Source organism: Micropterus salmoides, unplaced genomic scaffold (genome assembly GCF_014851395.1).
Source record: "Micropterus salmoides isolate LMB-PRFRI ecotype aquatic unplaced genomic scaffold, ASM1485139v1 Ms_hic_scaffold_13, whole genome shotgun sequence".
Lineage (NCBI taxonomy): Eukaryota > Metazoa > Chordata > Actinopteri > Centrarchiformes > Centrarchidae > Micropterus > Micropterus salmoides.
The window spans coordinates 19,758,963-19,894,428 of record NW_024040374.1 but is presented as its reverse complement, the minus strand read 5'-3'; the positions used below and the strand labels follow the sequence as shown (position 1 = coordinate 19,894,428).

General features: G+C 40.6%; 9 protein-coding genes across 16 annotated transcripts; 5 read left to right on the top strand and 4 right to left on the bottom strand.

Moving 5' to 3' along the window:
• Nucleotides 1–11,548: 11,548 nt before the first annotated feature.
• LOC119900802 (cell wall protein DAN4-like) lies at nucleotides 11,549–16,939 on the top strand. Of its 2 annotated transcripts, XM_038716056.1 has the most exons (14): nucleotides 11,549–11,708; nucleotides 12,063–12,255; nucleotides 12,390–12,538; nucleotides 12,689–12,780; nucleotides 12,901–12,977; nucleotides 13,206–13,674; nucleotides 13,757–13,810; nucleotides 13,924–13,986; nucleotides 14,237–14,320; nucleotides 14,522–14,612; nucleotides 14,705–14,763; nucleotides 15,233–15,403; nucleotides 15,501–15,544; nucleotides 15,652–16,939. In XM_038716056.1, the coding sequence occupies exons 1-6, from the start codon at nucleotides 11,688–11,690 to the stop codon at nucleotides 13,580–13,582; spliced, it is 909 nt and encodes a 302-aa protein (XP_038571984.1). In that variant the 5' UTR covers nucleotides 11,549–11,687; the 3' UTR covers nucleotides 13,583–13,674; nucleotides 13,757–13,810; nucleotides 13,924–13,986; nucleotides 14,237–14,320; nucleotides 14,522–14,612; nucleotides 14,705–14,763; nucleotides 15,233–15,403; nucleotides 15,501–15,544; nucleotides 15,652–16,939. The 2 variants fall into 2 exon arrangements, with proteins under 2 accessions (XP_038571984.1, XP_038571982.1); XM_038716054.1 differs by having other exon boundaries at nucleotides 12,901–13,674.
• Nucleotides 16,940–18,968: 2,029 nt separating this feature from the next.
• Nucleotides 18,969–23,004, bottom strand: LOC119900798 (torsin-1A-interacting protein 2-like). The gene is made up of 8 exons (XM_038716050.1): nucleotides 22,821–23,004; nucleotides 22,472–22,600; nucleotides 22,200–22,373; nucleotides 21,694–21,798; nucleotides 21,443–21,589; nucleotides 21,196–21,318; nucleotides 21,052–21,105; nucleotides 18,969–20,943 (listed from the first exon to the last, which is right to left on the bottom strand). The coding sequence occupies exons 1-8, from the start codon at nucleotides 22,870–22,872 to the stop codon at nucleotides 20,156–20,158; spliced, it is 1,572 nt and encodes a 523-aa protein (XP_038571978.1). The 5' UTR covers nucleotides 22,873–23,004; the 3' UTR covers nucleotides 18,969–20,155.
• LOC119900800 (torsin-1A-interacting protein 2-like) lies at nucleotides 23,005–31,396 on the top strand. Of its 2 annotated transcripts, none has more exons than XM_038716051.1 (7): nucleotides 23,005–23,132; nucleotides 23,772–23,844; nucleotides 23,959–24,060; nucleotides 26,205–26,357; nucleotides 29,273–29,413; nucleotides 29,617–29,817; nucleotides 30,026–31,396. In XM_038716051.1, exons 2-7 carry the CDS (start codon nucleotides 23,811–23,813, stop codon nucleotides 30,793–30,795), a joined length of 1,401 nt encoding a protein of 466 aa, XP_038571979.1. In that variant the 5' UTR covers nucleotides 23,005–23,132; nucleotides 23,772–23,810; the 3' UTR covers nucleotides 30,796–31,396. The 2 variants fall into 2 exon arrangements, with proteins under 2 accessions (XP_038571979.1, XP_038571980.1); XM_038716052.1 differs by having other exon boundaries at nucleotides 23,006–23,123.
• A 135-nt stretch (nucleotides 31,397–31,531) lies between these two features.
• olfml2ba (olfactomedin-like 2Ba) lies at nucleotides 31,532–39,897 on the top strand. Its single transcript, XM_038716049.1, has 8 exons — nucleotides 31,532–32,130; nucleotides 32,259–32,522; nucleotides 32,813–32,920; nucleotides 34,490–34,651; nucleotides 35,998–36,226; nucleotides 36,580–37,614; nucleotides 38,461–38,637; nucleotides 38,737–39,897. Exons 1-8 carry the CDS (start codon nucleotides 31,963–31,965, stop codon nucleotides 39,348–39,350), a joined length of 2,757 nt encoding a protein of 918 aa, XP_038571977.1. The 5' UTR covers nucleotides 31,532–31,962; the 3' UTR covers nucleotides 39,351–39,897.
• A 297-nt stretch (nucleotides 39,898–40,194) lies between these two features.
• atf6 (activating transcription factor 6) lies at nucleotides 40,195–73,732 on the bottom strand. Its single transcript, XM_038716053.1, has 16 exons — nucleotides 73,505–73,732; nucleotides 72,386–72,462; nucleotides 71,865–71,943; nucleotides 71,222–71,316; nucleotides 69,042–69,200; nucleotides 68,541–68,730; nucleotides 66,674–66,843; nucleotides 59,944–60,129; nucleotides 59,769–59,860; nucleotides 58,084–58,227; nucleotides 56,444–56,539; nucleotides 56,228–56,330; nucleotides 55,402–55,472; nucleotides 53,754–53,865; nucleotides 49,615–49,699; nucleotides 40,195–42,230 (listed from the first exon to the last, which is right to left on the bottom strand). The coding sequence occupies exons 1-16, from the start codon at nucleotides 73,602–73,604 to the stop codon at nucleotides 42,034–42,036; spliced, it is 1,956 nt and encodes a 651-aa protein (XP_038571981.1). The 5' UTR covers nucleotides 73,605–73,732; the 3' UTR covers nucleotides 40,195–42,033.
• Nucleotides 73,733–80,353: 6,621 nt separating this feature from the next.
• On the top strand, nucleotides 80,354–112,115 carry rxrgb (retinoid X receptor, gamma b). Of its 4 annotated transcripts, none has more exons than XM_038716046.1 (10): nucleotides 80,354–80,588; nucleotides 99,191–99,426; nucleotides 104,054–104,198; nucleotides 106,260–106,439; nucleotides 106,709–106,869; nucleotides 107,443–107,572; nucleotides 108,138–108,270; nucleotides 110,207–110,298; nucleotides 110,632–110,737; nucleotides 111,567–112,115. In XM_038716046.1, exons 1-10 carry the CDS (start codon nucleotides 80,369–80,371, stop codon nucleotides 111,712–111,714), a joined length of 1,551 nt encoding a protein of 516 aa, XP_038571974.1. In that variant the 5' UTR covers nucleotides 80,354–80,368; the 3' UTR covers nucleotides 111,715–112,115. The 4 variants fall into 4 exon arrangements, with proteins under 4 accessions (XP_038571974.1, XP_038571973.1, XP_038571975.1 ...); XM_038716045.1 differs by having other exon boundaries at nucleotides 106,697–106,869; XM_038716047.1 differs by lacking the exon at nucleotides 80,354–80,588 and adding an exon at nucleotides 86,662–87,012 and having other exon boundaries at nucleotides 106,697–106,869.
• A 2,001-nt stretch (nucleotides 112,116–114,116) lies between these two features.
• lmx1a (LIM homeobox transcription factor 1, alpha) lies at nucleotides 114,117–124,306 on the top strand. Its single transcript, XM_038717013.1, is given in 8 exon segments — nucleotides 114,117–114,295; nucleotides 120,099–120,319; nucleotides 121,272–121,468; nucleotides 121,855–121,932; nucleotides 122,307–122,400; nucleotides 122,798–122,814; nucleotides 122,816–122,990; nucleotides 123,771–124,306. Coding segments are annotated over 8 exon segments (1,104 nt in total). The 3' UTR covers nucleotides 123,914–124,306.
• Nucleotides 124,307–126,104: 1,798 nt separating this feature from the next.
• Nucleotides 126,105–131,790, bottom strand: LOC119900795 (selectin P). Of its 2 annotated transcripts, XM_038716043.1 has the most exons (16): nucleotides 131,647–131,790; nucleotides 131,454–131,532; nucleotides 130,958–131,344; nucleotides 130,755–130,862; nucleotides 130,479–130,664; nucleotides 130,197–130,388; nucleotides 129,578–129,763; nucleotides 129,303–129,488; nucleotides 128,960–129,145; nucleotides 128,674–128,859; nucleotides 128,366–128,551; nucleotides 128,055–128,240; nucleotides 127,663–127,851; nucleotides 127,372–127,560; nucleotides 126,792–126,914; nucleotides 126,105–126,693 (listed from the first exon to the last, which is right to left on the bottom strand). In XM_038716043.1, exons 1-16 carry the CDS (start codon nucleotides 131,647–131,649, stop codon nucleotides 126,629–126,631), a joined length of 2,637 nt encoding a protein of 878 aa, XP_038571971.1. In that variant the 5' UTR covers nucleotides 131,650–131,790; the 3' UTR covers nucleotides 126,105–126,628. The 2 variants fall into 2 exon arrangements, with proteins under 2 accessions (XP_038571971.1, XP_038571972.1); XM_038716044.1 differs by lacking the exons at nucleotides 128,366–128,551; nucleotides 128,674–128,859.
• Nucleotides 131,791–131,971: 181 nt separating this feature from the next.
• LOC119900794 (L-selectin-like) lies at nucleotides 131,972–135,172 on the bottom strand. Of its 2 annotated transcripts, none has more exons than XM_038716041.1 (9): nucleotides 135,014–135,172; nucleotides 134,886–134,932; nucleotides 134,338–134,733; nucleotides 134,148–134,252; nucleotides 133,736–133,840; nucleotides 132,854–133,033; nucleotides 132,546–132,635; nucleotides 132,425–132,446; nucleotides 131,972–132,221 (listed from the first exon to the last, which is right to left on the bottom strand). In XM_038716041.1, the coding sequence occupies exons 2-9, from the start codon at nucleotides 134,911–134,913 to the stop codon at nucleotides 132,176–132,178; spliced, it is 972 nt and encodes a 323-aa protein (XP_038571969.1). In that variant the 5' UTR covers nucleotides 134,914–134,932; nucleotides 135,014–135,172; the 3' UTR covers nucleotides 131,972–132,175. The 2 variants fall into 2 exon arrangements, with proteins under 2 accessions (XP_038571969.1, XP_038571968.1); XM_038716040.1 differs by having other exon boundaries at nucleotides 134,886–134,928.
• Between the last annotated feature and the right edge of the window lie 294 nt (nucleotides 135,173–135,466).

Below are 135,466 nucleotides of genomic sequence, written 5' to 3'. Positions count from 1 at the left end.
AAGTTTGGGCTTTTTCAGAAGAGGTTTAATTACAGCTACTTTAAAGTACTGTGGTACATAGCCTGTTGATAGAGATAGATTGATCATATCTAGTATAGAAGTGCTGACTAAGGGTAAAACGTCTTTAAGCAACCTAGTCGGGATGGGGTCTAAGAGGCAGGTTGATGGTTTAGATGAAGAAATTATTGAAGTTATTTGGTAAAGATTGAGGGAAGCAAAGCAGTCTAAACATATATCTGGTTCTACAGCTGTTTCTAAGGTTCCTGAGTTTAGAGATAAGTTGGTGCCAGTTGAGGGCAGGTCTTGGTGAATTTTGTTTCTAATAGAGTTTTATCATTAAAGCAGCTCATGAAGTTGTAACTACTGAGCGCTATGGGAATACTTGGCTCAATAGAGCTGTGACTGTCAGCCTGGCTACAGTGCTAAAAAGAAACCTGGGGTTGTTCCTATTTTCCTCTATTAATGACGAGTAGTACGCTGCTCTGGTATTACGGAGGACCTTCCTGTAAGTTTTAAGACTATCTTGCCAAATTAAACGAGAATTTTCCAGTTTGGTGGAACACCAATTCCTCTCAAGTTTCCGCGATATTTGCTTTAATTTGCGAGTTTCAGTATTATACCATGGAGCTAACCGTCTTTGTTTTATTATTTTCTTTTTTAGTGGGGCTACAGAGTCGAGTGTCATTCGCAGTGAGCCTGCAGCACTATCAACAAGATGATCGACTTGGGAGGGACTGAAATTAGCATAGGAGTCCTCCGTTACTTTGTGACTTGATAATGAATATAGAGCTGATGGAATCGCATCCTTAAATTTAGCTACAGCACTATCAGACAGACGTCTTGTATAGAAATTTTTGCCCAATGGCGTGTAGTTCAGCAATACAAACTCAAAAGTTATCAAACAGTGGTCAGATAAAGAGGGATTCTGTGGGAACACTATTAAATGTTCAATTTCAATACCGTATACCAAAACAAGGTCGAGGGTGTGGTTAAAACAGTGAGTCGGTTCATAAACACTGAGAGAAGCCAATTGAATCTAACAGAGTTAAACGCAGTACTGAAGCAGTCATTCTCTACATCCACATGAATATTGATATCCCCTACAATAATAGCTTTGTCCATTTTAAGGACTAAAGTTGACCAAAACTCTGCAAATTCAGATAAGAATTCAGAGTATGGGCCAGGTGCTCGGTACACTATAACAAAAAGAATTGGTTGCAGTGATTTCCAACTTGAGTGCGAAAGACTAAGAACAAGGCTTTCAAATGAGTTATAATTTAGTTTAGGTTTAGAGCTGATTAGTAGGCTAGAGTCGAAGATAGCTGCAACTCCACCTCCTCAGCCTGTGCCCCTCAAGGAATGGGAGTATTAATATGACTGGGAGGGGTGGATTTGTTTAGGCTAACATGTTCTCCATCACCCAGCCAGGTTTCAGTAAGTGATTTTAAATTTTTAATAAATTTATGAGAATTAATACCAGACTATGAATTTTAATATTCATAAAATCAAACATATTCCTCGTTTCAGGGCACCACCGGAGTTGTTATAATCCTAGAGTCTCCGGACCTCTAGGTAGCTTTTAATAATTATACAATTATTACTAGTGATCAGTTAGTTTAATAATCGCTAAATTATCTTAAATCAGTCAGTCTCATATCTAAAGGGTCAATTCTCTTAGCAGGGACATGGAAATAGGCAACACACACAGTTTCCTGATTACAGTGAATTTATTAATAAACTAAAGTTAAAGCGATATAAACGGGTGGTTAAATACAGGGAAAATAAATAATGGGCAATGGAGGTTTGATTGTGGGAAGCATTTGACTCATACGGCATAGGAGAACTAATGAAAGTAAGCTATGAGTTTAGGAGTTAAAAGGAAATATTAACATTACGGTACATCTCTGACCACAGAATGTTTTAGATCTTACGGCTTGTCGAGGGCCTGCTTTGGCCTGTTGCACGGGTCCCATGCTACCTGCCCGATTCTGGCTTTTTGCTAGGGATTCTCCGGGGTTCTCTGTGTCTGACTGAAGAAAACGTTGTCCTCCGTCTGGCAATTCGGCTGTTTTCAGGTTTCCTTTGTTGCAACTGGCGAGACCACATGGCTTGGTCTGACCTCGGTGAAGTTGGCTTGACGAAAAAGCTTAAAATGGAACTTGGTCGTTCCTGAATTAGTCCAGTGTAACTTAACGGACTGATAACTTTAACAAAACGAAAGAAAATAAAACAAACTGAGGGGCAGATCGATGTCGCGGCACTTCGCGTGTGTACCTTCAACCGAACAAAAGCCTGTTGCGCTGGCTGACTCTTAGGCGTTGCCTGGCGAGGCGTCCAGAGAGCAGAGCGGAAGATCAGGGCACGAGGGGAGGAGAAGAGCAGAGAGCGAGAGCGACCTTGCATGTCGCGCTTCTGTTGCCTGGGGCGTGGTTCCCCAGAGGGCGTTTCAGGTTTCCCGAGGGACTGCCTTTCTAAACTTAATGTCTAAAAGAAAAGAAATCTACTTGCGCGTATAATCAAATATTTTCCACAATCAAACCTCCAATGGTCAAACGGTTGTACCGTTCTAAGTTAATCATTTGGTAACAGGAAACAATTGTCACATTATTGGTCAGGATATTTATACATTCACGGCATTTCCAACGATGGTATGTAATACTTATTTCGTCCACTTGGGGGAGCTCAGGTTACATGAGGAAAGCTTAGATTAATCCATTTCTCCTTAGGAACTGGGGAATTTAGTTATTCAGCCTTAAATTCAAGCTGGCGATTAAGAGTATTGTATGACATTTCTTTATCATTTCTAAAGGAATTTTGTGAGAAAGTATTGTGAACAACTATTGGTTACACATTAGATGAAGGAGTGTCCTTAATCTTTCTAAAAATAAAAACACTTCAAAAGTAACTTATTTAGATTCTTTTCAGCACTAATATCAGCAACGGATAGCAACAACATGGTAACATAACTACTCAAATAGAGGCAAATGTAATCAAGTAACTAAAAGATTTAATTAAACTTAATTAAATGCTTTGAGTTTTTGGAGACTGCAGTCTTTGGTTATTTAAAGTTCGGCTTCCTGGGTTATGTCACACTTTGGTGAGACAAGGAGTATCCCTTTGATGGGGTAATGAAACACAGTGTGTGGGGGGGGGGGGCAGTTTTGATAGGCTGTTCAGGGAAATGCTAATCGCTGGTTAGTGTCCCTTTTTGTCAGTTTAACAGTCAGGCACCGCTTTATCAGCTTCGTAGATCAAAAAGGCGCCAGTTTTACGATCAACTGCCCAGGCATAGCAGTTAAAGAAAGCAACTTTCCACCCCCCCTTCCATTGGGGTATCTTCAGCAGTCTGTTGAAAGTTGATCTTTAACCCCCCTGCTCCTCTCTGGGAGAGGAAAAGAGGAATTTGGAGTAGCTCCAAATTTATTCAATATAAAATGCACAAATCCACACCGTTGTCCCACTACATGTGACAGCGAGAACACAAAAATAGGATGTGAACTGTGTTTTATTAACTTATTAAATCAACATTTCCATAACTTATGAACTATAAAAAGGCTAAAACAAATGCTTTGATACGATTCGATAAGAAAGACTTTTGCAACTGATTTTCCATGAACATCATTGGATTAGAAGTATTAGGTCTTGTGTGCATTATCAACACAGTCTCACTCCCTACTCGTCAAATGTCTGACGCATGGTCAAGGCCCTTGTCGTCGCTTTTTAAAGACTTGGGTAGCCCTTTTGCATCAATTATTGACGTTTAGGGATCCACAGTCAAGTTAGCAACGCTTAGCAACAATAAATATGCAATATCCGGTTACACTTTCAAGATAAAACGTAATGTTTCGATACATTGCCATGTTGAAACGCGCATAATTAAAGTCGTGAAACGTTGCAGTTTCGTTAGGTTTAGGCACAGAAAGTACTTGGTTGGGTTTAGGCAAACAAAACTCCTATTTTAAGGTTAGGAAAAGATCATGGTTTGGGTTAAAATAGCTATGTATGTCAATTACGACTTGTGCACCACACAGAACACTGTCTGACAAATTGTGCAGTTTAGCTTGATTCTCATCAAGTGGACTATTTGATCTCTACCACTCTTGTTGTCGTCGGTACTTTTGCATCCGCTTTCGTTTCAGAGGGGATGTGAGGGGTTTCTGGAGCTGCCCCCTCCACTATTTCAACTCGACTCCCGCCCTGAATGTGATGGTATTAATCAAACCAACAAAGCCAGCGAGTATTACCCAATCAGAGGTAGAAAAGGAGAAGTCTTCACAGAGTGGAATGATTTGCATGGGATGCTGCATTAAAGACAACTCAGAAATGTGGGACAAACTGCGTCCCGTATTAATTTAAAACGGTATGCGCTATTTAGTTCTCAAATACAGGACAATTCTGTATTTTATGGGACAGGTGGCAACCCTATAATTGCATTACCACTATATCATTTAATATTTTATGTAATTGTCAGCTAATACTGGTGCTTGTGCTTAGGCATAGGTAGTGAAATTGGGGATTAGTTATTGTAGAGATACATTATAACATCAATATAGTGTTTATTTCATTTAAGTCTTTTGTGAGTCCTTTCACAATAAACATGGCATTTGTTTTAATTTTGGAATTCCCAAAAATTCCCACCTCCCCACAACAGTATATGACAACTGCTTTACTGGATGCAGATTACATTCAAAGTCAACATGAGCAAGAGGAAAGGAGATACATGCTAAAAAAAGAGTAAGTTGAAACTTTAAACTTAAAATGAAAAGATTTAGGAATTAGAGATGATAATGCAACCTGTATTTTAGGATAGTGTCTTTGGTTCTGGTTAAGCGTTGTATGGGTCTGCGTTCGAGCAGAAATGATGGTCTGCTGTGTGTTTGCAGGTCTGACTTTCTGGCAGTTTTGCTCTAGAATACTTGCGACCTCTGACTACAAAAATTGTTGTGTGGTATGGGGCACCCATGAACTGGTGTAATGAATTTGATAATCTACAGACTGCAGACATTAGTTAAATAAGCATTGTAAGATTTTAGTTCACTGAAGCACGCCCATGTGCTGTACTGGTTTTTCTTCCTTAATTTGCACCCTGCCTGTGATGTTTTTGATCGCCTGCCACATATCTTTGGTGTTGAGGTTCTGGTTGGGGAATGGTTTTATTTTCTTAGTGTGACAACCCTGAAACCTGCTTGCTAAAACATTTTACATATGACCAACATACAAAATGTTAAAAAACATGACAAAATAAATATGTAGTGTGGGTTTTGTAGAACTAAGTCAGACCTACTCATCTGTGTGTTGACAGTGCAGTGTTATCCACTGCACCGTCGCCCCAGCTCAGTGCCAATGCTGTCCACCTTAGGTGTGGATGTGAGTGGTTGTTTGTCTGGCCCTGCGATGGACTGGCGACCTGTCAAGGGTGTACCCCGCCTTTCACCTGATGTCAGCCGGGATTGGCTCCAGCCCCCCCCCGACCCTGTACGCTGTTCTCTGTTCATTCCTCTGTATTTATACACAAACAAGAAGGCATGTAAGAGGAAATATAAAAGGTAAATTCTATTGTTGTTGTTTTATTTTCCGTGTTGATTTGCTACTTCTTTTTAACCTCCTTTGACAAAATGCCAACGGTGGCCAATTCTTGCTACTTCCTCTTTCTTCTGTGGTTTCTGGCAATAAAAGAAAGAAAAAAAAATGTTATTGGTTAAGTGCAATAAAGTTAACTTTCAATTGACTCCACTATACCACACATAAAACATGGCTTAAGAAAAATCACATTTAACATAAGCATAAAATGCAAAAATTAGCCTAGGGGCTAGCGGACTTTTCCTCTCCTCATAGCTTAACAATTTACATATATTATTTATACTATGTCTTACTCACCGCTGTTAAAGTCACTGCTTCTCCTGACACAACACTACGGTTGAATTATCATGATAAACGTACGTTTTGTACAGCAGCTGATCGTAATGAGAGCAACAAGCTGGTGGACTTTTGGAGTCATTTTCAGGTTTCAGAAGCGTGACGTAAACTCATAAGTGCAAGCCCTCCCAGAACCTCCCGGAATTGCATTGCAGCGCCCGCAGCTCGGAAAAACTGCCTTTACATGAAAGTCTATGAGGGCAATCTGATTTACAACCAGCCTGGAATCGCCTTAAATGGTCGGGACACCATGGAACATGACTTGACGCTGATTGGACAGCAATATTCAGAGGCAAACTGTCAAACAGTCACAGCTAACTAACAGTGTGGTAGAAAGTGAGAGAAAAATCCTGTCTTTGTTTGGTGGTGCGTCACCCGATCGCCCTAATGAACAAACCGCCCCTGGTATTCAGTAATGCAGTAAGGCAGCCTTATTTGGATTAGTAACTGTAATAATATTACTGTTTTGGAAAAGCAATCCGTTACACTATTAGTTATTGGGAAACGTAGCCTAATAGTATCACAGTACGTTAATGCCCAACACTGATCATAGGGGAACCTCAAACTAAATGATTAGACAGTGATATAGACACACAGTCTTTGTGAGGTTTGCAAGTGCGGCCTCTAGCCTGGTCAAGCTTAGTTCATACTGGCCAACTCGACTGATTTCGTGGAATTGTTTAAACTTGTCTGTCTCCTATTACCCATCTCAAAATTGTCTAATACATTTTCTTGCATGTCCTATTCATTTTATCTAAATAGTTATCTAAATAGACTCAAGTCAAATTGCAGACTCATGCAGTTAGTCAAATAGGTATTTTAACCAAGAGCTCATACATATTTTACATCACTTACCAAGGGAAGACGCAAACAGCACTTCTGTGTCATTACAGATTGATTTTTTTTTATTATTTTTTTTGATATACATAAAGAAACTCTTCTGTGTTTATTGTACTAGACTGGAATAATAAAGCAACCTGCATGCTGTTGGGAAACTGACAAACTATGAGAATATTCTGAGATACAGATTGTCATGGGGCTACCCCATACCAGGGCTACCCCAAAGGACAGAGACAAGAAGACAAGAAAAGGAAGCTGCAAAACAGGAACAGAAATACAGTGTGCTGAATCAAGTCACACAACTTCAGTAGGACCTTGAGGCTGCCAGGGGTGGCCAACAACCAACACAAATAGCTGGGGCACTAAAAGAAGAGCCTAAGCTGCAACAACTTGAAGACTTTGATGACATCGAACATTTCATCACTACTTTTGAGAGGTTGGCTGAGGTCTACAACTGGCCACAGCAAGAGTGGGCCATATGTCTGATCCCACTTTTGACTGGAAAGGCCAGAGGGGCCTTTTGTGGCAATGAATCCAGCAGATACAACGAAATATGGCTTGTTGAAAGCTGCAGTGCTGCAAAAGTATCAAATAAAAGAAACTTACTGTCAATGATTCCGCTCTTATGACACACCGGCTGAGGAGTCCCCCCCAAGAACTGTATACTCGACTGAAAGACTCTTTTTGCAAATGGGTCCAGTACGACACCTGCAGTAAAGAGGAAATGATGAAGATGGTAGACAGGAAATGGTCCTGGAGCAGTATTTGAAGGTGCTTTATCCAGAAGCGAAAGCCTGGGTCAAGGAGCATGATCCGACTACTGCTGCAATGGCTGCTAAACTGGTGGTTGCCTATGTGTCTGCTCACAAGGGACTGGGATCTTACCGCTATGCGGACAATGCAGACTCCAAGGGGGTAAGTCTGAGGGGTTTTTGAAAGGGGGTGGTTCAAGTAGCCATACACAGGGTCAGGCCAGCTGTAGAAAACCTTCACATGTAGATCAGACTAACCAAAGGGTTTGGTCAGGTCGCAAAGCAGAGGTAGTGTGTCACAGCTGTGGTGAGGCAGGCCACACACGCCCCTTTTGTCCAGTTAAAAAGTCCAAAGCTACAAACCTGTGTTATGGTCCAAGGCCTAGGGTTGCACCTTTCCCAGAGTCATCTGATTAGCTAACTTTTACAGTCCTGGTAAATGGTAGACCCCCTAACTGCATTGCTAAACGCAGGTTGTACTCGATCTCTTGTCCAGCCCAAGTTTGTGTGGAAGCCAAGAGCTATGGAATATAGAGGAGACAGAACCAGTTGTTTGTGTTCATTGCCACACTTCTGAGGTGCCCACAGCAGAGGTTTATTTAGAAGTACACAACCAACCTTACCTCATCAAAGTAGGGGTAACTCCAGAGTTGCCATACATATCCTGTGTTATTAGGAACTGCTTGTCCCATTCTTTTGGACTTAATTCAAGAGTGGAGGGGGAAGTTGTGTGGAGTTATCACTAGGTCTAAGGCAAAGGAACACTCACCTTTACCGGTGTTAGTTGATCCAGAGGTTGAATCAGATTCAAGAGTGCTACAGTCTTCCTGAGGTATCGAGGGCTGAGGTGCTCAGGGTAGGTCAATACTGTTCCGTGGGCTGGTCATTTGGGCTTCATGAAGACTTTCATGCGAATAAGTAAGAGCTTTTACTGGCCAGGAATGTATACCCAGGTTCATAACTACTGTAAAATCACATCCATGGCTCGTGACAATCTACTGAAATCCCAGGCTAAACAGAAACAATGGTATGATCGTGAAGCCAGAAAAAGGAGCTTGGCAGTGGGTGAACGGGTATTGTTACTTTTGCCAACATCAGAAAATAAATTACTGGCAAAATGGCAAGGTCCTTGTGAGGTCAAGCAGAAGATGGGTGAGGTGACTTACCAGATTTTCATGCCAGAACGGAAACAACCACTTTTCATATTAATATGCTGAAGAAATGGGTCCCCATGTCAGTTCCAGAGGCATCTGTACCCCATTCTCTCTTTGTTTGAGCTGTGGATGAAGAGGAGGATTTGGTGGAACAATATCTACCTACTGAAGAGGAGAAGCAACTGGATCTCACTCACCTGTCAGATGGGAGGAGAAAGGAGCTGCTTGACATCTTGCCTCTCAACCTTTTTCTACAGACACCTGGAAGAACAGAGGTGGTATTCCACCATATCGCTTCAAAGGACCCAACCCCTCTCCATCAACCAGTGTACAGAGTCCCAGAGTGTCTTTGCCAGTTTTGAAAAAAGAGCTGGACATGATGAGGGAGATAGGAGTGATAGAGCCTTCTGTCAGTGAATGGAGCAGCCCAATAATTCTGGTGCCAAAGAAAGATACAACATTAAGATTCTGTTTGGACGAGTCAATGGTGTAGTAGGTTGGACCTATACCCCATGCCCAGGGTTGATGATCTCATTGAGAGACTAGGCAGTGCCAACTTCATCAGTACACTGGACCTATGTCAGGGATACTGGCAGATCCCACTCACCAAAGAACACAAGGAGGTGACAGCATTCAAAACCCCTTTTGGACACTTCCAGTTCACAGTGCTCCCCTTTGGCCTGCATGGGGCCCCTGCAACATTTCAGAAGATGGACAGGTTGCTGAAGGGCACAGAGGGCTATGCGGTGGTCTACTTAGATGATATGGTGGTCTATAGTTCCAGCTGGGAGGATCACCTGTCTAATCTGAAGGGAGTGATCAGACCTCAAGTTGGCAAGGTAGATGCTATCTTGTCAGCCGAAAGACCTAGAACTAAGTCACAAGTCATGTCAGTTCTGGGCTTGGTGGGTTGGTATAGGCGTTTTGTGGAGAATGCCATTAAGTAGGCGTTGGACTCTCGTCGCTATTACCTACTGGGATGGAAATTCATTCTAGAGACAGACCACCGGGCATGGACATGGCTCCAGAATAAGAGACCAATTCCAGGATAACACGGTTTCTCACCATACAGCCTTTTGACTTTGATGTTCTCTACAGGAAAGGGAGAGAGAACTGCACAGCTGATTACCATTCTAGGACGCCACAGGGGTCGTCTTCAGAGGGAGGAATGTGAAATGTCATGGGGCTACCCCATGCCTTCATTTAAGCCAGCAGTAACATTGGTCTTAGCATGCTAAGCTAACCTTAGCTGAGCATTAGCATAGCATTACCTTAGCATATGGGCTAGCATCAATGGACACATGGCTTGTCATTTCATGTCATTTCAGTTCATTTACGTACTAGTCGAAAGAGTTGAAATCATGATTAGATAAATACAGCACATACACAGTTCATTTCAAGTCATTTATTTTAGCTTATTGGATTTACCCAAGGTCATCCAAATGTTTGTATGTTTCATTCACCTGTTCTCATCCTCAAGCAGGGATCTGGGTCGAAGTGGCAAACAAGAAGTAATGGAGTGTGGAGTAATTTATAAGCGGAAAGACCTGGAATAGTCCAAGTGTGAGCCAGTACAGAGGGGTGTACTGGAGTACCTTAAGTTGCTGTTTTGAGAAGCTTTGTTCAGTATGTAACATTTCATTTCTGGTTTTATAGTTGATATATTGTGTATTGATGTAGCCAGAAATGTTTTGGACTGTTGAGGTAACATAATATTGTTTAATTGATTTTCAATTAACTTTGGTTTGTCTTGTGGGAGGGGCTTCTGGTATAAAGGAAGGAGGCAGAGGCTAGTGATGAGCAAATTAAGCTTTTGTGAAGCACTGAACCACCTGAGCAAATTGTTTAAAAAATGGGTTCATTACTTGAAGCTTCAGTTACAGGGACCTCTCCTGGCCAAGTTCAAGGCTGCAGGCAAATTAGACAGGCTAGCTGGTGGACAGGAGGTTTTTAATTACATACTTGCACGCCCCTCGATGAGCAGTGCTGGAGAAACTACTTTACTTTCGTAGTAAAGACCATTAGTTATAAAGAATCTCTGCTTTAATCACCCTTGGATTTAAAGTATATTTACTTTGAAAATTCTTTGATACACACTAAGACTGAACATTATGTTTGAACAAAGATTGATGAATACATGAATTTGTTATTGAGGAGAGAGTGCTGAGAAATATGGCACAGGTTGGATGCGCTTGTGTAACTATGACAGGGGGTGAATGTGTTTAGATGGGGTGCACAACACTCACTTTCGAGTCGATCGAGGCAGTGCCAGTGAATCACGTGACTAGACCGCGAACCAGTCAGTGATTCATTCAGTAAGTGAAGCAGTTGCTGCTTCGGACGTCACATGTCACGTGATTTATTTTTTTCACACCAAAGCAAGCTTTGAAGCAGTGGTTCAATAGGATTGCAGTCCGGGGGTTTGAAGCGTGTATCGAAGCTTCAGTGTCGCACTGCCATCACTAGCAGAGGCTCTTCTCGGCAGAACAGCTTTGGCCTGGAAGGGCACATGTGCTAGAGCCCAATAGTCAGGGCCTGCTATAGGTTTTTTTTTATTGTGGTTTTTATTATCAGTTTGTAATGATAATTTGAATAGTTTATACTTAGTTTCCTTGTTTTTTTTGTTAATTTTAGATATATTTTTGCAATAATTCACACTTGCACAACTGCACTTTCCATGTATCTGGTGAAGAAATAAATTGAAGCACCAGGTGAAGAACTCCTGAGTCCATGTCTCCTCCTTCCACCATGGGGCTAAACATTACACAGATCTAATCAGAGGTAAAGGGAAACTGTATTTTGTTGATCATTTTAGCTGTGCATATGGGCGGGTTCAGCAGTGAACTTTGATTGCCCTAAAACTTCCTCATTTGTTCTGCTGAGTTGTTGCACTGCTCTCTGACACACTACATGCCTTACTCTCGTGGAAGGAAAATCCCTTCCTGCGAAGACATTCCTAAGGTTTCTTATATTTTTCTTAAAGAGATGCAATTTTTTTAATATCTTTAAATAATCTTATGGTTTCATGGAAATACTTTATTTTAAGGTAAGAGAAAAAGTTACTATCATCAGATATTTAATTATTTTCCACTGAGGGCTTAAAATGCCATAAATCAAATTGAAAGTGTTACAGCTTTAAAGCTTAACTTAATCGCTATGTCATTTAAAGCAGAGGTACTGGTGCAACGAGCTGTAGGGCCAACAATTGAAAAATGTTTCTGAATATTTACAGTATGAAACTAAACTGATACTTATGGTATCAATTTGTCAGCATACTATCAATGTGAAAGTTTTCCAGTCAATCCTCAGCGACTGCATGCTTAGGAAGAAGGCTGAAAAAAAGACGTGTTCATATCGGGTTTATCGCATTTACAGATGGCTTTGCACACTTGTTTTACAGATGTGGCTGTGGACGTTGGTTAGCCTAAGCATCATCACAAAAGTGTGCGGTTATGCAAGTGGTTACTTCCCGAAAGTATGTCATACAATGTCACCTAGGCATAAAAATAGAGGGGAAGTTCTTGCTCCTCAGAACACTCAACCGCCCTTTGAGGTCCATTACGAACATGGTAAAAAGGGAGAACCTATTACAGGTACAGAGACTTTTGGATGAAGGCTTATTTGTCTCTATGAATCTTTGTTGCAGTGGTCATTCACTAAGCGCAAGATTATCACTGTCTCCATTTTCTCCACCTGTGTCCTGATAAATCTCCGAACCATTTTCCAGTTTTTCTCAAGAGCAAGTCATCCACACAGTTCAGGGGATTTATGTTGGAGGCTCGAAACAAAAGCATGGTGGACGATGGCCGGCCTGTTGGAAAATTTATCTTGCTTGACGCTAGAAATTCTCAACTCCTGACGTGTGGTGATATAGTAGTAAGTAACCAACCCATGTTGTCATTATTAGTAAGTAAATGCACTGAAATGTTAAATTGAATATTCATATTTTCCACATCCAATTTAATTAACACATTTAAATGAACTTGAGTGGAAATTCAAGATCAAAGTCTTTATCACTCTCCTCAGGACTCAGCTGTGAGTCAAAAAAACAATCAAAGAAAATCTTTAATTCGAGTTAACTGGACAGCTCCGGCAGAAGAGCTAGACATCACTTTCAGGTATTTGTACACTTTGATGACCTCTAAAAGTCAAGAATAAAACTGAACTTTTACAGTTTTATTTAATATTCCACTGTGGAGCAAACAGATTTACTTTAACATCAGTGTCTGATATTTCAGAGCCACATTTGTTGAGTCTTTTAATATATTCTGGGAACGAGTGGATGTGAATGTCACTTCACCGCCACCACCACAAAGTACTACAAAGCCAAGTACCACAATGAGTACTCAGCCAAGTATTACTACAAGTACTCAGCGAAGTACTCCAGCAAGTACTACAAAGCCAAGTACTACAACGAGTAATCAGCCAAGTACTACAACAAGTACTACAGAGACAAGTACTACAACGAGTAATCAGCCAAGTACTACAACAAGTACTACAGAGACAAGTACTACAACAAGTACTCAGCGAAGTACTCCAGCAAGTACTACAAAGCCAAGTACCACAATGAGTACTCAGCCAAGTATTACTACAAGTACTCAGCGAAGTACTCCAGCAAGTACTACAAAGCCAAGTACTACAACGAGTAATCAGCCAAGTACTACAACAAGTACTACAGAGACAAGTACTACAACGAGTAATCAGCCAAGTACTACAACAAGTACTACAGAGACAAGTACTACAACAAGTAATCAGCCAAGTACTACAACAAGTACTACAGAGACAAGTACTACAACGAGTAATCAGCCAAGTACTACAGAGACAAGTACTACACGAGTAATCAGCCAAGTACTACAGAGACAAGTACTACAACAAGTAATCAGCCAAGTACTACAAGTACTACAGAGACAAGTACTATGAGTAATCAGCCAAGTACTACAGAGGCAAGTACTACAACAAGTAGTACAATCGGTACTACGAAGACACCGAACAACACTGGGAGCAAAAGAAAGGTGGATTTGATCAGAAATCTATCCATGAATATATAAAATTCAACAGTTTCATTTACACAGCTCATCATTGTTTTGTCTTCAGGGAGAAGCCACCAGGCTGATGACCTTTGACGCTTTATTTGAGGGACTGAAACTGGTATGGTATTTATAAACTCATGTCACTGTTACACAGTATTCCTACTAAAGCTGTAACTTGGCTAAACACTAATTATCAAAAATAATTATACAAGAATATGAATGTCTCTTCAGGAACTACCTAACATAATCGCAACCACCCTCACCAGCAGCCCCTTCCTTCATCGTCTAATTAAGGTAACGCATGAGTTGGAGGGCTTGTGCTGTCACAGTAACTGTTTCTAGATCTACTCATCCTGTTTCCCGTGAATTTGAAAAGTAATTTTACAAAAAAGATTTTACACTGCAAATCAGCATAGGCTATAAATGCTAAATGGCATTGCAGGCCCAGTCCAGTGCTTCTGTATCTGTGCCTTGAAAAACAAACACTAAATGAATACTAATTATTCAGCAGCATAATTGAAATTGCATTTTATTTCTTTTGTAGGGGACACAGATATCCTGTTGTTTGCTTTGCACCGCAGTTGAAATATCGGCAGCAATCTTGTATTGTTTGTGTGATTCCTCTGAAGTGAGTAATAATAAGTAGTGACTTCACTTTCACACTTTCAGAGAACACTTCTCTCTATGGATTTCCAAATTTCTGAATTGTTCTAAGGTTATTTTTAATGTTTGTGTATATGTCTGTATGTGTGTCTCCTACTCTGTGTGTGTGTGTGTGTGTGTGTGTGTCTGTGTGTCTGTGTGTCTGTGTGTGTCTGTGTATGTTCAGGTCACTCTCGTTGCTCTGTGTGTGTGATGATATTGATTGATTTGATAGAGCTGGTAATCCTGAGTCTGCCAATTGGACCCAGTCATGAGCTGTAAGTTCAACTCCTCTTCTTCTGCCTGAATTTTTGACTTGACCCTTATGTCAACACTGTGCACAGCGGTTTTCTCTTTTGTTCTATTCAAGAAAGGAGATCTGTGACCTTGCTGTCAAAGTGTGTTCTGTCATCCATATGATTTTTACAAGTAAGTTATACCTGATTTTTACCTGATACTTGTAAACTTTCCGGTATTTATTTTGCTCTGTCTGAAGACTTTTTAAAGCAATTGTTTCAACATTCAAGGAAATACATAGGCCTGAAGAAATACATTTTTTTTTTGAGAGTTAAGGCCATTCATGTTGTCATCTGCTAACGTGTTAAAAGAAACCTCATGGACTTGTACTGTATTCACCATCCTTAGTCCCATTTTATCAATTGGTTACAAACACCATTGTCTATTTTTGTCTTTTACAACAAACTCCTTCTTCTTACTGTCAGGAGGTCGATCGCACATGTGAGGAATGTGTATGCAGACCCCAGATTGTAGGAAAGCATTGTGTCCTTAGATTTCCCAAAATTTTGAACTACTGCTTTAAGACAGAGACAAACTAACCAATGTTGCCATTGCCTGTTTATTGCTCTGGTTTTAATTTCCAAACTTGTTCTACACACAGTTGCTGTGATCTTTACTGGTGTTATCAAGACTGACAGTTGCAGTAAGAACAGGACAGAGTCTTGGCTTCTGAAAGTGATGGTCGCTTACACAGCGTGGATTTTGCTGTTTGTAATTTGGGTTTTCGTATTCACTGCTCACGGAAAAGCAATACTGGGGGGAAGCAAAATAGGTGAATAGCTTGTACTACTGTTACTATGCACAAAATACAGTAGGCTATGGATTCTTATGAAGAACAAAATGATATCAGTCAGTATTTTCTGTTACAGGGAGTTTAAAAACAGGTGAGGGATGGAGGCAACAAAGAAGAAAGGTGAGCCTGTCCACATTGTGACATGTTCTGCTAACATCTTGTTTTGTCATGTGCGACATCACAGTAAAAATGTTTTTCACGTTTTCCGCTGAACCTCTGAATTTCAGAAGACGCTCAGTGCAGCCAATGTGATTGTCACCGCTGTCTCAGTAATCCTCGTCATTGGAAACATGTCCTTCGCTGCAGCTGTCATTGCTGGGATATTTGGGTGTCTGGAAAAATAGGCCTGTTCTGGTACTTTGCTTGCATGTGATTCACAGTTTTGTACATATGATACCAGTACAACCTAACAGTTAGACTAAACAAACTGGATAGTGTTGTTATTAACATATTACATATCATAAAATGGGTTGTTCATTTTCCAAGGAAGTTTAATTGTTAGGTCATATAACATCTTATGAGAGTTAAGCCTGTCAACAAGGTGAAACTGCAAATATTTGCTAAAGATCCACTTGCCTATAATTACTGTATGTATCACCTTGTGCCAGACATACCAGTTGTCATCATCAGTTGGGGAATGTTTTTAATGTTGTGATCATGTCCTCATGAGTAATGTGTGGAATGTGCTTATCTTATGAAAAACAAGCCTTGCTATACTTCATATAGACTAGCTTAAGTATTGAATTCATAAACATAGATGTTATAAAATGTGGAGAACTCACTCATGAAATAAATGTCCCCTTGTGTTTTAGGGCTAAAGGAAGGCCAATGAGATAAAACTTCAGCACATAAATGGGTCATAAAATGTGTCAGTCTGCTGACCTCATGACTCAGCCTGTTATTGCTTATGCCAGGAGTATCTGAGGTCATGGAAATGCTCAGAGTTCAGTGTGTAAGGATGAAAATAATGTGTCATAGTGATTGATATGAATTGAGAGAGATAATTAACTTCATTTTGAAAAGATATCAAGTTTTACCATAAGTTGTCTGAATATAATTATATGTGTCCAGTACTATAAACAGCTTTTTATGTAAGTGCATGATGCCATTCAACTTAATTGAAATTCATTGTCTGTTTTTGCTTTCAACATACAAGGTTTCAATACAAGGACTCACCATATATGACCTCTTGCAATAGCAATACTTGCAAATCTACACAGTAAAACCAATCTGTGTTTTGTGTTACAATGTTTTGAGTACAAAAAGAGAAATTCCCAAGTACAAGTCAAACCCATGTGAATTGTTGAACCTGAATTATTAATGTGTAAATTACAGTTATGTAAACCAGTTTTAATATATTTTACATTCAAACATTTGGACATTTTAAAATCTAGTTATGTTAGTGTCACCAGCAAGTTGTGATTTATACATGATGATTCATTTTATGGTCTTTTTGAAGGAAGCAAACTTCAGCTGTGTCCACGTTCAGTTAATAAACTTTCTACTACTGACTTAGCCTTCTGTAATTTCCTCGTTTCTTATCACAACACTGACAATGTTGCAGTCTCTTACTCATTTCACTTTGATGCTCCAGGAAACATTTTACAGTTAGATTTAGATAATTTATGTAGACAAATATACAGTGTCTGTTAACAAGATCACTCAGTTGAACTCTACGGTTCATACATACCTCTTAACCGCTTAGTATATAATTGAACTCCCCCTGTTGTACAGTTGTAAATTCCTAGTTTCCAAGATCGATACTATACACATAAGATGTTGTGGCACCTTCATTATCACTTTAACAACTTATTAACAAAAAGCAGGTTATATTCTGGGCTATGTTACATGTAGAAAGGTCCAAGAGCCATTATTAAGTCTAATGTCTCTGTGTTAAGTGTCCCTGTAACTAAGCACACAAAAGGGATGCACATCCATGGGTTAGACATTAACTGTAGTTATCAAAATCTTCATTGAAAATGTAGCCCACAGGCAGATATTATTTCAGAATGATGCCAGAACAGGAATGAGCAGTATCACAGAACACTATTTTGAAATTTACATTTGCACAAATTAGTAAAATCTGTTAGAAACCTTGTTTAGTATTGAGAAGATTGAGTGCCGAAACACATGCCAACATGAATGCTGGTAACCCTGGAGTGCAGGCTTGGCTTGCCCTGACTGCAAAGGGCACTCTATAAAATATTAAAATTAAGAAAGTCCTTAATTGTATGTATAGTGGATGATTGTAACACTTTTTAAAGGAGTGTTGCAACCCACCCCACCCCTGTTAGCCATTGTTTAGCTAGCTGTATTAGCATTGTGGTTTTACAAAGGAAAAAATGCATCACATGCTGCCTACGAAACTACATTTCAATCTAATATAATTCAAAAATGTTATCTGCAATAGTACAGATACTAAAAAAAAAATTTACTTTCTGACCTCAAAATCTGTTTTTTCTCTATATATTCTGAATGTAACGGTTTCCAGCCTTGAAAAACAACATGCCGGATCACGGAAGAAGGTAAATACTGAAATGATCACATAACTCCCATCTTATCTCTAATAGGTAGAATTGGTGTTGTTAACCCGATCTCTCCTATAATATAAACAAAGCATCTCTCTTGCAATGATCCTTATGACCCTACATTAGAATAGAATACTTACTTTATGATAACAAATCCAGTCCTTTTTACCAAATGAATTAGGCCTATATGTTGCAGCTCCCCCTTTATTACTGAAAGGTTCTTTATGCCTCAAATGACTTGCTTTAATTAGCATTATAATTGACAGATTATAACCCACCCAGTGTTTTTAACCTTTAGAAATTTAAATTTAAACTTAATAACAAACCTAATAAAGGGCCAATATAACCCATACAATGAAGTTTTGCACTTGACAAAAAGTAATTGCAGCCTCTTTTTGCCTCTGAATGACTTTACTTCATTCTTGAGCATTGTATTTGACAGATTATATCTTCACAGTAATTTGTTGAGGTACCTTTTAAAGGGTCAATACAACCAGTAAGATTGTCAGGTTTGCACTTGACAAAAAGGGATTGCAGCCTGTACTTATTGACTAAAAGGTTCTTTCTGCCTCAGAATGACTTGATTTTATTTATGATGGTATATTTGAGCGATTATTATTGTAGTTTTATTTTCCAAATACATACATAAACATATATATATATATTTCAGTACAATAGTCTTTCATAGACAAACATTGATGGCCCAAGTGATTTTTTGCAACCAGTCATTTATTCCCTTGGTCCCACATAAGAGTGTGTCATTAGTGTATGTTTAATTACTGTGATTATTATCATCTTGCATATATACAGACAGGTGGAAAATTAAATGAAAAACCTAAATAATTGAGAGTAGAAACATAACAAATGCAGATGCTTCCACAAAGGTGAACTGCATGAAGTAATTAACATCCAATGTTAGGTAGGTCCTGTGGTAGGTATAAAAATGCTATAAATATAATCTAATGCCACTGTGTGAAGTGTTCCAGAAACTAAGCACACAGGAGGCGAACCGCTTCCATGGGTTAGACAATTAACTCGTCTAGTTATCAAAATAATCTTTATTGAAAATGTATTCATGTGAGCAAAACAAAATACATTTCAGAATGATGCCAGAAGAGGAATGAGTGTAATCCCAGAACACACAAATCATAAAAATATAGCTATAAGAAACCTTGTTGGGATTCTGATGTTGTCGAGAAACAATATCAAACGATTGATGAGTGTGTTGGTACTTTTCAATTATAGTCTAATATTCTCCATATGAGTTTTTAAGGCACATTTTGTGACTGGCTGGCTAATATTTAGTCATTCTACAAATTCACTTAGTGAGAACCTGTATGTTTCTAAGTTCACAATATTGTAAGTACATTTCAGTGGTTTCTTGACAAACAGGTGCAAAGCACAAACCTTTTTATATCCAATATAATATATACAGCCATAGAAAAAATAGTCCTATTTTGGAAAGAGACAACATTTCACAAATATACACATTCAGAAAAATACAAAGAATATAAAATATTTGTCGTATAAAAGCCAGTACTCTTCGTAAGATGGATAGTCAAAAGCAAAATCAAACACAAAAAACACTTTCAGTGCAAAACAGAACAATTATGTACACAAGCAAGCCATCAGTTGTCTGGGAGATTTAAAACAGAACAAGAGATATTAATTTCCACCTAGAACAAAAATGAAACATTTTCTGTTATTTCCAAAGAAGGAACCATGCTTAACAAACACCAAAAACTCTTCTTAGATGGGAAATGTCTGCTAAAACGCTGTTGAACAAAGCGCTGTTGGTACAGATTTATGAGAAAAGAAATTAAACAATCTATACCTTGTATATTGTACTCTAAATCTGCATGGAAATACGCATTTCATACCCATCTTTGGAATTGGATTGATAATGCAAAACCATGTTACATCCTCATGCAAAGTCTGTACATGTACACATATATGTAAAAACTCAGTGCTGGACATATTGTGAGTAGTAATATTGGACTGCAGCTTGAATACATCATCATCTCTGACACAGAGAGAGAGAGATGAATACAACCCTCAAACACCTGAACTCAAGTCTATATGTGAAGAATAACAGCACACATGTTATATTTACATTACTTCTCTGTTTTGTAGCTCCTGCACAGTGCCAAGAAGATCCAAGCTGGTCCAAAGTGGTAACCAGACTTCCAGTTTGATGCCAGCTTCATCTGCATCCTCTCTGCTCTACTTCTGTCTCAGACACCACAGGCAAGATAAGATGCGAGATGCGGCTCCACAGTCCCCCAAACTTGTCAGTGTCCATCTCATCAAAGGCAGTCTGACTGCTGGAGTCCACCAGCCTTTCCTTGACATAGTCATGCACCACCTCCTCCACGTCCTTCAGACTCTGATCATCCCTGACCTCATCTTGAGGCAGCAGCACAGTAAACAGCAGAAACACCTGCTTGTATGCGGCGTTCTCATGGTCACAGTAGCGATAAAAGATTAGGGTGCAGCCTGGAGGCAGCTCTTCGAAGCGATGAATGACAGCCGCAGGTTTGTCTCCTTCAAAGGCTGCTCGTAACTGATTGTCAATGTCCAGCTTCACCTCATTGCTGTCCTGGCCTGCTTTACTCGTTCCATCAATGTGGAGGACGGAGGCGTTGAGGGCAGATGAGAAGGAGGAGGCGAGCCCCTGAGCCAGGCAGTGCAGTGTCTTCTCAGCCCTGTGGCCAGAAGTAAAGATCAGACTGACTGGCTCTGTGGGCTGGGCTGTTCTGAGGTGCTTCCCCAGGTGGATCTTGCTCCTCTTCCACACCTCAGGCCGCTGCCTGGGGAACTGAGTCTCAAGAAGAGACAAGTGATCTGCAAACTTGTCTGACTTCACAACCCCAGATGGATGCTTTCCATCATCTGCAGGCCTTTGGAGTGTAGGGATGGTCTTGCATGCCAGCAAGACAGCAACGCCGAGCAGCACCAGGAGAACCAAGCTGCAGAAATACCACATGAATCCTGAAAGGACACAAGATGACAGTCAAACGTAGTACAGCAAATTATATACAACAACTGACTTTGGGTGTAATAATGTCAAATAATGTAATTAAAATGACTATAGCTTACCTCTAGAGGAATATCCAGAGCTTCTCTTGATAACAGCAGCTTTATTTATCCCTTCTAAAAGAGATGATCTCATTAAATCAATGTCAAAAATGTCACAGCTGCAGTAGATGTTGCTTCTGTAATATTTAGTTGAAGCTGCAATACCTTTTTTGTGGGGCGTCACAGTTTCTTTGTGTGTCAGAATGTTATTCACACGTTGTCGCGTTGTGTAGGATTTCTCTGAGACTGTATACCCGCTTTGGACATGGTGGTTAACTGTAGGTGTACCTAAAGATGAGGCAGAATTTAATTGTGTAAATATCTGATAGTTTTTAGACATGTAAATCCATTGAACAGGTGCTCAATGCAATCTTTTTGAGTAAAATATGACTAAATAAAACGTCTACCATACCAGAGTTCTTGGCTTTGGCCTCCACTGTCCTCTTGTATTCCGCCATGCTGGTGGTCTTAGAACTCAGCACGTCTTGTCTGTTTGGTTGTGAACTGACATGCATAGTAGACTTGGTGAGGGGTACTGTTGCTTTTGTTGAAGATTTTACTAAAAAAAAAACAACAACAAAATATTAAAAAAAAACAGATTAGGAGACTGTATTATCCTCCCTTGATGTAATCATGCAGAATGAAGCTGTAGCGTCTTCCTACCCGTCTTGGTTTTCATCCGGTCAGCATCTTCATTTACAGCATGAATGGATCGGCAGCGCTCACCAAGCACTACAAAAGGGTCCAAATTCACATCTCCAAGGGCGCCTGATTTATACAGAGGGGCAACTTTAATTTAAATAAAACAGCTAAACTGCTTGTAATTAGATCCAATGGCAAGAAGTCATGAATAAAAGGTTAATGATGTCATGGTAAAACGACCAGAGTACAGCTGCAAATAAGATGCTACGTTTGTCATTGATAGCACCTGCATGCATTAAAACACACGTGCAAATGGTTAATATTATAAATATACAGCTTCTAAAGTGTGAGAATGTGCTGCCTTTTTGTGTTTGTATAATGGCCAGTTATATCAAAGTCACTTCATTTAAATTCTGGACCACTGCATAAAACAGGCAATATGGAGATGTGACTTGGGCTCGGGAAAATAGTGAGAGTTATGGGCTGATTGATTGGTGGTAAAAATGTTCATTAGTTGCAGCCCTAACCTTTGCATATTTTTGGTTGAGGGGTGTCATGAGAGGAATCCTGTCCAGTATCCATTTCCTGGTCTTCATTTTCCTCCAGGACTTCAGCTGATTCCTGGATATCCATCTCATTGTCGTCACCACTGCCTCCCCCTGCTCCTTCAGTCTGCAGCCGGCTCTTCTTGTTAGGGGACACTGTTAAATAGAAAATAAAAGTTTCAATTGTGTTTTTACACCGCCCTGAATTGAACAGACTGTCGCATCGTAAAATACTGTTAACTGGAGCACCCCACCTTCATCATCTGAGGCGTTCTCCACATCTCTGGAGCCATTGACAGCTGCAACAGGAGCTTGGTTTTCTGACGCTTTTCTGGTCCTCTTTAGAGGAGCCCTGGCGGTCGGCTCAATACTCAATAACGTCTCTAAGTAACGAGCAGAAAAAAGTTATTACAGTGAGTCAGTGTTCTCCTCTGTTGACTAAAGGAAATGCCAAATAACTCCCGCATGTTAACGCACAGCTCATTTCCAGTCTGGAAAAGTCCGATAATGTTAACGTTAGTTGAACTTTGAGTGAGCTAAAGTCAGCTAGCGTGCAGGGCTAAGCTAGCAAACGTTAGTTGTCATACTAGTCACTTTGCTCACCTTTAACGTTACCCGATGACTGTCTTGTCGATCGTGTCTGTCGGCGAGACATCTTATTTCCAGATACCCTGGAATCTATCTGGGATTAACCAATGCTACAACTCGAGCGATGCCAGAAACACCAATCAAACAATACTACGAACAGACAAACAACTGACTTCCGTGTAGTTGTGAGAAGTGACAGGAAGCCGTTGAATCCGGTTGAAACGCGAGCGCTGCTGAACGTTCCGTTATTCTGCATATTCGAACAACGTACGGAATAACACGGAAGGAGGGAGCGTTATTTTGGCGATGTGATTGATGGTACGCTTGGTAAGAATTAGTCATGACAAGTAACCAATTAAAAATAGTTTGATTAAGGTACACGAAAGCAATTCTTATAGACTATAGCCATGTTTTACTTGCTAACTGGTGGCTAAAAATAGAATCTCTTAGTCGACTAGCTTAGCTAGCTAACTTGACTGTTTACATCCTAACCTGCTGGCTATTTAGCTAACCAACAATTTACTTACGATGCATTAGCTTCGTTCCCCGTTAGAATGCTACGTTAACTGGCTAGGATAGCTAACGTTAACTAACTGTCACCATCTTGAACCATATTCCGTTGTAAATTAGCTCCTGCGTATTATTTATTTATATATATATATACAATTTAACCATCGGAACAGGTAAGTAAATAACTCTGAGTTTGAAAAGTAACGCTGATTGTTTTATTATGTGCTGCCAGTTCATCTAATCGGAAAACATGCATGTTTTCTGTTTCAAATCATTGGTAAATGAAAACATGGGAGTTTAGTTTTCAGGAGTAACGTTAGTGAAAGACTGCCTTTCAGCCGGTTGACAGGTGTGCTAACCTGTTTTACTTGGGACTTGACGTGTGACGAGAATCTGTCCAAAACTAATAAATGTGCTTTGGCATAACAACAAATGTTATATATTTTTCTTATGCAGCTTTGAACCATCTTGAGTGAAGTGCCCCCATCCAAAGACATGGCAGAGCAAGACGCCCAGCAGCACACAGCAGGTACTGAAACACCAGTGACAAAGGCTAGATATCAGATATATTGGGCTAGTACATTACAAAACATTTACAACAGTGGTTTATATTTATTTGATATGCCATTTACTTTTTTGTCAGATGTAAAGGAAGAAGACACGCAGTCCACACATATGGATTGTGTCTCAGGAAGTTATAAGTACAAACCGGAGGAAACTAATATTACTGAGCACATCTCAAAAGGTAAAATATTCAATCAAGGTCAATAGTTGAATGTATCTTTACCAAATGTGTTGCTGCATCGTCTGTACTAGTGAAATATGGCCTCTGACTCACCTAAAAAGATTCAGCTTCATCATCCTCAAACAGAATGTCTGAAATTAACAATGATGAAGACATGGAGCAGGATGATGCTCAAAGTAAGTAAATAGTATAAGTCAAGAAGTCTTTATAGACAAACATTGATGTCCAAAATGATTTTTTTTCAACCAGTCACTAATTCAACGTGATGGTTGTGTGTACGTTTCCCTTCGTGGTGGTGGCAGACAGAGGGCTGCTAATCTATTTCTATCAGGTTATTTCCTATTTCACTATTTTAATTGTACTTCATTCTGTACCTTACTATTTCAATCTCCCTCCCTCGCTTTTCCCCTTAGTTCTCTTTCCCTACACTCACACACACACGCACACACACATATCTCTCCGTGCCCAGTCTCTGCAGGATGTGCAGAGGCAAAATGTCTCTTCACTTAACCCCAACGTTGTTACATTTTGCAGTCTTGTTATCTACTTTGTGTTACCTACAATTAACCCTCTAAGTGTACTGTAAATCAATAGGAAATAAATAAATAGGAAAAAAGTATGAAAAAACAAACTACTGCACACTGATCTGACTTACTAGTTTATTTGTGAGCAATGCGTTTCGCCCATTGCTTCTTCAGGCTCACACAGTGAAATTACAAAAGTAGGTGTGCTAAGTAGATCCTGTGCAGGTCATGTGACTAGCACAATCCATGCATTACATAACCCCCACAAAAACAGCATCTTATACAAAGTGTCATGACATAAACAGCAAGCTAACTATCCATCTATCTATCTATCTATCTATCCATCCATCCACACACCCTTTTAAAAAATGTAAACATACATAAGTTACAAGAATTACAACATTGCAAGACCTCATAAATATCATAAGGCAAAATAGCCTGACATTCCTACCTTTAGCATATATCCCTCGAAGGGAGGGTAGGGTATTCACTATCTAAACTTTCTCTGGAGGAAAAAACTCACCTCAGCGATAGACATAATAATCAACATTACAAGAATGGGCTCAAATCCAGTGTCTCATTCAGTCCATGAGGTTCAGTTGTGTTCAATTCATGAATCCAAAAAGCTTCCCTTCTCAAAAGTTAGTTGATCATGTTACCCACTCTTGGATTAGGACTCAATCTTTCAATGCCTATAAATTTAAGGGAAGTGGCCGAACCATGGTTTTTCTCTGTATAATGTCTAGCAATGGCATAATCCATGTTCCCATTTCTAATGGCCGCCTTATGCTCTGCCACTCTCACTTTGAGATTCCGTTTAGTTTGGCCCACATACATTAAGCCACATGGACATTTCAAACCATGACAACATGGGTAGACAGACAATTTGTAAATTCTTTTATGTTGTATTTCTTTCCTGAATGTGGATGATTAAATATTTTAGTGTCAAATGTGTTTGAACAATGTGCACATTTGCCACAACTATAGTTCCCATAAAGCTGTAGTGAAAGCCAATTAGTTTGAGTGGGTTCTTTGTACATGGAACTAACAACAAAATCTCTGATTTTCTGCCTCTCCTGAAGCAAAAACGAGGTCTAGACACTGCTAAATGGTTCAAATTTGGGTCACATTCTAGGATACTCCAATGTTTGTTTATGATATGTTTAACTTGTCTAGAAATGGTACAATATTCTGACACAAATGTTGTTCTGTTTCCAACAGGTTTAGGGGAAGGCTTCAATAATTCTTTCCTATCTTTTCTATTGGTTTCTTCCACAGCCTGGTTAATAAGTGCTTGATCATATTCCTGTTCTCTAAATCGTCCAGCCATTTCTTTAGCATTTATATGATAATCCTGTTCTCTACTACATATTCTTCTTAATCTCACAAACTTACCATATGGAATATTATTAATGACATGGCTAGGATGGCAACTAGTAGCGTTTGTTTTGTTTTGTTGCCCACGGTAGGAAAAAAGTATGTTGAAGAAAAAAGCAAACGGTCTGATCAGTTACCGGATCTGGAATCGAAATGAAAATAGGTTATGTAGAATTTGAGAATGAATAGTCGCTCAGTCAGACTATAACTTGGGTGAAAATTGATTTTGGTGTTTTACCACAGAAAGGGATTCTATTGAAGACAAGACAGAAGGGTCTCCTCCAGATGACTACACTGTGCAGAATGTAGAGGGAAACAGCACTCCACCTCAGGCTGATGACGGAAGTCATGGTGACAGCAGAGAAGGACAGAAAAATGAGCAGCCGACCATTACAGGTGAGAAGATTTCAAGTGAGTGCTCTTATCGAAGTGTATCGAACCCTATTGTAATCCTATTCGTTTTTATTATTCTTCTTCTTCTGTACATAAAAGTGATAAAAATTTGCACACTTCAACCTCTAGGGGGCGCTTTAAGCAAGGTCAACGCATTTGGGCTTGGAACTCCCACATACGAAGGAGCATATCAAAAAACTTATATCCACGCGTTCGGGGGGATTGTGCTGAATCTCGTTGTAGAGGCCATGCTCATTTCAGCCTAGACTTAACTTTTTCGCAAAAACCTATTATAATTAACTCCTCCGAAGCCGCTCGTCAGACTTTGCACGGACCATCTCTGGACGAAGCCGATAAGTTAGATTGATACGCAAAAAAATGTTTGAATTATAAGCTAATAAATGTTTACACCAAACGCTAAAACCAGGAAGTGATGTCATATCATAGGTTCGGAAAGGCTGTGTAATGGCAATTATCTATTCATCTTTAGCCACAAGGTGCATTGAAAAGAAACCTGAGCTGAATTGTTCAGGATGGTCTCCTGACTTCAGGGACCCTAATATGCCCATAGGTGGTGCTGTTATTGTACATCAAAGACGTTTTATATCTCCATAAACACAAGTCCGATTGATACCAAATTGGGGCATTTGTTTACGCCAAATGCTAAAAACTCTTATGTTGCATGTGTTCCTGAGGGGCTGTATGAAATTTGGTTTTATTCGGCCAGTAGATGCTGCTGTTGATACATATAAAATTACACTCCCACAGACATGCACTCATTCTATATTTCCATGATCACAAGTCCCTTTAATATGAAACTCCATTTTGGTCATTTATTCACCACGTGCCCCCGACGCCGTGTGCAGCATTTCATGCGATTTGGCCAAAAGGTGGCGCTTTTACTGCAATGTCAACGATGCAAGAAAATGTAATTTCAATGAATAGGATTTTGACATTACATCAGGGAATGTTATTCATCACGGCCTCGGCTGCCTCGTTATGTTCGGGGCACTGGGGTGGGCTCGAGGGTCCTCCGCAGGGCAGGGGTCGCGGCTGGCACAGGGTGGCTTGGACCCCTATCACAACTGCTTGCGGTTGTAGTTATTCATTGTATTCACACACAAGAGCTTGGACAATCAGCTGGCTAAAGACCTATAGCAAGTGTGATTTAAGTAAATAACATCGATGACAATTCTTTCAATGTAGATGTGGGCATGTGAATATTTTAATTAAAAAAAATTGTACCTATCCTTTAAAGGTAAAATGTGTAATTGCTGGCTCCAAACAAGTAGGGGGCAGCATTTCACCTCCTTATCCTCCTCTCCCCTTCCCCCCAAACACAACCCCAGCCCCTGCATGTTTACAGTGAGCCTGCGCTATGCAGTCATCAAGATATTCTACTTCTAGATCCTATCACAGATCCTATTACAGCCAGCCCACATTACTTTTATGATGCAGCAGTGTATTGCTACTTGCTGCTTTGTTACTTACAGTAATGTTTATATGTACGCCCAGTATAGTACATCATCAGTTAGTTAGCAAACTATGTAACTAGAAACAGTTTTCTTTGGTTATTGTTAGACTGACGATGATGAATTCACACCCAGTCTGCCCAGCCAGAGACAAGGAAGTGGCGCCAGGAGACATTGTAGAGGTAGCGGAGGAACGAGAGGTCGAGAAGTTAGGGAGAACAGTTAATGCAGGATCAAGAGCTAACCTTTGTCTTCTCATGACTCCTTATCGCCTCTGAGGTATTACTGTACAACACAGGATGAACTGGGGCCACTTCACATTCTTTTGATAATGTTAGTAGATTTTTTAAAATGTAAAATTCTTACACATTGCACCTTTTTAATACGGTGAGATTGAAAGGGCAACTTTCACTGTACTGGACCTTTTTTTTTATTTATTTTTAATTTCCACCTTAAAATGTAACTGTAGAGACACTGATGCTTGAGCTCTTGTGGTTAATCTGTTCTAATTTTATCAGGAGAGCACCACACGGGGAGAATAAAGCACCTCAAGCAACCATTTTACTGACCCTGGGTGACAGAAATGCGCATTCATATATTTCATCAGCAGATTTTTCTCACTGAGCCGCCGGCTGCTTTCATCAGATGCAGTTGGTGAGATCGGCTGTATGTGCATGCTTTCTTTTCTTTAGTGCAGTTTAGTGACTTGTTAAATCGTTTACTACGTTTTATTGTAGTCTATTTGGACTAAACACTCAGGAATGATCAGCCTCACATGTGACTGAATGAAAATGATAATATATGATGTAAAAAGTGTTTCCTGACACACACTCTGACTCTGACCGACGTTAATTGTCTCCATAATAAAAGTTATAACCGGAAAGTGAAATCTGTTTTAATGAATGAAGAAAGTTGTGTGTGGGGCTTTTGTTGTTCACTCCTACAGTGAACAGATTATAACTTGACAGTAAATCATAAAATCAAATGTAAAACTTGATAGCAGTGATACACGTTTAATCTGTTGTCTGTCTTCACTGGGTATGATACTTCGGTGATGTTGTGATGTAGCAGGTATGTCTGATCAGCTGCAGCATCCAATCAATACAGCTACAATCAAAACAACTACCGAATAAAGGGACGTGTTGATCAGTCAAAGACTTCTGCGAAGGATGCACTTGTGTATCCTCGGTCATGGCTCCTCAGTGATTGGTCCTCGATCCTTGCTCCTCAGAGCACAAATTAGAGCAATCTCTGCAAGATGGTGGAGTGGAACAACTTCCGGTTCGAGTGAGGAGCGAGGAAACGTCAAATAAGGGAATTGAGAAGCACCTATAGTAGATAAGACAACTCTCACTGCACCGGACCTTTTTTATTTCCACCTTAAAGTGTATCTGCAGAGACACTGATGCTTGAGCTGTTGTGGTTAAACTGTTCTAATTTTATCAGGAGAGCACCACACGGGGGAGAATAAAACACCAGAAACAACCACTTCACCGACCCTGGGTGACAGAAAGGATGACCAAGTAGATGGACACATAGCTGGAACTGATGATGAAACACCAGGCACCAACAACATAGTCTCTGAGGGTGAGTCTCACTTTTTTTAAATTTCAGTGATAATTTCTTTTTCCTTTAGCTTTCTGCTGTGGGTTGCCGAGCTTCTGGACGTTTTTAGTTACACAATAGTTACTTCACTGGTAGGAAACCAGTGAGGGAGCATAAACATGTAGAAGCACAAGTGATTTGCCATCGTTTGTGGTAAAGTTTTTTTTTTTTCTCCCATTGGTCAGATGATGAAGGAGTCCTGGTAACTCCCGAGGAAGAAAAGGATGTGCAGGAGGACATAGCCTCCCCACAGACAGCAGTGCTACAGCAAATCTCAGTTACGGAAGAGAGCGACAAACAGACAACTGATGTTGAAAACATTGGCCCAACTACTGAGCAGAACGCTGCTGAACCTATAGTTCCGGCGAATACTGGAATTCTTGGAGGTAATCTTACCTTTGCTTTATGTTTGATCTTCTCTTGTCACAGTGATTTACTAGCCAAGCAAGTGAACGAAGTTGAACTTTAAAATCGAAGGGCAGCCAAGACCTTACCATCTCAAAAAGTCATCTATGTTGTTGCGATACAGTTATAACTAACATGAATTACTTATAAAATACTGGTTGAGATGATGTATGTTCCTTCTCTACACAGGAAATATAACATACCTGGGTATATGTATAGTGTTAGTTCTTGCCATCCTGGTGCAGCATCTTCGCCAACCTGAATCTCCACCTCAGAAAAACGATACGCGGAAAATAGACATCTTCCTCGAGCAGATGGAAAAGGTGAAGGCTCAGTTCCCTAACCAGCGCGCTGAGCTCTGGAATAGGAGCAAGATCCACCTGCTGAAGCATCTCCGGGCAGCGCAGCCCACAGAGCCAGTCAGTCTGATCCTGACTGCGGGCCTCAGAGCCGAGAAGACACTGCAGTGCCTGGCTCAGGGCCTGGCCTCCGCCTTCTCTTCTGCCCTCAGCGCCTCCGTCCTCCAAATCGATGGAGCCAGCAAAGCCCGCCAGGACAGCGACCAGGTCAAACTGGACATCGACAACAACTTGCAGGGAGCTTTCGAAGGAGACAAACCCGTGGCTGTCATTCACCGCTTCGAGGAGCTGCCTCCAGGTTCCACCCTGATTTTTTATCGCTACTGCGACCACGAGAACGCTGCCTACAAGAAGACTTGTCTGATGTTCACAGTACTGCTGGGAGAAGAAGAGGAGATTCCCGCCAACAGTCATTTGAGTATTGTGGAGGAGATGGTGGACGACCATCTTCAGAAGAAGTTCCTCTCTGATGAGCATCCTGTATCTTATGACAGGATGGACCTTGACAAGTATGGTGGACTCTGGAGTCGTATTTCTCACCTCATCCTCCCTGTGGTAGCAGAGGAAAGGATCGAACATGAAGGATGCTCTGAGACATGAACTGTCCCTCTTGCATACTGGGCGACTTTACTGATCATTCTGAGGCTAGTCGCAGTGGTTTTAAAGGTTTCTTACATATACCATGTTCCTACATCTGGCACACAGGTAAAGGTATCAAGTAGAAATAAGACACTTAAAATGATTAAGATTATTATATGGGATATTTGGAGGAATTTCTGTGGACAATCAGGGAAAAAAAATTGACAAAAAGACTGGTACTTTGTTGTTTAAGTACTTTGATCAAATATAATTCTAAGACATATTGCAAAATGAAGAGTGATTCAACTAGGGGCTGGGTCAATTGTGAAATTTTGATGTTGACTGCTGCAATTTTTGTAAATTTTTAAATGTTATTTTATGTAAGACTTGATTGTTCTCCTATGGATAATGGTCACAAAGAGTTACAAGGCGGAACTACTCTTGGTATCACAACATGGGGTTTATTATGTTTATGACAAATGTCTTCTCTGGATTCACACACCTACAGGGCACCACGTGCCCTAATTGGGTTTCCCGTGGTCCGTTTTCTATACAAATGAAATAAATTAATAAGTGCATAAATTAAATGTGCCTTAAAATACGAATAAAAGTGTAAATCCCAGTGTTTTATCTATTGTCTTTGGAGTGAACACTGTTGCCGCTAGAGGGCAGCAAAACCACATCTGAAAGTGGGCGACAGATCCGCATCAATCAGCACCAGGCTGCTACTTTGTATTTGACCTCGAAATATGTTTAAAACCCGCAATTACAAGAATTTAAACGTAAGAGTCGAACTTTAAGCGACTTTTTAAACTCATGATAAGTAATTATAGTCGTGCTGCACATGATGTTTGAGAAGTCCTCTGAAGCAGTCCAACTCCTCCTCGCCTGTTCGGTCAGGTCCGCCTCCTGTCAGCGCTGCTGCAGATGCCGGCTGCTCTCTCAGAGTGCTCGGTTTGTCCTCACTCCATCACACAGTAGCCCGCGTTCGCTGTGACAATGAAAAAGATGACATCGCGCTATAAAGCTTAATCTCGCAGTCTGATGAGGCGTCTGGATGCACTCTTATTTTGGAGGCAGGAACAGGCTATGACATTTTCTTGGCAGCTGAATTAGTTGGTGACAGGCTGTGCCTGCAAACATACTTGCAACATTATTTGTCTTTCGGCGCTCTGTGAGCCTTACGACATGTATAAGTTATGCGCTGTCTTCGTGATGTGGTGTGCGTTATTTCCACGCGTCTCTGCAGCGCCAAAAACCTGGGGTGAAGATCCCAGGTTACAATTTGAGAGCAAGGCAGAGCAAAATGACAAGCTACAGGAGGAGGTGGATGGCCAGGAGAGCATCCTCTCTAAGGTAAGAGGAAATAGGCTATCCCTTTGCTTCACTTCTTTGCCTTACATGTTTTATGGACATCATATCATTTCGTGAGAAAAAAGTTTTTGAGCGTTGTGGAAAATACATCCGTCCTCTTCTCTTTGTAGCTGCTGGGTGATTATGACAAAGTGAAAGCACTCTCGGAAGGCTCTGACTGTCGGTGTAAATGTGTTGTCAGACCCCTGAGCAGGAGCGCCTGCCGGCGGATAGAAGAAGGGAGCGCCGCTGCGCAGGACTTCTACACTGTGGAGACTATCACATCTGGACCGGAGTGCAAGTGCGCCTGCATCGCTCCTCCGTCAGCAGTCAACCCATGCGAGGGAGAGTTCAGGCTGAAAAAACTTAGGGAAGCTGGAAAAGAGAATGTCAAGGTGAAGTGTCATCCTATTCGTTTCCCATGCATACTAGAGCCTCCACTACACGTAAGTCCCATTTGCTCCAGAGCCAAAGGCCTGCTGTCTTGCTCGCCTTTTTATTCCCAGAGAGGCCTGGATCACTTAGGGCATGGATATCACATTTTTATTAAATTCAGGGAAGGATAGCCCCACATTTTATCCCCAAACAGACTCAGAGTTCTGATGGGCTGTGGATAGGCCTATTTTACGCATGGCATGTCATGAATTGGTGAGTCCTTTTGACGGAATCCACTTGATCATTCTAGCTGTCCACCATCCTTGAGCTGCTGGAGGGCTCCTTCTACGGCATGGATTTACTGAAGCTGCACTCCATTACCAGTAAGCTCCTGGATCGCGTGGAACACATTGAAAAGGTACAGGAACAGTGTACCTTATTAATGCAAATATGTTTGTATAACATAAGCCCATACTTGTGATAGCAGGTGATTTTGTATTGGTAGCTTTTGGATTCAGTGGGTTCTGTAAAACACACTCTTTGGGCCGGTTTTCAGATTTATTAGGGCCTGGACCTGGAAGGAGTGCTCAGGCCTTCCAGCACACGTGGAAGCTGATCTGAGTATTGAACCCTGCGTAGCTGACTGACCAGTTATAAGGCCAACAAAGTACCTCTGTGGTCCTTTTTTTCCATTCGTATTAGTAAATGCAAACGTTTAAGGGTGAAAATTTAACCAAATGTTTATTCATTTATGTAGAATGGTATTTTTAGTTAACTAAATGTGTCGGTTCAAATGAAATGGCTTAAAGCTTTACAGTATGAATTCTTTAATGTGAGGATGGGTTCACTCAGGAAATAACAGCAATAAACAGTTTGCCTTTCCACAATTATACTCAACAAACTCCATATATCATGAAGTATCAGAAAGTTGTCCCGCCCAAACAGGTGCACACAGAGACACACAGACAAGAGTCTAATTATCTAAACAATCTGAAAGCTCCTGTCTTTTATATTACATAAATAAATAAAAAATCTAAATAATCTTGACTGGAACAATTTAAAATGACTGGATTTGAGGACTAAAGATTAGAGTTCTTACCTCAGTCAAACTTGGTCCAGTCAAATATGGCATCCAATCATGTCTATAATTGCCCCCAAAATGTTTGTAGGTGTTCCCTATGTATACTGATTGACTGAGTGAATTGGATCACTGATCAAATCTACATTAATTTGATGAGTTACTGTGACCTGCTGGACAGATCTAAAAAGACTTAACAATAGCTTCATGTACAACATACTGTACCTGCCTGATGTTTAGAAAGCTGTGGTGTACAAACTGTCAGGGCAATCTCTGCATTTCTTTCTCATTTTCACAGAGTTGTCTTGGCACGGAAAACACAGCTGCAGTTCATAAAATGAATGTGTAAATCAAGCGTATCCATTATTGATTTTATTAGTTTCAGCTGTGTGCTGGTGTGACACGTGAAAAAAAGGTCAACTGTGGAGGAGTGGAAGGGTAGGGACGTCACTGACAATTAGTGAGCAGAGATGCTGCGTTCTGTGCATTCTGGAAAGTGGAGGGGAGATGAGCGTCTAGTGCACTCATAGCACAGAGGACATGTTGACGTGCCACAATAAGAGAGGCACATGTGAAAATAAAATGAATTATGGCTGAACCCCATTTAGCTGCTTCAGTATCAGGGTCCTGGTATGGTGCATGCTGGCTCACTGTCACACTGTCATGACTTACTGGGACACTTGAATAAAACAGAGCGATTGTTAATGGTATTAGTAACGCCTGTGTTTTTAGTACTATGACAAGTCAAAATGTCTGCTGCGAATTAATAACTCAAGATTGTAGTCTTTAATTTTTCCGTCTGTTACTGATTATGACTGCTGGGGCTTGCAGCCTATTTTCCATTTCAAACATGCACAGCATTTGTTCCCCTTTCTGTTAATGTCTTGATTTGTCCATGACTGCATGAAGGCGGTGTCTCTGAACCACACCACGGGTGAGGTGAAGCCCCAGGAGAGCCCTCCGATCCAGCCACATGTGACTGAAAGCCCCCCCACCGCTCCCTCCCACTGGCATCAGGACAAGAAGAGACTCAGTGAGCTCGGCGGTGCCACAGCATATAAAACCCCAGAGGTAAGTGACTGATATCACAGAGTTAACAGATGAGGTCAGGAACGAAGACGTAAAGAAAGGGGCTAAGCTATGAACACCAGTCTGTGGTATTGGTAGTTTTTTATGTTATTGTTCTATAATAATATAGTAATCACTATTGGTACTAAAGGTAGTGCCACAAACAGTATGTGTAGTTATTACTTTGTATTTACTAGTTAGTTATTGATGCAAAAAAGTGATTACTTTTTTTGTCATTATTTAAGCCTTAAGAGGTAGTTACCTATAAATAAAGCTGTAACAGAAATGTTATAGTGTCACACTAAGCTCATTATTTAGCCAATATCACTAAATAAGGTAACAAGTTATACAGTAATTCCTAGTATTTACCAGATAATTATATAACAATTACTAATACAGCAAATGATATGGAGTTCTAACTGTAAATATTAGGTATACAAATTTGCTGAATGATGATGATACTATGTTTTTTTCCTGGGAACCTTTATGTAGCTTTTTTTTTTACTGCTTATTAACTTGTAAATATTAGATAACCACTGTACCTGTTTCAACCATGTTGATTGGCACTCGTGAGGTAATTAACTCCACCAGAAGTATGCAGTAAATACTGAGTATTTTCTCACACATTAAATTACACCAGTGTGGTATAGTCATATTACTGTGATGTAATACTTATAGCAGCTTAAGAAAGTTGAGAAATGTATTCACAGTAAGACATTTTGATTCTAAAATCAATCGAGATTGTCACAAATCCTGATATGATTGTATATTGAAAGCCATTGTGAAGGCTGAGACTGAATTTAGGAAAGAAAGACCTGTAAGTGATTGGATTCACATGTTGCTGCTCAGACTGATGAAGCATCATGGGAGAGTCTTGAACACATAATTGTTGCTTCAAAACAACAGGAACACTTATGTGTTCTTTCCACAAACTCCTTCATAAAGTCTCCCTGATTAAGGACCAAAAATGTGAAAGAGTTATTGGGGTAATTGGAGGGTTTGGCAGACCCAGTGGACAATAGCAGACCTCAGACCAGTGACTGGAGAGCCTGTCCAACAGTGTTGGGTGGACCTGGGCTTCACATGCAAGTGATTCATCAGGTTAATGTGTTTCACAAGAGCACTTAAAACAAGCATAAAACAAGGTTTTTAATGAAAAATGTTCTTGGTAGGGTGAATGTGCGTAAGAAACAGCATTCACACTCTCATGTGAATGCTTTAGTAAAATCTGTGTCATTGATCAAAAGCTTATATTGTCCCAGCATGTAATCAAACAGATGTTTTGGTCTCATCCTACTGCATGGTTTATGTTTTGTGTACGTTGTGTGTATCCATCTGTCCACTAACAGGAAAAGAATGAGGAGAAGTTTATTGGAGAAAACCTGTCCTACCTACAGACAGATAGTTCTGCTCAGATCCTTGAGATCAAACCTCAGGTGACTCTCAAAAATGTGGCTAACAAGGAGGCTTCTCAGGTGTCAAAGACTGGCTCCAACGGAATGATCATCAGAGGAATTACTTTTTATAAATCGGAGCCAGATCCAATGGTGGCAGATGATGGGGAGCCTGGAGAGAACTGTAAGTGCAAACCCTCAGTCAGCTTTAAGGGCAGCAGTAGAGAAAAAAAATGGCTTGAGAAAAATTTGACATCTGTACATTACATTGGTGCGATAATCAGGTGATCGTCCAGTTCACCCACAATCTCACAGCTGTGCATAAAATGTATAGCTACCATCAACTTTTCCTTATACGCCCACACTGCTAACTCTGCTCTGTCAGTTGCTGTGACCACTGCCAAAATGTACATTTATAGTTGGGTTTCTCCTGTTTATTTGCACTATGCACTATGAGACAACTTACTTTAGAATTTCTGTGGTATCGGATAAAAAAATAAATTACTAGTGTGCCATCTTTTCCTTCCTCTTTTTTAGTTTTTGAGTACCATGGATTCAGTGGTGATGGCCCAATTAACCTCTTGATTGAAGAGAATCTTCTACAACACAAAGCCCCTCGCCCCAGGTCGAGGGAGGGACCTCGATCACTCCGACCAAAGACAACCGGTTCTTTGCATGATTCCAAGAAGACCAGCCAATCGTCAGAACCGAAAGAAACTGAGCCCACCTCAAAAACTCATTACGAATTCATCAGTGCCATTGGAACCACATCAAGGGATGTGTCTGCAGATGTACAGAGTGACACATCTGTCACGTTTGAACCAACCACTACCACAAAAATAACCAGGACCACAGTCACTGAACCCCAGACTACTCAAAGAGTCACTGCCGGAATCACTAGGTTGCCAGTCCCTTTGATGGCTGAACCAGTCGGTACTGCTTTAGGCATCACTGCCAAGGAAACAACCAAAACTACAGTGAACACACCCCAACCCTCTGAAAATACAGCCACAAAGGAAATCCTACTAGCATTCACAACAAGAAACATACCAACCACCATGATGGAAACCTCTTCTCCTTTGTTGAAAGACCAAATGCAAACCATACCTGGCGGTACTGCTGCTCATTCAAGCACACTTGCACCAACTCCAGCCACAGAGGCTTCAACTGCCAGCCCAACTTCCACTGTGACCATCACAGCCCATGCTGCCCCGACCTCAGCACCAGTACACCCCACAACAGCCTCCACAACTGCTGCTGCCACAACACCAAGAGAGGAAAATGAATCGACCTTCTCTTCAGGCTCGACTTTGCCTCCTACCACTCAGACACTGATCAAGTTGTCTCCCCACACTTCTCTACCTTTAACCACACCTGTGACTACCTCTTCTTCAGCCACTGCCACCACTGCCACCACTGCCACCACAACCACCACAACCACCACTACCAGGCAGGCTGCTCAATTCAAAAGGAAATACAAAATCAGCTGGGAAGAGGAAGAGGGGGAGGAGGTACACCCAGAATTAGACGAGCCCATGCAAAGGCAGGAGGAATCAACTTCAAGAAAACCCGGTAAACTGAGTTTATATGTTGAATGATGGGAAGACCGATCATATGTTTATCAAGTTGACATTTTAATATAAATAAATGTCAAATAATTGTAATCAATACCAAATGCATTCACACTTTTTAAGAAAAGCACCACCTACAAAAACTGTAAAAATATGTTACAGTGTTAGACATGGGGATTGGCAAGTGGGAGGTGCAATAATACAAGACTAAAAGGTTGCAGCTATGCTACCAGCTCTTTGAGGCTACAAGTAGGCAACAATGGTGCTTTGAGCTCAATGCTAATGTCAGCATGCTAACTTTACCATGTTCCCCTTCTTATTTAAAAACACAAAAGTTATCCTCATGGTGGCAATAGAAGAACAGTCAGGGGATCACTAAAGTCATTGGGCTTCATCCTCTGGGGACCATGAATGTCTGAACCAAACCTCATGTCAATCCATCCAAATGTTGTTGGACCGACTGACCAAATGACTGGCAGACTGATACTGCCATCCCAAGAGCCAGAGTGACTAAAAACAACTTAGCAAGTACTTGTAAGAGCTTATAACCAAAGATATTGCCAGAAAAACAATCCTGTGATTTTTCTTGTGAACATTTGCTGTAATGGCCTTAACTCTTTTCATATTCTTATGAAAGACGTAATTTAGAAAAATATTAAATTGATCTTGTCCTATGAATCTCTAAACTTTGTATTTTAGTTCCCAGTCCTTTGTGGCAACCTCACCCTTTCCGTGATTGAAGCTGGTTAAAACAAAAGGCTCTAATTATTTTCAGACTCTGACGTACGTCTGGATAATGTTGACCTGCTTCTAAATCCTCACTCATAGCGGTCTGACTCTTTCACAGGGGAGTGTAAGGACACTTTGGCAACAATCTCAGAGCCAGTAACTCACAACACGTATGGCAGGAATGAAGGAGCATGGATGAAGGATCCAAAGTCTGATAATGACAAAATTTATGTCACAAACTTCTACTACGGGAATAACCTCCTGGAGTTCCGCAACCTGGAGGTTTTCAAAGCAGGTTAGAGCCGGTAGTCGAAGCTTTCACTAAATTACTTTTTGTTTTCCCGATACTTACTGATGAATCTCATGCTTCTCCATTCTTCTTTATCCTTTCTAGGCCGTTTTACCAACTCATACAAGCTTCCTTACAACTGGATTGGCACAGGCCATGTCGTCTATGATGGGGCTTTCTACTACAACCGTGCATTCTCCCGAGACATCATCAAGTATGACCTGCGTCAGCGTTATGTGGCTGCCTGGACCATGCTGCACGATGCTCTGTTTGAGGAGGCGTCGTCACCGTGGGAATGGCGCAGCCACTCGGATGTCGACTTTGCCACGGATGAGAGCGGCCTGTGGATCATCTACCCGGCACTGGATGACGAGGGCTTCTTACAGGAAGTGATTGTTCTGAGTCGGCTGAACCCCTCAGACCTCAGCATGCAGAGGGAGACCACCTGGAGAACTGGTCTCAGGAGAAACCACTACGGGAACTGCTTCATCGTGTGCGGCGTCCTGTACGCTGTTGACAGCTACAACCAAAAGCACGCCAACCTGGAATACGCCTTTGACACGCACACAAACACTCAGATGACTCCCAGAATGCCCTTCACCAACAACTACACCTACACCACACAGATTGACTACAATCCCAAAGAGGGTGTTTTGTATGCGTGGGACTATGGACACCAAGTAACATACAACATTAAGTTTGCCTATGTAGACCCTTAGTAAGGGTTTGACAGTAGTGATAAAAAGTTAATTCTATGGTTTGAATGGATTGTAGATCAGTCCACATGGCCTTCAGTACGGAGACTAACAGGGGCCAAATGTACAAATGTACTTCAGTATATAGTGACTAAACTGTTTTGTTCTTATCAAGATTTTTTAAATTTTTACCTGACATAAATGAAACGATGAGCCTGATTTCTCAGTCAACGCACCAAGTTGTACTGTATATATTGTAATACTGTAACAAAAAAAAAAAAAAAAAAAGCCCTATGAGATAAATGAATGCAGGTAGAATAAGTTCATATCTTGGGTCAAATAACGCTTTCACATAAAAGAACCAGTTCATAGAAGCCTACTCTTTGGACAAATTACATTTTTCTGTTTTATACACATTATTTTGTATTACATTTTTCTTTGCATCATATGCCACAGGTCCTCCGTGTGGTAATATCACAGGTATTGCTGTTGACCTTTGTCTTGTGAAAGCACTTACTGCCTCCATATCAGACTGTTCTGAGGAGACTACAATAAAGTTTGGAAATACTAACAGAAAATGTCTTCTTTGTTTGGCTAACCACAATGAAAGAGGCTTTAATTGCAGCTTATGAGTGTCAATTCAATTGGACAATGGTGAGGACAGAAGACAACCGGGTAGACAGAAAAACCATAAATAACAGACAGAGAGAGAATGGTTGTTCAAGCCTGTAATTTATTGTTACTAGATGTAAATTGAGTTATTATGGAAAAAAAACCCAGGAACAGTTAATCTTTTATACCTGCTGAACAAAAATTGAATAATGCAGTTACAGGATTTCCCTGAAGCCAGAAGAACGCACACAAAAGGTATAGTTAGAGAAAATCCAGTGTTTATTTTGGTTTACGCACATAGTAGAATACAAACAAACAACACTTGACACAAGTTTTTAATTGTACTCTTGCCTTGTCCCAACAGTAAGTACTGGGATGCAGTGAAAACACTGTGGTGAATCAAATATTCTTAAAACCAAAAGGGAAAAATTACACAGAGAGCCTGGCTTAAGAAAAGAAAACTGCATGTTTTTTTCTGAACATTTTTTATGGGCATCTGTAGAGCTACACCATAACCATCTGTACAATCATTTAGCTAAAAGAAAAGTACTTTCAGATACAGAAGTATGTTGTTTTATCAACATATACAAAAACTATGAGCTAATTCTGATGTATAATTTCTTATTTAATATCAATTTTATTCTGTTATAGGTAGCAAAAACAAGGTTACAGACACATTAATATAGGGCATTTAAAGCCAGAACTGAACTTCCCAGGTTCTGTATTTATAGTGCATTTTTTTGTAATTTGTACTAAAACTATCAGATAATACAACTCCATCACACAGTTTAAAAAAAAAATAAAAAAGTCCAATAGGCTGCAATTTAAATGCAAGCTTAAGTGCACTTAAGTGCAATTTGCCTGTGGACAGAGAAGTCAGGACTCAAACTGAGTTTTGTTTTTTTATACCAGTGGTTACATGTCAAACATCAACCTCTTTAGCTCAGCTGTTTAAACAGGGGTTTCAAATTTGATGAACATTTTTACAATGTTTCCTTCCAATCCAAAATATATTATTTTATATACAATATCATTTAGTTTTCTGTAGTCAATTGAAAAAAAAATCCTGCAAAGCATAACCAGACAGTAAATCTGGACAGAAGAATGCTTTGACAGCTGAAATAAGTGACTTGCATCACACCACAGGATTTGGCATTACTGTTACACAATAATACAAATAAAAATGTAAAGTATCTGAATCTGTTCATCAGAGAAGCACAGTGCAAAGACCGAAAAATTAAGAACTGAATTTCTTCATCAATACGATGCTTAAAACAGAGCACCTGAAATCCTTAAATTAATGGAATCCAGCCAACAACAGTGGTTAGCCTGCTAGCTTTCACAGATCACCTGACTTCCTGAGTTTACTGTATGCCTCGATTGCTGCATGTAATCAATCTGGCATCTCTTACTTCTTTGTGAATAAAATTAGCTTAATTTAAGAGACTACAAATGAGTACAAGAGATGACTTCAGCACTCCATTTTGTAGCTAAGATACAAACACAGAATTTGTTGTGCTCCTAAACACATTGAAATCCAAAATGTATTTATCTGTCTTTAATTAGGCAAGTTCCCTGTGAGATTAATCTTAGATGTGTAATCATTTTCTATTTTCTCCTCTGGCTTTGCAGCTTGTCCCAGAATTAAGAGCCACAAAAGAAGGAGCAGACTTGAGGAGAGCTGGGGTAAAAGTATTTGTGTTATGACGGGGTGACTCAGGGTTCAATGCTCTGCCCCCTGCCGCTAAGCAATTACTCTTATGCGGGGCGTCTGGGGTTACAGGGAAAAGTCAAGGTTGCCACACAAGGAGCTAGCGTTCTCCTCGGACCCTGTTACAGACTACCACCGGATATCAGCCCTAATAAAGAATGTGGCTGACTGGTGCTGACAATTTCAGCTACCTATGTATTGTAATGACTGGATTTCATTCAAATCTAAATCTCAATCATGAAGTCAGCGGGAGCACACCAGATTTCAAATAGACGTCAACATGCAAAAAAAAAAAAAGAAGAGTTAACTGAGGTGTTTTGTTCTGTTTTGTATTCATGGGTTTCGCTAAGGAGTTATAAAATATTACAGGTGCTGCTGGTGATCTTAAGACGACCCCATTAGGACGCCGACAGGAGGCACGGCCTGGCTGTCGGTCGGGGAGTTCTGGTAAAACGTGTCCGTATGGTTGACCCGGAGCAAAGGTGGGATGGTGGAAGACCTGATGTGGAGGATCCTGGTGTCAGTTACTTCGCAGTCAATCTGCATCATCACCTCATACTGCTTGTCCCTTATGATGCTGTCTGTAACCGGAAAGGAAGCAAAAGGTTGTTAGTTTTCAATGTGTCAATAAATGCATCAACAAATAAGTTAGTGGTAAATGAGCTATATAAATCCACTGGTCTATCACCAGTGGATTTATATATCGCAGCAACAGCTTTAATCAACTCAAGACACAAATACCACACTGCCAATCTGCATTCATCATCATTGTTACTGGCAGTTTTTTGTCATACTTGCAGAAAGACATGATAAGGGCGTATCTATCTTATTTTGGGAGTGTAAAGGGGTATTGTTTGAGGCAGTTGGGGAGCTGAGAGTATGGGTGGAGGCTATGTTACAGATAGAGTCCAGAGGTGAGTCACATACTGGATTTCTCCCTCATGGAGATAAACAAAACAGCTCTAAACAAAAGCAGGGCATGCAAATTTGAGGGGAGAAAAGAAGAAACTCTGGCAAGAGTGTGGGAGAGAGAAAAAGAGAGGCCGAGAGAGATCACTGATGATGAGTCAGGATTCTTCAGGCTCCTCTTGCTCAGAGAAGAAAAGAAGAAACTGGGGAAAGATTGTGGGACAGAAAAGTGATCGATGTTGATGAGTCAGGCTATTGTGTTTGAAAAAAAAACAAAAACCAAAAACAAAACAGAGACGGCATCACACAGTACAATAAACACAATGCTCGTTATCAAAGATAAATAAATTTTCACAAGGTCATCCTGAGGTTTGACCCACAAAGTAATTGCTCTGGTTTGATCTGGGAAATTTCAACTTTGGAAAAAGATGCTGGACATGGTTTGTGGTCTTCCGCAGCCTGACTCTGCTCAGCCTGGGGGGAGGGGGGAACATCCTTTAAGTAGACACGCTTGTAAACTTCTTTGCTAGAAAACGCTATTAACAGCATGTTGAGAGATCACTTGTGTATTTACATTAACAGACAACTTCAAAACTCGTTGCTTCCTTTGTGTGTCGGCGAGAGAGTCGAGATGACATCAACATTCTCCATATGGAGCACAAGCAAGCCAAACACACCTCGTGCCAGTTTTATTGCACTCGTATATGACCCAGAAAGAGAGCTGTAGGCGTCTTTAAAATGCCTGAGCTCGCTGCAAGTTGTTTTTCCAGACACCTGTGCAAGACATCAGCTTCTTTTGCATCTCTGCAGGATTTCCACTAGCGAGCACTTTAGATGCAGAGGGGGTTTATCTGATCGTGCTGTGACAATTCAATAGGCCCCTCCGGCAGTCGAAAGACTTCACGGATGTTCACATGATTAGATAGTCAGTGGACGTAACGGTGAGTATGACTCTACTGCCGAACTTCCTCTTTTGCACTTGCAGTGAAACCTGAACTTTTCAAATGGCTTCAGCGTTTGAACAGGCATCTCTGGAAATCATCCTCTGGGTTAGGATTTTGCCCGTTGTCACGCCATGTAAAATTTGGCTTCTGCCTGAGGCTGGGAAACTTATTCTGTGTATCTCCATATAGCTTGATGAGATCACAACAGATTATTACACAAATCAAGCCTGTGGATTCTGTTCAGTTCAAAATAAACTGTTCTGACATTACCAGCACTTAGCTAATTTCATCCCAATAATAAATATAATTCCAACAGATAGGCAGCGCAAAGTGTCGAAACATGTCACATACATAATCCAAATGCGTGACAAATGGAGGACGACTAAAAGGGAAATCCTGCAAATAATGATGGACATGTAATATAATGAATAACAAAAAAGTAGGCATGGAAGAACAAAACAAGAAGTCTTTGAATAAAACGGCTAATCATTTTGTACTTATGAAGGTATAGTAAGTGAATATTGTCTCAAAATGTTTTGAAATAATTTAACTGTATTGTAAAAGACGCGGGAGAGATGCAGCAGTGGGCAGGAGGCAGCAGCTTTGAGTAGTGAAATCACCATGTAGTTTTTTTGGGTGCAAGAGTTTGCTAGTCTAGTTTTAAAGTTAACTTTAGCCCACCTTTCTTGTACATCATACTTTCATCAGGTGAGTTAAACACTCATAACTATGGTGTCCAATCCAGGAATATGCAACGGTGGCCTACTATATCTGTATATCAGCTGTTCCAGTGGGCTCCTTTCACAATTTTTCACACTTGTTTTGCCCCACGTACTCACTACTCAAGTACATTGTACTGCATTTTAAAATGATTAAATAAATAAATAAATAATAATAAAAAAATCTTACACAAAAATTAATATACATCTCTCTGAATATTAAAGCTGAACTAATCAATATCTTGGTATTAAGAACTCATCAAATGACTATATAATGTGAAGGGTCACTCGTAGTGATAAACCCACAGGGGATTTTCCTTCTTCAGCTCCCCTCACCTCTACAATAATTACTGAATAATTACACTGTAATTTGTGGGCCATAAACTAAACCCCCTAACCCTATTATCTAAACTGAAGCCTCCCATTTAATTCCTGGCACTGTTTACATCCACCTTTCACCAAATTACCAAAATGTCTAAATTGTATTCAGCCAACTGCTTGAGAAGCCTGAACAGTAAAACAGGAAACGCAGCCAAGAGGCCCAACTTCAAACAACTTTGAAGAAGCTGCCAAATCTACCGTCCTGCTCTGCGTGGTCTCCTTTCCCTTTCTACTAGTGCCATCTGGAGATGTTCCAGAAAGTTTCAGCGACACAGTGAGCCGGTGTGTGCTGATAAATCCCTGATGTCTGGCAACGACGCATCTAAGGAAACCTGAGAGTGCATCTCGGGAGGACGGTAGCTGCCAGACTGGCACAAACTCTGAGGACATGTTCATGAGGGAAGCTTTTTTAGTATCAGACAGGAAGCAATTCATCAGCAAGTATAATCACAAGATTTGAGTCAATAAACCTAAATAAGGGTCTAATAGGATGTCAGTTAGGCAACTTAAACATTCACATAAAATAATAGTCCAGCCAAATTGTCAACCAATTTTCATTCTGAAAATGACACCAATTTCCTCATCTTTTATATATGAATGACTGGTACGCTCTACAATCAATGCACAAGCCAATGCTGAACAATAAAGCAATGTTTTACCATTAAAAGTTATCAAGAATCTCACAGGCTATAACAAAAGTAACTTATCTTGGTTTAGTGAGATAGCTTGCTAATATTTGCAAATTAGCACTAAAAATACAGTACAGCTGCGGCTAACAGGAATTCCATTAGTTTTGGAGATATTAAATGATAAACAGGCCTACAGGAACATTTTAATTTTGAACTGATGACGGCCCTAGAAGAAAAGTTAAGGGATAACCAAGTTATTACAATTCATCGTGAGGGGCGGGGCATGAAATAAATTTCACAGCAATCCATCAAATAGATGTACAGACATTTCACTACAAAACAAAAATGTAAACTTTATGGTGGTGCTGGAGTAAAGTCACTGAAGTCTGTAGGATTCATCGTCTGGGGATCAATGGGGAATCAATCAAATAGTTGTCTGTGTGGTGGACCGATGGGGAATAAGGACCTTTACATATAGAGAATTAAGTAATTGATGCAAAGAATCACTTGCACAGGTGGGAATTTATTTTGCAAAGCGTGAACATTTAGGTAGGTAAGAATCCTTTTCAGAGCACTGGTGAAGATGTTTGTTTAGACTAGAGTAGGAAAATCTGACCTCCAACTCCTTCAGTGGTGAGGTGCTCTACCTTGAAGCCCCAGTGAAAGCTGCCTGTCAGGTACACATTACAGTGCAATCCCAGGAGTTGTAAAAATAGACCACAGTGCGTCTCCAACGGTCAATCCACCTGTAAATGATGTCATCTCCAAACCATTCCTCTCCTCCAAACATGTCGCTTCCACTTGATTGAGCTACTTTCAAACTCGAGGATCATTAAATAAACACACCCTCCAGTCCTTATGAGGAGCTAATGCTCAGCCAGATACGTTTTTTTAAGAGAGAATCAAGGACGCCAAGGTCAAGTAACGTCAACAGAGCCCCTGAACCACGGACAGAAACAGACGACGGCTTACATCAAAGTCTCTATCTTCGATGTTATTGACCAAGACAGACCAAACGCTCACTCCATATTAGCAGAGTCTATCCACCTCCTCCAGATGAAAAGCATTTAGTGACTAGAGAGGGAAGGCATTCCTAAAAGAGAGCAGCAACAGGGAGCTGGAAAGAATTATCCTCCACTGTGGAGCAACCATGCTCCAGGAAGAGGACAGTGTTTCTGCTTTCCTAAGGGTCTCACCCAGCTAAATATGTACATTTGTACTTAATCACTTCAAAGTTTCAAACAAAGACGACATAAATCTGAAATGCTACTTGAGAGCTGTCATCTGTGTGACACATGGGGCTTTATATGTTGAAGGAGGGAGGACGACATGGCGAGTGTTGGGCTTGTAGAGAACCACCGCCAACCTCTTTTCTATGCCAGCCTCTGTTAGCTTGGTTTTTAACTGCAGTCCTTGCTGTCAGGTCAACGAGGAACTACAAGGAGGAGGAGTTGTAGCATCTGAAACTAGCTACTGTAAATGAATCTGTGCAAACATAAAACTGCTGTCTGCTCTCTACCACATGATTCAGCTGGCATACAAACACACTAAACTCTTGAAATGAGCAGGAAAAGATTTTGGGTACAAGCAAAGAAGAAAACAATGTTTTGAATTTGTGGCCACCTCGCAGGCATCCATGACAAATCACACAAATCGAAGACCCTTTCAAACAAGAATCTTTCCAGACTTGATATCGGTCCCTGAATGCCACCTTTGTTTGGCCATTTCAACAATTAGCTGAAAAGGAGGTCTTGGATTTCACTATTTACCGCTATTTCAATGGGCCATCTGACCGGCACGGACCTTAACATTCCTCCCTGACAAGACCAACCAAGAACAATGTTTACCTTCATCAATCTTCATCTGTAACACAGCCCTTTCACAAAAAAAAGTTATATCCCAATGGCCATGTCTTCCCTACTGAGTAAGAGGCTCATATTCCACGGATTCGCTCCTCTCAGAGCTCGTTGAATCACTTATCAAATCTGTTGCTGGTGCTTCGCCACAGATAACACGGGGAGGCAACAGAAGAACAAGATGAATTCTGATAAAAAAATGCTAGGTTCACAGCAACAATAACAGGCTGTCTTCCTGATTGCTCACACCCTACAAAAACACAATCCCTCCTGAGTAGGTTTCCTGCCAGTTCACAGTCCGGCAGGCTTGGTAAAAATCAAGCCACCTGCTAATTAACACTGCAGTATTCGGACATAGAACACTTCTTTCCACTGAAATCTCTGATGACCGGACTCTGACATACTGTATTGATCATCCAGCAGATCTATGGACCGTGGAGAAAAGCTAAGATGAGCTCATGGAAATATGGAAACATCTGTATACTTAAATTATTTATTTAAAAAAACAATTTGGCAACAAATGCACCCGTCAAAGTCCAAGGTTTTTGCCAATAAAAAGTGCTCAGATACTGAAGCATACCTCATGTTTACCAGTGTTAACATGATAATGACAGGTTTGTTTTTGAGGGCAGGCGGTCAAATAAACGGGTGAGTGCATCTCAAATGAGCTGGTGGGAACCACAGACACCCCCTCCCCCCCATGTGCATTCTGATTGCCACCCACTATGACAAGCTGTGCACTGCAATTGTTCTCTTTAGGGGTTTATAGCAGTATACATGAACTATGTGCCTGCTCTATAAGCTGAAGAGGACCTGCATTTGATTGAAAGTAATTCGAGTCTTCATCACAAGCATGCAGTCATCATGTGCGACATGACAATGATTGTTTGTGTTGCATGATCAAACCAAAGTGCTTACATTTTCACAAGTGTTTAAGGATCAATAATCATATATGTTCGGATGAATAATTCTACATTGAAGACTTTGCTAAACGACTCCTACCTGGAAACTTGCTGACTCACATTAAGCAGGCTAAAGAGGACACATAACAAGCAGTGTAAACTATCTCTCACCAGTATTTAGCCAAAATGTGAAGCGTATAACCTCACACACACACACACACACACACACACACACCAGAGAGCAGTTCTAACAGTTACACATGCTTTTACTTTCCTTGTCTCTAGGTGATACAGCCTAGAGTGGATCATTGACTTTATATAAAGATGGACAACTTAACAGCTCCCCAAAAGTGAAGCCAAAACATCACAATCACCCCCTGGTGGCTGGCTGCAGTAATGTTCATAAGGTTATAACACATGCCCCCACCCACTCCATGTTAGCGGATGGGACATGGGCCAAACTAAAAAGTCAAAGTACACATCATTTACACATCAATTACACCGGTAATGGAAAAACAGTTTAAAGATGGTTTCTTTCATTTCAGCTAGTTCTTATCACGCTGATGTATGTTCAAGTGATCATTTTTCCAAATAAGCCTGGTTTAAATTAGTTATTTGATGCCATAAAAAGGGGGCTTCACATCAGGATTGACAGCTGAGCCCTGCTCCCGATTGGCCGGATATATAGGCGGGACCTCGATACCACGGCTCCAACCCTGGTCACTAGATTCCAAACCAGCACAAGATGGCAGCACCCGTAGCACCCGGGACATTTTGGCTTCATTTTTGTATAGATGGAGGAAGTAGAGACGCGTCGTCCATCTTTAAATAAAGTCTAAGGACTGGAACCACAGATCTTGTCATTGTTGATGTAAAGCCAGCACTTCAAGCAATGTACAGTATGTAGTGATGACAACAAAGATGTGGTCACACAATGTTTTTAGGCTTGCATAAGGGCATTTTTGTTAGTTTGTTTTAACAATAATAGATTTTTGATATAATAAAATATTTAATTAAAACAAATTTAAATTTTACATTTAACAAAATACACAAATCTCTGCCCAGCCTCAACTGTATTATTTTCAGAACATAAATCTAACTCAAAAGTAAATTACCACAATGAAAAGGCTATTTTAATGTTTGTGTCTGTGTGTGGTTCGGTCAGCGGCTGTACAGACACTTGCTAAATGCAACAGAGAGAATAATCAGAGGCTGAAGGACATGACAGAAACCACAAAGGGCTCAGAGGGAGGGAGGGAGCAAAGGCCTTCTACTAAAAAGAAGCCAGATGTCAAATAAACTTTTTGGCAAAGAAAATCTATAAAGAAACGTTAATTTAAGTTAAACAGGCAACACACACTCTCGATCCAAAAAGGCACAATTTGGAAAACAAAATACCAGCATAGGTTAAAAAAAAGGATCAATATTACCTTAATAGGCTTAAAAAGCAAAAGTTCTCTATTTTGGTCCTAGCAGTTCTGCTTCCTAGAAGTGTTTTAGGCTAAAAGTAATGCATTCTTGTGGGGAGACGTGATTCTGAATCTGCTCCCAGCTTGCCTTTCATCTGTTACATTGTGTTGAGTGATCAAACTCCCCAACTGGTGTGTCTGTGCTGCAGTGCATACCATTTATGTTCATGGCTGGCAACACCACAGACATCTTGGGTCGACTTCCTTTGTTGTGGTTAGTGGCGGGAAGCAGAAGATGATCCTGAGAACAAAGAAGAGAAGGTCGTCAAGAGAAAAATTCAACCAATTTGGAAGCAAATAAAGTGGTTGAATATATGCATTTGCCAGTTGTTGATCAAGATTTCAAGCTGAGTTTACAACTCTGAGGAGTAGACCTACTGAAGGACTTGCATTAACAACTATCCATGATGCAATGGTCCTTTGGTAGATTAAAAAATTCTAGCATGAGCATAATTTCCACGAGGGCCTTTCTAGTCACAATATTCTTCAAATTGAGCACTTTTTTCATGCCATGCCTCATCAGCTAAACAGTTGTACCGTTCTATTTTCAATACTGTCACCTAAAGCAGTTATTACACTTCTTAATCCACCAGAAGTCTGAGATCAAAATGGCATCAACCAGCAAAGTACTTCAGTTTCTGGAGATATTCAAATGTTTTTGGTGCGACTCATTAGACAAGAGGGGAGGTTTCAATCTGAGCACATACACATCCTCTCAGACAGAGTTGTGGTGGAGAGGAATGCTAATGTGCAAACACACATGTGACTGGCACACACACAGTAATGGCGGTGTTTCGCTGTAGGCCCACTCTGACTGTAACTCATTTAACTGAAGCAATGCTAAAATTGGTGACTGAAATCCTACATTATCTGAAAACTACAGAACACATGAACTGCACATTTTGCAGTGACAACACAACAGACAAGCAAAACAAGTAAAACAAAGCATCTCAACAAGCCCGCATACCAGAACCAATGAATGAAACCTGCATGGAGTGATACCTCCTAGAATAAACAGTGGGTTAGGGTTAGTTTGAAACGCAGGCTCTCTCTTTAATCTGAGACACTTTTCATACTTTAAAACGCTCCTTTCAGAACCATTATGCAACTGGTTTATAGGCAGAGTACTTCTGCTCCTTCGAAGTAAACTGATCTTTAAGTGTAAAATTGGTGGGGTGCCCACAAGCAAAGACTTAAGTCAGACTGGTAACTGCAGAGCAATCCCCCACGATTTGGTCTCCTTCATCTGCAAGACTGGATCTTTGTGTGGCTTTCCGACTAACAAGACACCAACTGAAAACGGGTTAACTTTATCACACTTGGCTTGCAAAACTCAGCCTGGGCAGGAGTACGGTCTGATGAGGTAAGGAAAGGGATTAAAGCAAGAAGATGAGACGGAGCAATGTGAAAGACTTGTGAGATACGAGGAGACGTACCGATGTGTGGGAAAGTCAATGAGAATGTGTCAATAAGAATAAAGATAATGTTACAAAATTTAGAGCATATGTGGGAGGTGTTTGTATGTCATTGCTATAAATAAGAGTGTGCTTCATAATCCCTAGTAAGTTTTATTAAAATGACACTAAATCAGCTAAGTATTCTTGTGTGCTTTCACTGATAGTGTGTCTTCAGATAAAGGGGTTTGGTACAATATATGGTCAATGCAAGGTCTTAGGGATAGTCTGTAAGCCACCAAAGGGAGAATAAAATGCTAAAAATTAATGAGAGGTTGGCCTTGACTGTGTCTGAAGGGTGGTAAGAGGTAGAAAAACACCAATCACATTTCTGCTCATTACAAAGGGACCGGCGAGCTTTTCAAGCTGACATAACCAGCTCCAGCTACCATGACAACAGGTGAATTTTCCTTGAACCTTATTGGATAAAGTCCACAGTGAAAGCAGCCAGTGTTTCCACCACCTCACCCCAATGCACACTTACATAAAGCAACAGGTGCTAAAACAACACAAGAAGTGAAGCAAGACCGCAAAATGACTTTTTGAATATTGTGGTCTTGTTATGTTTTCCATCACCTCACCTCATTTCACACTTAAACAAAGCCACAGGTGGTCATGTATCTGTTGAGGGGCTTAAAGTAAACTTGACCCTAAGCATGGCCTCTGAGTGAGCTACATAGTGTAGTGAATGACCTCAACTGCTGGCGAGGGCAAGAACAGGCCATGATGAAAATATTTTGCCTAGAGGGACAAAAGTGAAAATTGGTAGTGATTGGCTTTAAAATCTAAACAAATTCCAAATTTAATCCAGAGCTTTGGCAGTCTTGTAATAAGATCATACCGACTGGAACAAAAAAACAAAAGCACACCCGCTTTTGCCGACACACACACAAAAACACCCTGAAACCCAGGAAACAAAATACAGGCAAAACTGACTGAGAAAAGTTGACAAAGGTCTGTAAGAGTTAAAAAGGTCACATTGAATAACAGGCCTGCGATCTGTGTTCTGTTTTTCTCTATTGAGTGCTCCTTAAAAGTGTTTCTGACATACCAAATAATGCATCTTTGATTACTGAAACTGCCCCTGCATATTAAAATCCACGTCAGCACTTGACACATTAAAAAATTCACATCAAAAACAGCAGGCATGTAGTAAAAGGAAACAGGACTTATGATATTTTCCTTTGGTGTGAAATGAGTAAAATTAAGATGAAATGAAGATTTTCTGTGTTTCTTTGTCTTAAGTGATCTAAACTAAATATCTTTTTCCACTATTATATACTATTCTTACCAAACAGTTAATACCAATCAATTAATAGAGAAAATTGTCATTAGTTGCAGCGCAACATCAAAGTAATCAAGGCTTTCAAATAGTTTAAAAGTTGTTAGTGTTTTCAATTGTGACATGAATAATTTTTGATTAAACAAAAAAAGGTTATTATTCAGATAAACTAAAGGTTGAATTTCATTTTAAGCTCTGGTGTTTTTATGCTCTCCCTGTCATGCTAAGTGTGACCATTAGCCATTTTTCAACATGTTTTAGAATTACACTGAAAGAGTCAATATATCTGGGTGATTCATTACAAAAGCATCTTTTGTCATCAGGTCATTAAAGAATCAAACTTCATGAGTCACTATATATTATTCTGTTCAACTGTTTGATTAAAGGTTAAAATATTAGGGAATTTATTTACCCCTGTAAAGATGATTTGTTTAATTCTATGATACAAAGTTTGGATAAACAATAACAGCCTCGCTGCTCATGCAACACAAAGCAGCTGGAATTGAAGGACGGCTACTTGACCTGTAGAGGCCCTCAACTAGGGGTACACCATTGTTACCATTGTCCCTGCTGTCACCATGCCAACTCAGAGGCAAACCTTTGTGACTTGCTTGGTGACAAGAGGTCTTGATCCTTGACCACATGCTTCAAAACTCCCACCCCACTGAGTAATCCTGAGGATTTAAGGGCTTAACATCACCTACGAGCTTGGCCCAGCTCTTTGGAACAGTGATGAAGAAACACAGTTTCATTTCAGAGGACTGCAGCAGGTCATTCACGTTTGCAAGGTGTTAAATCTATAATTTCTTACTTTCTTTTGTTAGTTTTTGGTCAATTGTTGAAGTAAATGTGTGTTATTTGGCGTAGTTCAGTGAACACAGATAGAACAGGAACTTCCCATAATGATAAAATACAAACTATAATGGGTAGAACTTAAAGAATAATGTGTTTTCTTATTGTTTGGTTAGTACTCAAGAGCAAAAATATGTACGGTTGGGTCTATAAATATAAAAATATTTTTTGAAAACAAAAGGACAGCAATCCAAGAAACTAAACCAAACTAATCAAATAACTCTTTCTGAATATGTCCAGGAATAATCATATCAAGAGGGGAAATTAAAACCAGATTCAGATTCCCAAATGTGGAAAAATTGTCAAACGAATAAAGACCATGCAGATTAACAGTGACATTTGGTCATGCCTAAAAATCTAAAACATGGTCTTGATGATTGCAAATGGACCAAGGAAACTGGACTGGAGAGGGGTAGTTACACCCTTGGGTGTGAGTATTTCACCACCTTCCCGACCCTCCCCTTTTCTCCCAAATCAAATGATCATTTATGATTCATAAATTAATTTGGCGCTTTTTAAGACCAGTTTGGGAGAAGGAAATATCACCACAGACATGTGATTAGTGTTAGCAGTGAAAGCGTCCATTGAAATCTCTTCTAATTTTAGTTTATGTGATCAATTTCATGACCGTGTCAGATTTTGCCTGGAAGCCAGCGCCAGATTCTCTTCTCAAGTCAGTGTAATGGACCAGACAAGCTGAAACTTACCCTGCGGAAAGACACTACGTAGAAAGTGTCGCCACGGCGATTGATCTCATCGAAAAAGTCACTGTAGGTGTTATGAGGTGCATAGTATATCTGCAGCTCATTGCCAGGATTCCTGTTGATGAAGAATAACAGGATTGCAGAAAAATATGAGGAATGCTGAAAAATATTTTCAATATTCAGAAGCTGGGATTCAATCAATTTGGGTGTTTCACATTTTCTACTGATCAAATGCTGATAATCACAGTTTTTTGCCAGAAAAAAATATTATATTTGGCAAATTTCATGTAGATAAAATTATTTAATAGTTTTAAAATCTGATTTTTATTAAAACACTGATCTTATTCGATATGTCTGTCCATTTCACTTCAATCCAGACACAATGCTTTATTCTTTGGTGTTAGAACAAGATCATCAGAATCATCAAAAACAACATGTTACAGTCATCTAGTACTTCAACTATTAGTCAATTAATTTGTTAATCAATCAACAGAAATGTAATTTGCAACAATTTAATAAATTCACCGTCTAAGTCAGTTTTCAAGCAAAAATGCCCAAATTTAATTGGTTCCAGGTTCTCGAATATGAGACTTGGCTGCTTTCCCTTGTTTTACATTATAATAAACTGATGCTCTTTGGGTTTTGGACTGTTGGTCATACAAAAAAAAAAACATTTAATGACATCACCTTGCATTTTTCGCTATATTCTGTTATGTAACCAAAACATTAATCAAGAAAATAATCAGCAGATTAATTGATAATAATAATTAGTTGCAGCTCTACCGTGGTCTACATCTCTTTGTTTCCCAACCCACTGCTGTAACACAATGGTTCTAAGATTAATGTATACAGCAGAGAGGTCACAAACATGAGGATGAAAACCAAAAAAAAAAAAAAAAACCTTTGTGAAGGGAAATCCACAATCCCTCTGGGACCTGGGTACAAGATATCCTGCTTAAAAAGGGAATTTTTCTTGTGTATTTTCTATTTTCATTCTGGCCAATCGGCAGCCCTGCAGAGGTTAACTGCTGAAACAGATTTGTCCTGTATATGTGGACGTTTCATAGCCTTCTTAGACTTACAATAACTGAGGGGAAAAAACTGTAGGTGGCCAAAAAACTATTGACTCCATCTGTCTGATCTGAACTACCCGGTGCAGTCCAGCAGAAAAGGTTCTTACTGACGGCCAAACCTCTGCAGCTACGTATACAAGGGTCATGCTTTATAATCCCTGTATCATAAATGGGTACAATTGTTAAAAAAAAAAAAACCAACAACAAGAAAGGGAGCAAATGCCCAAAATGTGGAAATACAAGCAGAAATGTTATTTACCACTGCAATTCCATTTACAGACCCACTTTGGTCAAATACAACTATAAAACAATGAAACATACCAGTTTGTTATGTCTACAGTTGCTTTACATAATCTATTTCTGTGGCTCCTGCTGACAATAAACACTCCAGTCTGCAGCTGTAAACAGATTAAAGCTCACTGTTTTAGTTCACAACCTAGTGTTGCTCGTATTTACAATATGTTCTGCTCTCTAGCTGTCAAGAAATGCTTTATGCAGCTTTAAAAAAAAAAGAAAAAGAACTGACATGTAAAATGTGTGAATCTGACACAAACACGTTGTAACAGGCCTTTACTCACTTTTCCTCAGTAGTTTCAGAGTAATGGACGGTCACAATCTGGGCTCTTTCTGCCTCCTTATTCTCTGTTTTCTGTTAGGAAAAATGAAACGATTAGCTATAACCTCTTTATGTTCATGTGCTACATGAAAACTGTTGGAAACACTGTCTTTACACATCAATACAGGCTCCATTCAAACCATTGTGATTGGCCATCATTTCAAAACATCTATATTATTGTACGCTAACAACTATCTGCCAAACATGCAAGAGCAAGTAGAACCATTCAAATGAACAGAAACACAATTTAAAATTTACATCTTATTAATATTATCAGTCTTGTAAAGTTCCATATGTTGTAAATACTGCAAAGACGAATGAGTGTCTAAAATAGCTCAATGCAGGTGAGAAATAAACACACCTACATTTGTATTTATAGTAAAATGAAAAATGGGTATATACCAACTGGGTATAGGCCCTAGCGGATTAGAGGTACTGTGACAGATTTTGAACAAATGATGGAAAAAAAGGAGCAGGGGGCACTAATCCCACAGCTCCCCCTCTAAGTGTTGCGTTTACTTTCTCAGGGCAGCCGGATTAAACTCAGCCCAATAAAGAGAAATGAGAGGCAGAAAAAGGGATGGTGTGAGGGGAGGTGAAACAGTGGTGAAAGAGAGGCTTCGGTTTGCCAAAGACCACTTTATACTGAATGTAATGGACTAAAATACAAGTCAAGTTTAGTTTGTTTGTGAAGCTTTATTGCACACACGGACCATCATGTACATTTTTGCACAGCCCATCAGATTTTCAGGTTTTGTTTTTTCACAAAACATGCTGCTGTGACTTACCAGAATGGTCCTGGTGGGCTTGTGATTGCTATTACTCACTCGCCTGGATTTGGTCAGCTGCACTTCATGACGGTGGACCCAACCCCTCAACTCATGAGTCAACCTGCCAATCAAATTCAGTCAATTCTCTCAGGTCTCATGTGGAAGGAGAAAGGGCATCAGCTAATAAGTATGCTTGTGTGCTTTCATTGATACATGAAAGTGTTCATAACTTACTCTAAGCACTTCGTCCTGTTAACAGGAGGCTGGCAGGGGGGAGGTGGTCTGAGGAAGATAGGATCCTTCACCACCATCAGGGCCTTATCCTCAGAACTACAACACAGAAGAAAAAGGAGACAGAGGGTGATAGGAGACAAAAGTGATAACTTAACAAGGCTGGTCAGATGCTCTCAAATAAATGTAAGAGTTTCATAATAACAATCTGTTAAAAATGTTTTCCACATGTTGAGAATATGCTTTGAATGCAAAGTGAGAGCCAACATGGCCACTTGCCCTCTGACGAAGGTGAAACACCCAGAGGGGATTGAGTGAGGGGGTAAAAAAAGGAAACCCAGCATTGCTTCAATGTGGGGCCATTTACATCCCTGTTGAATTTTATTGGTTACTAATTTCTTCTATTGCTTCAAATGTTTGATACTTAACGTGCACAGGTGGCGGAGCTTCAATCCCTGAATGTATGAACGAAAATACGAAAAGTGCAGAGATTCTGAAAGGATCCATCCACATGCTGCATTAAATCCTGCTCAGAAACATGCAACAGAGAACTGAGCATCGCCCCCCTGTAGGTCACATCCAGTCTGCTCATTGACGACAGACGAAAACAACAGCCTGGGTTGTTACCATACACCACACATTATGGATTAGAAACACACTGCACTGCATGGCTTGACCTTCCTCCTCAGACATTACTGTGACTTTAATTACAACTGTTATACTTCAGTGAGTGAATGATTATGTGGCTTGAGGTGATGATGTAGACTGTCCACAGTCAGTGCCCACCTGCAGGAGGCTTCTTACCAAAACGTCTGCCTCCGACGTAATAACTCCACTGGGCCTCCCTGATCTGAGCCAACACGTCGACTACGCCTTGCGTTCCCGTCTCTAAATGTTCTGGAAACGGTTTGGCGAGACAACATGTCAGACCACAGAGGCCTGATCATAACTCTGACCGAGGGGCCCGTGTTAACCTTCCTGCACACACACATCTTCCTGTTCAGTGGGACCCCAAGATTAGGTTGCATATCTCCCCCGTCATCCTCCTCTCCGCTGTGTCACCCCTTTTGTAAAGGCTAATGTGTTCCTTCCTGCCTGCGCTGCTTTGATGCTGCCGGGAAACTTGACACTAGAGATGAATGGTTTGCATTAACTTGTAACATACCCTTCGCAGAGATCTGACATAACACAGGCTGGCGATGCCATGCAGACATTAGACACTCTGACCACCTTGCAAAACATCATTTTCAGGACATGGTGGTGCAGGTAATGTACCAAACAAGAATGTTATTTATGCAATTTACAAATGAGACTGCGGGGCCTCGATTGCATTTAGAAAAGAGAAAGAAAAATATATAACCCTTTAGAAAAATAAACTGTTACTGGCAATATAAAGCTGGATGTCAAACAAGGCCTGACCCCAATTTCCCACCTTGTTACTCAAAGCTGCCAAATAGCCAAGGGCCTGGAAGCATTTGAAAGGCAGACGTTTGGACAGAGTTGGTAACCGGCTGGTGCACATGTTTACACGTGCTATAATGAGCTGTACCAGTTCAGACTGAGCCCAGGCACAGGTGCATCCTGGTCCACGGGACACGGTATTGTGCTGTGAAAAGTGTCGGGGGAGGGGTTGAGCTCATTACCTGTCTGCAATCTCAGAGGAGCCACTACGGTGGGGATCGGGGCCCATCACGACCTCAGTTTCTGCCTCTGGGGAGAAATCCAACAGGTGTCTCCCGCTGTGCTGAGTGGAAAAAGCATCATGCTTGGAGCCACCCTGAAACAGTCTGATGAAACAGAGGACAGGTGAGGTGAGGAAAAGAGGCAGGTGAGGTAAAATCAGGACACTCAGGACGAAGCAAACAAACAGAAAAGAAGGACTGGGTACTGGAGGATTTTTATTTTTTAAGCCACAAGCAGAATCTGAACTCTGATCTAGACTGCATAACCCAAAGCATGCTGGGGCACCCGCACAAGCAAAATTACGCACACAGTCTCTTTCAACGGTATTACTACCCTGGGCGGCATTTTCATTTCAAAGGGATTGGACCTCAAAAGCGGGCATATTTTGCGTTCCAAAGGAGAGCCCAAACACAAAACACACAGATGTGAGCACAGGTACAGACACACACAGACTTCAGCTACCGTGAATTTCCCTTGAGTCGCAAAAGCAAACTCATTCATGGCTCCAAAGAACCTTTTTCATGTTTAAGCCCCAGAGAACAACTGAAAGAACACATTCCCAGCACAGAGCGCACGCAAATAATCAAAGCCAACAAGTCCGACAAGTGAATGCTCGCATCCTTGTGGAGAAAGTTATTCCCAGGAGAAAACAAACATTTTTACAACATGAGAACAGAGAATTCATCGTTACAGTTGGAGTTGGACTGTGAGCTTGAGTTTGTGGAATTACACAATCTCTCCATCTGCTAGCTGGGTGGAATCAGCTCTTTCCCCAGTGTAGTTTCACATAACTCATCTTAATTTGTCACTGTTGTTAATGTTACAAGCTGAGATCAGAAAAACGTAAACATAAACAAGTGTTTTATACTTCTTTTGTGGCCAGAAATTATTTTCTTTTTACATTTGTAAGTGGTAAATGTTTACTTTCCTCCCAACCCAGCAGGGTGTTTGCAGTCGTATTCACCCATTAGTCCTATAACAACAGAGGAACGGAACATACACACAAGAGCCACTTGGCAGAGATGAACTGTTAGTTGCTTCACCAGCTAGTTGGTTGCTTCACCAGCTAGATCCATTTCACACAGGATAAAATGTCCAGTCTGAGTGTTATCGGACTACATTATGCTGGATGTATCACAAGATTACTATGGTAGGTGATTTAGCTCAAAGCTTTAAAGAGAGACCAATCATTATTTATGGGCATGTGTTCCAACATGAACCAGTCTTAGCTAAAGTGGCAATTGTTTTTTTTTTTACATTTCAATTGTATTTTTAGGCTAATGTCAACAATGTCACTTTGTCAACTGAAAAAAAGACTGAAGTTGTTTTTTTTGTGAACATATTGGGAAATGTTCGGCACCGTTTTCAATAAATGTTTTTGTGTAATGTCTTACATGAGAGCTGTAATTGCCACAATGAGTCATGGGGCTTCCCATTTGTTTTCCTTCAGCAATGAAACTCTTGTGTATCTACAATATGCTGCAGTTACCAGTAATCTTCCTGTTTCTGAAACTGCAGAATCTGCGTCACCGGCGCTCTTTTGTTTTAAAATGAATTTAAGATTTTCGATGCTAAATCAAATTGATGTGGACATTTAAAAGACATACGGAGAGATCCATGGTCACATTATGTGTCATAAGCTCACCTCATTGGTCCGACGTTAAGCACGAGGAACACCAACAGTACCATGAGACACACAGCTCTCCTCTTGGGGGCCGTTGCATTTAGTACTGTGTTCTGCAGGGAAAAAGAAAAGGCATTGTGTTAAATTAAAAACGTTTCGGGCTGTTTTGGCAGAGCTGTGACATCCAGTCTCTCACCTCACTCAGCAGGCCCTCCAGCTGCCTCTTGAGGTTGCCATTCTCACACTTGAGCACCTCATTCTCAGACAACGCCACTTTCAGGCGGGCTTCCAGCGAGAGCAGATACTCTTTCTTCTTTTTCCGAGACATGGATGCTGATTCGCGGTTCTTTATCATGCGCTGCTGCCTCTGGGAAAACTTTGACTGGAGCGAGAAGGCAACAAAGACAGAAACACCGACACAAGAATAACATTATGACATAGGTCATTACTCATGTCAAGTCACGCTTTTCATCACAAGTGGATGTATCCACTTGACACCTATCCAAACAGGAAAGAGGTATTTTGAGAAAGCAGTGAAATGTCTTCCTTAGCAACCTGTTTGGCTGTAGATCACAGGGTGCTCTACCTGGTGTGACATCATGTTTATCTATGCTATCGAGGACATTTGGTTAAAAATGGATTTTCATTCATATGAGCAATCAAAGTGTGGGGATAAAAACAAACAAAAACACTGAGACACATGAAGCCATGTGAAACAACATAGCACAGTCAATCGTAGATCTGTATGGTATATATGCTTATCCATATTTACTGCTGTTTCCACACTAGAGAGCTAACATCTGCTCTGGATGTATGTGGTACATTGAAAAGCATTGAGGAACTCCTTACAAGAAGAAGTGTGGGAAGGCAGGAGAAGATCGAAAAGGGGGTCACTGGCTGAGTGTACAGGGGCGCCGCCATACAAGACAGGGTCAGCTTTGTGATTCTCACTGGGAGAATACCTCGGCTGCCGATGCTCCAGTTTACTTCGGTGATGTTTAAGATGTGTTGCAAGGTTAATGACACCTCTACAACAAATCACGGCTTCAACATCCCCTAAAGAGCCCTTAAGTGCACACAATCAAGCTCCCGTTTGAAAATATTTACACTGACATCCTTTGAGAGGTCCAGGGGTCACTTGCAAGACCTCTGTTCTATATGTGAAGAAATGTGTGTTTACGGAGTATGTCATGTTTTTAGGTTCACATCTGAGACACAAAAACACAGAGGTAGGTAGGTAGATTTATTTTGTCGCAATACATCAGTTTATAGAGTGAAATTGAGTTTGTAACTCCCTTTGCTACGTAGCAGACAATATACATTAATATAGAAGCAATTACAAAAATGGTAAACAGAAATAAAATATATTCAGGTACAATATGTTAAAGGTCTAGATGTAAAAAAAACTATTTCAGACATAGTCTGTCTTCATTTCTTTAATGTCTTAATTTTCAAAGCTTTATGACAAATTAAGACAAAAAAGGCGAGCAAAAACAAAAAATGTGAAAATCATAATTTAAAAATAAACAAATTAGTAAATAAATAAACACATAAGAGCCGTTTTACGGCTTGTTTCCAGTAATCAATGGGATGCCTGCCAATCAAGGTCAGTGAGGTTGGAAATGAAATCGAAGTTTTGCACGCTAACCCAAAAAGCACATATCTTAACATGACCTATCACAAATCACCAAAACCTGGTGATTATTCAAACACCTTCACTGACCATCCAGTCCCCAGCCAACCCTCTACTGCCCTTCTCCAAACACAAACACCAGGGAAAGCCTCTAAGATCCTGGACCTAATAGCCCCACTGATGATTAAGTTATTTGGATCCCTGTATTTGTGTTCTGTCTCCAGAGAAACCCCTCTGTCTCCCAGCCCAGATCTGGGAGCCGTGCCACTAGCCCGAGCCTGGGAACTCTGCAAGTAAGCAGTTACCAGGGAGTGGAGAGCAGGGGGAACTAAAATGAGGCTGAGGAGGAAAATGTGAGGCAGGGGGCAAAAAATGGCAAGAGTGGCATTTCTTAACGAACCTCACTTGAATTGGGGGAAACACAGACACCAGTTCAAAGTCAAACTATTAATGGTGCGAAAAGTCAATGACCAAAAAAAAAAAAAAAAAGCTGCCATGGTGCCCATGAGCAGGGCACATGTCCTCAGCTGCTCCTGCAGAATGAACAATTGCCAGCTGCATGCTGCTGAAAGGGAGAACATCGCACAACAACTCTTCAATGGATGGATGTAGGCGAGAGAAAATATCCCAGCATGCCCAACTGTCACATTGCTGTTGAGGATCTTCTCTTACAATTCAGCCTCCAAAGGGTTACTCTAGGAAGAACTGTGCGATGAACCATTAACCTATCCAAAGGAGAGGGGAGTTTAACAAGTTTAGACGAAACTGTGTTCTTATTTTACGGAAGGTCATAAACACCTCTAACTCTGGCATCCATTCCTCAGGTCAGTAACTTTCAACCTTGGATGTTAATGGAGAACATTTTATTTTTTAGGGATGTAATGAATCACAATATTCACACTTCCATCAGATTCATTACAGCAGGGCCTTGTTTCTAATGAGCCAATGGAGTTCGTGTAATGTGATTACAGTAGTTTTTCCTGCTGCATACTACTACCCAACAAAAATAACCAGATGTGGTGACAAAAAAATCAGCTCAAAGTCCAGGGTGCAACACATCAGAGGGTGAATTGTCAGAATCAGTGGCTGTGTTAAATTAAATGCCTCAAGATGCAATGTTGTTACACCCCTAGCGTCTATGATAAGAGTTCTTCCTGCGTGAGCGTTGAAAACAGACAAAATAGTGAGTCAACGGAGAATCCAGAACAACCTGATGTCCTGTTTCAGAGAGCTGTAACGGTTTTCATCAGACTTCCTCGTAGCTATCCTAGAATTTCCTTTTTTCTTTAATTAAACTTGTGAACTGGTGAATTGGAAAATTCAAGACATAAAAGCATCCATGGTTTTGTGTTGGAGGGAGGGGACCCATTTTAGTCCAGCATCACACCCCATACTTTCCCGGGGTCCCCTCCTGTGAATCCTCCAGTCTTACTCATAGGAGGATTTGTTGAGGCCTGCAAATCCGGGGTGGACTGTTTTCCACACACACACACACACACACACACACACACACACACACACATATATATATATATACACACACACACACACACACACACACACACACACAGCTAAATCCCCGGCTGTGCAGGAGCTCATTACATTACAGTGACCCAATCCCTGATGGCTGTTTACAGCTGTCACAAATGCTTCGTCCTGCACAACACCTGTCTGAAGCATGTAATCGTTAGCAGCCGTTTAACGCCCAGGCTTATATAGGCCAACTATAACCCAAAATGCAGTACTGTATAAATGAACAGTGACACACACAGACATACTGTACTGATACAACATGTAGTAGCACCTGGTGCAAGCATGCCATCTTTAACAGGCATTTTACACATTCCCCCAGCACCACCAAGTCCACCACTGTGCTGCTGCAGCCAAACCACAGTGAGGTTATAAAGTGAACGCAGCTGCGGCGAGTCCAAAAACTAGTACACACTCACACATGCATGACATGGCTCAGGAGCTTCCCAGTGGGCCACGGAAACAACTCCAGCCTATCCATTTACAATCGAGACTGTGTGACTTCTGAAAGATGAAATGACACATTTTTCTTACAAATTAAATGCTGAAGTCATAAGCATTAAAACAGGCCCTCACTCACTTTAATACACTCCGGGGTTTTGCTGCTACAGCCTTACATGGCATGATATGACCAGTAGCTGGTGGTTGCTAATGTTAGCAAATGTCTCCTCTACAGTGGCCGTCCTTTAGCAAAATATACATAGTCTTGCTTTAAATTCTTACGACGATGATACGACACAGCCAGATTCTGCAACATAAATACATTTTTTCTACCTTCACCAAGCATCTTAAAAAGATCTTGAGAAGCTAATGGAGGTCTCAGCTCTAAAAAGTCTTATTTCCCCCTTATAATTAACGTGTATAGTCCTTCCCCTTTAATCACCTATTGTACACTTTACTGACTTGGTTAGCTTTACAAATGGCTAAGAGGCGTGTTTGTTCTGGCCTCTGGCCTTTGGAATTCCTCGACATTGTTCTTGAGGTCTGGCACAAAGTCTCTCTCAGGCCCTTTTAGAGGCTGACTATTTTTTCAGTCAGAGGTCAATAGTTACCATTCATAAAACAATTAACACCTGTGAGATTCAGTAGAAGTAATTATTAAAAGTGCCTGATGGAAAACATTACTGTTACTGTTACTGTCAAGATAAATTGGGCAAACTGGTAAAACAGAACATTGTGACATAAGGTTATGATTGATATAATCGGTAATGCATCAGGGTGATTATTCCTATAAGATGATAATAGCTGAAAATTGGATCCATTTTGACACAGTGTCACCACAGAAATCACTGCAGATGATTTAGGGGACTTTCCCCAAATGCGACACATATGGTTATTACAAAAAAAAAAGCTACCCTTACGGGAAAACACTGTGAATGTGGAGGTCCTACTCACAAAAATAGACAAACAGAAGAGAAGACAGAGTGAGAACATGTTTCTCAACTCACTAAAAGGTCAGACATGAGCAAGAGAGAACTGTTGCTCTGGGGGCCAATGCCTGAAACAACACTGAAGTTGCTGAAAGTCATGGCATCTGTCGGACATTTGCAATGGAGGCTGCCAATTGAGACTAGCAGGACAGGCATTTGTAGTTCAATCAAACAACAAAGGAACGAGAATCAGAAGCACTGGCCAACAAACTAGTCCCATGTCTTTAAAAGAATATCAGACTCTCCACCCAAAATAAGACCAGCCTGCTCAAAAGATGGGGAGCTTTATTGAGAGACCGCAAGCTTGCACCATAAACAAAACATACTGTAATTGTGTTTTCTTTTTTAACTTTTAAATCTCTGTGGCAGTCCCTGCTGCACTTAATAGTACCTTACGAGATTCCCTGAAAGCTCTCTACTGTCCCGTGCTGTCATTACACAGACCTAGGAGAAATGACCGTTTGAGGATGAAATCCAGAAGATCAGGAGACTGTGTGTTCACTTTGCATGTGTGTGTGTGTGTGTTTTCTGTTCACTGCAGCTGTCTGACATCACCCCTGAATGCAACACACGGAAAGATTCACACAGAGAGTATCATCCTTCTATGACACTGTTCAACAACAATTATATAACGTACGTCTTTCCAATAAAACCCTAAGCAGAGGCCAATAATGATCATGAAGGCTCATGGGTTATTCTGACTAACATCATTTTAAAAATGACACTGCAGATACCCCTCTTCTAAGAGCACAAGAGTGACAAATCAATTCACAAAAAACATCTGCATCTTGTATACATGGCATCAGCTACTCTGAGCTCTGTTCCTGTTACTTATTCACTTAAGAAGACACGGGTCATTTGCATCTTTACATACTGACATGGTCCATGCCGTCTTTTCCTTTTCCTTTAGTGTGGAAAAATTAATTCACCATCTTAAATAAAAAGGGCAGACACTTTTCCTTGAACGCCTTATTTTCATATTAGACGCAGAAATTAAAGTTAATGGTTTGTGAAATTAAAATAAATGCTAAAAATAGGGCGAGAGAGAGAGAGAATTTATGTTGGACAGGATCCAGTCAGAGTGTGAATGACCACAACATCATAGTTACCTAATGGCCAAGCGCATGCACGGCACGCCCATGTGGCTACTCATAAGCGTGCACACAGGCAAGTCCTCGGATGTCCACTCACACAAACACAACTTTTTAAGGTACTACTTAGACCTATGAATGAAAAGGAGCTTGTGAGTGAAAATTTCTACAGTTGCGAGAGAGAAATAAAGAGATACTCTTCCACTGAAAGCATACGAATCACTGTGGTGTTAAAGTCATGTGTGCGCAGACCAAATGTTTGACGAGGATGTCAAAGATGACATTTTACCTCAACTGGATGTCCTTTTTGACCGACAGGGTTGAGGAATTTGACACTACTTAACTCATGTTACCTCTATTTACTGACTTGGTTTCTTAGTGAACAACCTCCCCATTAGGTAAATGCGTAGCCAGAAAAAAAATGATTCAGAGTCCCCTTGAGACCACGTTGGGTGTAACCAATCAAGGCAAATTGAGTGGGTCTGAAAATATTTTGAGACCCATTTTTACAGTTATGTGGGTGTTTGACAAGATATAGAGTAAGATGTATAAATGGGCAGCACTTATGTGTGCAATCAGCAATAATGACACACACACACACGCGCAATAAGTAACCACACAGAAAGTTGGAGGGGGCAGATTGTAGGTTTTGTACTTGCCAAAAAGTAACAGATTTAAACCACCCATGCTTGTGAAATGGAGTAGCATTAGTACCCACTGCATTCCTCATTCATCCCAAAAACTAACTTCAACAATTCAAGAATATTAAAAAAACACCAATTACAATTTTTTATTTAGTCCCCTATGCCAGTGTTTCTCAAACTGGGGGATGGGCCGCCTGGAGAGGCTTAGCGCCACTGCAAGGAGGGCATGGATGTTGAGCAGACCTAAAGTTGCATGAATATGATTCATGTGGTGACCTAAACAAACAAAGGTGCTGGGATGCTAGCTAGGCTATTTTTAGCAGGCTTGTTTATTTCAGTTGCCAGTATTGTTAATGACTGGGAAAAATGAAACTTTTGCTGGGAATGGGGGACACAACGTTTTTGGCTTCTGAATTGGGGGCCTGACAGGAAAACTTTGAGAACTACTGCCCTACGCAATGTTTATTTTTGGCATTACCCTTTGAAAGAGGGTAGCAGCACTAATCTGCGCTGGTCCTCATCTACCCGCCTCTGTGTTAAAACCTCAGTCCAGTTCAACCTTTTAACTTAAGTGCTAAAGAGTGTGGACGGGACTCACATCATCATCTGACGAAGGGCTTCGAAGTGTGACAGAGACCACTGGAGGAGCAGCGACTGGGACGGGCCTGTCCTGTCTGAGCGATGGCATGGCGACCACATTGCCGGTGACGGCCTGTGGTGTCTGAATCCGCAGCACCTGGCCCGGCTGAGACAGCACTACGGGACATCCTGAGAAAGAGACACAACACATACACATTTTCAAATTACGGGTCTTAGCTATATACTATAATCAGACTTTTACTGTATGATTAACGCTGATTAACGCTGACTCTGATTATGTGTGTCTGTTAGTTTGTTATTATGTTTTTGTTTGTGTTCTCAGCCCACATTTGTCGTGCCATCTATACATATACATATATACTATATATATCAAGCTAATATTCTATACAAGCTGGAAGCTGCATCAGTGTGCTCCTGCTGCAGATGGTCCAGTCCAGCTCCTTGAAGCTCTGGTGACCTACATTAACCCCATGTCTTTAACGGGACTCTCTGTGTTTAAAGTACAGATGGAAAAGATGTTTACCATCTCGACCTGTGGTCTTAAACTTCCACATTCCAAACTGAGAGGTGTGTGAGTTTTATGTGCACACACATAAACATGCACCTGTGCCCACATTCAAAATGGATTACTGCCTGAAAGAGAGACACAAGCAAAACCTCAAACAAATATGATATTGTCCAGGTTTATAAATGTCCTGTTAATGTAGGAGCCCCCCAGAGCACAGCCCACCCTTCACAGTAAGACTGTGCCAGGAACCATTCCTCAAACTGACCCAGCAACCTTCACCTCTAATACTAAACAACCTGTCACTGCTAATTGTGCAAAAGTGTTAGCCAGCGCAGCTAATGAATGTGTGTGGTGCCAAAGCTGTGTCTTGCGCTCAAGCTCACCATCTGTAAGAAATGTTCATGAGGATGAAAGTCAAAAAAAATTAAACACCTTGGGAACACCTGTCAGCCTGTTTGTTCTTTGGAGACACATGACAGCCCATTTCAGACTCCATAAAATGTGAACTCATTGGTAAACAGCTCAGAATTCTTCCTTTCATCAGCCTGATGCTTAGGGCTCACTCCTTAGCTGTGAATATTGTGGCATTCTGGAACCAAAGAGACTCCTAATACTGAGCAGGCACGACTTGACTTCCATCTGGGGTCCTAAACTTGGATGTCTTGGCCCTAGCCATCTGCCATCTTGGCTATTACCAGGCAGACAGGAGAACCAAGCTCAAATTCAAGACACTCCACCCACTTGAGTCCCAAGCAATGACATAAGTATTTACATTGGCCTATGTGCTGCTGATGTAACACACAGATGACCAGATTGGTAAACCAGGCAGGCTAAAACACAAAACATAATGACTTAAATGCACAATACACAAAAACACAGAGCAGCCCATAAAAAGTATTTAAATGTGGGTTTTAGATGAAACTTTCGTGATTGTATATTTATGATGGCTGATTACCAAGATAGTAGCCAAAACTGGACATTATTTTGAGACAAAAAGGAAAAACTAACATCTTAATGTCTGATTTACTTATAGTGTCTGATTTACTTATTTAGTATTATTCTTTTGACCATCAAGGATAATATGGGACAGCAAGGACTGAAGAACAATGATGAGCAAAAACTAAGGTTAAAGCGCCATCTGTTGGCCAAGACACAGCAACTAAATTATTGTCTATTAACAAGCACAACAACCAAAATCATCGCAAATGATAAATATCACTAATATCATGTAATCTCCAACTTAAAATGAATTCCAAAATACTGAGTAAAAGAAGAACTGCATGCTGATATATTCAGTGCACTGGTCTGATGCAACACAGTGTGATGTGAGGTAACGTGTTGCAGTGTGGGCTCTGACCTGGAGGGGGCGCTGGTTGGATGTTGACCGGAGTTGGTTTGACCACAGGCAGCACAGTGGTCTGCAGGGGCTGGATGATGATTGTCTTGGCCTGCAGGGGAGCTGCTGCATGAGCCAAGGGCACAGCTGTAATCAGCGGCTTCGGCTGGATGGAAACCTTCGGGCCAATCTGAATCGGCCTCTTGATTGGCTGAGCTGTGTGTGTGTGTGTGTGTGTGTGTGTGTGTGTGTGTGTGCGCCAGGGGATGGGGGTGGAAGAAGTGAAATAACAAAAAAAATTAAACAATAGGATTTATGTAAATACAAGGAAAGGCTGACTCCAAGTTCAAGTGAGGAAATCTGCATTTTCTGTTAGAGGGCATTTTCATTCCAAGTCTTTTCTTATAAGAGACCACTACTGTCTCTCTTTCTTTGGTTGATCACATCCCAGAATTCTGCAAACCCAGAGTGTGGTGCAGAATTTCCCCTGGCTTTTGAACAAAGCATACAAATATAGATGACAGCTGAGCAAGCAGATGTGGTGGAGGCTGTCTTACCTCGTGTGGTCTGACTGGTCCTCTTCGAAGATTTCTTAGCTGGAGCAGATATTACAGAAGAGCTGCTGGACTCTGAGTGGACCGAAACAGGAGAGAGCTGCGACAGTGGAGACGGGGCCTCATCCTGGATGAGGGGCAGAGAAAACTTGTGTCTAACTAAATACTGGACCTCTTTTTGCTCGACATCAGCAGTACAAAAAAAAGCAGGGTTGCAGTTCAGTGCCTACTAAAATGACATCTGAAATGCTCCTTTAATTAGTTTGACTTCTGCTGCTTGACACTGACTCTTAAAAATACACAGTACAGTACAGTGTCTTGTTTGCACAACATCCTGTTATTGTCATCCAAACAGGCTACTAATGAACACATTATGTGAGAGTATCTCAGAGAGATTTTGATGCTTGCCTACATTTGCATTCATCATGCAGTCATCAACAAACTTCACAAGAAAGTAAAACACACTATCTGATGAAATATGATTGTTGTCCTGTTTAACAAGGGTGAGAAGGTCAGTTTTTGCTGAAGCCAATAAAACTCTATGTATCACAATATATGTACAGTGCTGTGAGACACATCAGATAAAATATGGATTAAGTATACTATAATAAATTCAATGTTCTAGGACTGAAACGATTCATAGATTAAATCAATAAAATCGATTAATAAAATGCTTCGACACAAATTCTTTGCATCAATGCTTCGTTTAATCCATTTAACTATACAGCACAGTGTTTTGCACGGACATTTATTACTGTCGCACATCGCGCTTACGCTGTGAACACGACTTGATTATAATGGAGCTGCTTGCAAAGTGGAGGAAGAGAGAGAATGTAGCGAGGGACAAAGAAGAAAGTGTCCAAAGTACGGGATTATTTCAAGCTAAAGAAAACAACAACTCTTATGTTACCGTCCGTCCACCTTAAAACGAAACTTATGTAGCCTCCACAATAGCATGATAGCATCTAACCAGAAAGCACGGTGTTCTGGCAGGGGACACTGACATGGTAACAGTAACAGCAACTTTAGCATTTAACTGAAATCATGATTGATTGTTGAGTTGAAGCCAAAGTAAGCGCAGTCTCCGGCTGAAAATGTGCACACGTGCGTTTGTTGTTCTCCTTTTTGGGCCGTGAGTTGTAACCTCACAGTGATGAGTTAACTGGGTGTAGGGGAGCTACACCTTTTACTCCCCTCCAGCTCTCTCTGATCCCTGCTAGCTGCGTGTGCTAATCCATCCTTTCACCCATATTCTTTGTCTTTATAATTGGTATCTTTATAATAACAAACAGCTGTTTTGTGTGCAGGATTGCTCATTTCCCGTTTCACATTTCGCTGTTTTCTTGACAAAACATGGTTTGGAGACCAGCGTCGGGTGACACAGCTGCTGTCAGCTCCTGTAGTGTGTGTGTGTCAGTCACGTAGTGTGAACGCCACAACGACTTCAAGACTGCCGTTATAAGTTGTGTGGACAGCACGGCCATCGGCCGACGCTGACAGTCGTGTAGTCATGTTGTGTTTGTAAAGCAGCTGTCTAGTTGTTAGTCTGATGTTTGCTGTATGACACAGTATAAACGTGCACAGCTGAGGGGGGGATGCGTCATTTAAGTACTTCTTAAACTACGCATCGATGAATCGTTGAAATAATCTGTCGAAGCTTTGAATACTAAATTCATCGTTAGCTGCAGCCTCTAGCAGACAAACGTGTCCTTGGATTCAGTCAGGGTGATTCAGTTAGCAGACAAATGTGTGCAGGTGGTAGTGGGGCCAGACGTAGATGCAACCCTTGTCCTTGTTTTGACACACTGCAAAAACATCTGCCTGCTAAATTATGCTAATGTGGCTGAAGTTGTCAGCACCTTTATTTAACGAGGGGGCGGGGCACAGCTCAGTCTGGCAGTAAATGTATTAGTGTGACAAGGTGTTTAAGGCTTTTGTTAATAAGTGTCTCAAGTGTGTATGTGGTGTCGCTATCCAAAAGCAAGAGCAGCTGTCAATGTTTGGACACCATCTGGAAGAAACCAGCGCACACCAAAAGGGGCACATGCAAATACACACGACCAACAGCCGTGGTAAAATTTGCATTGGAAATACAAGTCAAACGCCGAAAACTGAGAAGGACAAAGAGTTGAGATAAGAGTAACTCACTAAGGAGTATGGGGACAGGGCTTCCACAGAGGCCGGAGAAGGGAGTGAGCTCAGAGTGTGGGCAGGTGACAGAGAGTCCATGCTCACCTCACCATCTGGATACACAAGGACAAAGAAAAAACAGAAAAATGTGTCATATATGTATGCTTGTCAGCATAGGCGGATGTGATTTTTATTACAGCATACTGGCACATATACTCTTATACTACCACCCTTTCTATATCCTTTATTTATTTAGCATATACCACTGTGTCCCATAAACACACACTGATAAATAAGCTACACCTGCTGTCTTTGCAAACTAATCATAAAGCAGCCATGTAAACATTAAATAAACAAACAAAGTCATCACAGTTATATTAGGTAATAGTTTTCCAAATTTTTGAAGAAACACAGAACCAGCAGTAAAGTAAAGAAGCTAGGAAATTTCAGAAAATAATAATAATCTTTAATTAAAAGTTATTTTTATTTCCTCAACAGTGGGGCATCAATTGTATATTACACTTAAAGCTGCATGCAGCAAAGCAACAACAGTGTACCTGAGAATATTCTGTCAAATTGAAACAGTATATCACATAAGTTACATCATATGAATGAAATGCGATAGCCATGTTCACACAAAGGTAAACATGCGTTGCTGTACCTGTGCAGGTGCTGCTTCTGTCCACCTCATTCCACAACGGTATGTCGATATCAAAGTCCAGGTCTGGACCCTCACTGGCCTGAGAAACCAAACACAGACTTTTTAAACAAAAGACCTCATCAGAATGCAGACTGTAAACAAAGGTAATGTCTGATCAACAATCGAAGCGATGTGCATATAATTACTGTATTCTTTTCTTATTCTTTCTGCCAAGTGCAGAAAACAGTTGTTATGTCAGAAGGAGGAGAATTTAAAGTGTTCAAGAAACAGTCAATAAAACTCTTGCATATAGTATGGCTGACACCTTCACAACAAATGTGGGGTGTTGCTGTTCCCGTATCACATTTCCTTACATAGCATACTGCGCTACCATGTTTGCTACTCAGGCACCTCTATCTCCAGCTCTGCACCACTGTTAACAAGCATATCTCTTGCTTCTCACAATTCCTGTTGCACACGTTTCCTATAAGACTCTCACTTGACAAATTACTATTTGCATATTCAAAGGATGAGTTACTCACATAGCCACTATTCTGCAGGGCCTCAAGCAGCTCATCTGCATCTCCCAGGTTGTCCAGCTCATCAAACAGGCTGATGTCTGTGTAACAACAACAATACAATACATTCAACATAAACTTCCAAGTTCAACTGCTCTCAGTCCATTGTACAGTTTAAGTAAGATACTAATCATGCCTTTAGAAATTAAAATAATACAACTACAAAAGAGACTGACTTGCTCCACATTATTTCAGTCCATCTCCCAGTAGCAATGATAAGCAGTCATATAAGGCCTTTAATACTTTTATTTTTATGAACTGGCTAATAGGAAAAGTAAATAAATGCATTGTACCTAAATAGTTATATAACTGTAAGCAGTATAATGTATGAAGTGTTGATTTGTATCAGTGTTTTTTTGCATAATACAACATACACATTACACACTTTTCCAAATATAGACAATGCACACTTACACTAATAACACAACAACCGAAATAATAAACACATGCACAATCCAGCATGAAACCGGAACTCACAAAAACACAATCTTAATGAAACAAAATAAAATAGAATGTAAAACAAACAAAACTGAAACATTTGGCAGTAAAAGAACAGTTAAGGTTAACATAACTTATCTACTTTACAGGGGTCCATTATTATTATTATTATTATTATTATTTATTATTTAATCACCTGCAGGATGTGGCTAGTTGCTATTTGTTACACAATACAAAGAATGTTAACATTAGCATTCTTCTGTTTTGAAGTTATGAGCTAGCTGAGTTAGCTATATCTACAGATATATAGTCCCTGTTTTAGCGTATATACAGCCTATGGTGTAGACGAGGTAATGTCTTCTGCCATATAGCTGGTTATTAATTACATATCACCCAGGGTCTACAGGTTACATCATCTACGGCTAGCTAATGCTAACTGCATTAACTTGAAGCGATGGAAACGCATCAACCCCAGGCGTTAATAACTGTTTTCGAAACAGCAACCTTGTCATTACTTAGTATTTCAGTGGCAGCTTTCTTGGTTAACGTTATATCTCTTACCTCGACTGGTAATGTTAGCTAGCTGTAGCTACCTCTGCGTCCCTGTGTGCGACTTTCTAGAAAGTGTTGTTAGCCGACGCTTACCCCACTCTCCTCCCTGGTCGATGGAGATGATCCCGTTGTCACTATCCATCACAGAATATTGTTGGTGATTTCCGAAGTCTAACGTTACGTCGGATGACATCCTCGTTTGAATTCATTTAGTTAAGTGTCTCAGACGAACACGCTGGGATCAAGCGACGGCTCACAGGACTGTTCATCTTCTAGCTGTTTGGTAGCAAACATCCTGTTCGACGCTTAGATACACGTCTGACTTTGCCGAAAACCCTACGGGTGCCACCGAGGGACCTGTGAAACAGAAAACGCAGGGGTGCTGTTAGAAATGTAAACTGGTGCCGCCTAACCAGGCCACAGGGCGGCAGAATAGTACTGCAGACTCTGCAGCATGGCGAGGAAGCGTGTCTATGTGCCTCGTAACGTTGACCTCTCCGTCAAAAGGATTATAATGGCACTGAGTTCATGACAGAACCGAGAGGAGGTCATTGAATCATGCTGAATAACGTGTGAATTAATAAGGCTAAGGTTGTTCAATAGTGAAATTATAATTCAGTGACATCGCACAATCCTCGCAAAGTTAATCAACTTTAAGTATCTTCAAGTATACCGTGTGCACATCCAAGGAATTTCACTCTGGTTTAAGTTTCTCTGTAATTAAGCACAAGTGCAAGAACAATTCAATTCAAAGGAAGATAAATATACAGGAATAGCCTACATTTTGAATGATTAATGTAACAGATTAATTACAAGAAGTAGGTCGATATGCATTTTGAATATATAGCGTGCTTAGATTCCTATTTGACAGTGATGGTGATATGTACATGTACTAAAAAACTGCTAGAAGTTGTGTTATTTTGAGTATCTTGTTGATCTGAGAGATGCAGGCTAAAGCGAAACTTTAAATTCAACTTATCTTCCTAAAGAATAATTCTAGTAATGTCTCATCAAGGGGTTGCACACATTACTGTGTACTAAAGCTTATTTCCCAGCACAAGAATTCACATTGGTGCTTAACTTTTAAACCAACATAGATGACAAGTCCTAAAAGCGCTATGAGTAAAATCATAACAGCTGCTGACCTCACCTGTCAGTTGTCCTATGTCCTTGGCAATTTGGCAAACTCCATCCACTAAGAATGGCCGTGACTGAAGGCTCTAGAAAAAGCTAACGATATGACCTTGAGTTAGGAATGTTTTGTTAAAATTCAAACACATCTTTCAGACAAACATGTCGTGACCATCAACAATACACAAAAGGTGACACAATAGGCTTTCACTATGCAGTATTTCCCATAGTACAACACATAGTTTCAATTCAGGTGACTGTTGTGTGTATTGTGCAACTGAAACTCTCCACTGGACTGTAGTTGTACAGATTTAAACAACATCCTGAGGGACTTTGTCAGTACTCCTTGCTGGTTTGTGGACCCAGGCATTTAAACCTTTTTAGTCTATTCACACGCTGATGTCACATGTCATAAGGCCACATGGCAGTCATGTGAGAGCTGTCAGAGTCACATAAATAAATAAATTAACTTCTACATATTTCTAATGTAGCCTCCATAAAAATAAATTTCCATTGCATAGATTGATTGGTTTGGTAGTATTTCTAATGTTAGTCTGCCTGGCGAAGATATTTGGCTCTCTGCTGTCCTTTCAGTGCCACGGTCCTCAAGGTGCTGGAGGGACAGATGGTTCTGAGGACAGTGAGGGAAATACATGGAAAATGCACGTGAAAACCTTTACATATTGCCTTCAGTGGCTGTGGAAGAGATTTTTGTAAATCTGTTACAAACTAGGCATGTAGTTTGAAAGATAGTTTGTCAGGCAAGGACACATACATTTGCTGTTGCGGTTGTGATTTGTAATTATGGGTAGGATACAGATTTTTTTAAATGTAAAACACATTTTTGATTCACAAGTTATCCAATGATATTGAAGTGCAATTGCTAAATTGCTGGAGTGTCTTTCAAAATCAGGGGATTTCAAGTAACTGTCATCAAAGCAGTCTGTAAAAGAATCTCTTCTGTGTCATGGCGCAGAATAAATAAGCCTTTATATTGGTGTTTGGTGACCCTGTCCTGATTGGGTGAATTTGTATCTGAATCATTTGAATCACTGAATGCAAATGTCACTGCACCTATTGATCCAATTCTTTTAGTGCCTGTGCAGAGTATTTTCAAACTGCTGCAACTGATGGTCACACACATACATGTCCTGTATGTCCATATTACACGTTTGGACAAAAGCCATGTCAGTTTCATGTTGCATGCATTCCAAAAAGCCGCTTATTATTCAACGTCTCATCAGGCCTCAGCTCATCAGAAAGATGTGCATGCTCGCTCTGTAACAGAATAAACCTACTCATACAGAGTATGTTCTTAGACTTCGGTTGTGATTTTTAAATGGCACGGGCACAGTAGTTATGTGTGCTAAAAAACAGTAGCTGCATAGGCCTAATCCCTCATGGGCATTTCAGGTCGTACTGAGATTAACATGAGGTCCCTGCTGGATTGTTTGAGCTCCATTCTGACAGGACAAACCCCTAGTCTGTCTTAACTTATTACAGCAAGGTAAAGACTAACATTGTGGTCAACCATCTGCCTGGAGTCTCTGCTCCACCTATAACATAAATCCTAATCAACTAATGTAAGCAATCTCACTTCATGAATCACTGCTAAAGTCCAGTATACCTACTGTTTATATGCTCTGCTAACGTGACAGTGTCACTATGCATATTGTTGAAATCAAAGGTTGCTTTGTACCTCTAAATGTCAAATTCTCTTGACAGATCTTAATAATGTAAGCCATGTGTTTGCCTACATCACGTGTGATGATGACAATAATGCAACCGTGTCTGATTGGAGTGTTGTGGTAATGTCATGGACGGCGTCTTTAGTCTGTGGGCAGTTCAGGGCTCATCATATTGATTGTGTGTGAAGCCCCTTTAGACCCAGACACATAAAGCAGACTAACAGGTTAACTTGATAATGTTGGCAGGGTTGAAGCTGCTACAATGTGTCTCATCTTTTGTCTGAAGTATGACGTCTATTTTGATGGTTTGTTAAACTATTCAACACATCAGAACATTTTGATCATAATTTAGATACATTTCTCATTTGTGTTTGTCTCACCCTGGAATACAAATCCTAGAGTTGTGAAGCAGACTTAATATAATCTGGGCATGACGCTGACACATTGTAAGTGACCTCAAGGCTGATAATGTTACAGTATTTGGGATGATTATTCAAGCTTTAGGGTGGTATTTATATGAAAACAGTAAGGGAACAATGTGAATAATAATGTGCCTATTTTATGCATGGCAGGATGTGTGTCCAGCATGTATACGCAAAAAAAAAATCCTATCTCCCTCTCCCTTCCCAAACATGGAAGAGTTGAATTTCACTCTGTTGTGCCTCCCGGCTCCCTGACAGTCAAGATAGTGGTGAAGATAAAAAAACAGGGATTTATTTATCGCATATTATGCCTGATTTCAGTGGATCATAACGTTACATAGATAATAATAAAGTCAAAGAATTATACCATTTCCCATATTTAACAGATTAAAATCATACCAGATAATCATGTCATGATAAACAAAATCTCAAAATGTAATTTCCGATCATGTTATCTCAGTATATTGCGGAGCTCTACAAACTTACAAGATGTTAGTTCATTGATCGGCCATCAGATCACTTAGAACAAAGCAATTGGAGCCCAATCTAAGCATTTAAACAGAGTTTGGGTGGCTATGCTCTCTGCCTCTTGTTATCTGTAGTCGTCATAGCTAAAGATGATAAATTTGTACCTGTACATTAGAGAGTAGAAATAAGATAAAAAAGCACACCGTCATTCACTAGAATCAAATTATCATTCACAAATATCTGCTCTTGCTCAGAAATTCTGCCACTACAATCCAACAATTGATGTCTGTATGCCTGCTGCAAAAACAAAAAGTTAAATTTGGTTTGCAGGATGTAGAGCAGCTACCCAGAGTCTGCGATAAGTAACAAACTACATTTTCAACAATACTAATGAGTAACAATCACATCACAGCAGCTAAACTCCTTGATGGACAAACTGTCATAAAACTATTAAGCATCATATAAATGACCATGTCTGTGATTTTGATTGCATTTCTTAGAAGATTAGTTGTGTTTTGTGTATCGGTAATGTTGATTCTTGGCCTCTTTTGGAGAGGAAAATTTAATCCTAGTGGGTTATTAACTAAAATGAAGACCTCAAACCAAGACACTGCTGTCATAGACAATGACCAAAGACAAAAAGCCCCAATGCTAATTATCAGACAATATAAACCAAATTAGGCAGAAAAGAGGAGAAACAAAAGGTGGTGTTATGTATAAGATACATGGCTTTTCATTAGTATCCATCAACATACAAATGCATGTAAATTTGGCAGAGGCCTGTTAGTGTGTCAGCTTAAGTCACTTTAATGGATAGACAGCCTGTTTTCAATCAGGCGTTCCATGTCTACAAGATTTATCTTTCTGCAGAGGAAAATAAACAGCGTTCGTCTATCGCTGTAGATGCTTGAATAATGTCATGCTTCTTTAATTTTTGTTTTAAATGTGCAATTGAGAAATACTTGTATTGAGAAATACTTAAAGTAGTTGAAATGCATTAACTACTTCCTTCCCGTGTAGCCATGCAAGTCTGAATAATTTGCTGGTGAACCCCTAACCTAACAGTTAAAAGGAGCGAGAGAGAGGTGGAGAACGAGCTTCTCCTAAGCAAAGAGAAAACCCTTTGCAGAAGGGAGTTCGAGCTACATTTCATCTTTTGTGTCCCAGATTGATGACCTATGAGATGGATGATGTTCTGTAGTGCTGTGTGGCATTGTCTTATCCTGGCCGACACAAAGCGGGGGGACACTTATCATCTCAGGGTTATGTATGGAGCAGGGGCAGGGGTTGTCAGACTAGTGAAGAGGGTCCAGGAGAGTGGGGGGTGGCAAGGGTCCCCCCGATAAAGCGTGAGGGAGGTGGGCTAATGACAGCAGAGGCAGATGGAGAGAGCCATCTCCCATGACGACGCACCAGAACCTCCATCCAGAAGCCAGAGAAGGACGGATACAGAAAATGTTGGAGAGAAATAGAGCAAGGGGGCCATAAAGACAGGGAGACAGTGAAAAACAATTTGGTGTTTATATATGTGTTTCAATCTACGCATTAATGTGTTTGTGTTCTTTATATGAATGCACGTAACAAGTTCTTTTAAGGTGACATTTAACAGATGGTTTATTGCTCAAGTTTGTGTTGGCCTTTTAGCTAAACTGAGACCTGCTAGCAGGTGGCCCAGGTTTGTTGAGCTAGGTTTAGGATTAGGCTTTAGGACATTGTTTGGTGGGGAATGGTGGTGTGAATACAAAGGGATTAGTGCAAAGGGTTCACTGACTGACTTTGTATGTGTGTGTGTGTGTGTGTGTGTGTGTGTCTGTGTGTGTCTGTGTGTGTGTGTGTGTGTGTGTGTGTTTGTATGTGTGTGTGTAGTGGAGGGGAGGCAGGTATCTGAAGTTGATGGATGGATTGGATAACCAACAAAATATGAAACTATGTGGTAGAACAAAAATAAGTAAAAGAAATTACAGGGTCACTTTAGCTAGGAAAGATTCATGATGTACTGACATTTTTAAACAGTAAAAAAAAAGAAAGAAAGAAACAATAGCCTAAACTGTAAAAAGTTGAATAAAAAAAATCAGAATAGCCTCAATTCATGAAAAGAGGAAAACACATAGTTCCCACGTTCCCCTAATGCACTGAGGGGGGGGGGGGGGGGGGGGGGGGCTACCAAAATCATCTCAATGCCTTGGACCATGTGCCACCATTAGGAGCACACAAAGAGAGATCTGACAAATGGCCATTTTAATGTCCCTCTTTGACTTTAATGAATTTATACGTTATCTGGCCCTAGTGGAGGCTGCGGCGGAGGGGATGGCGCGAGGCCATAACAAATGAAAAGCTCTGATTAGTGTAGAATGAGCTGAGAAAAAACGCCATTCATCTTGGTTAGCATCCTCCTGTGCTCTTTTATGGGTCGCTGTTACAAGGACGGTGGAGCCGGGGGTGCTTGTCCCATTAGCGGGCCAGCCCAATGGCCCGCTGAGTGGTCAGCGGCCCGGCGTTGACGGAGCGTCTGCCCGCTCCGCAGTTCAACACAGTGAATGCCTCAGTGCGGCTTGACTCCTGAATAACCTTCTGAGGTACCGGGAGCTTCACCCTTACATGACCCCGCACTCTGAAGAGGGGTGTGGGGGGACTCCGGGGGGTTCCCAGACCAGGACTCACACCAGCGATAGGTAAACACGGAGAGATCCCCTCAGAGAAACACTGCAGGAGAATAAAAACAGTGTTTTACATATGACATGGAATCAGGATGTTATAGATTCAGCAGACTTTAAGCGACGTCCAGTTATGCAATTAGAGTATATAATGCAGATAAACAAGGATGATTTTTGGGAGCTAAGTAAAATTACAGGACAGTTAAAATAAAGGCAAATATTGCGGTAGACATTAAAAGTAGGCTAGGTCATAATTAGTGTCTGCCATGCCCAGCTGTATAAACTGCTCAAAATAACCAGAACAACAGAACATGCCTGTTTAATTATTTCTAAATTGGTAGCCATATGTTGTCCGATTGTATGGCATCACTAATATTGCCTTATCACTTACTAGCTGCAGTTGTTTTTAATGGGCCTAAAGAGGCAGAACTGAGATTTTTAAGATTAGCCTGTGTAGAAAAGCATTTGGGGGTGGGGGGGGGGGGCTGTAAAACGCCACCGTCTCTTTCTTTCCTTATTGCCGTGATTCTGGAATATAACATTTTACTGTGAAAATATTGCAACACCGAGTCACTGCAGGCGAGATGTTTCGTCATGATCGTGTTGGGGCTTGATATCGACCACTGTTGTCATTGGGAGAAGCCCTGTTTTGCCGCCGCCCCCCCCCCCTCGCTGGGCCCCCGTGTAGAGCCGCCTTGCAGAGTTGAGTCGGGCTGGGAGAGGAATGCGCTGGGATGCGGAGCAGCACCGACTCTAGGAAATCGACGCAACAACTCGCACAGCATGGACAGTAATGATCCGTATATACACCTCAGTAAGTACGCCTCAACGATTATTCGGAGCCCAGTCTGCCTTGGTGTGTTCCTCACGCAGCTGCTGCATTTTGTTTTGACTTAGAGTAGAGTGCGTTTGTTTCATGGCGTCTTCTCTCCAGCCTGTGAGCTGTGCGCGAGAGCGTCCGCGTACTTTAACCACCGACTCCCGTCTATGAATCCGGTTGTTATGCTTCTGTCTTTGGTAATATTCGTTTCGCTACTGTGGCAATTGAAACGAAAGCTGTGGCCAATGCAAAAGTCAGATGATCGTGGTTGTGCCGGTCAGGCAAGGTCAGAGGTTGGCACTTTAATTGCGCTTATGTAATTTATGGCGCTTGTCGCGCGTCTCTTGCTAAACTGTTTGAGACAGAATCACAATTTATTGGTCTGGGATTGCCGTCAGGTCTAGAGAGAAATGCACGGAACAGCCTTGAGGAATGGCGGATTAGTAGGCTACTGATAAACAAACTTGCACCCCGTGGTAAAAACGAGCGTAGTGAGCCGCCCTGGTCAGCGCTGTGGCTCCATTCAGCGGAATGACAGCATGATGTGATTTTGCTCAGTAAAACTGAAATCTGGTCTGACTCATTGACTTTGCCGTTGAACCATCTGATAGCTGTTTTTTTATTATTATTAGGGTTTTTTTTGTGACAGCCTAAAATCCACAGATAGAAGAATATGGCTTCTGTTTCCACTGTGGAGTTTGCAACATGTGGAATGCATAGACTACCTTAAGATATCCTACTTACAGGCTTCCAAATAAGTGTGGCTCCCTGTTTTGTAAGCTAAACCTTCTTAAATTAGACTCTATCTGGAGAGTGAATCTTTTTTCAGCTTCCCTGAGTCACACACTATATGCATCATTTATCATGTGATGTTTTTTTTCTCTCCCTGAAAGATACACTCATTGTCACATCTCTGTGGTAGAAACATGACATGTGCTTCAAAAAACAGTATTTTTTCTGGGGTAGGGTGGAGGGGTGTAAAAGAGTGGCATTACAAGGAAACAAATAAAAACTGTTGAAGACAAAATTTTGCAGCCCCTTTATGTTATCACAGATATCTCGGCACCATTTGGAGGGGCTGAAAACTGTTTCCATAATGAATGTGGCTCCCAGGGGAATGAAAGAGACATCTGGATGTTGGAGCTTGTAGAGGGAAGCCCATGGTTGTACAGAAGAAACAGAGCAGCCCCCCTCTTGAGCTACATAGTCTTTATTCTCTGTCTTTAAAAACGTACTCTGATCAAACAGACTAGTGGCATCCTGATTTTTGCAGATCAGACTGTTTTTGATCTGTCATCGTTAAGTATGAGATATTTCAGTCATGTAGTCCACTGCTAATACTGTGTGCCTGCTGTTACAGCTACATAAAACTGTCTGTTTTTTATATTTTGTAACATTTTCATTTATAGAGTTTATTTGCAACTTTGGTTATAACTGGTTTATTGGCGAGTTACCATAAAAAGCTGCTCATCTCAAAGAATTTGATCAATTTTGGTTTCAGTGGAGAGTTTTGTTGTCCCATTATGGTTTGGGTTACATGCTGGACATTTCAACTTTTTGTGTTTTTAAACTGTAAACCAAAGAAAATATCAGCGATCAATAACGTACTGGTCATAAAGCAGAATCATTTGAAGTATTTCTCTTTAAAAGCATACAGAAAGTTAATAGTAAAGCCACTGAGCTGTGGCGGGAAGATCATCTTAAGGAAGAGCTGTACTTGTTTTATGTGTTGACTCACAACTATGATTTATTATATATTTTAGCATCCACAGCCCACACACCAAAACACATGTGAAAATAGGGCCATCACTCATTTCTTGAATGAGAGACAATCACTCTAAAATTAATTTTCTCCCTTTGGAATCTGTCATTAGTTTGCGGCCAATGCGAAGCAGTGTGAAGTCAAACTACAGTCTGCTGATTATGTGTGGATTGTTTCGTGATCCACTCAGCTTTTCCCAGACATGTTGTGTTTCAGCAGGTTTGATTCAGACCTGCCCGGGGCTTTAAGTGGAATCAGCATTTTTACCCCTCTCAGCACTTCAGCATATATTATTTTCCACATTTTTTCATCAGTGGAAGTGAATCTAGATGACGGGCACCCACTCGCTACTTTTGACAGTGACAACATATTTAGCTCGCAGTTCAGGGACGTCATGGCAGAGAGACGGGAGAGTGAAGGGAGCAAAATAATGGGGAAGTGGTAGGGGTTGGAGAAAGAGGTCACCCTAGTTGATGTGAACTCTCATCACTTGCTAGGGGTCAATGATCCACCTCCCAGTACACACACACATGCATAAATGTCATAGCTGCAAATATGTGGACTTCCTATATGCAGAGCTAATTGTAAAAAAATGTGCAAAGTGTGACCGTGATATCATGTGACTTAAAGAATGCGGGTGGTACTATTTGACTAGGACGTCCCAGCAGTATTAAACCTGCTCTCTGATGGCAGATTCATGCACAGAGCAGTCCCCACCCACTTCTGCAGAGTTAAATAAACCACACAGGTAGAGGGTGTGGCTCTCTGCAGGTATTTGCTCAAGAATTCTGTAGCTTGAGACCTGCCAGTGCCGACACATGCATTAACACACAACACATACAATAGGTTTATCCCTAGGCACTTTTGATTGAGTGTGTGTATTTATGTGTCAGTGTAAACAAGTCTGCTTGTTTTGAATGTGTATGTGTGTGGGAGTGGGTGCAAATTGTGAGAACAGGATGAGGGAAAAGAAGGGGCGAAAGGAGGCCATTCTCTGGGCTAATTGCCAGTAATTAGTCATTAGTGAAGAAGGTCAAAGTCTTGATTTAATTCCAGCTTTAATCAAGCAGAGAACCTTGAAAGGCCATGTGCTGCAGCAGTGTTAGATTAGAATAGAACAGAATAGACCAGACATCTTTATTGTCCACTCACGTGGAAATTTGTCTTTGGCTTCACAGACACACATACAGTTAAAAACGTCACAGACATAAAAACTTGCTCTGCCATGTGCTATAATACATGAGTTCAACACAATAAATAAGTGGGATGGACGCACATGGATGCACACTAACTCTAGTTTTCCATGCACTGAACATTATGTATTAACCATCCCTCTGATCTACTGTAGCTGCTGCTCCCAGGGGAAAAAAAGTGAGGGTATAGTCAGTGGTGGAAGAAGTATTTGGATCATTAGGGTTAACTAATACCACAGTAAAAATAATACTGTACAACAAGTAAAAGTCCTGCATTCAAAATGTTCACAACAAAATCTAGCTCTGTTATTATATTGTTAAGTTGTTACTATAGATGCATTTACCATGTAAGCAGTACATTAATATTGTAGGTAGTGGAAGTGGAACAAATTTTAATTCCCTCACTTTTGGATGGTTTAAGCTAGGGCTGGGCGATATGGCCAAAAACAATAAATGTCAAATTATTTCTTTAAAGTTAAAAGGCTGATGTTTGCTACTGAGCGAAAGTTGAAGAAGTATTCTTTATGGTCAGAACACAAAAAACACTTGCTAAATAGCGGATAGCTTCACAAATCTGAGGTAGAACATTCAAAACATTTCAAATTTGCATGAGTAAAATAAGTAAAAAAAATGTAGTCCCTTTTCCTTAACAAAATAAATACGTTAATAGAAAAATTAATTGCTGATTCATTCGTGATTCAAATGAATTAAATCGAACATTTATTGAACGTTTGTTATATTTTTATTGAGGACAATTATATCGCAGTAATTATTATTATCGCTATATTGCCCAGCCCTAGTTTAACTTACTAATATAAATTTATAAACAGATCATGGGTTTTATATGTAAACCTCAAAATTGTGTCTAGTTTAACAATGTCCTGTAATACACTCAGATAGTGCTGAAATTATTAGTTTTTTATCAATCAATTAATCAATCGGTCGAGCAATAGAAAATTAATCTTCAACTATTTTTTCAGAGTGAGTATCTGAAGTAAAAGTGGCATTTTTCAGTATTTTCTGACATTTTATAAACTAAACAATTAGTCACTTCATCATACAAACAATCAACAGACTAATCATGAAGGAAAACAATTGTTTGTTGCACCCTTATACCCCAGGATTAGACAGTTTAAGCACCATGCAGCTCATTAACACCATACATGAATACAAATTGAATTGATGAGGGGAGAGTTATGGTTCAGTTGAAGTTGGCTTTCCTGAGCCAAAGAGTTCTTCATAGTACTTTGTGTCCCACAGGAGCACCAATGGCAGCAACAGGTAACAGCTAAGTGCATTAGATCTCATTAAAGCTCTCCATTGAGAGAGATGTGTGAATGTTGAAAACCTTGCTTGGCTTTTTTGAGTGCTCCAAGTGCCATTTTAGTGCACTACTGCTTTCTCACATCCACAAATGTAATGTGTACACATTAATACATAAGTACACATTGCTGTTTCCCTTTTTCTACCTTTCACTAATTTCTTTTTCCACTGCCATTTCCTTCAAATGTCCACCCAACCAAGTGTGCTGTGTGATAATGTCCTTCCAAAATCAATGTTAACCAGGAGAGGAGGACATAAAGAGAAAACCGTCTCCTCTTGAGATCAGTTTAGTAGTCAAGCCTATAAAATTAGATTATTAGAAGTTCAGATTAAACATTTTACGAGTGGATCCTAAATTTAGGATTGCCAATTATCCTCCTAAACGATACTATATCTATGAATGATAATTATGGCTCTCAGGGTTAATTTGGCGTATTTTATGTGGGCCATGACACACTATTATAACACAGCATGCATTCAAGAAGGACTGTGTTATTTTAGCTTCTCCCTGTGGGATTTGTTAAGTCTGAAAGAAAGGTGTCTCTTCTTCTTCTCTGTCTTCCCTTCTTCGTGTGTCAAGCAGAGTTTCTTGCCAGGTTACTGTCATTGAGGGAATTTGGTTACTGGTGGCTATCCTTCCAGCACCGTATAGACATTTGATCCAGCCACATGCAGGTGCACTGCACAAGAAAACTCTGTTGAGTCATGTAAGTAAAATAGATGCACACATGGAGGAAGGCTTCTCAAGTTTGTAGCGCTATCTTTCAATGCAGCTTGAAGGGTAGAACTGGGTGAACATTTGATAGGGTGGCAGGATAAATTAAAAGGAGCAGCTGCAGACTCAAACCAGTGCCAATTTCACATTTATTGGCTAGGGCTATTATCGGATGGTAGTGATATGACATACTTCCATGGCCAAGCAAGCATGCTGCCTCTGTTATTAATGAACAAACTTAACTCTTACTTAACTCTCACTTTTTGCAGGCTGATTTCAGAGCAGTATGTTTCACTAAAATCATTTTATTATGCTACTGTTTTAGAATCCCTGCTCCGATAAATGAAGTCTTAAGGTCAAACTAAAGATTGAATCCACCCCTGCATGGGGTTTTGTAGTTTATTTTGGTTCCCTTAAGGTTTGTCATGTATTGTTCCTCATTGCCTTTAAGGTATATTTTTGGCCTGTGTACTTACATCTGGGTTTTCGCTTTGCTATGTGTTTGCTTGACCATCCTAGAGCACTGAAAAACACTGACTTCCTGGAATGCTTTAACACTTGTTAAACACACAAACATACTAACAATGTGCACACAGGCAACGCCACATGCCTGCATGCTGGCATGTAGTTATTTCTTGGCATTATAAGGGGAATGAAACATGTTTAGAGGGAGATAGAAGAGAGAATTCTTAAGGCCCGGGCTTTGTATTTTCACTTCCACTCTCAACACTCACATCCCATTTATACCACCCACATGTTAGACAGAAAGTCTGATCTAAATTTCAGCAAAAGAGAACTAAATGAGGAAATCTTTGAAAAAAATATTTAATTGACACATAAAAACCTCTGTGGACTACTGGAACATCAGTGTCATACTGTCTTCCCATGCTCTCCAGTCTTGACCCCTTTTATGAGAGAGTAATCAGAAACTTCTGGTTGTACTGTACTCTTAAATGTGACCCTCTCCTCCACCCCCACCCCCCCTCCCAACATGTTAGACACACTGTTCTGCCTCTACAACAGGTGTTGCCGTGCAAATAGTTTTACCAACACTGAGAGACAGAGAGAGAGAGACGAGATGAGTGGGTGGTAGGAGAGCTGATCTGTGCAGCAATCGGGCAGCACACAGTTCCTGTGGGATTGATCTCTGGGGAAGGATAATCTGGGTAATCCTATAACCGGTGCCGGTGGACTCCACCTCTTTTGTCCCCCTGCCCCCTCTCCATGTCGACCCTTCTGTTCCTGTTCTCTTCCAAAAAGTGATTGATTTTCGCAGTATACGCATCATTTTTTATTCTGTCATCAAGCCAACAATTGAGTCTGAATCCTGGTCTTGAGCGACTGGCGTCCTGCCAGGCATGTGGCACACTGTGGCATCACCTGCAACTGGAGGCAGCCATGGGATGGAGATAGGTTATGGCCATTGTGAGTAGCTGGGTTTTGTCTTGCCTTTGTGTGTGTGTGTGTGTGTGTGTGTGTGTGTGTGTGTGTGTGTTGGAAAACAGCCCTGGGATTGTATGTGGTGGAAGATAAGATGTTGCCTGTCTGCACCTCTGTTGCCATGTGATTTTTCACGAAAGTGAAGCTCGAGCACTGGAAGATAATTACATTACAATAAAGCCTCTAATCCATATGCACACTTTGAACAAGTTATTGTGAATTCTTTTTCTAGCGGGTGAAACCTGCAACTAGCGGGGCAAATTCATTTGCGGAACAATTTTTATTTAGACATATATTTTATTTTTATTGTAGGCATTTGATGTGAACAGCAAAGTAAGAATTTCAGTGTACAGGGAAACCTGAAACTAGAAATATTTTGAATCTTTGAATCTTGAATCTTGGTTTTCCATGAATTATATATGATCCTCCCTGTGATACTTTTGTTACAATTTCCAGAGGACTATAGTTTGCTAGGGATTATATCTTGAAATCGAAATTTAAACATCTTATTCTACTGCAACAGCAGTTCTTGCCTTTAAAATCATTGGATCATTTTAACCTCTTGTGACTAGTATAAGGCTTTGCTGTTGCACGTTACAATCGAAGGTTTGTGACTCACTTATGTGGTCAGTGGGGATGCCACTCAACTTAAAAGGACGCTTTCAGCTCTCATTCCCTTGTCCTTCACTATCTGTTTATCTCACAACACTTGTCCCTTCCTATTAGCCCTCTCCGTCGTGCTGTCTCTCTCTGTTTGTGCCTGCTGCCTGTCACCCTGCATCCTTCTATCAACACTCACTCTGATGAGGGGTTTTCCCTTGAATCTGAAGGAATTACTCATTAAAACAACTGGGCTATGGTTTAATAAAAGCTAGAAGATAATACAAGTTTACACACATGTTTAAAGCGCATTATACGTTTCTCTGTTGATTTTTTATGTTCCAGCCAGTATTTTCAGCTTATACCTTTTTGAAGTATAAAATCAACTTTGCAGAGACTTGACACTTGAACTGCTGCCAAAAATATAACATTTAAGAGCTATATTATTAAAAAACAAAGCTTGAGGACAAAAAATATAAATATTTTTGCAAATAAAAATTGCAAATATTAAATTTTGGTTATATTTCAAGCAAATATTGACTTCCTGTGAGTTGATTTTCAGGTGGTCGTAGAAGGTAAGAAGTCAATGGAAAACTACAGTAGTATAACATTCTCTCTCTCTTTCTCTCTCTGTCTCTCTCTCTCTCTCTCTTTCTATATATATATATATATATATATATATATATATATTAGGGCTGACCCCAAATAGTCGAAGATTCGATGCTTTGATGGGCGGTGCCTAATTCGATGTCAATCTCACAGTCGAAGCTTCGCAGCGAAACAAGGATCATGCCATTTATGCGATATGGGGGTGCTCAACATCTGACTTTACATAGAACTACCAGTTTTCTCCCAATAAGTTAATGTACAGCCTATTACAAAACACATTTCAATGTTTAATGCTGTAAATAAATCCAAAATTGTAACCCTAACCCTGGGTTGTGAGTGTGTATGTGTGGGCGTAGCGTGTATATGAGTAGTGGCAGGAGGAACACTTGCTGAAGAGACGGAGCCCCAGCTTCACCAGTGTTGTGCCGAGTTGTCTGCACCTTGCGGGACTTTTGGGTAATTTATCACCGTTGATGAACCACAGAAAGAATATTATATCGTTTTTAAACAGCCGCTACTTGAAATAGACCTGCGAGGAACCGCGACGTGCATGCAGTTGTCGGCAGCACGGCAAAAACTCTGCACAAGATGGTGAATGGCAGGGGTGAGAGAGAGAGAGAGATCGACAATAAGCCTCAGTTTAGCTTCGGCTCGCAATCGCGGTGCACAAAAACACACATGATTCAACTATCAGTCGACTATAGGCAGGATTTGATGATTCTGATTCGACTATGTAAATACTTAGTCGGGGACAGCCCTAATATATGTGTGTGTGTATGTATATATATGTATATATATGAATATCAGTTATTAATTATTTGGTTTATTACCAAATACTTGCAAAACTAATGGCATTCCTATCAGCCTCAGCTGAATGTTTAGTGCTAAGGGCTCTGTGTTAAATTAAAATGGTGAGCGTGATAAATATCCCTGCTATACATCAACATGTCGGCATTGTGTTTGTGACCATGCTAGCATTCTGACTTACAGCCTCACATAGCTGTTAGTGTGTTTGTAGACTCGTAACTCTTGTTAGTACCTTAATCAGTAGCCAGCTTTTCATCCAAATGTAGCAAAAATTTTAACCACTATCATAATACAAATATTAGGAGTTGGTCCATCAGGATAAACAGTAGGTGTTTAAGTCACAAACTTGTGACTTGTGTGTGATATACAAGTCTGTATCAATTGCACTTTGCTGTATTTTGCTTTTATCAATACACCAACTCTTCCACTCCTGCCCAGCTAAAACCTTTTTTGCCTCATTTCAAGTTTTCTGTGTGCATAATGTGCAAATGTTCATAAACATAAGTGGATGGAAATGCACTCTCATTTTGTCCTTTTGTTGGCATCTCCAGTTCTGTCTGCCTTACATTTGTTTTCATGTTGAAATGTTTTCCTCCTCATATTTGTTTGTCAGGTGTCACATCACACCAAGTTAACTATAGTTGCTACACTGGTTGTGTAGTTTGGCTGTGTTTCTAGGCTCTGGTCCAGAGGTCAGGTCGCCCTGGTCACACTCACTGGGTTATATCTTGAGATGAGAGAGTGAGTGCATGTTAAGGCTTGTGCAGACTACATGACTTTCAGCGTTGGCTGATGGCGGTGTTGTTCAGACTACGCAACTTGCCGTCTTGTGACGGAATCTTAAAGTTGTTGTGGCGTTCACACTACATGACTGATCCTGACAGGGGGTCACACACTACATGAGCTGACAGGGGCTGTGTCACCCGACGCTGTTCTCCAAACCACGTTTTATCAAGAAAACACGTGAAATGTGAAACTGGAAATGACGCGAACCTACACATGAAACAGCTGTTGTTTGTTATTATAAAGAAACCAATTACAAAGACAAAGAATATGGGTGAAAGAATGGATTAGCACACGCAGCTAGCAGGGATTGTCTGAGCTACAGAAAGAGCTTGAGGTGAGCAAAAAGGGTTTTGCAGAGAAAAAGTAGTTGCCTGCTCTGCCAGCTGCTTGCTCTCATTGGCTGGATGTGGATGTGGACTCCTTGTGGATATTTGGCATGCTAGATATCTAGCATGGCGTCGGCGATGTGTCAGTGATGCGACAGGGAGCTGTTTTAATGCGTCTTCGAGTAGTTCACACATAACAACTGATTTACCCCACATCACAGCTTGACGGTCGCCGAGCTCACCGTCCAGCAAATTGGGCTAAAAATCGTGTAGTGTGAAGTAGGCTTTAGTTGTGCAAACCCGGCTCACCGTAGCCCTCTGTAACAGTGAGAGAATACTTCTAGGAACTAATTTGAGTCAGCTCAACAGATGGCTTCAAAAGAGTGGATGCATTGGTTTGAAGTGCGCCTTTCAGTCCACCTGTTTGTTTGTTTTCTAAGACTGCTTGGTCAGCCTGTTCTGTCTGTCTGTGCAAGCGGACATGTGTTATCTCCTGTTGTTTAAGTTCCAAACTTTTTTATCACTTGCAAAACAATCTTTATCTCATCCCTGTCTCAGCCCTGGCCTCTTCATCGATCCTTTGCCCCTGTGTAAAAAGTATCCTGCTGGCAAGTCTGCAGTGTTAGTGAATATGAGGACACTCTGCAGAAACAGCCTACGGATAGGAAACATAGTATGTTGTGCACTTTATATTCATTGGCTTGACTGAGAATTTCTTTTGCTTGTTTGAAGCTCTTCTACAGGGTAACTACAGAGAGAGGGGGATAGACAGAAAGGGAGCAGAGTTAATTTCTCTGCTTTTCAGGGAAACTGTGTGTGAGTTCACTGGAGCATTCACTACAGGGCAGAATTTAGGGTCAGAGAAGCTCACTAGCTGCAGAGCTTGTGTTGTCACAGCCGTATGCCTGCATAGGAAAAACATTTTTCTTTTCTTAATGTTCTCAACCATATAGCAATGATGGCATCTGTTTTTATTTTTCAGCTGATATTATTTTGGCTGTTTGATTCCAAGAGGCTGAGAATATCTTTTATCTTTTCATTTTCTTTCACCAATAACCATTTCTATCTCACAGTTGTGCAGGAAAACACAGGGGCTTTTATCAATTGATGATCTAATATTTTCAGCCAGGCAGAGAGATTATGCGTTCATAGTGGTGGGATCATGTGATTGTTTGGGAGGGAAGCCGTTTCAGAGCGGGACAATGTCCTCCCCCATCCACCCATCGTCCCTTCCATCCATCCACCCCTTCCCTCCTATCTGGCTCTATCCCGCTCTCCATCCCCTCCTCCTCGGCCTCCCACCTTCTTGACAGCTGGCCTGCTGAGCTGCAGATACTTACCCAGGGATAAGAGGATTTACTGACACAATTGATCAGACATCAACCTCATTTTGCAAAGAAATTGATGTTTGAAGGATGGTGATTTTGTGCTAGTGTGCAAGGAAGTTTTTTGTTTTCTTTCTCTTTTTAATGTGAAACACGATGAGCGTGCGTGTGTCAGATGAGGGTTCGTGGCTGGCGCTCATGGGCTGGATTGGCAGTGAAGAGATTTCTTAATTACATGTCTGCTGTATCTAATGAGCTCCACAGGCTGTCTGTCTGATTACTTTAGGATACGTCTGCTCTCTGTCATATGGTCACAGCACTGTCAGCCACAAACATGAACATGAGGGCATGCAGTCGCAAGATACATGCACATACAAAGACACATGCAGACATATACAAAGCAGGTATTAAGTAGATCGATGCACACAAAGGGGCTCCGTCTTCATAGCGGCTAATCTGATAGATATTGAGGCCTGTGTTGTTCAGGAGTGGATCTGTTGCTCCCTCTTCGTCACTTATCCCTCTCTGCCCACTCCACCCATTATACACATTATATTATTAGTTAGTGGGCCATGGGTTTATTGAATTTCCACACAGTGGAGTGCTTCATCTAGCCACTACCCAGTAATTAACAGTGAGGGATTTAGAGGGTTTGTGGTCTGTGATATTTCTTTAAACCTATTGATCATTTGATCGGTATGATACATCTGCGGCCTTATTTATATCTATATCTATCTATCTGTCTAACTATCTGTCTACCTATCTATCTATCTATCTATACTGTTTTTACAGTACTGTATATTATCTATACTGTGTATACTGTATATACTGTTTATTCCATGAAATGTCCAAATGCCCAGTAGTGCCCAACTTCAAAATGCTTATTTTGTCCAACCAACAGCAAATAATAGTATATGAGAAGAAAGAGACAGAGAATGGTTTGCAATTTTTCTTAAAACATGACTTAAACAATCAATAAATTACTGAAGTAGGTGTAGATGAATTTATTGTCATTCAATCAATTCATGCACTACCCTCTTGTCCAATACTGTATGTGGTGTGTGTCAGTGTACCTATAGTACAGTAGTCTGTGAAAAACTCCAGATTTACTATTTAATAAACAGAATTCAGCAAATGGCCTACATAATAATAACAATATCTTAATCTCAAATAACTGAATCCTATAACATTATAGTTAAATAACTACAACGTCCAACACACCAATCAGCCCACAGTTCAGTCCAGAAACTGGTCGTACTATAATTAGAATCAGGACAAACATTGCTGTTATTTCTGTTGTGACAATTCATCATGACGATTTAACATCTAATTGTAGATTTTAGGTGTCGTCCATCCCTAATTCAGATCGACCTTTGATGGTCTACTGTTTTAATGCCGTTCTGTTGGTGATTCACTTTGTAGGTTTTCCGTCCCCTCGATGGAGTCATTTCTGGGAATGATCTGTGAGTGCAACTGTGGGCTGCTGCAGATCTCTTTTGAACTTGGTTCAGGAGTTTGGCAACAAGCGACCTTTGATTTGCGGCGCCAGCGGTCAAAGGTGCCCTTCACTGCTTTGTCTGTTTGTTTGCTCTCAAGTAGATGCTTCCATTGCTGCAGCACTGTATTGGTTTCACCAGATAATGACAGGAAGCACTGGAACTAAATGTGTGAATTCTGCAAGTTTCTTAGGATTTTTCGTGTTTTTTTAGGCTATAAACAACCTCCCAGTGCTTGCTAATGTATTTTTCTCTGAATTCCAAAGTAGAGGTGATTTACATATAATGGAGATGGAACAGCCGGTTCAGGCGGGTCTTTTGAGGATAGGCCCCCATGAGCTGCTCTGGTCCCATTTATGCTTCCTCCGCTGAACATGTTGGCCTCCTTACAAACACACTCCCTTCACAAAGCATGCTCAGCTCGCCGGCCATTCCCTTTTTGGCATCCCACCAGTTGACTGTCCATGTGCTTTTTTGCTCCCCAGTGTGCTGTAGCCACAAAGACTCTCAGGTCTGGACGAAATGCACTCGTCTTTGGTTTTGTCTCAGACATGCAGGTTATGTTTTAGGCAGTTGTAATGTCATGTTGTAGGAAATTTGCACTTCACCAAGACAGAGACGTCAGGTGTCAAATGTCAGAAAACTTTGCCCATCAAAGGTTCTCTGAGGTCAAAGTGACTGTTGTCCAACCAACAGTCCAACATCCAAATATTTTCGATAGGATAAAAAATCAGGCAGAAAAGCAGCAAATCCTCACATTTAAAACACTGAAATCAGAAAGTGTTGATGAATGGATTGTTGTCAATACGTTTTCAACAAATCAATTAACTGGCTATTCACCTCCGCAGTACTTTCGCATTATTGGTCTACTAGTTACTAGCAGCATAAAATAAATGCATGTTTGAGAACAGAGCAGATTATGGCCTTTGAACATCTCTAAAACCTGAACAAGGTCATTCTGGAGTGTGTGCCTTATTGATTATAAACAGTGATTTTGAGTTGTGCTTTGGGCTGTTGCCTTTGGTTGTCTTGATTTCAAGCTTCTGACAAAATGAGAAAATGGAGACACAATGTGAGTTGTGCGTTTAGTTTTAAATGATCAATACTTGTCTGGCCTGTCCCAAATGTTGTCCTGCATGGCATCGGCAATGTAAATATTCTGTTCAGGTTCTTGCCTTCAACTTGCTGCTTTTCTACCGTACCAGTCTGTCTTTTTACCATTTCAAATCTCTACATATAACCTTTATTTTGACATCTTTTATGTCTGTCCTGGGCAGAATACTAATCAGAATACTTGGTGGTCCTGATTTCTGCGAGAGCATGCTGGCAAATTCTTGTCTGGAGTGACGATAGCCCCGTTATATCTCCTACTCAGCACTTTTAGAATAGAACAGATCTTTACGAGACCCAAAGGGAATTTGACATGCACATAAAGAGAGGGGTCAGTGCACAAAATCAGGCACAGTACATTCTGTATGTACAGTGCCTGTCTGTTACATAAGCCCATTATTTAGATGAATCTGCACTCCAAAAAGTTGGCAACACATTCCCGCCATTGTAGTATTTAAGTCTAGGTAGTAGATTTATTTTGCATTACAGGCCTAAGTGTACAGTTGAAAACTTAGTGCCTTTGAATTGTATTTTACTGCAATATATCGTGTATCCAGTTACTTCTGTGGGAGCGAGACGGAGGCCCCAACACCAAAGGATCACTCATGGAAGGCTGGAGAAAGTGGGCGAGTGAGAAAGGGGGTGGGGGCTATAGTCTCTGTGCCAAACAGGAAGTTGCACAACATCTGTTCCTTGGCATTCAGAGAGGGAGAGAATGGCCAGCTGTGTGTTTTAGAGTGTGTCTTCATGCAAAAAGTGCCGCATCCAGGCAGACAATGTTACATTCCTCTCTGTTTCCCAATTCCATGAAATCTGAAAGCAACTGTCTTGCATTACTCAATGTCTCCGTTTCCTTTAAATAGAGCTTATGTTTCTCATATCCAGTGGAGAACAAACTAATGTGTGCTTAATTGCTGCCAGAGGTCAAGTATCACAGAAACATTTTAAAACTATTGCAAAGTATTTTGCAAGTAGTTATTTCAAAAAGTCTGCCAACTGCAAAGTCACTTTATCAAACATGACAGGCAGAAACAATCCAAACACTGTTTGTGAACATAAGCAACTATTTATAAGAAGTAGACACCAAGGAACACACCATGTTCCTGTGACTGCCACTTCCTATGGGCGAGTAGAACCCTTGAATTCTTCCATGTTTTATCTGATGGTTTTAGCATTTAGCCTTCCCCTTAGATCAAATGAGAAAATGTAATGTTAACTTTTATTTGTGTAGTCTATATGAAGAATCACTCTCTTTACCAGCTAAAGCTACACTAGATGTTCTTGATAGTTCTCAGCAAATGACTACATCACTGCCAACATATACGTATAATGACACAAACAAGCATGTGTAACGTTAACAGATACGTAGAGCTGATGTTGAGAATTGGTGAAGTGGACCTTTTGATAGGAGATCATTACATAAAACAAGCCTATAAAAGTGAGTCTTCAGATAGGTTTTAAAGAAAGATCAATGGGGTCTAGCTTCCATGGAGAGCTGGAGCATCTCTCATTCAGATCTTAGAGCAAATTAAATGTGGAACTGCAGTTTAACTCTACTTTACTCTAACTGTCTTTAGCAACTTTTCGGAAGCTTACTTTGCTTGGGCCTTGAACCACAACAGTGCATCTTTGCATATATAAAATGGATTTTCAAGAGATTGCATTATTGTCTATTGGTCAACTGTCAAGATTTATTTTTTAAGTTAAAACGATGGATTTTTCAAAAGGAAAGAAGCTGAGATTCTTGTGATCTAGGGTCTAAAATTAGCACCCACAAACCGCCAAATGAAGGTAAATTGTTGGCATTGGCGGGTAAAATCACCACTTCAGCTGACAGGGAAAATGCACAAGAGAAAGACACATGTAGTAAGGTTAGCTTGTGGCAATCGGTGCACGTGCCTGCATCACACACAACACACACAGCCAGCACTCAGCTGAGAAAACTTCAAACAGTTTCAAACCAAACTCACCAGTGGAAGAGGCTCAATCCATCATGAGTGGCAGCCGATTAGCTTGCCAGCAGCATCGACCAGACTATGGGAGGAAACTGTTTTCAGAGAATTACTAAGCATGTTTAAGAGGCGTCATTTGATTTTATTTTCACTGGCCAACTTTTTGTTTGGTTGCTTGGATCCAGATAAGTATTTTTTTGGTTGGATTCTTGTGGCGATTTGAACTGAGATAATGACTCATTCATTGGTGGTTTTTCTATTGAGCACACAGCTGCTACAGTCGGTGCTCAGTACAAAACCCACTGTTCAACAATCAGTTTTAATAAATAGCCTATTTGTGTATACCTTAAAACTTCAATTAATAGCCAAGTCCCAAATAGCTGCCTACCCCGTTTACTGGCCTGGTGTGGAAACACATTTTGACAAATAAATGCAGGCCTGGTCTGGTTTTTATATAAGTTCTTTGGTTGTATAAAACCTCTTAAACCCTGCCAGATCGCACGCTTTAGCTGCTTCTAAGCTGCTTCTAAGCTGCTTCTAAGCTGCTTCTAAGCTGCTTAGATTGTTAATACAAATATTAATGTTTAAACTTATGATCAATATGTCAGTATGGACACATCGTTAGATCGGTTAGATTCTCTACAATTCAATCGTTCAGTTAATTTAACTGAAACAACCAGCCCCAAACTCTGATTCTTATAGATTTAGCAGTGTAACTGGCATGGTAGAAGAGATAAAAAGAACAAAAGTGCAGACTCCCATTACCTTTGAAGCGCTGATAATAATAATCCGTGATTATTTATATTCCTTTTGCCTGTAAGGGTTCACCGATCAAAAGAATCAAAACAGCTTTTTATAAAAATGTATCCATTTTGTGAATCCTGTCATGTGAAATCCATCACTCTCTGTCTGCTAACTTCTGCCACACTTCTCTCATCCTGCACCTTGTTTTTGGGTATGTTTGTTTTCGTTATGTTGCAGACTACAAAATAAAAGTGCATAAGCAGTCTGTCGGAGCTAGAGCAAAGGAATTAGTGTATTTGATATTATTTGATATAATATTTTTACACAAGTAATATTTATACTGTTTGATATAAATAAACTGTTTCATAGTTTCAGTTTTGTGCAAAAGGAATTAAAGGCCTGTCCCAAATATAGGTAGGGTCAATTCAGTCATTTTAGCATATAAAAGCCCGGGCTATTAATCAAAGTTTTACGGCAATACACTTTGGTGAACTTTAGGTTCTTGTGTGCTTTGTGTTCCTTGTCTGCGGTACCTTTTGAAATACCTGGTTGTTTGTAAATGTTAAGTAAGGTGGAGGGATTGTTATGAACGGAAAGACATTGGTTCTTTGTCCATGCAAACATGCATGTAATGCTTTGGGGTAAATACTGTATCTTTACACTAAATCATGACTAAATTAACTGAATGCTACAATAGAAAAAGAATCTGAGTGGCAGATAAAAAAAATACAGTTCATTTCAGACCCTGGATGTAGCCTATTGGTTCCCGCCTCAAAACAGCGAAATATGGGCACCCTGTTGAGCCTTGAGGTAGAAATAGAGAAATTTCCATTATGTGCATCTTTTAAGAAACCAAAACACAGGTGCTATTCATTGCGTGTCAGGGCATCATGCCACTGCCCACCTTTACACACACACAAACACAGAAATGTGACATTTAACAAAGAATGGTGGCATTAGGCCCAGCATCACACTGTGTTGAGTGTGTGTGTGTGTAAAGGTGGGGGGATTTTGCACGCAAGCAGAAGCTTTTGAATTTTCTTAGTATTCAGATTAGTCTAAATGTTTATGTGCATTTGATGCCGTGTCACTCTTCATCAGTAACATTTTTTTTATTTCTTTGAGTCATCGACATTAGCCCAGAGAGGTGCTGCTTATTGCATCTGTCCGTATGAGAACAAGCTGTGACGGCCTGTGGCATTTGTCTGTTCAGTTGGTCCTCATAATGTATGTGTATGTTAGTATTTTGTGTTGATGATTGACGAATGTACTCACAGCTACAGCACATGCATGAAATTACACACCACGCCCTATTACCCAGATGAGTGACAGCTTTTCTAAGTAGGTCATCTATGTAAATACCAGCCTGTCAGTTTGCATCACTGGATGCAAAGCAAAGTCAGCACCTTGTGACCAAAGTCAGACGGGCTTCATTCTGTGTAGCCATATTTACACAACAGCCACATTTACTTAACATGGAAATGTGTTTATGTACAATACTGTCATTTCCCAATATACAGGATATTTTACATTTGTAATCATTTAGATGACTCTTACTATTATTTCTTGTCAGCTGCTGGTCCACTCATTCAAAAGTGATTATGTTGTGAATTTATTCTTGAGAGATCTTAAAGCTGCTATAGTCAATATTTCTTTACTGTAATAACAATGGACACTTTTTAAAATTAAAACCAGATGCCCCCCTTGTACTGATGAACACAGATAATAGCGCTCAACTTTGCAGCTCTACTGAGCATTTTAGCATCTTTCAGCTCATTGTTTCGGTTTCATTGTCATGGCGCTCATCAGTGTTGTTTCCAGCAAAGCAGGCAACTTTTTTCAGTTTAAATGCTCTGATAAACTCACTGTAACAACTGGCCAGCATCAAACAGCCGATAGAATACATTTAGCATTTAGCAGCTAAAGAGACATTTTTCTCAGGAGTTGATGAAGATAAAAAAGGCACAACTCTAAATGAAAAAATAAATTTGCTGCATGTCTGTTGGATGTGTAAATAAGGTACTATTATCTAACAGTGTTTGCCATAGCAACTTCATATGGTGATAATATGTCCGTGTATACACCATGTTGTGCTGGCCACAACTGGCCAAAAATTAATGCAGGTTTAAGCAATATGATTTATTTTTGATGCATTATTATAACATTTACTGGTCCCAGTTCAATAGGTAATTCATGAGGCTAAAGTTGTTATTTTAGCGCAATCCAACATAATACCACCACTAATCATGGCCTTTAAATGACCTGAAAATTATAAGCTTCACAAAGACAGGGTTTGTTGTAATGGATGCAATTCGATTGTGTTAGGTGTCTCATCCACTGACTTAGTGTAAATCTTTTTTATCTTGTGTCTCCTCATTCCTTATAACACACTCTTCCTTCTCCTCCAGACTCTACAGGGCCAATGAGCACGGTCCACACCCATCCCTCTCACATGGGTGGCATGGTGGGCCACCCGTCAGTCATCAGCACCTCCAGGCCCTTACCGTCCCCCATGTCCTCCTTGGGCTCGCCGATGAACGGCCTGGCCTCGCCCTACCCCGTCATTACATCTTCTCTGGGCTCGCCCTCTGTATCGCTGCCGTCCACCCCCAACATGAACTTTGGACCACTCAGCAGTCCACAGGTGAGAAAATGTGTGGGTGTATTGATGGTTGTCAGATAGCTATGGGCAATGTCTTAATAGAAGGTTTGTGTTCACATTATGATGTTTGTGCCATTCCAGTTGTGATAAAATGTTTTAATTCACCCATTTGGTTTGTCAGCTTTCCTTTACCATTCCTTTACTTTTCAGCTAAGCTAACACCCCAGTTGGTGAAAACCTGTAATATGAAGGTTTGAAACAGAGTCCATGTCTTTAAATTACAGACAAGTCTTCAACAATAACCTTCTATTCATCGCTGCACTCCCCTAAGGTCTTAACTTCATCAACAGAGGTTCATATTCTTTCAAATTACTACTTTTGGCAAGCTCCGTCTGCGTTGAACTATCATGTTCTTTGGTTGATCATGTGCCTCTCATTCTTGGACAGCGGACAGGAGGTTGAAGGTTAGCCATATCCAATGTGTTTGGCTGGAATACCTTGGCTTTCCTCTCTCCCCCCTACCCTTCTGCTGACCTTTAAACTTCTCGCCCCAAAAGGTCATCCCCTGAGTTCTGTTACTGCTGTCATGCGAGAGGACTTAAGATGCAGTCTGACTATTAGCCCTTTAATGGATTACTGAGAGAAAGGAAAAGGAGAAAAAGCAGCCCCCATTTTCTCGCCATTTCCCCTCTCTTCGCCTATCCTTGCCAGCCTTCGTCTCCTTTTATAGTTTCATTTCAGATATTATACAAGTATTTAAACTTTGTTCATGCTCCTTTTGCTGTTATGTTCATCTTTTTGATTGAGTAAATAATAAACAGAAACACCCACAAGACTGCTTTCTTTTCTCTCTGGCGCAAATGACTACGAGAGACGTGGCTAATGGAGCTGCTTTCTTTAAGTGGTCGCTTGAATAAACTACAAGCCCAACAAAGCTCAGTGCTTTGATAATCAGCCTCACGTACAGAAACACACATGTACACACACACAGAGTGCTTCAGAGGCTGGATTGAGGCCAGTGCTGCAGGGCACAGCAGACCATAACATACAATCGCAGTATGGATTTGTGCCTTCAGGGACAGTCGGGGTCCATACGACTGTATGGTGTAATATTTTCACTGCTCGCTATTGTGTCATGTAACATCTCATACTGTTTTCATGGGTGAACTGAAGTTCATGAGCAGTGCTGGGCTGACCGAAGCATGAACAAACTCAGTATTAAAGTGATACATCCATTCTGATCATATTTATGTTTTCTGTTATCTTTTTGTTCTTATCAACCCTTGGTAACCCTGATAAGTATTTTCTTTTGTTTATTATTATATTTACATTTATATGATGATACATAGTTTTAGTCATATTGAATAAAGTATTTTGTATTTGTATTTTCTGAACTATTTTACTGCTGTTAAGTTGTAAACAAACCTATAACATTAGCAAGAGAAAACATTCAAAACTCAGATTTAATATTCAGTTGGTATACCATTGTATATTAAAATACCTAATATCAATTTCAGAGCGTTAGCTTTTCAGTATTGATTAATCAATATTTTCTCAATTAACGGATTATATATTTGGCCCATGAAATGTCAGAAAAAAAGTGTTTAAAAAAATGCCCATAACAATTTACTTAAACCAAAGTTGACATATCCAAGTGCCTGTATTTTATTTAGTTAAATATCATCAAAGACTAAGAAAACCAGCAAATATTGCTATTTTAGAACCTGGAACCAGTGATTTTGTGACATTTCTTTATAAATTATTTATTTATTTATCTATATATCAGAAAAGCTGCCTGTTAATTCTTTGTCCATCAACTCATTGATTAATTGACTGATTCCGTTGTTAAAAGGTCATTTTAGAGATAAAAGAGCTCATCTCTAAATAGCAGGGATGCATGTATGGGCCATTAAAGGCAACATGTATGATGCAGTGTGTTCTTACTATCATGTGTTGTATAAAGAATGAATGATGCATCAATAATCCATATACAGAGCTCGTAGGCTTTTTTTTACAGCAGTATGTTGTCTGTCTAAAGCAGCATGTATGGCTGACAACTTATTAATAACAGTTATTTTTTCATGCCATACATGTATGAAATTAATTATTTGTGAAAATTGTGTTGAATTGTGCACTGAAGAGGAATAGCTGCTCACCAGTGACTCACATGACGCAAGTACGCAGGGGCGGAATACTCAAGTGGGATGGTTTGCCTTTAGGCCATCTACTGTGAGATAAGGAGGCTATATGGTGTAGAGAACTTGTGAGCTCAAGGAAAGCTGAAAGACAGCAAAAAAAGAATCTCTTGTATACACTCCTCTGCTGTAAGCTCATGGGCCTGAGTTCAGTCTGCCATTAGAGGATATTCAGAAGAGAGTGCACATTGTAAATAAATGATAGGAAGAGCCTGAGGTGGCTGTGGGAAGGATGTCCTGGATGCCATGCTGCATCAAATATATAGGACAGGAGAGCATGTGTAGGTCAACCTTGTTGTTTCCAGGACAGATGTTTGCACATAAACAACTAAACAAACAAAAATGCACAGCACAAATATGCAACCCTGGCGTGGGTGCAGCGGGAGAGGGTCAAAGGGCACAAGGATGATAAGAGCGAGAGAGCTATGCAGAAGTCAAAGGAAAGTAGACTTGTTGCTCGGACATGTTTTACCCCTCATTTAAAGCTAGGGTAGGTTATTTCAGAAGCATTTTTGTAACATTTGCTCTGACACAAAAGTGAAAAAAAACAGGACTGCAATAAGCAGGCCAATCATTTCCTTCAGGCCGAATGAAATGATTGGCCGGCCCACCTTCCTGTCTACAGCGACGTACACAGTAAGCTATAAGTGTAGGAAGATAAGTGTTATTTGCACAATACACAATATTTTAATAAAAATACCATGTCAAAAATCTGGTCAGTAGCATCGTGTTTCTACTTTGCATGACTTATAAGACCCAATAAGAGAGCCGAGCAGGAGCGGCTGCATCATCGTTTCTAAAGTCCTCCGTTTTGGCCTGTCTTCACTAAAACGCCCCCCGGAGTTTGAAACGCAAAACGGGGTCGGCAGCATTTCTAAACTTCTCCGTTTAAGGTCTTCGTTTTCGCCGTTGTAGTCTGGACGGGAGGAGCAAACGTAGCAAAAGGTCTCTGTTTTAATTCGAAAACGCAGTAGTGTGGATGGGGCCTCAGTAGACTACTCAGTAGAGCTAATAAACCTCTTAGAGCTGTGTTAGGTAACGCTGGAGAAACCAGCAAGACCCAGCTAGATTTTGAAAGTATCCAACCAAAGAAACCCTACCCCCTCTCTTCAGGCCTCTGTCTAAAGCCACTCCCCCAAAACACACTAATGAGTAGGCAGGTAATTTACTTTGCAAGGACTCCCAGTCTGTTTTCTGCCGCCACAGTCCTGTGTTACATTCAGTAACAGTCCCAGCTCCTTATTGGTGCATAAAAAAAACCCTTCTTTGTCTGTATTTATTTTTTCTTTCGCCAAATCTTCTGTAACTAGGAAAAGACCATCTGCTTCCTGTTTACACTGGCACGCGCATGCCCAGTGTACCTGAACGGCCAATAGATGTGTCGTTTTAATGTAAACGGAGATCAACTCCAAAACACAGCTAAAACGCTGGTGTGGATGGAGATCGTATTCGTTTTAATTCTCCCTTTGTAAACTAAAATGGAGTAGTGTGGATGGGGCCTGAGTTAATTGAACCTCAGTGAGTTTTTCACACCTTTATGTCTCACAGGGCTGCTGGAGTTTACATATGAGATGTTTTAATGTCTCATGGCATCAAAGTCCCTTTAAATAAGGTTTGCATTGTTGTGGACCCCCCTGGAACCACCATTATGGGAAGCTGATAATTAATGCAACATGGCTTAGAGGTAGGGCACGTCACCCATTAATCGAAAGATCGGCTGTTCGATCCCTGGCTTCCCCCAGCACACATGTCGAAGTGTCCTTGTGCTGAACCCCAAAATTGGTCCTGATGGCTGTGCCATTGGTGTGTGTGTGTGCGTGTAAATGATTAGTTTCTTTCTGATGAGCAGTTGGCACCTTGAATGGTAGCCTCTGAATGAATGTGTGTGACTGGGGTGAATGTGAAATGTAGTGTAAAGCACTTTGAGTGGCCGGAAGACTAGAAAGGCGCTATACAAGTATTGTCCATTTACCATATACCAAATATTTGGACTGGTGAAACAAACTGTGTGTTGATTAGAAGTCTCAGTGTCTAAAAACCCATTCAAACACACTCATTCTTAGGAAATTTTGGAAGACCCTACACTGGAGCACACTCTGCTGTTAGTGTTGGAGAACTGCTCTTTCTGCACACGTGACACTTCTCATACGCTCTCCCTGTCAACAAACATTAAAAAACCTGTATGACAAGTCTCAGTCAGAGGTCTGTGCCCCACCCACTAACTGAGCATGTGATCATACCCTGAGACACTTTCACAATAAAGTGTGTGGGTGTGGAGAAAAAAAAGATATTGGTGAGCGGAAGACAAAATGAGAAAATAGAGGAAGGGGAGGGGGGAGTGTCATGAGACGGCCTAACACTTTTCACTCTTACTTCCCCTCTGCTTCCTTTTCTGCTCTGTTTCGTTCAGTTCTGGTCACCTCAGCTTCAACGCTTTGTCTCTGTTCTCTCTTCTGTCTTATTGTTATCCTCAGATGAATTCTATGAACAGTGTTAGCAGCTCAGAGGACATCAAGCCTCCGCCGGGCCTACAGAACCTGGGAAACATCAACTACCAGTGTACGAGCCCCGGGGGAATGTCAAAGCACATCTGCTCCATTTGCGGGGACCGCTCCTCAGGTAATGTTAGAGGTTGATGATGGGGAATTGGCTAAGAAATTTTACTCTCCCACTCACCACAAACATCACCACCAAGATGAAGGAAAGATAACAAAGACAGGTTGATTTCAAGGTGACTTGTCAGGTTTATCAGTGCAATGTTGATTTGCTCTTTGATAATTTTGACTGTAAAACTCTGAAAGTTATTGACACCATTACACCTGAAAAGGTAAAGACCATCTCTGACGAGCAGAAAGCTCAGTGGAGAACCACCTTAGCTGTCACAAGTCAGAAAAGAGAATGCAGGAAATCTGAGTACAATTGTAGAAAAGATAATCTTAAGATTCACTACATCTTTAAACATGTTTAAATTAATATTTACTGGTTATTTATTTAAAGGCTAGCTTTTTCTCTAACATAATCAACAGGAATATCATCAATTCTTATGACTTGTGTGTTTTTTTTAAACCTCTGTTTATGCAGGGAAGTTTCACTGAGAGCAAGACTCTCTTTTGCAGTAACAGTCTGACCACATTCACATATTCACACCTGGAAGCTGCCCAGTACAATCACAGTCTGATCTGCTGGCCACTGAGCAGCTCCTCTGGAGCAGTTGGGGTTAATGGCCCTAGGGTGGTAATGAGGGAGGAGCAATCGACCCGACGACCTGCCAGTCACAAACTTGCTTCTCTAACCTTTATATCACCACTGCCCCTTAATTGTACCACTGTTGAGGAGCTAACTAATTCCCCCAACACATTTAGCCATAAATGTGGCCATAAATTAAATAATTAATTAAAATAAATCAATACTAAAACTCTGGAGGACTTAGTCAAGCATCGTAATAACAGCTTTTTCAGAAGTTTATCTTCCCTTTATTAGAAAAATTATTGAGAAGAAGATTATTGTTCAACTCAACCCCCTTTTTTAATGTAAATGGCATTTTGGACAGACTTCAGTCTGGCTTCAGACCACATGACAGCACTGAGACTGCACTGGTAAAGGTGTTAAATGATATTTGTCGGAATACTGATTTCAGTAAAACATCAATTTTGGTACATCATATAATATAATAACATTGCTTATAACAACTATGCAGACAATGCTCAGATTTACTTAACTCTTTCATCAAGTGACTGTAGTCCCTTACACTCACTCTATCAATGCTTAGAGCAAGTGAACAGCTGGATGCAGTTACATTTCTTTCAACTAAATAAACAGACAGAAATCATTGTATATGCCAACGAGGAGGAACAAATGAAGTTATAGATCTTCTCAGACCTGAGTTTCAGCAGCCAAGTGAAGGCAACAACTAAATCAGTATTTTATCATCACATAGAATAAGAGGTCTCATGTCCAGATTTAGAGAAACTCGTTCCTGCCTTCATTTCCAGCAGGGTAGGTGTTAACAGACTCTTTGTCTGGTCTTCCCAAAAGACGAACAACTTCAGCTCATTCAGAACGCTGCTGCCAGAGTTCTAACGAGAACTTATTGAAAATATTTTGAAGTTCTGCTGCTGGTTTATAAATCACTCAATAATCTCGGGCATAATCTCCTTGAAGAATAGACACCCAGTAGGTCCCTTGGATTTTTAGGAAGCAGTCAGCTGGGAGAACCTGGAGTCACAACCAAACAGGGTGAAGCTGCCTTCAGCTACTATGCTGCACACAGATGGCACCAACTTCCTGATGACCTCAAATGTGCCCCAACTGTAGACACGTTCACATCTAAATTAAAAACTCTTATGACTTTGATTGATTGGTTTCTTTACTGCATTTCCTCTGTTACACTTACAACTTATTGCAAAACTGTAACTACACTCAGACTGTATTTCTGGTCTATTCTATTTGCATTCTATTAAATTTTATGCGTTTTATTAAATTTTATGTAATTTTTAAATCTCATTAGTTAATTAGTTGATTTCATCATGGCTTTTAATGCTTATTGTTTTGAATATCATTCTAATGGATTTCTTTGCCTATGTAAAGCACTTTGAATGTATGTCCACCTTTTATGTACTCTGAGATAGAGGCACATTACCGGCTCAAAGCAGTACTGATTTGGGGACTCTGTTTCCACAGGAAAGCACTACGGCGTGTACAGCTGCGAGGGATGCAAAGGCTTCTTCAAGAGAACCGTCCGTAAAGATCTTACCTACACATGTCGAGACAGCAAGGAGTGCCTGATTGACAAGCGGCAGCGAAACCGCTGCCAATACTGTCGCTACCAGAAGTGCCTGGCCATGGGCATGAAGAGAGAAGGTGTGTGTGTGCATCTGTGAGATGCTCAATTAAGATCTGGGCACGAGCGGCTGGCTTGTGTTCTTTTATATCTTCAATCCCACAAAACCATCATTACAAATGCCTGTTGTGGGGAAAAGCATCGTTCAACACTGCAGACATTTATTTTAAATTCTAGAGCCGTACAATTCTACCGAAATTTTGGTAGAATTGTCTGACACTCTATAGTCCTACAATACGCATGGGGTTTTTGACCTCAAATGTATCTGTTTGTGTGGGTGTGTGTGCAGCGGTGCAGGAAGAAAGGCAGCGTGGGAAGGAGCGGGGGGAGAGCGAGGTGGAATCTACCAGCAGTTTCAATGAGGAAATGCCTGTGGACAAGATCCTGGATGCTGAGCTGGCTGTGGAGCCCAAAACAGAGACGTACAGTGACGGCAGCCCCAGCAACTCAGTAAGAATTACACTGAGACACTGAGCTTAACTTGTCCAAACCCACAAAGTATTATTCACTGTTTTTTTATCAGGAGGCTGAGGTGGCACCTAACAGATGTAGGAGCAGCTGTATAAAAAGAATGTGCTGCTTAATTACAGTATGTTGTCCTGATGAGTAGTTGTCACGTTCTGGGAATGAATCCAGGGTGTTACTCCATAACTGAAACAAGCTACTATCAGTGCACTCTTGCCATTGTCTTCTGACAGTTGCTCTGAATCATTTCTTATTATCATATAGTATCCCTTGCAATATTTAAACCCCCCCCCCCCCCCCGCCTTCAGCACAACAACTCACAAAAAAATCCTACCACCCGAAACTTGTAATGTTGAACTAGATTGCATCGTACTGATCTCTTTGTATTAAAGCTTTCACAAGTCTCGAGAGGAAATTGGTTTACAAGGCACCCAAAATTACCCACAGCTGCACCTGCTTGAGAACTGCTGTTTGACAAGTTTACATGTCACGAAGGAGCTTACCAGCACAGTTATTGACTGTATTGTTTTTGCATTCTTCTTCCTCGTTCCTGTCCAGACCAACGACCCTGTCACCAATATCTGCCAAGCAGCAGACAAACAGCTCTTCACCTTGGTGGAGTGGGCCAAACGGATCCCTCACTTCTCTGAACTCCCCCTTGATGACCAGGTCATCCTACTACGAGCAGGTAGACACAAACACACACACACCCACAATCCCATGCCTGCAGCAAAAGTGTGCACACACCTATAAGTGCATGGAGGAGATGCACATTATTATTTTTTTAAAAACAAAAAAAACCACACACACACCCATATGTTTCTACACCACAATAATCAGGCCTTTCTACAATCTATTGTCCTCATGGGAGTGTAGTATTTCCTTCAGGGTAGTAATTCATCCCCGGGTAGGCAGTCTATTTAAGTCTTTTACATTTGCTCAACACATTTTTGCCATCTAGTTTAATGGAGCAGCGAAACCAAATATAACTGGACCATTTGCCAAGTCCCAACAGTGGGGTTTGCAGTAACACCAACGCTGACCTCTGCTGGGGAGAGATTTCACACACAGGCCTGCATGAGGAAGAAACCGCACGACAGACCCAATGAGAGTCTGTCTAGCTTTAAGTAAAACAGGGGCACACTGGCAAATCACAGAAACGATGTCACATATCATTTACACAAACCTGATATTGACTTTAAGGAAGGGACAAAAGGATGGAGAGGTCACTGTTGTTCGTTTTTTGCATCCAGGCTGGAACGAGCTCCTTATCGCCTCATTCTCGCATCGCTCAGTCACGGTAAAAGATGGCATCCTGTTGGCGACGGGCCTCCACGTCCACAGAAGCAGCGCCCACAGTGCTGGAGTGGGCTCTATCTTTGATAGGTAGGTACAGTGGGGGGAAAAAATTATTTGATCCCCTGATTTTATACGTTTGCCCACTGACAAAGAAATTAGGTTGTTGATTGTTTTCCTCACTAGCTGTTCTTCTCCTTCCTTGACTGGGACCAGTCAAGGATCTTTTGTTCCCCAAAACATAGATGCTCAGACTGTGTAAATGATCATGCAATTGTTTGCTCTGGGCCAGACGTTAGTGACTGTCTTAGGAGACAGAACCTATGGTCCAGCTGATTTTGTTGTAGTACTTCTCTGTTTATTCTCGTTTGTTAAATAAACTCTTCAAAGACAACAGTTTGTTGTAACTCAATTATTTGCTCAACCTCTCACCAGGAATACAATTTCCATGACAGTAAGTTTATTTGAACAGTGAGAGACAGAATAACAAACAAACAAAATCAGCATGTCAAAAATGTTATAAATTGATCTGCATTTTAATGAGTGAAATAAGTATTTGACCCCTCTGCAAAACATGACTTAGTACTTAGGGGAAAAAACATTGTTGGCAATCACAGAGGCCAGATGTTTCTTGTAGTTGGCCACCAGGTTTGCACACATCTCAGGAAGGATGTTGTCCCACTCCTCTTTGCAGATCTTCTCTTAAGTCATTAAGGTTTCGAGGACGACGTCTGGCAACTCGAACCTTCAGCTTCCTCCACAGATTTTCTATGGGATTAAGGTCTGGAGATTTGCTTGGCCACTCCAAGACCTTAATGTGCTTCTTCTTGAGCCATACCTTTGTTGCCTTGGCCGTGTGTTTTTGGTCGTTGTCCTGCTGGATTACCCATCCAAGACCCATTTTCAATACCCTGGCTGAGCGAAGGAGCTACCTTGAGATCATTGATAAGATCCTCCTGTGTAGTTATGGACTGATTCCTCACCGTTCTCATGATCATTGCAACTCCACGAGGTGAGATCTTGCATGGAGCCCCAGACCGAGGGAGATTGACAGTTCTTTAGTGTTTCTTCAATTTGCAAATAATCGCTCCAACTGTTCTCACCAAGTAGCTTGGCGATGGTCTTATAGCCCATTCCAGCCTTGTGTAGGTCTACAATCTTGTCCCTGACATCCTTGGACAGCTCTTTGGTCTTGGCCATGATGGAGAGTTTGGAATCTGATTGATTGATTGCTTCTGTGGACAGGTGTCTTTTATAGAGGTAACAAACGTGATTAGGAGCACTCCCTTTAAGAGTGTGTTCCTAATCTCAGCTCTTTACCTGAATAAAAGATGCCTGGGAGGCAGAAATCTTTCTGATTGAGAGGGGGTCAAATACTTATTTCACTCACTAAAATGCAAATCAATTTATAAAATTTTTGACAGGCATCTGGATTATTTTGTTGTTATTTTGTCTCTCACTGTTCAAATAAACCTACCACTAAAATTATAGACTGATAATTTCTTTGTCAGTGGGCAAACGTACAAAATCAGCAGGGGATCAAATAATTCTTTCACCCACTGTAGCATTCAGAGTTAATGTATTGTCTTAAAAATATGGTTTACACAACGGCTACAACCTTGGTGTTTTTCTTTTCACCTCAACAGAGAAATATCGAGTAATATGAAATAATGTAAAACTGTAGTAAGACTGAGAACAAGGCTTATTTGCCTTTATTTCTAACAAGTATTGTGATGTTGCCAGCCATGTGCTGGTTGTGCTGTCTACTGTCATTAGGTGGAAATGCAAGTAAAATGCATCAAACCACTGCAGATATATCACAGTTATTCTGTGGTCTGAGGAAGGAAATCCTTTGCCAAATGCCTGACAGCTACTGTTGTCTTAGGTGCCTTGATATATTAAATTGTGGTGTCACTATTGTGGATCTTGCTAAATATTTAATGAGCAATGGGGTCAAAGTATATATTTTGGGTTTTTGGTTCATTATCTTTTAACGTTTCATTTGATTTGATTTGATCTCCTGCAGAGTCCTGACAGAGTTGGTATCCAAAATGAAAGATATGCACATGGATAAGACAGAGCTCGGCTGCCTGCGAGCCATCGTCCTCTTCAACCCAGGTCAGTATAGCCACCTGTCACTGTTCAATCTTTGACAATATACTAGACAGCAACACCTTCTTGGACGAGGAGTTTATCTGGATTTTGATTTGCTCTTAATATCTGCTAAATGAGGTAGATACACTGTAAACATTCACTTTTTAGTTTGATCATGACAGTCCAATGATGTTTTTATGTATTTGACACACAGTACATAATACTGAGCCTGGAAAGATGTCACCATGCACCAATGTATGTTTTCCAGTAAAGACACTGGGACTTTCAGATAATGTGGATGTTAATGTTTTATCTGTGTCAACATTTGGCCTGACTGTGAGTTTGTGTTTGTTTCAGATGCAAAAGGTCTCTCAAACCCACCAGAGGTTGAGGGGCTGAGGGAAAAGGTTTACGCCTCATTGGAATCGTACACGAAACAGAAATACCCAGACCAGCCGGGCAGGTAGGGAATGCATTACATTACGATCGATATTAAACACCAGTGTTTAATCGCTACTTTGGGTTGTAGCTAGCAGTGAAGAGTGCACATAATTATATAATTACATAACGTAAACACTTTGACTTGCTACAGCATTAGATTTATAAGGATATAGTACAGTAGTGTTATTGCTTATAGAAAACTGTTTACTGTTGGGAGCTAAACAGGTGAGGTGAAATGACAGCCTAAACAGTTTATTTAGTTCAGCTGTGGACACTTCCAATTGTAATTGACATTACAACAAAAAAAAATACAAAAATAAATCTTAACTTATTACCTGTAGGGTCCTTTCTGCGGTTTGTGCACATGCTATTTATATTGCACTGTTGTATTGCACATAATCTACTGGCATTTTATTATTATGTATTCAGCTTCTGGGTGCACCTTCTGGTTGTTGGATGTTGTGTGTGTTTTGAGTTGTGTACTTCTTGCTCTTAACTAATTGCCCCCCTGTGGGATTAATAAAGTTGTTTGGCTTTGATCTTGAACTTAAACTACAGATGAATTCAAATATATGGAGGATTTTTAAGTTGTAGATGGTATTGGATCAACTAAATACAATATTTGTTAATAAACTCAAGAGTTTTTGCATAGTTTGACAAAGTGACATCAAAACACAAACCCGTTGTAAGAACAGAATGTGACTTAGTAACTTAAGTCACGTTTAATGTTTTGTTAACAAAGTCTTAGTATATTCTTAAATGGGATACAACTTTACAGATTTTGAAAGGTAAACCTGATAATGCTTTTCTACGTAATAAAAAATGATGATGGCACTCATCCGTTTTCGCAGGTTTGCCAAGCTGCTACTCCGTCTGCCCGCCCTGCGCTCCATCGGCCTAAAGTGTCTGGAGCACCTGTTCTTCTTCAAGCTGATTGGGGACACGCCTATCGACACCTTCCTGATGGAGATGCTGGAGGCTCCGCATCAGATCACATGACACCAGTCGCCCCGCTTCCCCCCTGTATATACTCCCACATTATCAGCGATATGAAGATGGAATTAAAAAAAGACTTGATTCAAATTATAAAACAGCATATTTTGTACCTAGCAAAACATTGTAAATTGAATTTAAAAAAGTATTTTGAGATTGTTGGGAGGGCGGAGTCGTGAGACGAAGCATCGAGGACACTGTCAACATGAATTCTAATAGAATTGTTAACAGATTACTTTTGTAAATAGATAATTTCAGGTGTCCATTTTGAAAGCAACCCAATGCAATCTGAAAAAGAATCATATTTTATTCAAAGAGGAATTGTATAAAAACTGAAACCTTCCTTGAATTTCTTAAAACACATTTGAGAATTCTTACAGAATAAAGTTATTTAAAAATGTATCTGAAAATTGTTTTTCGTGTTGTCTTATTTTGACTTTATTAAATAACATATTATAAAACTGCATAGAGTTGGATGGATTTGGGTTGTGCTGATATTATTTCATTGATTGATATTTTGCACCAGTATTCTGCAAGGTTGACTATTTTGATATCTTTGAAATCTAAATTAATTTTTACTTTTAATAAACTAAAACTGCATTTTCTATTATGTTACTCTACAAACAACACAAGGGTATCTCTTTAAGCATGTTTCTACTTAAGAACGGATGCAATATAGCTTGATCGATTGTGGAAGAAAAAAACTACTAATGCAATATAAAGAGCAAAAATAGGCCTTGATAATCTGTGAATATCATCTGTTCTTCTCAACTATGTGGATAGATAGATAGATAGATAGATAGATAGATAGATATCACATTTGACTGATCTGCTTAAATATTTCTTCAAGCTGATTGTTCAGGCGCATGCTCTCTCTGGATGAAACAACTGTCGTTGCGTCTTTGTATTTAGAGCCATTGGCCACAAGATGGCGTCCGCAGAGTGTAAAACACGCCAAGACAGACAGCGGCCTCATAGCATGTTTGAATATCCATCTGTCTGGTTCATTGGTCTGGTTGTTGTATCCTTCTCTTCGTGGTTCCAGACAGTAATACCTTACTCCTCATCACAAAGATCTGTGATGCTTTAAAGGCTGGTGCAGAACATGTCACATGGGAATGGGAAAATAACAAAATATGGAATATATTGGAGCCAGGCCGATACATTATATTCTCTTTATAACGAGACGCTGCAGTGCTGCACAGAAATGCCAACGGTCCATGTTGTATTTTTGTCTGCAGATATTTATACAAAAATACGCATCTGAGCTTTTGAGAAGTCCACTTGTAGATGAGAGCTACAGCACTGTTGTTTTATTATTTTTGTTTACTGCCTTCATATTTGGCTTACTCTATCTAGTCTATCTGTTGCTCTATCTATCGATTTATTAGACAACAATTGAACAATCTTGAAAGAACAATTTAACAAACGAACAATTTATCTGTTAAAAGTAGGCCTCAGACCTTTTCACCTGCACTTTACTTTCTAAACACTATATGCATTATTGGTTTCAAATAGGGAAAAAATATTTCATGTGAGTCTCTGAGGCACTCAACGTGGGGAGGGGGGGGGGAGGTAACCGGCACCTGCACTTGGAGGAAGTCTCTCTCTCTCTCTCTCTCTCTCTCTCTCTCTCTCTCTCTCTCTCTCTCCTTCCCGTTCACTCCTAATAGGATAATTGATAGATAGTCTAAATAGTCAATAACAGTGGACTCAGAGAGGTCGTCGGAAGCTCTGAGGAGAAACTTTGATGCGTTGCTCTCTGCTCCGAGCAGCAAGTTGCAGCAGGACTTTGAGCTCCGGAGATGCTCTGAGAAGAACTGGGAGTTGATAACCAAAATACTATTCTGCCGCCTGGAAGCTCGCATTATTTTATTTTTTACCAGGTATGGGCTTCTTGAACTTAAATAGCTGTGTTTAATATGTTATTTTACAATATTAATTTTCCTTCAATGGACTTTTGATCAACATCTGTTTCACAATGTTTCTTCAGAGGATTGCAATGGTGGATCGGCCGGCATTAGGTGGGTAAAACCTAATAACATAATTATATTATTCACTTAGATGTAGATTTTGAAAGAATATAATTTTTTGTCTCACTTTCACTTGTGTTTTTTTTTTAAATTGCACTTTTTTGGCACTTGGTCATCAAATCAAATGGTTATCCTAATTTAAACAACGGTCAGAAATTAATACAACTATTGATGTCTCTAGACTATATATAATTCCTACTTTTTATATAAACAAACTGTTTATTAAACTACTTTCCCCTCACATTACAACGAGGTTAGGTCCCACTTTAATGGCCCCTCCATCTTACTTTGTGCCGCCAAATGAGCCAATATTTCAGCTGCGTCCTGCTGATTGGAAAAGTGTCCCAATTAAAGGATTTCCCCGTCATTGCAGATATGGATCAGAGGGCAGTGTGTGCCGGATGCCACCGGCTGATCAGAGACAGATTCCTGCTCAGAGTCACTGACGGCCTCTGGCATGAGGAGTGTGTGCGGTGCGCGGCGTGCGGGGACGCGCTCAAGAACTCCTGCTTTCTGCGGGATCGCAAACTTTACTGCAAGCGGGACTATGCTGAGTGAGTGCTGATCTCCAACTCTTCGTTATTGTTTGGTTTCGCCTGATGCTACAGCTGAAATCATAAAACGCTGCCATCATAGCATGACTTTTCAACTCTGAGGCAGAGCATTTTCAGCTTCAGATTTTCCAAGTTAAGCCCATCTGATTGTACAACGTCAATATTTCTCAGATAGTTCACATTAAATAGTTTTTTACTGGTGAGCAAAGTTGTGAATTTCGCTTTCTCACTGATGGATAGTCATTGCATGAAGACATTTCTATTTTTAGTTTTCGTTTGATAAAAAGTGACATAGGCTATATATAATTTTCTTTAGGGTTTGTAATGAAAACTTCTGCTACAATAAAGTCATATGCTAAAATAATCACATATAGCTGCAGTCCATTATGCATTATAATTTATTCTAGGCCTCCAAACTCAGATATACTACCAACATTATAGTCCATGTTAATGGAAAAATATCTAATGGCGTTTATATAAGCTGTTTCTTTTATTTTGTCTCATTTTATTCTATTTTTTGGCCCGGGGTCCAATAATGATTATGTGTTATTAAGCCAATTTTCCCAACAGAACCCTTGTCCAGATCTGACCTTGACTAAGAATGTGTGTTTGTATGAGACAGACAGAGAGAGAGAGAGAGAGAGAGAGAGAGAGAAAGTTGTGTTTCTCTTTATAGTTACTTAACCATATCCATTTCTCCTTACTTTTTGCTTATGTAGTTTTAGTTGCTGTACATAAGGGTACATTTTAATCATGACAAAAGCATTGTGTGTGTGTGTGTGTGTGTGTGTGTGTGTGTAGTTGTGTATGTGCGTATATGGTGTAAGTTGACTGCCGGAAAACTTGGCAGAACAGAACAAGGTGACTGTAGGAGGAAGGGGTGGCGAGGGAGCTGAAATGCGAGAACACTATTGCATAGTGCACATACATACATACACACACACATGCACACAAAAAAACAACACCTTCACACAGACACATGACACACACACATACAGCACACAACCAGGGGCAGAGCTCAACTGACACATTGTCAAAATGTGTTAAAATTTCGAGGCCCATTGGCGTGGCAACTGCAAGCTGGGGACAACATATGGTCTCGCCGATGAGGCGGTCGTGCCCCCCCCCAAAAAAACTCCCACCGTCATCACCAATCGTCCGACTCCCTCCTACCCACCCACTGTCACAGCCTCATTCCCTCATTCTTCCTCCAAACATGCTCTCACCTAAACAAGAACCAAGACAAAAACTGCACACTCCCTAACAGGCAGCAGCTTACATTATTTCTGAACAATATGTGATGGTTGTTTTGCCAAGCAGGCAGGGAAACAAGGGATGTTACACTCATTGGTCCAAAATGCTCCCCACCATCATGTTCCCAGTCTGCAGAATTACTGTTGGAGTATGTTGGGGTCCTACATAGCTTTGTGAGCAGGGTGTTTATTTGTAGAACATATAAAACATGCCTTTTGTCTGATGACCAAAATGGCATTTCGATGGATAAATTGAAGTCAGAGTGGAATCTTGTTAAAGCACATATTTTAAAGTGCTTAGCGTGATCAGGGGAGATCATAGCACAGAGAAAAGAGCAGGACTGAGAGGTAATTAGGAGAGTTGAGCCATATGTCAGAAGGTCTGGTGCATCCCTACAAGAGAGACGGTGAGGCTGGTGTGAACTTATTTTGGGGGACAGTGCACTCCATGGGCCCTGGCGTTATGTGCCGTGGCATCTGGAAAGCTCCGCTCACAGCAGCTCCTTAGTCGAGCGATGGGACAACGCCCAGCCGACCGTGAGATATCTGACCTGACCAATTAGCAGGAGGCCTGGTGCCAGAGCTCTGCCTTTGAGGTCTCACGTCTCCACCTCTACGCTCATCCTGTCTGGGGTTATGGCACTCCATAACACACGAACACCACTTTTGTCCATGATGAGGGTTTTAAAAGTGTGTCCGATTGTGTGTCTCTCACAATGCAACCTGCGCTCTTCTCCCTCCCTTCTTTTGATGCAGGACGAGTGTGAAGCCAGTTCAAAAGTGACAATTATTCCATACTGTGACAACATTTGTCTCTTAACACACGCTGAATCTTCTGTCTGAGTCTTGTTTTTCACTTTGCTCATGCCAACCACCAGGTTTGGCATGTTCATGGAAGCTACAAAACAACAATGCTGTTGTGTCTAAAAGACAACAATATTTAAATTCCCAGAACAAAGCAACTTATATTATGTAATTCCTCTTCACTCCAAATGTTTTAGTGGTTGCTTTCATTACAGGGTCCAAGAGGCTAAACATACATAATATCAGAAAGGCAAATTATTTTATATGTTAAGATTAATGTATTGATTTAAGCCAGAACATGCAGAGGGTTTATATAAAAAAACATAAGGACATGGCAGTAAAGAAGCTAAGAAATCTTGGACCAAATTCTTCCCAGTATTCAGGATCCGATGCCATCAAGTAAGATTGAAAACATCAAATAAACAAGATCAACACAACAAACACAATAAAAAAAAACAAAAAACATGAAAATTTAAAAAATGTAACATTTTCAATGGACTACAGAAATACTTAAATAATTAAAAGGCATCAGGACAATATCACATACAAATAAAATTGACAAAAACATGGCTTGAGGCACCCTCTGAAGTAGGTCTGATCTTTTTAAGACATGTAACTGTTAATGGAGGCATGTTTTTTGTATACTTGTGTAGATAAAATTGTGTAAAAGTTTGTGTTAAGTGTTTTTCATAAAACTGTACTGATTTTCAGGCTTTAGTTTGAATACATATCAATTACCGGACCAGGGTAACTTTTACAACTTTAAACTCATGCAGTACAGCACCAGAATGTAAAGATTAGGAAAAATGTGATTTTCATTGTCTTTTCACATCACAATGTCCTGTGGCAGAATTCCCTTTAACTTTATGATTTTTTAAACTTTTTTATGAGTTCAAAAAATTACAGTAAAGCGAAGTCTGATTAGCCTACAGACCAGCTGTGACCACGTTTATGTCTACCTTTAAACTCATTAAAACCATCGACAATATTCATGGTATTGGTATAAATTCCTCTGACACTGACAGAGGGAGATACATGATGAGGTTTATTTGTACATAACCATTTTCCAAGACAACATAGAACATTAAAAGATTGTAAGAGAAATTGGTAATAAATATTCCTGACATGATTACACTGTCTATAATTTAAATAGTTTGTTTGCCTGATCTGTAGAAGTCACACGGGACAGGCAATACACACAACAGACTGTTCTGTAATTTAATGAAGCTGTATGCAAATTCCTGTCTGACAATGTGATGTTTAGGTTGGTCAGTTTGTCAGCAGATTTAGATTGGCTAAACGGTTCAGTGGTCAGGTGGACTGGACATCAGATTGGTCGTCAGATCAGCGGTGCACTTGACCTGCAGATCTGTATCTGATACACAGTCACTGTTGGCGTGTGTGTGTGCGTTCAGCAAAGGATCCAGGTTAACCTGATCCAGAAACAGGATCCGTCTCTGCATGTCCACCAGACCAGCAGTCTGTTTGCCCGACTACCAAAGGTCAGCACTGAAGTCAGGGCAAGAACAATGAGAGTGGAGGGCTTTGCTCTGGAGTAAGTGTGTGTGTGTGTGTGTGTGTGTGTGTGTGTGTGTGTGTGTGTGTGTGTGCGTGTGTGTGCGTGTGTGTACATTTCTGCCAAACACTCATCTTCTTATACAGTGCATCTACCTTCAGAGTGCCTGACCCTGGCCATGTCAGTGTGGAAGAGAGCAGGATTTTGCTGACTTATTCGTCTGTAATAATCTTGTCACTAATTGCCATGTCTAAATCCAGCGTGACTGAGTGTTCCCGCTCTCCTGGCAGGGCCTCTGGGCCAATCATGTCGACGGGAACTCTGAAATATTAAACACCTTGAGTTGCTCCATAAGTATTGGAGGTACTCTTACCTTTGCATTAACAACGCTTAAGAATACTGGGTATAATTAGACAAACTGGACAAGGCATATAATGGAAAAGCGATTCTCGAAACATGAACATTAATGCCCATAGTTTCTTCTTCACTGACATCCAGCATTAGCATCATATTGAGGCATTTAATTAAGTACTTTGCTGCATCCTAGAAACATTCCGGGTATTTCCTCTGCCACACTTCCTTTGAAATTGTTTTGTTGATGCATTTTGCGTTGCCACAGGAATGCACATACCGCAGACAGTATGTTGGCCATATTAAAGCGCATACCTTTGAGGCCATGGAACAGACGACTCGGATGGGTCAAGCAGCCCAACTGACCCTCCTGAGCTGCTGGGAATGGGCTTTAATGTTTCCCTAGCGACCCCACAGCAACAGTAAGAGGTCCCAGCAATGTTTGGCTTTAGGATGTTGCAGCTTCAGACCTTTTGACAGGGATGTCTCAACCGGGGTGTTTGCTTGTTTGGTCTGAGTTTTTGTTTGCTTGTAAATATTGTGCTAAATTTCTATTTTTACATAAGGAATTCAAATGCTACATTGGTTTCACGTGAAAGTTACTGTTTATTAGGTATGGATTTACAAAAACTACCTATTGCTAATATGGGTGCTCATATTCACTTTTATGCCAAAATTGCTTTTGACATAAAAGTGCCACACCACAAAAAGTACATTTTTTATATTTGTGTAATGTATGTGTCTGCATGGTGCAAATGCTTTGAAATAGCCTATGACACATCTGTTCAATGAAAACCATTATCATATCTGTCTGTGACAAAATACATAAATAAACAATTCAGAAACAAAAGTTTAGCATACAGTTTTTCTAATGAAACACACATGATGGCTGTGGTTAATCATATCTGCCGTTAACCACATATAAAAAGGCCAATATTGCTCTGTTATATAAGAGTTTTCTATTTGTCCATGATTAGTTGCATTGATCAGTTGAAGGAAAGGAAAGAAAAGTTTGGAAAGTTTTAATTTTATACTAACCTCTAACTCCTTTTTTTTTTTTTAAATAATGGTTACAAAGATTGAATATATTGAATCAGTGATATGTCTAGACTCTCCTTGTAGGCCTCATGTAGTATTTTTATGTGAAAACAAAAACATGGAGAGAAAAAATTGTCACTTTCTCATGCATCTGGGCTGACTGGTCTGGTGACCCAGTCAGGTCTGGAGACAAACACAAGCTCCAGAATGATGACGCATCATCCTGCGTGACAGACCCAAAATGCCGCAGTGTCAGCCAGCGGACAATGGTCCTGCTGCTTGGGGGCTGGCTCTGTCTTTGTCCCGTTCTGGTTAAGCAGACTTAGGGATAATTCCGCGGATAATTCATGGGACCAGCGGCTCAGCCTCTCCCACTGGGAGATCTGATTCCCCCCCTCTGCCTGGAGCCATGGCCTGCCGAGAGCTTTTCTCCTGCCTCCCCAGGAGCACAGCCTCGGACACGGCAGCCGGAGCCACGGCAACAGTCGCTGAGGCTAAGCCCACCAGTCCTGGTTGCCAGGCGCTAAGATGCACACCCGCCACGCTAAGGGTATGTGTCTGAGTGGTCGGGGCAGGAGGAGGAGTAGGACAGGCGAGAAGTCAGTTTGGCAGTAGTTTTGAGTGACAGCTCGACTCAGCAACATTCCCCAAGTCAACCGAGCATTTTTTTTCTCATGGAGTCCCTTCTCACTGAGGTGTGAGGGGTCCTCATGTGTCTCAGCTTATACTTGAGTTCTAGTCAGCCAAACAAAAGCATCACTTTGTGTTATTTACTGAGCTCTCAAAGTATCTCTCCATTTGCTCCTTTGTTACACCCCCACTTTCCCATCCTTCTCTCTAGCTTGTTTGCGGTACGTTGTGGGGGCTGTGCGGAGGCAATCTCTCCCGCAGAGCTGGTGATGCGTGCAGGGGCAGCAGTGTTCCACCTGCGCTGCTTCACCTGCAGCGTGTGTTGCTGCCGTCTGCAGACTGGAGATCGCTGCATCCTCAGGGAGGGACAGCTACTGTGTGCCAGAGAGGACTACCACCAGTGTCTGGCTAGCCCGACCTCCTCTGACACAGGTACAGGCTGTGTACTGTATGTGTGTGCATGTGTGTGTGTTTGTACATGTACACTAAGTACACTAACCACTGATTGGGTTCAATTTTCCAAATACACACCTAAAAAAACGGATTGTTTTGACCCAGTGTTAGTATTATTTAATTTACTGTTGTTTACCTCAACTCTTCTGAGCTACTCTTTTGAAACTTATGTGTCACTATTTGTTAATCATTTCTGCATCCTTTGGAGTTTTAAATGTCGTATTTATACTGTATTATACAACTAACAATATTTGTGACAGTTTTAAGCTAAAACTTCAGTTTGTTTTGTCCAACATTTTGGTAAATAACCATAACGGTAATATTAAACAAAATGCAACACGTCAACTGGGTGAAATTTCCTGCAACTTAACAATAAAAAAGCACAACATGGAACGGTGTCAGATAATTCTTAAAAACCTGCTTGTATTCAAATATTTATAATTATGACAAAAACAACTACTGCTACTACTTTTCAATGAATTCATTAAGATATTCAAGTGGTCCATTCTGTCACCCCAGGTTGCATTCTGGGAAATGTAAGCCATTTTCCACTGCTGTTATCAGCCTTGTAAATGCTGCAATTATAATTTTTGTTGTATTTGTTAATTTATTTAATTTATGTTCTTGTTTGATATCTGTTTGCTACTGCTGGCTGTGAACCAAATTGTCCCTCAAGGATACTAAAGTTACCTTGAACCTTGAAGCAACCACAAACTTATGCAGACATCGGGCAAGTTGAGGGAAAGTGGTAGATATACCATAAATTAAAAAATTTAACTGCAACTCTTAATCACAAAATATCTAAATGCAAATGATGCATTAAATGCTTATGGCATGAATGTTTCTTTTTAAAATCTGTCTCTCTACATTTTTCTTGCAAATGTCTAGCAGGTGAATAAACATTTGCTTTTCAATCGTGTCTGCCCACTAGGTAAAAGTGATGAAGAAGCAGAAGAAGAAGAAGAAGAAGAAGAAGAAGAGGAGGAATCTAGGAGGGTTACAGGCAGACGAGCTAGATCAGAAGATCCGGAGAGCAAACGTCCCAAAAGGCCACGCACTATTCTGACCACTCAACAAAGGCGGACCTTTAAAGCCTCCTTTGAGGTCTCATCCAAGCCTTGCCGAAAGGTAAACGTGTTAATTATGTCTCTCTGAAAATAAAGACATAGACTATGCTGTTGTTTTCTGTCAACATTCTTACTGTAATTCCTTGTAAAAGTCAGCAGGAGTTTTTTAAATATGAAGATCCTCAAAGTAGATACCCTTCTACCTCAGAATGTGACAAGGAAACCATCAAGGCGTTATCAAGTGTTGTTAAACCCTCAGTGCAAAACTGTAGAAGTGTGGCAGGATTTCAGCTATCTATTGTATATAATAGCACTGTACTGCTATTGGACAGATGGGTACTTGACTTTAGAAAAAGGGTAAACCTTCAAGTGACCTCTCTGTTTCTATTTTCCTATTTCTTATCCTCCCTTTCTTACTTTCTCCCTACCCCTGAATCTTGATCCAAGGTAAGGGAGACCTTGGCAGCAGAGACTGGTCTGAGTGTCCGGGTTGTGCAGGTCTGGTTCCAGAACCAAAGAGCCAAGGTAATACAAAGTACACACATGCAAAAACACACACACACACACACACACAGTCATATGCGCTACTAATAAAAGGACTCTTTCTGCACCATGTTTGTATGCCAGAGTGGAAATCAGCCTGGTTATCTCTTCATACAGGAAACTGATGACATCTCACAGCAAGATCACTGTAGATTAAACCCCATATTTCCTCACAAAGTGGGCCTCATGTGTGGTTTCCCTCCTCCACTGAAAGATGTCCTTTACCTCACTGTTAATACTTTGCAATTGAGTGAACTCGTATACTCGCACACTTGTATGCATGGGTGGTGGAGTGAGAAAAATGTTTTACACTAGGCCTGTATGTGAGCTTTATGTCTGCCGGTGCATGTTTTTAGATGAAGAAACTGGCCAGGAGACAGCAGCAGCAGCAGCAGCAGGAGCAGCAGCAGCAAACTCAGGAGCAGCTTGATCGCCCCTCACATCACACAGGTATTATACTGTTGGAAAATGTTGCTTTATTAAAAGTGCTTTATTAGTCTCTATATGATATGATATTCAGAATACAAAAGTTAGATGTACCTCTTTCTTATCAGGGATGAGAAACTCATTTTCAAAGAAAGAAAATGGCACATGATGAAAGATGTTTTACAACATTTTGAAGAAGTACAATGATTTTTTTTCAAGTAGGCCTATCTTTTAGCAGACAGAATAAGTAATGAACAGTACAAAGGCAGTGGAGTCAGATTAGGCTGAATACCTGTCAGAACTGTTTCACTTCAAATGGTTCTGACAAAAATTAGGAAGTTAGCACAAGGGCTCAAAGGCTTACTAAAAGACATGACCGTAGCAATGAACGCGTCTCCTGAGTGTCTCCTGTGCACCACAGCGCCCTCCTGTGGCGGTTTTAACCTCTGAGCTGGAGCACCTGGGGTCCTCCTACACCCACATTCAGCAGCAGCAGCAGCAGCAGCAGCAGCAGATGGGACTCACCACACTGGAGCAGCAGGAATATGACATGGACCCCTTCAGACAGGGCCTGACCCCACCTCAGATGCCAGGGGATCACATGCACCCCTATGGTAAAGACTTAAGTGCTGTCAAACCATGGCGGAGATTTATACGTTTTGCTCTACAAAGCTTCTACGATTAGTGTGATTAGGAAAAATAACAAAAAAAATGTTTTAAAAAGACATGATTTACTGCCATCATTTTTGTGAAATCAGAAATCAGTCAGGAGTATTTTTTTTTCATTATTTGGACTCCAAGTTAGCCTCAGCATTGTAGCAATGTTATCTGGGGTAGTGGTCTCTGCCCTCTGCTGTAGAATCTCTCACATTTCCTTTTTTAGTATGGGACCAAGTGAAAGGTCTATATGCAAAAACATGACAAATTTTTAGGGCAAAACGTTACCTGATGGTTACAAATGTATTTAAAGGATTATTGATAAGGAGAGGTCAGCAAAATTCTTCAAAATGTACAAATCAATTTGTGGAGAAGCTCTGTTTTGCATTAAACTGTTCGGTTGTCCCCAATAATTTCAGGGGTAATGACACATAGTACAAAATACAAAATAATCAAAAATAGCAGCAAAATGACATTTTACAATATCATTTAAAATAACAACACCACCAATGATGACCATGAATTAAAACCTCTATTCATTCTTTGCACAGGTAGTGTTTATTGCTTGGCTTTTGTATTTGTAATTGTTTATATTGTGAGTTGCACCTGTTAATTTGTCCATCCCTTGTAAAGTGCAAATTAATTGAATTCCTGCAAATTATATTTCAATTAAACCAACTAATAATCAGATCACAGCTTAATTATCCAGTAATCAAGGATGTTGTGTCTTTTTTTAGGTTTCAAGGGTCTGTACGGTGATATGGACAGAGACCCTCTGTGTCATGTGGCTGACAGCGACTGCCTGTCCCTGGGTGACTCCTCTCTGCTCACCCCTATTGACCGCCTCTACTCCATGCAGGACTCTTACTTCACCTCCTGAGGGTGGAGGCCGGACTCAGTGAGAAGTGGCGCGTCTCCCTCACTCCACACCGTCCTCTGGCCTCATCATTTATGTCTGTACTTGTGCACAAGGTCGTTGAAAAAGTGGTTGCAAAATCACAGCCAAGGGGACGTGGGTAAACTGTGAAATCATGCAATATACCATGTGCACCTCCATATAAACATGATTACACTACTGCCTCTTATGCTTTACAATCCCATTGTACAACACAGGTTCCTGTGTATGCACGATACTGATGGACCTCTCTCACTACGTTTGAATGTTAGATTATGAGATTATATCTGCATCTACTAATGTAAATAGCTCTTTGGGTGTGTATTTGTATTTATTCTCACAATGTGTGTATGCTGTTCATTGTGAATGAATCAACAATGATCAATAAATAATGGCAATGATACAGTGAATATTCAGCTTAAAGTGTGTGGCAAAGTGAGTGTGAAGTTCAGGCTGATTTATTATGAAGATGGGGTATTCATGCTGAGGGTTAGAGCCGGGTCAGTCCATCCTCGGTGCTTATCAGTCCAATCTAGGTGACAGGTCAGTGAGACATCTTCCCCTGGTTGTTGGGTGGATCATCAGATTGTAAAATGCCGGGCTATGACAGCTGTATGGGTCAGTGGCAGGTAAGCATCACATCCTCGGCGCCATCATCAACGCTCACATTGTGCTCCTCACGGTCAAAGGCCCTCGCTGCATTTTTCTGCCTTTTCCTTCCTCCAGTCATAGAGGATGGGAAAGGGGGGTTGGACCACCCAGGAACTGTGCCCAGCTGGAATGCACCAATCCTGGGGAGGGAGGTTGAGCAAAACCAGGGTGGGGGCTCCAGACAACAGAGGGTCTGAAAGCTGTGTCAGGGGAGAATGCCCAGGGTGACACAGAGATATGAAGCCCCACTGTATGGAGTGCCTCCTTGCCCCAGCCATGAACCCTCTCCTGGACCCATCTCATATTTCCCACTATGAAATCAGACCTTGCAGAGCAGAGAGCGCAAGTCAATGGTCAGGAACAATCTAACTGTCTGTCACCGTGGTATGCTACTGCCAACCAGAGCTAAAGAAGTGTGCAGCAGAGTATACTGAGTGTGTTTCTTTGAGTCTGCCTTTGTATCTGTGTCTGTATCTGCTCAAAGTGTCTGCTGGCATGTGCATGTGTGCATGCTCATGTGTTAGGAGTAACAGCACTCTTTGTTGTAGAGACTAAAGTATCATAATGCATTTCCTTGTATCTTGAGAGGTAGATGAAGGGAGAAAAGCCAGACTTGAATATCAGGGAAGGAAGCCAAAGTGGTCACCTGCAGGGCCTTTTCCCTTCTTGTGCATGAGTCTGTGCACAGTTGGCACACATATATGGTTGCCAGCAGCAGTGGGTGGGATGAGAAAAATAATCAAACTGTGATCATACGCTCACAGCGGGTACCAATAACCTCATTATTATTCTGATGGTAGCCAAACAGTTTCCTGTCAACAGTTCGGTTATTTATTGCACCCTTCATGCCAACCACAGGCCACAAACCCTCTGTCTTTTAACCGCTATAATTGGCTTCATGCTGTTGCAGTGCCAAGACAGATGCACACGCTTTGCTAAAGATACTCCATTGGCCAGTTGCAGCGCATATTTAAAGTCTGGGGGTATACCATTGGCACAGATACACAGAGATGATTCTATATACAGCCATACCATAGAAGTTAAATTCTTGATTCAGACAATGGATTTACACAAAAATTGGTAAAATCATCCTAATAAGAAACATATTTCCTACACCATGTGAGTCTCAGTTCAGGCCCTTTAATTTGATATACTGAAGTTACTGTGGGGGTATTAATGTGAGATCAGTGCCCAGTGTGACACAATGAGCTGAGAATAATAATAGATCACCTCCTTACCACTCAGTTACAGGACCTTTCTGGCCACCAAATGTGCTAAACTGACACTTTGTGACAGTTTGGCAATCTCAGAGGAGTTCTGCCACTTCCCCCAACTGACCTCACAGTATTAGCTCCTATGGGGGAGGTCAAATATGGGTAAACTGAGCTGCTAAGGTGGGCACCAGCAAGACCGAGTCACCCAATACTGTACCACATGACACTGGACAATGTTAAAATAATGCCAACACTGATCACATACTTCATGTGGTTTTGAGTGAGCAAAAAATAAGACAAAAAGTAAAAGGTGGCGATTCAAGAATTGTTGATGGTTTATTGACAATTTATCAATATAGGCTACAAGCAGAACACAAAGCCAAGGCTGCATACAAATTTTATGTGTATTGTGCATGAATTGTGTATCATGCTTTGGGTTGTTTAATAACAAAAGGTGAAGGTTTTCATGCAAAATGTACATTAGAGGTTTAAATTGTGAATTGTGTGGGTCATGGGATTCCTGTGGAATATTAAAAATAAATGCTAGTTTTTTTCATCATGAATGGGATGAGGCGGGAGTCATTCTTCTGGGATTCGGATGGGACAGGAGTATTTTTGTGGTAGTGTGATGGGACAGGGGTGAAAATCCACTCCCATGTCAATATTTCAAGTGCATTATTATCAAAATTTTAAGGATTATCTGAGTGGAAATTAAAATCACAGTTAATATGAAGCTCTAGGCCTACTATAATATTTTTGTACCAGTATCACGCAATAATATAATGGCAGGCATTTGACTGCAGTATTTGCTACAAACAGAACTAACTAAAATAAATCAAAATTCAAATGCTGGATTCTCTCTGTCTCCCCAAGCTGGCACATCAGACATGATCATATTTCCTGAAAAGATCAGAAATAAGGGTTAAGGATGTATGGTGAGTGCTACAATGTGATGTATGTATATGTGAACTGTACATCATCACTACAGTAGGTCTCACCTCTTTTCTTAAATCGCATCATAATCAACAAACCCAGTCCTATCAGGACAAGTGGCACGACAACAGAGGCTGCACCTACACCTGTATACATCAGCATGGCTGTCCCCACTGGCATACCTTCCGCTGGAACACATGAAGGTCAAAAGGTTAAAAATTGGCACAAAATGTGCTCCGGGTATTCATGGTTCCCAGATGATGAATCCTAATGACCTTTGTGAACTTCCCCTCTGGCGCCCCCATGAGGTTGACACTTATGGTTTTTAGAGAAAAGTGTTAATAACTATTAGATGGATTTCCATGAAATTTAATTTACACATTCTTGTTTATAATTATAAGATTTATTATAATCACTTTGGTGATCACTTAACATTTTCTGTTTCGCCACCATTAGGTCACAATTTCAAAATGTCCAAATGCTTTAGTTTATGACCAAATATCTACAAAACTAATGACATTCTCATCAGCCTCAGCTGAAGTTTGTACAAATTAGGAAATTTTAGCATGCTAACATGCTAAATTAAGACATGATAAACATTAGCATTGTCATTGTGAACTTGCATGCAAACAAAAGTCAATTTACCTGTGCATTTAGGCTGACTGGCGCTCCAAAATCCAGTGGAAGAGCAAAACAACACCTCTCTGCCATTCAGGGAATATCCCTCTTTACAGGAGAAAAGACATTGGGAGCCAAAGCTGAAGTTCCCCAGAGGATGGGAGCAGTTCATAGACAGAGGTAAAGACCAGACACGAATAGCCTCACACTGTACCACTGAGATGTAGAAAGGACAGACATTTTAATTAATTACATTGAATCAACTGTTTGAACACCAGAACAGACAGGAGTAAGTTTAAGGTAACGCTGGGCACTCACGCTGGCAGGTGGGTAGATCCTGACTCCAGTGGCCTGAGTTGTTGCAAGTCATAGTTGGTGTTCCTTTCAGCCTGAAACCCTCATTGCATTCAAACTTACAGTGGGAGCCATAGCTGAAAGGCGAGTATGGATGGCTACAGTTCATCCTCCCATGTTGAGGAGCCTTGGCCAGTAGAGGGCATGGCTGTGCTGTAGATGGCATTGAGCAAAGAATATGACCAGCAGCTTCAGCCCAAATAATCTTCTAAAACAAAGCGCTGTTTGTTTCAAGACCTAACTATCTATTCAAGACATGACAAACTGATGATATAGCTGGTGTGTTGTGGTGTGATGAGCACAGAGAAGGAGGGAATATTTGCGAAGTAGAGATCTCTCATATTATGATAACTTACGCAGACAGAGGGGGATTTCTCTGCTCCACACGCCCAGAGAGGTGCACTCCGTGTTAGATGTTCCATTCAGGAGAAAACCCAGCTCGCAGTTTGTTGTGCACCGAGAACCAAAACTGAACTTTTCATGGGGATCAGAACAGACTAAGGAGCCATGACGAGGAGAGCTCAGAGTGGGACATCTCTTAGCTGTAAAGAAAAGAGAGACAGGAAGAGACCAACAGAAATTTTATGTGGTAAAAGGGTACCACAAAGAAGCTACAAAAAAAGATGATTATACTGACATTCGATTGATTTTTAATTTTTAATTTTACCCAAGCAACGTGGGATGTTTGCACTCCACATGCCCACAGAGGTGCACTCTGTGTTAGCAGTACCATTCAGGAGAAATCCCTCCTCACAGGTTGATGTGCACCGAGAACCAAAACTGAACTCTTCGTGGGGATCAGAACAGACTAAGGAGCCATGACGGGGAGAGTTCAGAGTGGGACATCTCTTAGCTGTAAAGAAAATGGAGATAGGGAGAGACCAACAAGATTATTTTTTAGGAAAAGGGTATCAGAAAGAAGTCAAAAAACAGATCATGATATAGACATTTGATTCATTTTTTATTTTATTTTACCAAGGCAACGTGGGATGTTTGCACTCCACATGCCCAGAGAGGTGCACTCCGTGTCAGCTGTACCATTCAGGAGAAATCCCTCCTCACAGGTTGATGTGCACCGAGAACCAAAACTGAACTCTTCATGGGGATCAGAGCAGGCTAAGGAGCCATGACGGGGAGAGCTCAGAGTGGAACATCTCTTAGCTGTAAAGAAAACAGAGTGACCAACAAGAATTTTATTTAGTAAAATGGGTCCCAGAAAGACATGATAGAGGCATTTGATTAATTTTTTATTTAATTTTACCCAAGCAACGTGGGATGTCTGCACTCCACATGCCCAGGGAGGTGCACTCAGTGCTGGCTGTCCCATTCAGTAGAAAGCCATCGTTACAGGCTGTTGTGCACCGAGAACCAAAACTGAAGGAACCATTTGGGTCAGAACAGGACAGGGAGCCATGAGGAGGAGAATTTTTTGGACCACACCTCTTAGCTTGAAGAAAGACCAGGGAGAGACTCATTACATGTGCAAAATAGTAAACAGAATTGACGGCTTAATTTAAGCTGAAGGAGCAATAAGAACAGGATGTGTGGTATTTATTTTGTTCATATATATTAATACTTCAGCACTTAGTAATCAGTGGTCATACCCTGGCAAACAGGAAGTGCGTGACTCCAGTTGCCCTGCGAAGAACAATTTGTCACGTTTGTGCCAATCAGATCAAATCCTTCTTCACATTGCACGGTGCATATTGAGCCATAGCTATGCACTCCTAGAGGGTCCTGGCATTGCATGGAGGCACGGGGCGGAGCCTTTAGACTGTCGCACTGTACCACTGGGGAAGAAGACGACACATTGTTACTCATCAGAGCAGTATCTGTTTTCAGGAAGCTTGTGTTGTTTTCAGGGAGCCCTGTGACCCACCTGTGCATGTAGGTGTAGGTTCACTCCATTGTCTAGAGGCCAGACAGGTGAGTATGTTGTCTCCGGTGAGGTAGTAGCCTTCCTGGCAAGTGAAGTTGCACTGTGAGCCAAAGGAGAAAGGCTCCAGAGTGTCCACGCATGTCATGTTGCCCGTAACAGGAGAGAAAATGGGGGAGCACTTTTTCACTGTGGTGGGACATATATTTCAATCACTCACACGTAGTGCACTCAATAGAATCAATGTTATTATGACCCCACTTTTACAAACATAGCATGAGACGGGGGTATGAATAACCATGCTGACATACAAGGAAAACAGCCCAGGCCTACCCACATTAGATTGTAATGTTGTTTTCCCAAGGCAGACATAAATGAGTGTGAAGTAAAGTGATAACAGGTCTGATTGATATGCTGCAATGTCTGGACACGATGTGACAACACAGTGACGCCATGTATTAGGAAGTGGTAGCAATCAATCTATTAACGGAGGCCAAGTACTACAAAAGAGGAAGTAAATTAAACGTGAGAGTATTTTACAGAAATTATTCAGATGGAGACATTTTAAATCAGGTAAAGCTAATGATGCTTTTACATTTAAAGGTAATGACTATCACTTCACCTGTGCATGCTGGGACACTGGCTGTCCACCGGCCGGTGTGGTCACAACGTATCTGGTCCTGTCCACTGGGCTCATAGCCTTCGTTACACCTGACCTCACAGGTGGAGTTGTAGCTGTAAGGTGCAATGGGATGGCTGCAGTTCATATCACCTCCACTGATGTTGGCGTGGTTCAGAACCGGACACTGTTCAACTAAGATAGGCAATGAGAAATATTTTCCTCTTAACTTGTGACATCTGAAATAACAAGTGTTTTGACATTGTTGATATCCAGTTTCCATACCTTGACACAGAGGAACAGGATGGTTCCAATTTCCACTGGCTTGGCATAGCAGTTGGGGCACACCTACCAACTGAAAGCCAAGTTCACATTGGAAATGGCAGGAAGAGTTGAAACGATTGGAGCCATAGGGATGGAAACAGTAGTGGGAACCTTGTTCTGGATCCAGCAATGTTTTGCATTCAATTGCTGAAGAAAGGGAGAAAAAAATACTTTATTTAACTTGTCATGGAAAGAGGTCATGGCTAATTTAAATGTATAATGTCAATGTTTGCTCACCCTCTTCACAGCGTGACCCCTGGAAACCAGGATGGCACTGGCAGGTATAGTTCCCTATGGTCTCCATACAGTCTGCATGGGCACTGCAGGAATCCTGTGTACAAGATACTACACAGATACAGAGAGAGATTGTACACTCTGTATATAATAGGTCTACAGGAGTCACTTAATGTGTTTATCAAACAAATTAAGGAGACTTTTACCAGTGTAGCAGACAGTTCCCTTCTTCTTGCGACAGTTTTCATTGTTCCACTTGGCTGTGTCAAACTCCCGCTTAATATAAATCTCCACACAGTCCTGATCTACTATGTTATCTGGCTCCTCTGTTGCCCAATTCTGAGCCTCTTGGGGCACCTTCTCATCGGTTCGATCCCAGATCCATTCTCCACCCACTTTGCGAATTCCTAGCCAGTAATATTTTTGGTTAAACGGCAGCAGATTGTTCAGGAAGTCAGTCTCCTCCTGGTTCTGGATGGCCGCCATGTCTGTGAAGTGCTGCTTGCACCACAGGCTGGCCTCAAGCCATCTACGGTTTGGACTGATGCTGTAATTGTAGGTCCATGCCTGTGCTCCTCCTCCGCTGCTCAGGTCTGAGATTAGGCATACGGACAATAAGACAAAATTTAACTGGTGAAGCAAGAAAAAAAAAGTAGTTTGAAACAGTTTACTGCCTGTAAGATGAGAGGGAAGCAGACCTACCCTGGGCAAATACAAGTAATACAGCTATCAGCACCCTGTGACGCAGGATTTGTCTAGCATCAACTGATTGATGAAACATCTGAAATAAAAAAAGAACTTATTTTCTCATAATTGCATATGAGTGTGAATATACAGTATGTATCCATGCATGTATGAATGTACAACACTTGCACTGATATTTGTTAGGTCTTACCATTTGATCTGTCTTCAACCACTCACTCTTGTTGCTGCATTTACACTTCTTTGCTGATGATTGATGACTGTGTGTCCTTCAGGGAATGAGTCAATGACCAATTTTGTAATGTCACTTTCGCCGTAACTTCCTTTCAGGAAGGGCACCACTCTACCAACCATACCACTCTGGGAACATACACACACAGATCCACCCACCCACACACACACACCCACACACCCACACACACACACACACACACACACACACACACACACACACACACATACAGACACTCACAAGTACTAATAAAAACTTTTAGAAATCTATTTTATTTTACTAAATTTATCTTTAACAAAGACACCACAGAAATGCAACTCTAATGTTATTTAATGAATGTTTTGAGTTTACATATGCATGAATCGATAACAAACCATCACTTGCACAAACACACCACAGTTTATATCCAGCCAGTACAACCAACTGAAGCTTTAACAAACAGTATATTAGGAAAAAAAAGGCATTTGGGTGATGAGCTTCCAGTTGTTCTTCATCCCTGAGCCACACTGGATGGACCTGATGCTTCTTCAGGCTGCCTATAAAGACATAAAGGGACATCTACTGAATGATTTACTAAACTGGATTACAGTTACTGTACAATAATGTAGCATTTTTAAGTAGCATGCCATATATTTTTTAAACACCAATAAACTGTACAATTTTAGTAAACTAGTGTTTTAAATATTGAATGTGCATAAATGGGTGGGGCTGCTTTGGATAAGACCATTTCAACACTGACCTTACTTGGGCAAGTTTCTTTCCTGTGAGAAATGAACACATAAACAGATCACTGTTGAGGTCTGTTGCAATAACAGTGACTTGCATCACTATTACACTAAGTGTAATTAAGAAACACTGACTTTTTCTTTGTTTCATCCAGCAAAAACAGATGCAGCAGAAGACAGAGAATGCTCCACACCCAGCTACAGCCAGCAGAGCCTTTTTGTAGCCTGAGAAAATAAAACACATTTTTATCCTGAGCTACAAAATACATGACAACAAGTTTAAACAAGTTAATCTACTACTACAGCTACTATTACTGCTGCCCATTATAAAAATCAAAATCACTTTTTCAGAGAAAGCGCAACGGACCTGTGCAATAATTTTGGTGTATTTATGCTTTTAAACAAATCTATTTTAAATGTTTGCTTAAACAAAAAAACATTACTTGCACATGTAGGCCTTGGGCCGCTCCAGACACCGGTCAACCCACAAGAGACTACCGGCGAGCCTATCATCAGGAAGCCAGGGTGGCAAAAAAATTGACAGGTTGAGTTGAATGACTGGTTTCCTTCTGAGCAGCTAAGGTATCCGTTATCAGGCTGAGACAAAGCGGGGCATTCCAGAGCTAGGGGCACAAACGGGTTAAAGTTTACCAGGGATCCAGTTATGTAACAACTTACGCTAGCTTTCTATTATTTTTTTACAGCACAGACATGCTGATGCAAGTATTTTGATCAGTATTTGAATTCACAGCCTGGCCCCAGGAAACAGAGGAAACAGATGCAGGGTTTATGATGGCCGTGTTAAAATTCTGTCAAAAATGCATTTAAGTATTTGAGTGAGTGATCTACACTGAGGATATTCTGTGGAAGGAGATAGTGAAAAGTCCTTACGTCAGAATGTGAGTTTGCAGTGAGATATATACATACTACAGTCTGGCAGAGTCATGCCTAACCTCGCACATGTGATAGTTTTCAGGTATGCCTCCACATACATATTGTCTACCACAGGAAAACAAAATGCGTTTTTTTTTTAACCTTTTCACATAAAACAGCTACCTGCAATGCTAACAGACCAGCCACAACAAGCCAAAACAGTAAGGTTGTGGACTGAAAAATGAAAACAATAAGCTGAAAGATGCAATGAAGCTTTATAGAGCTGGGGGGAACTGGAGTGGGTTATAATGGACAGTTTGATAAACCCTTAGCACTCAAGGTACACAATGTGTTCATCATTACATCATCATTTCTATGTACACGTGGGCATGTGAGAATTGTTTTAAGATAAAATTGTAATCTTTGGTTCAAATAAACATTAATTACTGTACCTGTTTGGCACCTATCTCCTTCAAAGCCAGGTTCACATAGACAGGTTATGTTGTCTATGGTCTCTTGGCATCTTTCGCTGTCACATAATGTTGCATGACATTTGGCTGTTAAGAAAAAGTGCAATACTAAAACAAGTTGGGTAAAAATTGATAGCTTTGTTAAAGCCATTGTCCAATCATTGCACACTGTAACTAGACATGGTTGTGCCTTAACTGTTGGTTCAAAAAGTGACTACCAATTTTAAGTAATAAATCTGCCAAAATGATCATTGTAAAATGTAAAATTACATAACCAAAAACTTTTTCAATTAACATACGGGCATGTTAGAATTGTTTTAATACATGAAAAATTATGAATCTATCCTTTAAACAAACACAATCTGGTGACTTAATTTCAGTGAGCTCTCCTCACCTGTTTGGCACCTGTCTCCCTCAAAGCCAGGTTCACAGAGGCAGGTTATGTTGTTTATGGTCTCCTGGCATGTTCCTCTGTCACATGATGTTGTATTACATTGGGCTGTTAAGAAAATGTGCAACACTAAAACAACCTCTACCACTTTTGAAACTGAAACAAGTTAAAAAAAACAATTAGCTTTACATACCTTTATAACAAACTGCATATTTTTTATTGCTGCATTTCTCATCATTCCACTTCCCTCGGTTATCTCTGTTGTTCACGTAGATCTCCACACAAAACTCGGTGATGTGGTTATTGTTGGGCTCGTTTACTGCCCATGACTCGTTACCAATCCATGTGCTGTTATTCCCAATCCAGGTCCATGTGTCATTCTTGTTCTGTTTAGTGATTCCAATCCAATAATATGGACTAGAAGTTAAATTTGGCAGCTTTGAGACCAAATAGTCATTCTCCGCCTGGCTTTGGATGACCACCATGTCTGTATAATTGGTCTGGCACCATTGTCGGGCCTGGGTCCAGTTCATGATTTTGTTTGAGTAATGATATGTCCAGCAGAAGACAGTCCCAGCTAAGGAGCTACCTAACATATATTTTAAAAGAAACAAGTTAAGGACAACTGTAGAGTGATAATTCATTCGCAAAAGAGTTCATGCACAATGTTATATCTCACATCAGAAGATTATGGAGGTGCCATCATATACATTTTGCCTCAGTATTAAACCTAATACTCACCAAGGAGGAGGATCAATGTCCAGTTCATTTTCAAACCTGTTGTCTGTCTTAAGAAAAAAAAAATCAGAAGCCAAAATATTGATGAATATCATCTTGACAAATTACTGAATAAGAACTTGTTTACTTACCCAGAATTGGTATTTTAATATTTAGCAAATATATTTCCTAAAATAATCTATAAAATAAGCTTGCTGGTCAAATCCTTGTTTTTCTAATTGTTTCAAACATGAAACTACACACCACAGCAGTACAGAAAGTGAATGTTAGTTGCTGCAACCAGGGACCAGTATCAGGCTTTTATATTTTCAGTCAATTCAGTCCAGCAGCATCATACAATACCTGGATGTTTTCTGTACAGAGTAAAATGCATGAGATGAATGATTGGCTGAATGACTGACCTAATGACATGTTGTACTTGGACAGACCTTTTGGGAAATGCTACCTGTTTCAGATGAGGGGCATGAAAAAAAAAAACTATAAGGGGAATACAAACAATAAAAACACATTTCAAATTAAAGTAAAACACAGGGAGGGTCACCATCAAATCTTGGAGCCAATTAGTGTATTTTAGTATCCTAGTT

Bases quoted from the DNA above. Each gene is read 5' to 3' on its own strand.
- rxrgb (XM_038716045.1), top strand. From the start codon at position 80,369: ATGATCGTGTTGGGGCTTGATATCGACCACTGTTGTCATTGGGAGAAG. The intron at 106,440-106,696 runs GTGTGTGTGTGC...CTGTTTGTGTGG, and splicing joins CATGGGCATGAAGAGAGAAG to GTGTGTGTGCAGCGGTGCAG. The intron at 110,738-111,566 runs GTAGGGAATGCA...CCGTTTTCGCAG, and splicing joins TACCCAGACCAGCCGGGCAG to GTTTGCCAAGCTGCTACTCC.
- LOC119900794 (XM_038716041.1), bottom strand. From the start codon at position 134,913: ATGAACTGGACATTGATCCTCCTCCTTG. The intron at 132,636-132,853 runs GTAATGTTTTTT...TTATTTTCTCAG, and splicing joins CCCAAGGCCTACATGTGCAA to GCTACAAAAAGGCTCTGCTG. The intron at 132,222-132,424 runs GTCAGTGTTGAA...ATGTCTTTATAG, and splicing joins AAGAAACTTGCCCAAGTAAG to GCAGCCTGAAGAAGCATCAG.
- atf6 (XM_038716053.1), bottom strand. From the start codon at position 73,604: ATGTCATCCGACGTAACGTTAGACTTCGGAAATCACCAACAATATTCT. The intron at 71,317-71,864 runs GTACAGCAACGC...TTGTGTATCCAG, and splicing joins CAGAAGCAGCACCTGCACAG to ATGGTGAGGTGAGCATGGAC. The intron at 68,731-69,041 runs GTCATCTATATT...CACACAGCTCAG, and splicing joins CCACATCTGCTTGCTCAGCT to CCAATCAAGAGGCCGATTCA.
- LOC119900800 (XM_038716051.1), top strand. From the start codon at position 23,811: ATGGCAGAGCAAGACGCCCAGCAGCACACAGCAG. The intron at 23,845-23,958 runs GTACTGAAACAC...CTTTTTTGTCAG, and splicing joins CGCCCAGCAGCACACAGCAG to ATGTAAAGGAAGAAGACACG. The intron at 29,414-29,616 runs GTGAGTCTCACT...CCCATTGGTCAG, and splicing joins CAACAACATAGTCTCTGAGG to ATGATGAAGGAGTCCTGGTA.
- LOC119900798 (XM_038716050.1), bottom strand. From the start codon at position 22,872: ATGTCTCGCCGACAGACACGATCGACAAGACAGTCATCGGGTAACGTT. The intron at 22,601-22,820 runs GTGAGCAAAGTG...CTCGTTACTTAG, and splicing joins GTCATCGGGTAACGTTAAAG to AGACGTTATTGAGTATTGAG. The intron at 21,799-22,199 runs GTTAGGGCTGCA...TGTATAAATCAG, and splicing joins TCAACCAAAAATATGCAAAG to GCGCCCTTGGAGATGTGAAT.
- olfml2ba (XM_038716049.1), top strand. From the start codon at position 31,963: ATGTATAAGTTATGCGCTGTCTTCGTGATGTGGTGTGCGTTATTTCCA. The intron at 32,131-32,258 runs GTAAGAGGAAAT...TTCTCTTTGTAG, and splicing joins AGGAGAGCATCCTCTCTAAG to CTGCTGGGTGATTATGACAA. The intron at 38,638-38,736 runs GTTAGAGCCGGT...TATCCTTTCTAG, and splicing joins CCTGGAGGTTTTCAAAGCAG to GCCGTTTTACCAACTCATAC.
- LOC119900802 (XM_038716054.1), top strand. From the start codon at position 11,688: ATGGAAATACTTTATTTTAAG. The intron at 12,256-12,389 runs GTACAGAGACTT...ACCATTTTCCAG, and splicing joins AAAGGGAGAACCTATTACAG to TTTTTCTCAAGAGCAAGTCA. The intron at 12,539-12,688 runs GTAAGTAACCAA...CACTCTCCTCAG, and splicing joins TGACGTGTGGTGATATAGTA to GACTCAGCTGTGAGTCAAAA.
- LOC119900795 (XM_038716043.1), bottom strand. The intron at 130,863-130,957 runs GTAAAAGTCTCC...GTATCTGTGTAG, and splicing joins GGGAACTGTCTGCTACACTG to TATCTTGTACACAGGATTCC. The intron at 130,665-130,754 runs GTGAGCAAACAT...CCCTTTCTTCAG, and splicing joins GGGGTCACGCTGTGAAGAGG to CAATTGAATGCAAAACATTG.